The sequence below is a fragment of the Corythoichthys intestinalis genome, chromosome 22 (genome assembly GCF_030265065.1).
Source record: "Corythoichthys intestinalis isolate RoL2023-P3 chromosome 22, ASM3026506v1, whole genome shotgun sequence".
Lineage (NCBI taxonomy): Eukaryota > Metazoa > Chordata > Actinopteri > Syngnathiformes > Syngnathidae > Corythoichthys > Corythoichthys intestinalis.
This window is the reverse complement of record NC_080416.1, coordinates 11,583,421-11,705,029: the sequence shown is the minus strand read 5'-3', so window position 1 is coordinate 11,705,029 and position 121,609 is coordinate 11,583,421. Positions and strand designations below refer to the sequence as shown.

Here is a 121,609-nt window from a genome sequence, read left to right as displayed (position 1 = left end):
ATAACAAAGTATTTAGATGAACTTTTGGTATTGACCAAATACTTATTTTCCAAATTTCCACCATGGTTTGCAAATAAATTCTTTAAAAATCAAACAATGTGATTTTCTGTTGTTTTTTTCCCCACATTCTGTCTCTCATGTTTGAGGTTACCCATGTTGACAATTACAGGCCTCTCTAATATTTTCAAGTGGGAGAACTTGCACAATTAGTGGTTGACTAAATACTTATTTGTCCCACTGTATCCTTCAAAACCTACTGTATAACCTGTTTTGACTATAGTATGTAGGATGGGCAATAATTGCCTATGATCATACCTGCTGTTTCTGTTGAATTAGCTAATATAAAACTATTCAGTCTCATTTTTTATGTTGAATGTTTATCATAACAAGATGAATAAATATTATCAAGCTTTAAAAAGGTACGTTGAGCATGTTTGGTTGTCTGTGGGACATCAATATTACAAATTTTGACCAAAGATTTGAGGATTTTTGGGTCCAAAATGTTGATTATAATCATTCAAGAAAACAACACTTAGGACATTAAGGTTATGGTGTCCATAAAAAAAAAAAAAAAAAACGAACAGGCCATTGTGAACATTATTGTCTTTGAAATATCAAGCCAACATCAAAGGCATGCAAAATCGGACAAAATAGGCCCAGGCCTTCAAGGGTTAAAGGCTAAAGCAACATTGTATATTCTCTCCAAGAAAGCAAATCTTACCGTGTGTGCAAGCCTACATGGAGCCTGGCGACAACACACTGGTGAGTTGGTAAGGGTGCGGGCACAGCACGTGAAGAGTGACACAACCAGACACTGCTACAATGCAGGTTAACGACACATAAAATATCATAAATTGTGAAATGTGATGGAAAATATTCCACATTTTCATCTTGTTCTTGTCATGTTTTAGTCCCCCAACACACGTTTTTAGCTCAGCTTGTCATCGTCATAAAAAAAGTGCTCGTTGTCGTCATCGTTGACGAAAACAGCACTGCTCCAAACGCTCAAATGTAAAGTTTTTGGGTGGAAGGTGGGTTGAAGATGAGCTGAAAAGCTACAGGAATCGACCAATAAGCAGGAAATGTCCCACAAATGCCTTAAAAGCTAGGAGCTAGCAACTAGGACAATGATAGAAATTGTAATTCATTTAAACTGGGAGGACTGAAACTTGTTACAATGCCATTAGGGTTGTTCCAATCATGTTTTTTTGCTCCCGATCCGATCCTGATCGTTTTAGTTTGAGTATCGGCCGATCCCGATATTTACCGATCCAATTGCTTTTTTTTGCTACCGATTCAATTCCAATCATTCCCGATAATTTTTCCCGATCATATACATTTTAGCAATGCATTAAGAAAAAAATGAATAAACCTCGGACGAATACATACATTCAACATACAGTACATAAGTACTGTATTTGTTTATTATGACAATAAATCCTCAAGATGGCATTTACATTATTAACATTCTCTCTGTGAGAGGGATCAAAAGACTTGTAATTCTTAAAGGATAAATGTGACTTTGTATATTGTGATTAAATATTGCCATCTAGTGTATTTGTTGAGTTTTCAGTAAATGATACTGTAGCCATGCCCAAATGCATGATGGGAAGTGGAACCATGACTGTGCTTAGTGCTACCAATTGATATATCTTCTCTGCGTTGGGAAGTAAGATAGGGTGTTAAGAAAATGATCAATTACTACCTTGCTTCCCCACATTGCTTCCCACGATATTTCTAATCGTAGGGAGAGGGATTGTAACTGTACTAATTGTACTCATTTTACGCTGTCTTTTAGCTCTCTATATAGGTAAAACGGCGCCATTACAGATTGAGCGCGACAATGCGTGAGAGGGTCGTGAAGCGCATTCATTAATTGCGTTAAATATTTTAACGTGATACTTTTTTTAAAATTAAATTAATTACCGCCGTTATCGGGATAAATTTGATAACCCTACCTTAAGCCTAAAGACTCTGGTTAAGTGCAACATATTATGTCTGTAACATTAAATACAATAAGAAAACGATTTAATTAAAAAATATACTGTATATATATATTTTAAAAAAACGGCATGTCCGATATTTTTTTGCCGATTCCGATACTTTGAAAATGACGTGATCGGACCCGATCGATCGATCGGGACATCTCTAATTGCCATCACGAATGTTCATCAGGTTAGTATGTTTCTCGTTCAATTTAACACTTGTTCCACAGAATTCCCAAAGGTTCAACTGCTTCTTTTGCCAACAAGATTGTACTACAGTAACTAAATACTTTTTAAAGTACTCTTTTGATTTCTTGTCATGTTTATTTTGATATCGGATTGAACCCCCTTCTCCCCCAATTTACTGCATTTGTTCTGTTGCTTGACTGAATGCAGTGCATGATAAGTTTTGTCTGACAGCTAAACAGAAGGTCAAGTGACACATTTGTTAGGCTCAGGTGGGTGCAAACATCCTCATTGGAAGACAGCTGATGGACGTCGGCTGCCTGTAAACGTATTGGGGTCCGTGCACGACAGCTGTAGATAAGACGCGCGATAGAAAAAGGTCTTTGGAAAATGTCAGCTAAACTGAAAGGGATGAAAGATAAGATGTTTGAAATTACCAAACATACAATTACAATTTTATATTAATTTGCTGTCATTTCTTGGAAGTCTTTATCACTTTTTAAACAAATGTCAACGCAATCCCGATGCACCATTGGTTTATTATTTATCAGATTTTCAAAATGCTACTCGTCCTAGAGTTTTTGACCAATTCACCAAATTAAGCCAGTTTTTGGCAAAAACATACAGTTCTACCAAAATAAGAGACAAAAATACATTTTCAATGGCCCCATTCATTTCCAATTGCACATTCACCTCCCACAAAAAATATGTCCATTCTCTCCTATTGATTTTCATCTCGGACCGCCCCCAATATATTTTTTTGTAGAAAAATGGCCCCAAAATATTCAGTAAGTGACTTGGGAATGCCTCAAAATGATCAGAAACTACCCCAAAATCAACAGGAAGTGACCAATGGACATGAAGTGACCCATAAATGCCCAAAATGTACAGGAGGTGACCTAAAATTAACTCATTGCCTGCCATTGACAACGTTAGACATCCAATGGCATACTGCACGCAACGCGTCACCTTTGCTCATTAATATTCATGACATTAGCAATTGTTGCTAGGCGGGTCAAGCTTGTGTTTGTCTCTACTGCTAAATACATAGAAATAGTGTACGAACGAGATGTTTACTGAGCTTAACCTTCCAATTCTGTCCGAAAATGATGTCCCTGGTGCCAAATTCAATGGTAAGGATTGGGAGAACATACAAATATTCAGTTACAGTAATGGGTTGAGTGTCTGGGACTGAAAAAGACGTGAAAAAGAGCTGACCTGAATTAGAGGTAGCTTTTTTAAGGGTGACGTGCCCTCTCCAGGTCGGAGATGAGATCCCGCCCCAAGTGGAGGAGTTCAAGTATCTTGGGGTCTTGTTCACGAGTGAGGGTAGGAGGGAGCGAGAGATGCACAGGCGGATCGGTGCAGCGTCAGCAGTAACACGGACTCTGCACTGGTCTGTAGTGGTGAAGAAGGAGCTGAGCCGTTCCTACCCTCATCTATGGTCACGAGCTGTAGGTCGTGACCGAAAGAACAAGTTCCCGGATACAGGCGGCAGAAATGAGTTTTCTCTGCAGGGTGTCTGGGCTCTCCCTTAGAGATAGGGTGAGAAGCTCGGTCATCCGGGAGGGACTCGGCATCAAGCTGCTACTCCTCCGCATTGAGAGGAGCCAGCTGAAGTGGCTCAGTGAGGTGTTCCAGGCATGTCCCACCGGCGGGAGACCCCGAGGACGACCTAGCACACGCTGGAGAGACTATGTCTCTTGGCTGGCCTTGGAACGCCTTGGGATCCCACCGGAGGAGGTGGTTAAAGTGGCTGGGGAGAGGGAAGTCTGGGCTTCCCTGCTACAGCTGCTGCTCCCGCGAACCGACCTCGGGGCTAGCGGAAGATGATGGTATGGTATGGTATGGTACGGTATGGTACGGTACGGTATGGTACGGTATGTTACGGTTATGGTTTGGTATGGTATGGTACGGTACGGTACGGTACGGTACGGTACGGTATGGTACGGTATTGTATGGTATGGTACGGTACCATACGGTACGGCATGGTATGGTATGGCTTTCTTCAATTGATGGGACGTGTCCAGGCACTGTGAGCTCGGCCACTATCATGGTCTTTGTGCTTCTGGACAACAGGACCATGTCTGGCCAGAAGAGGTCGCTGCCACGTCCTGCGGGAAAACAAGCTTCTTCCTCAAATCCACTCTCATCTCCCAGTCAGAATCAAGCTGCAAGATGCACGGGAAGCTTTTGGTTGTTGTGTTTTAGGCTGTTGCATCTGCTTGTTGCCAGCTTTGACTCGCTGTTGATCGACCCAGTTTGCAATTTCAATGAGGACCTTGTCATGGCTCCACCTATAGCGCCCCTCTGCCAGTGCCTTTGGGCAACCAGTTAGGATGTGGTTCGGTGTGCAGGAAACTGCACCACACTGGTTGCAAGATGGATTATTCTCCAGGCTCCAGGTTTTCAAATTGCTCGACAGATCTGTCACAGCACGCAACAGAAAACTCAATTTTCCTTGGTTGGTTTTCCACAGCTCCCTTCAGGACAGTCATCGCTCCTAGGCATGTGCCCATTGTGTCCATCTGCCCTGGGCTTTAAGCCCTATCTCCTTCACCTGGCGGTCTTTCTCTGCGGCTTCGAGGACCCTTTTCACCACGAGGCGTCTTCTTTCAAGAGAAGTGCATTAGAGTTTTTGCTTTCACTTGTTCTGTTGTTGGCGGACAGTACGCGTGTTATGTTGTGTTGCACAAGTTCTGAAATAAATTATTAAAAAATTGACGAAGCTGGTGATTTTTTATGACGATGTTAACACAATAATAAATGTCACCTTAACTCAAGGGTGTAGGTTTGGTCTCAACATTGGTAGGGATGATATTACAGCATAACCTGCATGTACACTTTTTGCTCAGGATGGGACAATAATACCAAAAAGATTGGGTGAAATACTAAATCAGGGGTGCTCATGACGTTGATCACGATCGACCAGTCAATCACAAAGCTAGTGTGGGTAGCTCACAGCACCCCCCGCAATATACTTTTTTTTTAATGGACATAATTAATTATGATTGTTGTGCGGAAGTTGTGTTGCGTGAGCTACGTACTGCTACGTACGTATGTACGTAGCAGCTTCTTGCTAACGTTTTTCTAGTTCCATTGTTCACACAGTTTAGGCATGGCAAAGCAAGGCAAATTTATTTATATAACACAATTCAACACAAAGCAATTCAAAGTGCTTTACATCACATGAAGATCATAAAAATCACATTTAAATCAATACAACGTAAAAACCAAGACAAAAGATCACATTTAATCACAAATAGAATAAAAATAAATAAACAAAAATAAAAATAAAACAAAAACTACTACTACTAATAATAATTGAAATCAGCAATGGAGATAAGCACAAGAGGAATAGAAAGCAGGTGGACTGAAATATATAGCCAGTTATGGATATGCAGTGCTAAACAAAAGAGTTTTTAGCCCTGATTTAAAAGAGCTAACAGTTTGAGCATACTTCAGACGTTCAGGTAACTTGTTCCAGAGGTGAGGAGCATAATAACTAAATGCTGCCTCACCCTGCTTGGTTCTTGTTCTTGGAACATGCAGAAGACCGGTTCCAGACGACCTTAGGGGTCTAGATGTCTCATAGGAATCGAACAAGTCAAGCATGTATTTTGGTCCAAGGCCATGAAGTGTTTTGTAGACGAGCAGTAGTATTTTATAGTCTATCCTTTGACTCACTGGAAGCCAGTGTAGCGATTTCAAAACCGGTGTAATGTGGTCCAGCTTCCTTGTACAGTATTTGTGAGGACTCTGTCTGCAGCATTCTGTACTAGCTGCAGCTTCCTGACTGATTTTTTATCAAAACCTGTAAATATACCGTTACAATAGTCCAATCTGCTAAAAATGAATGCATGCATAAGTTTTTCCATGTCTTGTTGAGTCAGAAGCCCCTTAATTCTGGTTATATTTTTTAGGTGGTAATAAGCGGATTTAGTGACGGACTTTAGATGGCTGTCAAATTTTAGGTCTGAGTCAATAATTACGCCAAGGTTTCTGACTTGATTTGTAGCTGTAAGTGACATTGTGCTAAGTTGCCTGCTTATCTTTGACCTTTCCTTTTTTGGCCCAAAAATGATCACCTCTGTCTTCTCCACATTTAACTGGAGAAAATTCTGGCACATCCATTCATTGATTTGATGAATGCATTTACTCAGGGAGACTAAGGGACTATAATCATGTGGGGACACAAAAATGTACAGTTGTGTGTCATCTGCATAGGCGTGATAGGAGATGTCATACTGTTCCATTATCTGAGCTAAGGGAAGCATATAGATGTTAAATAAGAGTGGTCCAAGAATTGACCCTTGAGGGACTCCACACGTGAATTTGGTTCGTTCTGACTGATAGTTTCCGATTGACACAAAGAAATCCCTATAATGTAAATAGGATGTGAACCACTGAAGAATAGTGTCAGTAAGCCCTACCCACTGTTCCAATCTGCTGAGTAGTATGTTGTGATCAACCGTGTCGAATGCGGCGCTGAGATCCAATAGTAACAGAACAGATGATTTGCCTGCATCGGTATTCCGACGAATATCATTTACGACTTTGATAAGCACGGTCTCGGTGCTGTGTTGTGGCCGAAATCCAGACTGAAATGAGTTAAAAAGATTGTTTTGCATCATAAAAGTCTGGATCTGTTCGAACACAACCCTTTCGATAAATTTCCCCAGGAATGTCAGATTTGATATTGGCCTGTAATTGCTAATGGTTGAGGCATCCAGATTAGGTTTTTTTAGGAGAGGTTTTATTACTGCAGTTTTTAAAGTCTGTGGAAACTCTCCTGTTTGGAGAGAAGTATTTATAATCTGAAGTATGTCTGGGGCTATGCAATGAAAAACAACATGTGTAATGCCAGTTTAATGTTTAATGTAAGTTTAGTGTTATTCTAACAATGGTGTGTTCCCCACTTCCAAATCAATGATTTCTTTTTACATTTCTAACAGTGGCTGCTGCTGGCTGAAAAGAAAAACCTTCTCATATCTCTAATATCTAATGTGGGTGTGTGTGAGGGTTAAACCATCAGCCAATCAAATGTGCGTTTAGGAGGAAAAAATGGACCGGCACATTCAGCAAGTGAAAAGATGTACATGTACAGTAAATCTAAACATAATAAAAATAATTCATTTAATAATGGTGGGGTCAATTACAACAATTAAAACATAAGGGAAGACAATATAAATAACCTATATAACTGAAGTCATTACATAACGCAAATAAGGTTGCTTAAAAGTTGGTGGGGACAATTTAAGCATCCAGAAAAGTTGGTAGTGTTTTGTCCCAACCGTCCCGATGCAAACCTACACCCTTGCCTTAACTTATAAAGACTGGCGAACGAAGGTCGGACGAGGACCGTCGAGATCGTAGACATTCTACTGCGGAATTGTCGAGCCAGTTCACGGACGCGCACACTACGCTCATGTTTTTCTATGATTTCCATCTTCGTTTCAATAGTAAGCATCACCATTTTCCTTTTTTTCACCACCTGCACTAACATTCTTGGAACCCATGTTGATTTCTCACGCAAGAAAATCTGCCATGCGTCCGTCTTGCAGAAAAACAAGGAAACTGCGGCGCTGTCATAAATCGTCGTATTTCCAGCGTGTTGTCAGATGTAGAAACCAAGGGCGTAGGTTTGCTTAGGGACGGTGGGGACATAACACTACCAACTTTTCAGGATGCTGAAATTATCCCCATCAACTTTTAAGCAACCTTATTTGCAGTATGACTTTAGTTATATAGGTCATTTAGATTGTCTTCTTATATGTTGTGAGGATAGAATTGATCCTACCATTGTTAAGTGAATTACAGTACTTTCATTATGTTCAGACTTATATTGACCCCTTTTCACTCATTTTTTTCCCCTCACACGCACATTTGATTGGCTCATGACTTCAACTCCCCCCCACATACACACACACACATTCACACCCCGACAGAAATACAACATGCCGCCTCCCCCGCCCCCTTCGAAAACGAGGGATATTAGAATGTAGAAGTAATGTAAAAAGACGTCAATGTTGTGGAGGTGGGGAACACACCACTAATTTTGCATCTGCTACAGTGCTTCAAGTCAATTTTACTCACTTAGATTTCTTGACATAAGAAAAATAGCTGGGTGAACATAAGATTAACAGACTAATTTTAAGCAAAATGTTTGTATATTCAATCTTAAAAGAAAAACTTCTGTCAGAAATGTTCTTAATGCAAGAATATTGTTCAAAACAATATTTGAAAGCATTTTTTTCTTGATTTAGGTGAAAAATGACCAACTTTTAGATGTATGGGCTCAATACGAATATACTATTTACTTAAAGTAAGTGGAAGAATCTGACGCATTAATCTGTTAACTCGCCTTTAACACTCAAAACAAGATGGGAGAAAATATTTGACTAGATTTGACAAAAAAATATCAGATTAAGACGTTATAAATTTGCAATTTGAAAGTTAGTATAGGTCATACAGATTTATTTTGCATTAATTATTTAGCCTATCAATTAATTAGGTTCATATTGGTGAGAAGTGTCGCCCTGACCCCCGTTCACCAAATATGTTTGGTCTTATACATGTCCCGTGAGTCAAATTTTACGTCGGATGATTTAAAGATCGCGTGTCGAAGTGATCGTATGTCGAGGTACCACTGTATTTCAGTGCTATTGAGTTATTTCTACAGAAAATGCTTTTATTAGTTTGTATTAGGGCTGTCAAACGATTAAAATTTTTAATCGCGTTAATCACAGCTTAAAAATTAATCGTAATTAATCGCAATTCAAACCATCTATAAAATCTATATTTTTCTGTAAATTATTGTTGGAATGCAAAGATAAGACACAAGACGGATATATACATTCAACATACTGTACATAAGTACTGTATTTGTTTAGTATAACAATAATTCAACAAGATGGCATTTACATTATTAACATTCTGTTAAAGCGATCCATGGATAGAAAGACTTGTAGTTCTTAAAAGATAAATGTTAGTACAAGTTATAGAAGTTTTATATTAAAACCCCTATTAATGTTTTCGTTTTAATAAAGTTTATAAAATTTTCAATCAAAAAATAAACTAGTAGCTCGCCATTGTTGATGTCAATAATAATTATGGTGCTGAAACCCTTAAAAATCAGTCGCACCCAAGCGCCAGCAGAGGGCGACGAAACACCAAAAAACACAAGTAACAAGTGGAAATGACACTTTGCTGTCATTTTAATCTGTTTGAGCGGGGCATGTGCGTTAAATGCGTCAAATATTTTAACTAGGGCTGTCAAAATTATCGCGTTAACGGGCGGTAATTAATTTTTTAAATTAATCACGTTAAAATATTTGACGTAATTAACGCACATGCCCCGCTCAGACAGATTTAAATGACAGTACAGTGAAATCCCCACTTGTTAATTGTGTTTTGTGGAGTTTTACTGCCCTCTGCTGGCGCTTGGGTGCGACTGATTTTATAGGCTTCAGCACCCATGAGCATTGTGTAAGTAATTATTGACATCAACAATGGTTTATTAATAACTAGTTTATTTTTTGATTGAAAATTTTACAAATGTTATTAAAACAAAAACATTAAGAGGGGTTTTAATATAAAATTTCTATAACTTATACTAACATTTATCTTTTAAGAACTACAAGTCTTTCTATCCATGGATCGCTTTAACAGAATGTTAATAATGTTAATGCCATCTTGTTGATTTATTGTTATAATAAACAAATACAGTCCTTATGTACCACACGTTGAATATATATATCCATCGTGTGTCTTATCTTTCCATTCCAACAATAATTTACAGAGAAATATGGCATATTTATAGATGGTTTGAATTGCGATTAATTGCGATTAATTTCGATTACTTAATTTTTAAGCTGTAATTAACTCGATTAAAAATTTTAATTGTTTGACAGCCCTAATTTTAACATGATTAATTAAAAAAATTAATTACCGCCCGTTAACGCGATAATTTTGACAGCCCTAGTTTGTATGTTTGCGCTGACATTAACTTAGCGATCATTATCTGCCAGCCTCTCCCAGTCCAAGCAGATTGGACGTCGATCGCCGTCAATGACAGGCAATATGTTAACGAGATTCTGAGAGCTGTTGAAGATTACACTGTTTTTGGACGACTCTCTCATACGCTTTACATGCCGACATGCTCAGTGGAAACGGCTTGTTTGCGCACTCGCAATAATTTTATCACTAATGACGTTCAAATTAGATGTGCTCGGCTAATGTAATCGACTCCCTCGAGTGGTTATCAATCTCTGGAAGACAGAACGCAATAAGCAATATGCACTTCACTCAACGCTAAGAATGGTTTTAACTCTTGTTTAAATCCGTTTGTCGAGATTCGGCGTCAAAGTGAAAACATCACCTTTCAACTTTCACCGACACGCAATGCATTCCCACACTTACTCACAGCCAATCTGTTGTCCTAAAAAAAAGGTGTCAGGCCCATTGACGCGCCTTCCTGAATGCGATCTAAAGTCTAATTCCTGCCGGTAATCGTCATGATTTGGTTGGCGACTTTTGTGAGACATGTTCTCTCACTTGTGTCTCATTCCTCATCTCGCTCGGAGCATCCTGTGTGACACAAAAGACCCTCGCCGTATCCTTAAGGAGCAGACTCGGGGATAAACGACTGATTTGCTAGATTATATGGCAGGGAGATGGCATACAAAAGGGTTATGAATGGGAGGTAAATGAAGCACTTGGTGATACACAGTCATTTAAGTCCTATTTGGGTGTGCGTATTAAGGGCGCTCGCTTTAGATGAGCTCTTTTGGCTGATGCGCTCGTCTGCGCTTTCAGATGGAACGTTTTTGTCCCTGTTGCTTCTTCTATCTGAAGGGAGGAGCAATGTTAGAAAATTAGAGCGAAAAGAGATTCAGAAGGAACATTCGTGTACAACCTGTTTCAAGTGTTGGTATTATTCAGGCAGCAACTGGAACATTTTTGGGGAGGGGACTCATGGGAATTAATGTCATTCTTGTACTTTTCATTGAGGAAGAATTTTTATATGACAGCATCATTATCTTTTGATAGTCTTGTTAGGTTTCGTATTTTTCTTGTGTTGTCCAACGGTCAGCTTCCCTCAGCCTCTTGTGTCATGCCCTAGTGTTGTTCATTGTAGATTTTTGTAAGTGGGTTGTATGTTTTTGGTTTGCTAATTTGTGTTTTGTTGTCTTTGTACTTTTTGCATTTTTGTAATTCAGTATTTTTGGTAAATAAACTTACCTTGCTAACAGTTTGACATGTTTATCTGCAAGGGCGTAGGTTTGGTCTCAACATTGGTAGGGACGATATAACAGCATAAGCTTACACTTTTAACCGAAACACTTTTTTGCTGTGGACGGGAATTTAATAAGACCAAACATTGGGTGAACGGGGGTCAGGTATACATTTCTCATGTTAACAGTAGGAAACATACAGGAGGACATGTCTTTCTAAGCAGGTTCCAACTTGAGTTTTGCAGGTTACAAATTCACACAGCTTAATTTTATCCTAACTCTGAGGTCAGACTTTCTGCAGCAAAATTAGTAGTGTGTTCCCCACCTCCACAACATCAATGCCTTTTTACATTACTTACAGTGGCTGGTGCTGGTGGTGGTCGAAAAAACTTCGAAAGGGGCGGAGGAGGCGACATGTTGTATTTCTGTGAGGGCTGTGAGTGCGTGTGTTTGGGGTGGGGGGTTCAAGTCATCAGCCAATCGAACGTGCGTTTGGGGGGGAAAAATGGACTAGCACATTCAGCAAGCCAAAAGATGTAAATGTAAGTCTGAACCAGGGGTTGCGTTAACCGAATATTTTCCGTCGTTGACCGGTTTTTTAAAACGGTGACGGAAAAAACTGAAGTCTGTCCGTCATTTTGACAGGTTGCAATTCACACCCCAGACCACAGGGTGGCGAGTGAGCATATTAATTAGCTATTGTCTCTCTTAATGCATGACGTCGTTGGCTATTCTGTCAGAATATTGTAGCGTCCCCGGGGTCTGGCGGCGGCACCGTGATTGACACATCAACGCGAGGTTCTTATTGGTGCACCCGGTGTGCCAGCGCGTCATCCAATTGGTGGACTAGATTGCCGCATGTGTATAGACCCCAATCACATGACGTCACAACTCCGCCCCCCTGACTGGAGCCGCCATATTGTGTGTCAGCTTGTCGTGTTTACACATTACCGCTACGTACATGCCTCCTATAACGGCGTGTTGTTTTGCCCGTTAACATTAATAATCAAAATGGTGAAGGCGTGTGTGGCGGTTGGTTGCAGTAACAGAGAAGATAGACGGAGAGACTTGAAGTTCTACCGTATTCTGAGAGACCCGAAGAGGAGAGCGAGATGGACTGCTGTAATTCGACAAGAAATCTGGGCACCAAACGATCACCACAGACTATGTAGTAGTCATTTTATATCTGGTAAGATGCATTTAATATATATTTAGAAGATTTTGGGCTGACAACCACAGATAAGATCATTGTGTGACGTTGGTGATTGGGGTCTATATAGACCCTACCCACCGACGTCACAAAATCACTTGATCGCTGTATTGTTCCGCCCCATTGTCCGTCATTCTTTGTCTGTATTATCAATGGTCTCAATTGATCGAGCAATTTATAATGCATTTCATGGAAGACCCGGTGCTTTCGGATGCTGTAAACTCACTGGATGCGTTGCATAAAAGGCGTTATGTGGAAAAGCTTCAGTTTATCCATTCGCCAGATCCATATTTGATGCCTAAATCGATGTTTTTCGACCCGCTGTCGCCGCCGTATTTGCCTGACATCTGCTAGCTACCCTGATATTTACAACTATCTTGTCCACACAAAATCAGCCTATTCTCACGAAAGTTTGAAAAACTTTAAGAGCTTGGAGGCTTATAAATACTTCGTTGCTGGTTGGGTGAAACAGGTCCTCGTCCACGAAAATTCGGCAGGAATCTATCTTGTGCTTGGAAAGGTGAGTTACGAAATTTTCAATTCAAAATCTTTTGTTCTTGCTAACATCCACTGTCAAGTCTAATGTATTTCATGTCATTTGTCAGTGGAGCTAGGGCTTTTAATGTTTATATGGTTTAGCGATAGCACTCTCACTACATACATACGTGTATGTTGTCGGCGATTAGCCTAGCAATGATCTTAATTGTGGTTGTCAGCCCAAAACCTTCTAAATATACATTAAATGCATCTTACCAGATATAAAATGACTACTACATAATCTGTAGTAATCGTTTGGAGCCCAGTTTTCTCGTCGAACTGCAGCAGCCCATCTGGCTCTCCTCTCCGGGTCTCTCAGAATCCAGTAGAACTTCAAGTCTCTCCGTCTATCTTCTCTGTTATTGCAACCGACCGCCACACACGCCTTCACCATTTTGATTATTAATGTTAACGAGCAGAAAAACACGCCGTAAATAGGAGGAATGTACGTAGCCGTAACAGGTAAACACGATGTGTTGACGGACAATTGGGCGGCACCAGTCAGGAGGGCGGAGTTTTGATGTCACGTGGGTAGGGTCTATAGTTGCCTCTTTTTCTTTGGGGGCGTAGTTGTTGTTATGTTGGTGTTGTTGGCGGTAAGCAGAGTAAAAAGAGGGAGAAAAATACCACGACTTCCGTGTCTATTACAATATTAATTAAAAATGAATGAAAACTAAATACTATTGAATATGTCATCATTATCATTTAAAAAATTTAAGTGACGGGTAAAAATGGATTATGACCGGATTTTTATGACCCTGCGAGTCAAAATGACAGACAACGAAAATGTCTAGCGCAACCTCTGGTCTGAACATAATGAAAATAGTTCACTTAATAATGGTAGGGTCAATTCTATCCTTAAAACATATGGGAAGACATTCTATATTACTAAATTCATTATATAATGCATATGAGGTTGCTTAAAAGTTGATGGGGACAATTTGAGCATCCTGAAATTTTGGTAGTGTTATGTCCCTACTGTCCCTATGCAAACTTACGCCCTTGTCTATCTGTTATCTATACCTGCATTTAGAAAAACCAAAGTCCATCCAAAATGGTGACTTCACACCAATTGAAAAACGTTCAACAAAATTGTCAAAATAATTTTGCTGCATTGAAATAATAACAATTTTGTCCTCATTTACGTCGAAATGTATATGAACCAATATCACTGTCAGTGCTCTAATTTCGTTGTATTTATTTGCAATGACAATAAAGGGATTTATATTTTGATTCTAGTAAAAGAAAAGTCATTATTGTTTTTGGTCATTAACTGTGATTACCAAAAAGATGCAAATAGTTTAATTGACGGCCTTTGAAAATGTATTGATTTAGAGTTTTTCATGAGTTGGTTCTTAAAAAAAGGCAACCAAAAGTTGAATTAGTGTTTCTTAGTAGTGCTGCAACGATTAATCGATTAACACGAGTAATTCGAATAGAAAAAAGCTTGGAATTAAATTTCCTTGCTTTGATTGTTCATTGAATTAGTGGGGTTGTAATAGTTTGATTTGAAAGTGTTTGCATTTCGTTTTATTGATTTAGGTGGATACGCTGCCCTCAATGGCAACAGTGAATATGACATAACTCATTTAACATGGCTCAATCCAGCTGCTCCCAGTTAAGACCAACATAAGATAAGTTTCTGTTTGAGAAAACATGTTTTTTATGCATTCGTAGTTTTGCTTATTGGCATACAGTGATCCCTCATTTTTCACGGTTAATGGGTACCAGAACCACTCGCGATAAGTGAAAAACCACGAAAAAAAAATTTTCCCCTTTGTTTTTGTTTTGTGTGTTCAATGTATTTATTCAGATTTAGCATTGGAAAGAGATACATATCAGACATGTTTTTTTCACTTTGCCTCCTACCTCAAATTAAAAAACAACTTTAATGTTTATATATATTTTAATAAATTGTTTTTAAGCACTTCAAATGTAATAATTAATACGTTTTACACATGTTACTATCCGACCGAATTAAATTGAACATGAATAACGTAGAAAAATGCTTGTCTCTATTAAATGCTTCATTGAGTGAGTCCACTAAAATCCGCTCACGTTGCTCACTTACACACAATGAGTTCCCACAGCAAATGTTTAACAAGCTAAATGATGACTGACACATGCAGAGCTTTGAAGTTACAGCTTCCAAGCTTCCATGGCAAGATCAAACCTTAATGCCTGTTAACTTTAACAAACAACTCCAGGGCACTGGATGACCAAGAAAAACAGAAGGAGGGAGAGTGAGAGACTTCGTGATCGGATTGCCAGTGATTATTCGCTGGCAGCTTCTCCCAGTCAAAATCTGAGGTGTGTAGTAACGCGTTACATTTACTCAGTTACATTTATTTGAGTAACTTTTGGAGAAAAATTTACTTTTTAAAGTAGTTTTACCACTGAATACTTTTTACTTGAGTAGACTTGTGAAGAAACACAGCTTTTACTCCACTACTTTGGGCTACACTAGAGTCGTTACATTTTTCGTCCTTATTCTACATAATGACTTTATTATTGCTAGAGATGCTGACAGTGGCCGTCCCAGTTTCACCAATGAGACGTCGAAACAATAACCAAATAACTACATTATACCAATCAGAGTTAGCAATGTTTTTGAGGGTACTCAAGCCCTTTGGATAGTTGATGTTTTATATTATTGTACTTGTCTCAATGGTGTACCGCAAGCAACACGTCACTTTTGCTTAATAATATTCATAACATTAGCAATTGTTGCTAGGCGGGTCAACCTCCCGTTTGTCCCTAATAGTAGATGCATGGAAATAGTGTAAGAACGAGATGTTTACTGAGCTAAACCTACCAATTATGTTCGAAAATGATGCCCTGGTGCCAAATTCACTGGTAAAGATGTGGAAGAACATACAAATGTTCAGTTAAAGAGATGGCTTGAGTATCGAGGGCCCGAAAACCTACACTAAATCCTTAATAAATACTGCTTGTGCTTTTGCCAATAGCGTACCGCACGTAACACGTCACCTTTGCTCATTAATATTCATCACGTTAGCAACTGTTGCTAGGGGGGTCAAACTGCGTCTGTCCCTCATGCTAGATGCATGTAAATAGTGAACGAAAGAGATGTTTACTGAGCTAAACCTACCAATTCTGTCCGAAAATGGTATCAAATTCACTGGTAAAGATGTGGAAGAACGTACAAATTTTCAGTTAAAGATATGGCTTGAGTATCCAGGGCTCAAAAAGACGGGAAAAAGAGCCGACCTGATCCAGAGGTAGCTTTTTTATCGACACCTTTCTCTTGTGTGCATTGCCTTACGCTACTGACAATGACATTCTCCTGTTTCAACGATTTATCCTTTACCACCATATGCCCTGTCTTTCTTATATATTATATTCTCTGGTTGTCTTACGTCTCTGACCGTTCTTGGGGGTAATTTACAATGCTATTTTTGTGCTGAGATTGCAAATGCTACTCAGTGACAGCCAACGAACATTTTTAGTTTTTTTTTTCATTAATAACAAATCTTAATTCTATAATTTATTTCAAATTCCCCTTTACTAAAGTTGTTTTTACAACAGAAAAGGTAACAACAGTGGCAGTCAGATAGCATTTTTAATCCTTTTCAAGTCATTCATTGTCAGACAGAAGCAGCACGGCAAAACGCCTCGCTAGAAAATAAGTATAAATATCAAAATGGCTTACCTCTTCATCCTCTGTAGGACCATGGCCCCCAACAAAATGTTTTCTGCAAATGAAATGTGAATGGCTTCACCTTGCTGGCGTTAAACTGGTCTTTTGGACGTCCGCGGAAGTTGATCCATTCTTCACATTTTTCCTCTGAGTTTTTGGTTTTGGGAAACGTATGAAGAAAACATCCTTAATATGTTGTAACGTCTAGAGTAGTTTCTGCAAGTTCCATAGCAGCATTGTTTACTCACCATGTTCTTTCTTGAAAGATTACCGGAGAAAACAAGCAAAAATAACATGGATTGTATGCGAGGGCATATCTATGTTGACCCACATCCTTGTTACGATGGCGACATTACGGTCTAAAAATAGCATTTGAGTAGTAAGCTATTCGGTGATTTTGGTGTCATCATTTTGGCCTAATGTGGTCATGTAATAGGTTATAATCAGTGTTGTTTTCGTCAATGATGACTATAACTCAAATATTTCGTTGACGAACAATTTTTTCATGACGATGACGAGATGATAACAAGCTAAAAACGTGTCTCCAGAGACGAAAACATAACAAAACGGATGCCGGTTTTCGTCTGAGGAGACGAGAACGAGACGAAAATGCACCATAGTTTTCGTCACATGTTCACATTATGTGACATTTTTATGTGTAGTTAGTGTGTCACTCATCTGACGTGCTGCACCCCCCCCCCCAACTCACCAGTGTAATCTCCAGTCTCCCTATTGCTTGTTATGAAACACACACGGTAAGATTTGTTTTCTTATCTTGGCAAGAGAGAATATGAAATGTTGCTTTAGCCTCTGTGCTGAGTGATAATCTCGCACTAAATGTAACTCGTAGCGTTAGCATTACTGTTAGCATTAGGCAAATGCTAACAGCGAGCGTCCTCTTATTTTTACAAAAAAAAATTTTTTTTAACATACAGTTTGTGGCGTCAAGTGGGTATAATTAATTGAAAATAATGTTTTCCTGCAGGGTGTGTATTATCACCAAGTTTGTGATATATTTGTTGATGCTTGGAGAAGCTACAATATGCGCTCATCTGTCAATGTTCATTCGAAATAGTTGGAAACCTTCATTTATTTATATTTGTTTTACAGACGAAAACACTGGGTAAATATCTACTAAAACTAGACTAAATTGGTCTGAGTTTTCGTCGACCAAAACTAGACGAAGAGAAACACATTTTGAAATGACTAAAATATGACTAAGAATAATAAGTATTATTGTCCAAAAGACTAAGACCAAGACAAAAATGAAAAGGGCTGCTAAAAACAACATTGGTTATAATACAGTGTAATAATAACCATTCATATTGATGAAGTTGTGCTGAGAAAAAAAATATACCATGATTTACAACCAATCAAACATTGTAAGCAGTTACTCACAATGTTACTCATTACTTGAGTATTCTTTTCAACTAACTTTTTTATAGAGATGTCCCGTCCTATCACGTCATTTTCAAAGTATCGGAATCGGCAAAAAAAATATCGCCCATGCCTTTTTTTAATATATATATGTTTTTTAATTAAATCGTTTTCTATTTGTATTTAACGTTACAGACATAATATGTTACACTCATCCAGAGTCTTTAGTTTAGGCTTAAGGTAGAGTTATCAAATTTATCCCGATAACGGCGGTAATTAATTTTTAAAAAAATGTATCACGTTAAATTATTTAACGCAATTAATGCATGCGTCGCACGACCCACTCACGCATTATCGCGCTCAATCTGTAATGGCGCCGTTTTACCTATATAGAGAGATAAAAGGCAGCGTAAAATGAGTAGAGTGAATTTTGGCAGCCTTTGGAGCCTTTTTTAAATTGGCTAAAGCCTTACAATCCCCCTCCCAACTATTAGAAATATCATGGGAAGCAATGTGGGGAAGCAAGGTAGCAATTGATCTTATTCTTAACACCTTATGTTATTTCCCAACGCAGAGAAGATATATCAATTGGTAGCACTACGCACAGTCATGGTTCCACTTCCCATCATGCATTTGGGCATGGCTACAGTATCATTTACTGAAAGCTCAACAAATACACTACATGGCAATATTTAGTCACAATATACAAAGTCACAAGTCTTTCTATCCGTGGATCCCTCTCACAGAAAGAATATTAATAATGTAAATGCCATCTTGAGGATTTATTGTCATAATAAACAAATACAGTACTGTATGTTGAATGTATATATTCGTCCGAGTTTTATTCATTTTTTTCTTAATGCATTGCCAAAATGTATATGATCGGGAAAAATTATCGTGAATGATTGGAATTGAATCGGGAGCAAAAAAAAAAAACAATCGGATCGGGAAATATCGGGATTGGCAGATAGTCAAACTAAAACGATCGGGATCGGATCGGGAGCAAAAAAACATGATTGGAACAACCCTACTTTTTTACTTGTACTTGAGTAAATTTTTGGATGACTACTTTTACTTGAGTAATACTATTTAAGAAGTAACACTGCTCTTACTTGAGTAAATTTTTGGGCTTCCCTACCCACCTCTGGTCAAAATGAATTGGACATCTATCCCCGTCAATAGCACTAAAACAACATCTACTTCCATCCCCCTACCCTTTCCAAACTGTCACTCATCACACAATTAACTATTTTTAGTTGTTTTCAGACATTTGAAAAAGAAAACGACAGCATCAGCGATGACGCTCACGTGGCGCAAAACAGGACCGAGTGCAGCTCTGACGCGCTTTGCTCAGCAGCGCGCCTGGTCTACACGTATAAAGCCCAGCGCGCACCAGACGCACTTCACATCAGAGACGCAACAGCATTACGCGCAGACGGCCCGAGAACACCCTGGAAATTGTGAGTATATTCACTCATTCCTCAATTTTCAGCGATTAATAATCTCTTATTGCTCTAGACAGAGAACTAATTGCTTTCTTTTCCACTCCATCAGATGCATTCTAACTTTGTCAGTTGGCTGGCAACCCTGGCGTTCCTGCTGTGGGCGCTGCTGTGCCTTGGCACCCTGACAAACGGATACCCGGTGAAACCGGAGAACCCAGGGGAGGATGCCCCTGCGGAGGAGCTGGCCAAGTACTACTCAGCGCTGAGACACTACATTAATCTCATAACAAGACAGAGGTGGGTAAAGCAATTGCGTTGTGGTGAGTAAGCAAACAACCCAAAAATGCTATTAAAAAAGGAATTATTAGTTCTAATTGACATTGCCAAAAATGAATGCATATGTTTGTTGAATACGTGTCTCGAAATTTGGTGTTTTGGATTTATTCTGTTGCTAAAGTGCTTTTTTGAATTCTATTTTTTGCCAAATTCCAGATTTTTCTCCACTTTTTACAACCAAGATTTTCAAACGACATAAACACTCATTTCAATCCAACAAGATCTTCATTGCAGAACGTTACTGAGCCAATTAAAGCTATATTTTTGATTTATTTTATGTGAAAATATCTTGCTCTGGAATGACTTTAAATTTGCTTGATGGGAATTGTAAGTAAAAATCTAAAACACTATCTGAAAATGCATATTTCTAATTTTCTAATAGTTAAAAGTAAAGAACCTCCAACTGTCTTAAAGTAAGTTTTCAATGAAAAACTGATCATTTCACTAATTTGATAGTTTTGTAGATCCGTTTCTGTTCGTTTTGATCATGTTGGCTACTTAAACTCAAGTCAAATAGCAAATAACAATTATTAATCATAAACACAACTAAAAAATAATGATTACTGATCACACCCCCTGATCCAAACCCCATAAAGAGTTTAGAATAGCAGCAGTGAAAGCACTATATTGCCACGTTGGGTAACAAAGAAAAAAAAATGTGACAATTACATGTAGTAGAAAGGTTTCTTCGCAAACAAAATCACTGTTACCTTAATAGTCCACATTTTGCTTTATTTTTATCTATTAAACATTTTATAATGTATCGTAACCTGAAAACCGAACCGAAACTGAATGTTGGTAAATTGCAGTTCACCATTTTAGCATTTAAAAAGCAGACAAGGAATCATGATATCCTGCAGGGATGCGATAATCTATGCATGCTGGGTTGTTAATTGTGTTCAAGCTCTGCTACAATATGGAAATGATTCAAGAATTTGCAAACAACTGTGATTTTTCTGTTAATCTACTCCTTAAACTGTCTAATTCTGGTATATTTTTTTCCTAAGGTATGGCAAGCGGTCCAATCCTGAGATCCTGGACACACTGGTCTCAGAGCTGTTATTGAAAGAAAGCACAGATACGCTTCCACAGTCAAGGTCTGTGTTTTGCACTAAAATCGATCTTCTCAGTCCATCTGTTTTTCCCTAATGGGAAGCTGACTTCCGTGTTTCTTCCCAGATACGACCCATCGTTGTGGTGATGAGGTCATCACCCTTGTCCGACCTCCACACGTGGGAAACATGTCGTCGTACTTCTTCTTGCCCATCTGCTAACGTTCTGCTGCTTGGTGCCATCAAATTGTAAATATTTCACCTCACGGTTGTCATCTGATGTCAAAAGTAAATTGGGGCCAGTGTGTGTTAATTGTGTTGTATATTTGTGCGATTAAAGAGTAATATTTGAAAAAATGGGCTGTTTTGTTTTTTTGTTATTGTTCATTGTTTAGATTGATTACAGTAATAAAAATGCTACAAAGTATTTACTGTAAGTCAGAAATGAATGACGACCCCCCCCAAAAAATCGGCTGGAATATAGTTCCACCTTCATCAATCACTCAAAACAAGTATAACACCATAACACCACCATGTTAGCCACAGGCTGAATGATGTTGCCTCTGTGTTTAAAACAATGTCTGTCATTGACAGTGATCGACTTTCAATATGTTTTGACAATGCAAAACCAGGGGTTAATTTGTGCCGGATCCTACCCGAACAAGATCCGGCACCTCTTGATTTTGGCCTCCCTGTGTTCTGGGACTTATTTGGGCAGATCCGGCACCTCTCGTGTATAGAATATAATAATAATATAAAAACATTTTAAAAATGTATAAATTAAAAATAATAATATGCATAAATTCATTTACAGAACAAATCCCATTTCATGTTGTTTATAAAAAATTAACGTCTTTTGAAAGAGTCTGAGATTTCTTGATGCACTGATAAGCTGTACCAACAAATCACACCCCCACATAAAAAAAAAAAAAAAAAAAAACTTTGGAAATTTGCGGCATCTGGGGAGCAAGCAGCCAGGTTCAAACGGTATTTCAACATGCCAAAAAGACAGTTGCATTTACAGTCTTTTTTCAAAAAGAAGGAGGATGATTCAAAACGAGTCAGAAAAGCAACAACCGGCGATTAGGGCAGCTGCAGCGATCATGCTAACGGGCAGGACCGGATTTAGCAGCTGCAGCAGCTAGCCAGGTTCACGGACAACCAGCCAAGCCGTGGCAGGAGGCTGCTACCGTGGCAGCAGCGGGTCAGGTTCAGCGCCACCCTAAGTGGGAGTGCTACAGTGCCAGCAGTCAGCCAGGTGGACCACCAACAGCCAAAGCAACAGGCCAGTACCCTGATGGGAAATTCGAATTTGGGCTTCACAATTTGTAAGGCGGTGGGAACTTTGGGGCCATTGAAGACGGGGGGATGAAACTCGCAAAAGAACAGGTTTGTGTTATTTATTGTAATCTCTGATTGTTTTTATGTTTTACAAGTTAGACCACTTGAAAAACAAATTGCTGACTGTTTACTGTAAGTTCCACCTGTGGTTATGTGGGCAATTGCCCGTGCTGTGCAGAGTATAGACAAAGTTATTGTTAATTGTTGTCACAACATTTATACCACGGATATTATCTGAAATTGAGGCTTGTAAGTCCCACAGCATGGTAAGTGGGTATTTGCGTGTTGTTTTCAGCACCATTTTCTGCGTATGTTCCGGGACCTGTGCCCGTCTCGTCATCCGTGAGCTGTCATATCTACTTTGCATTCTGGCACCTTATGATTTAGAAATTAAGCACAGTGCAACACTAAAGTGAGCCATTCATTGTCAGTTTATGTATATGTATTGCAATCATAGCATGGGTATAGGTTGGCATAGGGACGCTAGGGACATAACACTACCAACTTTTCAGGATGCTCAAATTGTCCCGACCAACTTTTAAGCAATCTAATTTGCATGATATAATGAGTTCAGTTATATAGGTAATTTAGATTGTCTGTTATATAGGTAATTTATATTGTCTTCCCATATGTTGTAAGGATAGAATTGACCCTACCATTCATATCCCCCCCCCCAGACACACACACACAGCCCTGACAGAATAATATCATGCCGCCTCCTCCGCCTCCTTCGAAGAGGAGGGGCATTAGAAGTTTTTTTTCCGGCCAGCAGCAGCAGCAACTACTGTAAGTAATGTAAAAAGACGTCAATGTTGTGCAGGTGGGGAACACACCACTAATTTTGCTCTTGAAAGTCTGACTTGCATGAGAATTAGCATAACATTAAACTGCCCCCCAACCACACACACACAAACAGTCCCGACAGAATAATGTCATGCCGCCTCCTTCGAAGAGGAGGGATATTAGAAGTTTTTTTTTTCGGCCAGCAGCAGCAGCAACGACTGTAAGTAACCACTGTAAAAAGACGTCAATGTTGTGGAGGTGGGGAACACACCACTAATGTTGCTCCTGAAAGTCTGACCTGCATCAGAATTAGCACAACATTAAACTTTAAACTTGCTAACCTGCAAAACTCGAGTAAGAAGCTGCTGAGAGAGAAGTGTCCTGACTCCTGCTGTATCTGTTTTCGACTGTTAATGTTAAATAAACTGTGAGAAATGTAATGAACTCTGTTGGAAGCTATAGAACCAAAAAAAAATGAGCAAAAAGCTGCTGAAAGAGACAGGACCCAAGTCTGTGTGTGTGTCAGTCAATTTTCAAGTTGTATTTTATTTATATGGTCTGAAAGCAGCCCAAAGGAGTGTTTATTTTTTGTTGAGTTTGGCTGTGCTTATGGACAAAAGCAGTAGTGTTTCACCAGAAAAAAAGGCTCCATTTTTATTTATTTTTGTTATTCCCTGACAAAGACGTTTTTTCAGCAATATTTAATTTCTTTATTTATATAGACAATGTTGAGTACTCTTCAGAAATTCTTTTTTTTTCTTTTTTCTTTTTTGCATTCCCGGATAGTTAAGAGACTATTAACAAGTTTGTATTTATTGTGTATGTTAATATAAGCCACTGTAAGTGATGTAAAAAGACATCAATGTTGTGGAGGTGGTGAACACACAACTAATTATGCAACTGAAAGCCCGACCTCAGAGTTAACATAACATTAAACTGTGTAAATTTGCTAACCTACAAAATTCAAGTAGGAACAACCAACGTGTCCTCCTTTATGTTTCCTACTGTTAACATTGAGATTATTAACAAGTGTCTGTTGATATAATTTATGTTCAAATATTGCAATTTAAATTTGCTAATAAAATCCAGACATTTATTCTGGGAGTTTTCAAAAAGTTTTTTTTAGTAGTTTTTTAAATGAAGGTTTGAACCGAACGTTATATCATCTGAACCAATACACATGAAAGTTAGTATAAGTCAATACAGATTTATTTTGTGTTGATCATTTAGCCTATCAATTAATTAGGTTCATATTCTTGAGAAATGTAGCCCTGACCCCTGTTCACCCAATCTGTTTGGTATATTAAAATCCCGTCCACAGCAAAAAGTGCACATGCAGGTTATGCTGTTATCATAGAGTATGTGTGGTAGTATTTAGTGGATAATATTTAAAAAAAAAAAAAAAAAAAAAAAAAAACACCCATTAACAGTAAAAGACGTTCAATCTAGGCGAATCATCTCTGCCATCCTTCACACTCAAAATGGATTGGACGTCTATCACCGTCATTGGCAGCCAAATAAAAGGAGTGACTCACAGAAATATAGTAAATTACTTAAATTCTGGTTGAGACGGCATCCAATAATTTAAATTGTACAGTAATTGATTATAGTTGTGGAATTTTGTTACCCTTCTTTTTATTTGCTCTCGTGACAATTTAGTTTATGTCTCCCTCTTGTGGTACACTTGTAGACTTCAATGAATGGCTAGAACGATGGCTTCTAATTTGTTTTTACATCCCCCTAATTCACTAGCCGTAATTTAAAATCCAATACAACATTGTATGAAATATTTATTGTCCTTTTAAAAGTAATATTTCTTTGTATAAATATTTGTTGAACGAGAGTACAATTCAAATGAGAAAACGTACTGCTGAGTGGGTGAAGGTTGATCCTCGGCTTCTATTGGCCAGTTTTGCTCGTGACATCACTGATAAGGCGGGGCCTAACCGGATGATTGGCACCGTGTTCTCTCGCCAGTCTGTTGCGGGACCAGGACAGAGACAACCGAGGGGGGTCTGAGTGTCCACCCGGGACCTTTTGGCGAGATACCGCGGACTCACAAGCCGGTTAAAGGTAGGAAACAGCTTCTTACAGCTGCATTTCGAGTGTTACCCACGTTTGAATAGGGAAAAATATGGACACTTTGTCGTATGAGAAGAGTTTGAGGGGTGGGTTGAATGGTCGCGTGAGCGGCTGTCAGTATGCGGCACGCGGGCTCCTATTGTCGGACACGGATGGATGTGGCCACCGTGGGGGCAAACGGGGGACCGGTGTCGTATTTTAAAGCGTAAAATACCGTAATAAAAGGCTGGGAGATTAATTTAAAATATGGCCGCACGTGTGGAGAGATTTGAACGACTGTAAGATGTTTTTTAAACACACAAAAAGGCGCCTTGGGTTTTATACGCATTTGGAAAAGGAATATTAAATTAACTAATAGCAAAGGGGACACGGCATAATTGTTGTAACGGTTGTACTTTTACATATTTACACATTTAATAAAAAAAGTTCTCAACAAAGTGTTTGTTGAATGAATCATAAAATGACTTGTTTGGAGTACTACTTTGAAGTTCTATGATTTCAATGAAGAAAAATAGCATTATACTTAAAAAAAAAGCACATTTTAAGAAGATAGGGTGAAGAAGCAAATTGGTTTGTGATGAACCTCTCTCTGTTCAAATGGATTCGACGTGCATCGCCGTCAATGGAAGCCAATGTGCTATACAGTTCCAGTGGCATGGAAGAATATAGGGGTGTAAATCACCAGTTTCATGATGGAATGCTATACAATATGATATCTATTTTATTTGACAAGGGCTGCAGCTATTGATTATTTTAGTGATCGATTAATCGATGAAATGGTCCGAATAATCAAGTGATCGGATGAGGAACAATAAAAATTAAAATACCTGCGCTGACCCTCAAACGGTATAACAGAACAATTAGCTAACTTACATAGCAAAAGTCCGCTAGCTTAAATGCTATAAAACTTTTTTTTTTTTTTTTTACAATGCTTTTGACAAATGGTTCAAACAAATATTCCCACAAGAAACGACTAAATATACCTATAAACTAAATTACAAATGCATTAAAAAGAAACATTAGCTCAAACAGAAACTTAGCTTATGTTAGTCTTAACAGGGAGCAGCTGGATTCAGCCATGTGAAATGAGTTATGTCATATTCACTGTTGCCACTAGAGGGCAATGTATCCACCCAAATCCATAAAACTAAATGCAAACACGTTCAAAACAAACCAGTGCAACACCACTTTAATCAAACGAATACTCGAAACAGCAAAATTTAATTCGAATCGTTTTTCTAATCAAATTACTCGAGTTAATCAATTAATCATTGCAGCGCTATATTTGACGATATTAGTCTGTCATGATTGGATTCAAGGGCATTTGGTTGAATTAATATTGTGTACATATTTGACAGTTTTGGATGCAATTTTGACTTTGTTTTTCTGAAAAAAATTATTTTTGCCAAAATCGCACGTCTAAAATACGACGGTGTTGCTCGATTTCTTGCATTTTCATCGATTTGATAGGTTAACCAATTGATGGTATTGATCCAGGTGGATCTATGGTTACCCCGGTCCGATGCGTACTCCATTTCTTTAGTGTGTCTTGGCATTAACAACGTTTCCCTCCAATTTTTTATTGCTGTTTTGTTATAAAACACAACCAAAATCTGGAGTGGCCACAATTCCGAAGCTCACAACTTAAAGCAACAATCTCGCCAAGTGACAGCTAATAACTGCTTCTACAAAACTGGCAAAGTAGTTTGTACAGTGGGCAAGCAGACCATATTGATTCTTTTTGTTTTCACTCTCCCCCAAAAGGGCCAGCCCATAATAATTGACTAACACAATGTCAGGTCTGATTCATATGAGCATTTAGGAAACACTCCACTGTGGGTTGCGGGCGGTAAATGAGCATTTGGCACTCTTTCTAAGCTGTTTAGCTCGACCTCACGTGACGAGGGAAGCCCGTTTAAATAGGCAGAACCTTGGGGATCCTTCCTGGGAGGGGCAACCGGACCACACTGGAGGAGGGGCCGCTCTCGTACTCTCAAATGAATGGGGCTTCTCGTCTTCCCTTCGATCTTACAATTGTCTAATCAGATAAGCTGAATGTAATAGAGCGGAGGAAGGATTGTAGACAGTGCATTAGAGTAGGGAAGCCAATAATGACCTGTGCCAGGATCCTGCATGACCTTTATTGTTCTGCTGGGGTGGACCGAGACCCATTGGCAGACGTCTCAGCCCACATGCACTTTGCAAACAATTTTAACTCATTCAGTGCCATTGACATCGATGTATGTCAGATCCATTTGGACTATTTAAATGGATCGGACGTCTGTCGCCATCGCTGGCAGCCAGCGTGTTGAGAGCTGAGCGCTAAACAAATCAAGGTGGTTAATCTCATGGATTGTGATTCGTGATGATTAAACACTGAAAATAAAGTAATTAACTCATTCACTTCTAGCCCAGGTACAGTATATGTATATTATTCACAAAGTATGCGTCGTGGTAGTTAGGGAAATTAGAAAAAACATTTGTATTAAAAACATCCGTTGACGGCCTTAGACATCCAATCCAATGGGTGAAGTGTTAGTTATTATGCTCTAATATCTTCTACCTGCAAAAATATATTTATTTATCTGACAATTTGTAATGAGGAAGAATCACTGAAAATAGAGCAATCACCTCATTCATTAGATGGATGAGACATCTATACAGTCATGCGAAAAAAATAGGACACGCTATCGAAGTCAGTGTGTTTTCTAACATATCTGGTCATACGGATATTTAATATCATTTTCTCAATTCTTGAGAGATTCAAGTAATAGAACTAAATTATTAAAACTGAAAAAAAGATTTTTTTTTATTATTATTTTTTTAATAACTTTCTGTAAACTGTGATTAATAAATGCAATTTCTGTTTAGGCATAAATTAGGACACATCCACACTCAATCCCACTTAAAATGGCTAAAATCACACACAAGTGTATCACATTATGTGCACATGATTAGAGGCTTGCCTTATTTAAACCTCACATTTAGTTTGGTGTGCCCCTGACTGTTGAAATGAGAGAAAACACCGCGGTGAGATCAAAGGAGCTGTCCGAGGCCATCAGAAAGAAGATTGTAGACGTTTATGAGTCTGTTAAGGGATTTCAAAAGATCTCAAAAGAATATAAAAGCAGCCATTCCACTGCCAGGAAAAGAGTCTACAAGTGGAGGACATTCAAAACAACTGCCAACATGCCCAGGTTTGGGCGTCCAAGCAAGTTCACCCCTAGAGCAGACCGCAAGATGCTAAAAGAAGTTTCCAAAAACCCTAAAATTTCATCACGGGCCTTTAGCAGGCTCTTGCTACTGTTGATGTGAAAGTGTATGCCACTACAATCAGAAAGAAACTTCACAAATTTAACCTTCAGGGGAGGAAACCTTTGCTTTCCAAGAAGAACATGAAGGCCACACTGAAGTTTGTCAGAGTGAATGTAGACAAAGACCAGGACTTCTGGAATAATGTTCTTTGGACAGATGAATCTAAAATTGAATTATTTGGACACCAGAACACAGGAAATGTTTAGTGTAAACCCAATACAGCATTTCAGGAAAAGAACCTCATATCAACTGTGAAGCATAGAGGTGGAAATGTCCTCAAGAGCCGCTGTGGGCGCTGGTTTTTGTTCCCACCGATCAAGCACAGACTGTTTAACCAATAGGGTTCTTGTTAAAACAAACAGCACGTGACGACAGTCAATTGATTACACTTGTCAGGCATGAAAATCTCTCACTTTTCAGCGAAATTCGCCGTTTTGAAGTAAAAAAAGGATGACCTACGTGAATCGTGTAGATCCGATGAGAAAACTTTTAAGGGGGGTGGGGGGGGTCGGGTGTAGGCATGTGCCGGTTACCTTCACGGTTTACCATGCTATGAAAACGTTGCGGTTACAAAACCACTAAAATTTTCCGTCATACAGTACTTCGTATTCGTTATTTTTCATGTGGCGAAAATGCAGCCAGAAGTGGCTTGGCGCGGCAGCGCTTACCCCTTCGCCTGTTTGATGCTGCGAGTGTAAGTGACGCTATTCCAGCAAACCCAAAAACAAACTTTTCAAACGCAAGGCGTAAATTCTGCAATGCATTGAGCTCTCAAATCGTGGTAACTGAAATATACCAAATGAATACATTTAAAACGTTGTACAATCGTATTTTTCCACGTGTGAGTCGCTTCAACAGTTTAGCTTCATGAAAAAGTTCGCCAAAAACAAAACACACATTTTCCTTTCAAATTCAATACACAAAGTTACTAAAAACTTACAAAGACGAATGATATGCAAGGCTTAGCTAAGCTAGGAGAGCAACTTCATTGAGGTTAATCACAGCCGCTGAGAGAGAAACAAGTTTGTATGCTTGGGGGGGGGAAGAGCGTCAAAGATCGCTAATTGCGACAGATGATCTTGTCCTAAGCACAAATTCATGTTCGCTGGACGAGGTGAGGTCTCACTCCCAATTTTTTTTAGATGAATGCATTTGCCAGCATATTGAATTTGGTGAGTAATGGTTTTAATCGTTTTCATATTTTGCGGTATGACAAAGTTACTGCCGTTTGTCGCAGCTTGCGTTGAACACTGCCAGAGCGTCCGGTGAAAAAATAGCTCCCGTTAAGGTAGCTTCAAGCTTGTGTATTTAACGGTAATATAAAAGCAGTGTTGTCAGTAACGCGTTATGTGAGTAATGCGTAACTGTAATCTGATTACTTTCTTTCAGGAAAGAACAATCTAACGCGTTCATTTTTCTAAATCAGTAATCTGAGAAAAATTACTTTCCTTGATGCCTGTACGTTATTATTTTGTTATTGCCCCATAATGTATGTAGAATGAAGAATACTGTAGTCATGGGAGTGACATCACATGTCACATTTTCTAATCGGGGATGGAAAAAAAAAAAAGGGTCACGTGTATTACCATGATGCGTGAGCCGTGAGCGCTGGGAGTTTGCGGCCAAAACAACATAGCCTTGCTACCTCGCCAGGATGCAATGAAATAGGCAGGAGATATACTACAAACGGCTGCATTTGCACACTGGAAACACAGCCATTACTTCACATTTTTGTCCAGTAAAGATGACAAAAATATCTCCGTGCGCTGCGTACTTTGCGCTGGCTCAAAAAGACTGTCGACCGCTATAAGCATCCAATTCAAGCACCACTTGGAATTACAGCACAACAGGTAACATGAAAGCCAGGACTTTTTGATACTGCTCGTGCTCAATCCTCGGTTCAAGCTCAGTTGTTGTTGAAGGTTTAGGTTAGGAAGCTTAGGTTGAAAGAAATTCTAGCTATCCATCTTGCCTCCTCAGCTGTAGTTTTGGCTAAGCAATGCAAACGGCTGTCTCTAAGGTGCTATGGTCACATGATCCGTTCGAAAAATAATTTGGACCCATTATGAAATACAGTAGTTTGAAGGATTCTTGTTCATTTCATTCATTTTTGTTGTTTATTTTATTGCTCTAAAACTTTTATAGACAACATTTTAATGGCCATATTCAATGGTCTTTATTTTAAAGGGGAAGTTCAGAATTTTTTACATTAGGCTTAATCTTTGAGTTAGCCGGGGTTTAATTAGTCATTGGAGTTGATTTGAACAAATTCTGCGCAGTTTGCCAGTTGTTTGTTAGTTTCAGGGCTCCGGAGTGGCTAAGCCAGCGCGAGTCAATGGTGGTTGAAATCAACTCCTTCAACGAATTAAACCCCCGCTCGAATATTAAGCCTTATGTGAAAAATTAAAATGGTCAAATTCGCCACATGTAGGACGTTTCGCCGACAGAGGACATTTTGGCAGAACGCCGGAACATATTTCCTCCACACCTTTCTCACCTTTTTAACCCCTGATCCATTTTCATGCCTGACTTGTAGGACACCAGATTGATGCAAAGGTGTCATCCTGTTTTACTGGAAAGAAATCCAGTATTCCCTGCAGCCCAATGTGGAATAGTTTGGACACCCCTGCTTTTGCCTTTAAAGGCCTGTGCTGAGTGATCATCACACACTAAATGTAACTTGTAGCGTTAGCATAGCGTTCATGTTAGCATTAGCATTTAGACGAGCGTCATCTTAAACTCTTGGACAACTTTGTTTTTACATACAGTTTGTGGCGTGCAGGTATGTTTAATTAATTGAAAATAATGAACTGTTTTCCTGCTCAGTGTGTATTATCACCACAAAGATACAGTGGTATGAAAACGTATCTAAACCTTTTGGAATTTCACGCATTTCTGCATAAAATCACCATCAAATGTGATCTGATGTTTGTCAAAATCACACAGATGAAAAAACAGTGTCTGCTTTAGCTAAAACCACCCAAACATTTATAGGTTTTCGTATTTTAATGAGGAGAGTATGCAAACAATGACAGAAAGGGGAAAAATAAGTAAGTGAACCATCACATTTAATATTTTGTGTATGTATTGTATTTAATGTATTCTGCACTGACCTCTTGGCGTCATCTTTGGTGGATGGCCACTCCTTGGGAGAGAAGCAACAGTGCCAAACTCTCTCCATTTGTAGACAACGTCTCTGACTGTCGATTGATGAACATCCAGACTTTTAGAGATGGATTTGTATCCTTTCCCAGCTTTACACAAATCAACAATCATTTATCGCAGATCTTCAGACAGCTCTTTTGAACGAGCCATAATGCACATCAGACAATGCTTCTTATCAGGACAATTCTTACCAGGTGTGTGTTTTATAGTGGGCAGGGCAGCTTTAACCCACTCATCAATGATTGGGCACACACCTGACTTAAATTGTTTGGTAAAAATTGTTTTCAATTGCTCTTTAAGTCTACTTAGGCAGAAGGTTCACTGACTTATTTTTCGCCTTATCTCATTGTTTGCATGCCATCCTCATTACAATATGAGTGGTTTTAGTTAAACAGTTTTTTTTCATCTTTGTGATTTTGACAAAGATGAGATCACATTTGATGGTGATTTTATGCAGAAATGTGAGAAATTCCAAAAGGTTCAGATACTTGTTCATACCACTGTAGTTATGTCCTCGTTGACTCTACAATTATGTGCTCGTCAGTCAGTGTTCATTAGAAATTGTTGGAAACCTTTATTCATTTATTTAGGGACTAAAACTTTTTAATTTTACACACGAAAACATTCTGAGTAAATGTTGACTAAAACTAGGCAAAGACGAACACATTTTGAAATGACCGAAATACGACTAAGACTAATAAGTATTTTCGTCCAAAAGATTTAGACTAAGACGAAAATTAAAAGGGCTTCCAAAAACAACACTGGTTGGCAGCGTTCAAATTAGGGATGCAGCTATCAATTATTTTAGTAGTCGATTAATCTATGAAGTAGTTAGTTCAAATAATCAAGTATTCGAATTGGGAACATAAAAAATTAAAAATACCACAGCTTAGCCTCAAATGGTAAAAAAGAAAAAAAAATGATGAAGATCTAAGTACAACAAAAGAACAATTGGTTAACTTGCATCGCAAAACTCCGCTAGCTTAAATGCTATAAAATGCAAACTTTTTTTTTTTTTTTTTTTTACAATGCTCTCAACAAATCATTCAAATGCTTATTCCCACAAAAAACAGCTAAATATACCTACAACTTAAACTAACAAATGCAGTAAAAAAACATTAGCTCAAACAAAAACCTGATTTTGGTCTTAACAGGGAGCAGCTGGATTCAGCCATGTTGAATGAGTTATGTCATATTAACTGTTGCCAGTAGAGGGTAGTGTATCCACCAAATCAATAAAAATAAATGCAAAACTTTCAAAACAAACCATTACAACGTCACTTTTATTGAACGAGTACTCGAAGCAGCAAAATTTGATTCGAAGCTTCTAATCGAATTAACTCGAGTTAATCGTTGCTGCACTGGTTCAAATGGATTGAATGCCTACTCGTTACAAAAGAACCACATGATTGGGAATATCATCTTCAATGGCACTGAGGTGCAAGTGGTGCAGCACTTCGAAAAGGAGGGTTGTTGCACTGAAGGTTTGGGTTCTAAAAGAAAAGAAGAAAGCTCTTTAGATCATTTTCTTTATTCTGTTACATTTAATTCTGTTTAGGACACCAAAAACACTTTCAAGTGATATTGACCCAGATAGAAGGCCCAAAACACAGAGGCATAACAGGAGTGATTCAACCTTCCCGGCAATGAACATGTATCATCAGTACTCCCTGCCCCGCTCCTCCCTGTGCAGTTAACACATCAGCGACTCCCTGTAGTGGTAATTATGGACTGTGTGAAAGTGCTGGAAATCACAAATGAATAATAAAGCTGTATTCACAAGGAATTTGTCAAACCACGAGTGCAATTGTGAGATTTTACAAATAAATACGACCAATCCAGCAATGGGGCGTTCCACTCAGGTCTTGGGTTCATTCTTATGTTGAGCTACACAACCTGACAAGAAGCTCAGTGTGGTTTTGGTGCCAAAAGTAGTAGCAGGCCATCATGTGATTAGATTCTCTCAGGCTGCACGACAACACACGCTCTCCAACTGGCGTGAATGTGGACCAGGAAGGAGAATGAGGTCACTCTGAGTTATGTTCAAGAAAGGGTGCCGATGCAGGACTCTGTTGTGATCAATGGCTTTCTCTTGAACTGTTCAATTGGAGCAATTTTCCATTAAAAAAATCAAGGAGGTGGAATCTGCTACAACTAAATTATCCTAGTACGCCATTATGTTTCATTGTATATCATAATTCCATTAACACTTATTACACTGATACATTTCAGATAACCGCGTCACATAGTGTTCTGATTACTGTCATACTGTCATTTGAAATGTCGGCCATCTTAGCGGTGACGGTGTAATCCTCTTACTGTGTGGCTGCGTTAACTCGCGGCGTGACCTACATAGGGTCGGCGCGAAGGCAAAGGGAGGCAGGCCAGAGAAGGCAAAGGGTGGTCAGGTGGGAGCAGTCGGCGTTAAAAGTCATAGCGTACTGTAGGTACACCTGTACCCGGCGAGGTCAAAGACGAAGTGTAAAAATTTCTACTGTTGTGATGACGAAAACTCTAGGATTGACCACCACTTTAAATGGAAGGTCGAATAATTTTCTCATAGTTTTGAGTGAGGTCTGTCACAGACTCATATAAATGTTCAGGCACATTATTTTTGTGAGGACCCCCCCTCAAGCGACATCTGGACTTCACAGAGCTTCCTGACCTTCTTTGTGATTGTCACGTCACTGCGAGGAAGCTGGAGTGACAGCTGCTTTGAGAGCCGGTTCCCCCCCGGCACTAGCATGTACATGGGGAGAATATAAACTGGTGTCAGGCTGAAGAGAAAACATATGAAAAATGACTAATGCTGCAATGGAGCTGCTATTGATGCCGATAGATGTAAATATTGTTACAAGCTTTTGTTTTCACGAAGAAATAATGTGATTAATGTAATGAATTAAGTTACAATTTGTGATTAGATTAACACCAGTTGTTGACACCAAACAAGACCCATTATGATATAAATATTTACTCGGGCTGTCAAAATTATCGCGTTAACGGGCCGTAATTAATTTTTCTAATTAATCACGTTAAAATATTTGACACAATTAACGCACAAATGCCCCGCTCAAACAGATTAAAATGACAGCAAAGTGAAATGTGTACTTGTTGTGTTTTTCGGAGTTTTATCGCCCTCCTCTGGCCCTTGGGTGCGACTGATTTTATAGGCTTCAGCACCCATGAGCATTGTGTAAGTAATTATTGACATCAACAACGGCGGGCTACTACTTAATTTTTTTATTGAACATTTTACAAATTTTATTAAAACGAAAACATTAAGAGGGGTTTTAATATAAAATTTCTATGACTTGTACTAACATTTATCTTTTAAGAACCACAAGTTTTTCTATCCATGGATCACTTTAACAGAATGTTAATGTTAACGCCATCTTGTTGATTTATTGTTATAATAAACAAATACAGTACTTATGTACCGTATGTTGAATGTACGTATATATCCATCTTGTGTCTTATCTTTCCATTCCAACAACAATTTACAGAAAAATGTGGCATATTTTTTAGATGGTTTGAATTGCTATTAATTGCAATTAATTACGACTAATTGATTTTTAAGCTGTAATTAACGCGATTAAAAAATTTAATCGTATGACACCCCTAATATTTACCAAAAAATACATCCAATTATTAATAATAATTATTTTACGATATGATATTCTTCGGACTATAAGTCGCACCTGAGTATAAGTCGCATGTTGGGGTGGTTATTTTATTTACCGTAATTTTCGGACCACAAGACACTACTTTGTCCCTAATTTTGAATCCTGCGGCTCATGGTCCAGTGCGGCTTATTTGTTAATTTATTTGGGTTAATAGGCAACACTTTATTTGACAGCGGCGTCATAACACTGCATAAGACCGTCATAATTATGACATGACACTACCATGGGCATAAATGAATGCTTATGACAGATGTCATTAACTCATTCACTCCCAGCCATATTCACCGGAGCAACCCCCTTCGCTCCCGGCCGTTTTATTAGATTTTGACTGATTATGCCAGCCCCACAGAAAATTTTGTTCTATTGCTATATAAACATGGAACCCACCAAAAGAAAGATTAGACTCTCTTCTTTCAGTTGGATAAAAAAGTAAGTTCATATCTTTTTCCATTCTTTAGATATCAGCATTAGAAAATTGCTTAGTTTGAGCAATTTTCCAATTTCCAAAAAGCATACATTTCAAACATAACTTTGACTTTAACACAGCTATTTTTTTGCTTTTGTGACATCCCAAACATCTGAATAATGTACAAAATAACAAACAATAAGACAAGTAGAGCATTTGATAGCAAAGTAACAATTTATTTACACATAACTAAACTATTGAACTGAGAGATGACGCTGTCGTGGCTGCGGCTGTATCGGCAGATGGGGTAAATTTATCCCTCATCGCTGCCTGTCTGTCTCATCAAGATAGATTTTTTTAATCTTTCTTTTGTAGTGACCACTGCTTCATAAGAGAATTCACCTAGGGAACTTGTGTTTACATCATTCTCCACATTTTTCTCACGCTTCTTACTTCTTCCAACTTCCGTTTCCTGACTATTTCTCTTCATTCATTTCCTTTCATGGTCCGATATGACTTCTTACTGACCTTCAGTGGCCAGTTTTATTGCTTTCAAATGGATTTTGAGCGTTGTGCTTTGGAGCGAACTTGCATCAGAACCTAGAGATGTCTCTTGTGAAAAAAAAAACGTAAAAGACGTATAAATAAGTTTTTGGGACACTGAAACAATTAAAAATAGAACGTATTTATACGTTTTTGGGAGCAAATGAGTTAAGTGTCATCTGGCAAATTATGTCACGAACACCATTTATGTCAAATCTTTTACATCCATTCAAAAGTGAGATAATTATATCATCTGTTATAAGCATTTATTAATGCTCATGGCAGTGTCATGAATAATTATGATGGTCTTATGATAGTCTTATAGCGCCACTGTCAAATAAATTGTTATTAAATACCGTAAATAGCAATTAATGAAACAATTGGAACAGTATCTGAAGAAATAATTAGCACAGAACATGAATTTTGAGTGTTATTTACATCTGTAGTGCTGCAATGTATGCTAGGAGGCATGTTGGACGACAACAGTGTTGACAGCAGGTGGCAGCAAAGGTTGACTGTCTCCCCCAAAGAAGCAGTGATGGCCAAATGAAGCTTCTTCAAGCAATGAAGATTTGCAGCCAATTGGTGCAAAGCTTCATGGTGATTAATTTGGTCCAATAAATAAATAAATCAAATAAAAATAAAAATAAAGTGTTATCGGTTAATATCTTTTGGTGAAAATAAATATCCAATAATTCAGTGAAGACAGCTGCGTCTTATAGTCCAGTACGTCTTATCTATGAACAAATGCCGTTTTTGTGTCAGATTTGGTGGGTGGCGGCTTATAGCCAGGTGCGCCTTATGGTCCAAAAATTACTGAAATCAGAGACCAAGCACAAACATTATACATTATAGTAGTAATAAAACGTCAAACAAAGTGCTAAATAGGTATCACAAATAAACAAAACAAACTCTCGATTCCAGTCCAAATCACTTCCAAATCCATTCAAGTGTTCATCTTCAGTATCGCTTTTTCAACAACTGCACTTACTCGAAGGAGAGGGCACACCTCGAGATCAAGTATCAACATATGAGTCGGATATTGACGGGACATGGGGCCGATTAATAGGGGGCGTTGTTGGCGTGTCCGTCAAAGCTGACCGAGTGGAATCACAAATAAAGAGCTTTTTTCGTTGTGAATTTTTGTGAATAATTGCTTAAATCCCTGAATTCTTTATAGATAGTCAGTAAGGAAATTAGCAGCCGGCATATGTAAGAAAAGGGCTTTTTCATTTGAAGATTCTTGTGAATAAATACTTAAATCCCTGAATTCTTTATAGATATGGACGTAAAAGAGTCTTGATTCTTGGTCCAAAAAAAAAAAAAAACTGCAGGTGGCATTTATTTTACGTAAAAATTGCGAAGTATAATGCCAATGCGGCTAATTTCTCCCATTGATTTTTTTTCACAACATTTCAAAATGCATGCATGGTACGAAAAACATAATAATTACCTTGAATCCTCGAACAAATCACTCCTGAGACAATCCTCCCTGTCTGCACGCGGTACAGCTTTCGTACTTTTTCAACATAAATCTGGTGTTGGATCGCTGCATGTATCGCTGCGAACGACTGCGAATAATTGAAGTGGATTGTGTGATGGCCCCCTAGTTAAAGGCGTGGTGCACTGAAGGTCGAATCTGACCCGTCAATATCATTATCAAGTCTATGCCTGAGTATAAATTGCATGCCCAGCCAAACTATAAAAAAAAGTGTGATTTATAGTCCAGAAAATACAGTAATAATTATTGTTTTATTTTTTTTCTTTCATTTTCCATTCCGCTTATCCTCACAAGGGTTGCGGAGGTGCTGGAGCCTATCCCAGCTAACTACGGGCAGTAGGCAAGGTACGCCCCGAATCGGTTGCCAGCCAATCGCAAGACACAATGAGACAAACAACCATTCATGCACACACTCAAATATCTACTATGGATGTTTTGGATCAGCCTACCACGCATGTTTTTTAAATTTAATAAAATGAAAATATCTTTGGAACTAAAGAAAAAAAAAAAAAAAAATTTGAATGTATTCCCCAAACAATGAATGCGATTAATCTAGTAGATTATTAATCTAATAGATTAATTGCCAATTTGTGATCGAGATTAATCCCTGAAAATTGAGCAACTATTTAGTTTTCAATTCAGTTTCTGCTTCGTCCTTCCTGCCGGGCTGGCCAATAACAGTTATACTCTGAGTGAACACTTCCCGCCCAAGGGGCGTAGCATGAAATGAGGTCCTGACAGGACAAAAGAGGACTTCCTGTGAATCTAAAGCATCATTTTTCGATAGTTTACGAATCCATTATGGAACTGCTTTTCACAGCACGTCTTGTTTATAAGCCCTTGAAATATTCACTGAACAAAGATATTATGATATAAAACAGTTTTTGATATTTCTACAAGCAGGTTCAACACACTCCTCCCTTTTAATACATTCCTCCGACATCAAGTCGCTAACCCTCCTTATCCTTTTTCTTCTCCGCATTTCACCTCCTTTGTCTGATCCTCCTTATTTTCTGATCTCGCGGTCGGGCCCTACTGCTGTTTTTTGGTGCGGATGACTTGGCAAAGATTTAACCCCTGGTGGCTTTTTCCTCCATTAACATTCTTCCAAGGGCTATCTTTCACTTCCAGCAAGTACAGCGCGCCTGATCGTTGCGTAATGAAGCGACCTCGCACTCTCTCCCTTACAGCGACACTCGCTGAAGTAGTAATTATAGCTAATATGAGAAGACAGCAGTGGGGCAAGTAAAAGAGAAGGGAACATTGACGGTGATAGATGCCCAATTATTTGGCTCCTTTTTATATCTTTTTGCTGTAAATTTAAATTCGTTTGTAACTAGTCGATGTGCAATGTTCATTAGCTGCCAGCCCTTCCAGTTCAAATGGATTGGCAGTTAAACTAGGGCTGCCATGATTAATTGACAAATTGATTAACAAATGAATTGTCATCAAGAGAAATTGTTGACTGCAAAATTATAGAAATAATAATTTTTTTAGATGCCTCTTATTAAATCATTCTTTTTTTATCTTTATTAGAAAAATGGGTGGGAAATAGTAAAAATTCACTTTTTAAAATATACTTTTAATATACATATTAATATATATAATTTTATAATATTTTTAATAGGGCTGTCAAACGATTAAAATTTTTAATCGAGTTAATTACAGCTTAAAAATTAATTAATCGTAATTAATCGCAATTCAAACATCTATAAAATATGCCATATTTTTATGTAAATTATTGTTGGAATGGAAAGATAAGACACAATACGGATATGTACATTCAACATACGGTACATAAGTACTGTATTTGTTTATTATAACAATAAATCAACAAGATGGCATTAACATTATTAACATTTTCGTAAAGTGATCCATGGATAGAAAGACTTGTAGTTCTTCATAGAAAAATGTTAGTACAAGTTATAGAAATTTTATATTAAAACCCCTCTTAATGTCTTCGTTTTATTAAAATTTGTAAAATTTTCAATCAAAAATAAACTAGTATCTCGCCATTGTTGATTTCAATACTTACACCATGCTCACTCATGGTACTAACCCATAAAATCGGTCGGACCCAAGCGCCAGTAGAGGGCGCCAAACACCAAAAAACAAGTAACAAGCGGACATTACACTGTACTGTCATTTTAATCTGTTTGAGCGGGGCATGTGCTATAATTGCGTCAAATATTTTAACGTGATTAGTTATAAAAATTAATTACCGCCCATTAACACGATAATTTTGACAGCCCTAATTTTTAAGTAGTAAAAACTTAGACATTCGCTCTGTATTTTTTCTTTTTTTTTGGTAACATATATACCGTCATTCTCGGTCTATAAGCCACTACTTTTTTCCCTCATTTTGAATCCTACAGCTTATTTGTTGATCTATATGGGTTAATAGGTCTATTTGACAGCGGCATCATAAGACTGCCATAACACTGTTATAATTATGACATACAGTAACACTATCATGGGCATTAATTAATGCTTATGACAGATGTCATAAAGTATCATCTTGCAAATTATGTCACTAACTCCATTTATGTCCAGCTCGAATCTTTTACATCCATTCAAAAGTGAGATAATTGCGCGCTGGTGTCGTGGGCGGGTGGGGGGGCCGCGCGTGTGCCGGTCCGGGGCCGCGGCCCTTCCCCGGCCGGCCGGGGTGGGGTAGGGTGGAGTTGGGGTGGGGGCCGGGGGGTGCATGCGGCAGCCATGGTTCCCTCCCAGGTCCGCCCGGCCGGAGCTGCGTCTCCCTGTACCGGGTGCCGGGGAGGTGCCCTCTGGTGTCATGCCGCGCGCCCCTCCTGGCCCGGGGGTGGGTTGTGGGGGGCACGCTTCCGTCCCCTTGGTCTGCTTCCGGCCCTGTCCGCCTCCCTGGGCCGCGGCGGCCGCTGCTGCCCCCCGGCAGGCGGGGTCGTTGGCGGGGCCTCTTGGGGCCCGCGGGGCCTTGGGTGAGGCTTGCTGTCCCTTGCCGGTGGGGTGGACGTCCCCTGGTCGCCGGCGCTTGGTGTGGCGCCTGCTCGGAGTGCGGGGTGGGTGCTCGGTGGGTGGGGGGGGTGGGCGGTCGCGGAGGCGCCGTGGGTGGTCTGGGGCGGGGATTGATCGGGGCCCTGACGCCTCTTCTGCCCTGCGGCCGGTGGTTCTGGTGGACGGGGCCACGCCCGCGGGAGCCTGCCTCTTAACTCACGCACTTCTCACTTCGGCACTGTAAATATTTTTCACCTTGGCACTTACATGCTCATACATTTCTCCGGGGAGAGTTGGGACAGGGCTTTACAGTCCCGGCCCGGCTCCCCCCTGTTTTTAATGCACCACACACCAAGGTTGTGGGATGGTTGGGACCTGTTGGGGGTGGGGGTACCTCACGGCTGCCTCCTCACCACAGGCCCCGCCATCTCTGCACCTTTTTTAAATGCACCACACATCATACTCCACAGGAGAGCTCTGGCAAAGGGCGGTGGGACGGGCGGCTGGGCAGAAGCTCCATGCTGCGGTCCCACTGCCCCAAGCCAAGCTCTCCTATTTTAATGCATACATTGCCTTACCCTCCCCTCACACCCCCATCACGGTGCTGGGTGATGGCTGCCAGTCGGGAACCTGTCAGCCACAGTAATAGGGTGGTAGGTGGGTCCCACACTTTTTTATATGGCGTGGCTCCTGGGGTGTGGCCTCCCCTCTGCCTCGGCTGCCGGCCGCGGGAGTAGGTTGGGGGGTCGGGTCTCCGATCTTGCATCGCCCCGTGGCAGTTCCTGGGCGTTCTCCTGCCTCCGCCTTCCCCTCTCTTCTCTGGCTGGGCATCCGCCCTGCGCTCCGTCGCGGGTCGCTGACTGGGCGCCGGTGTATCAGCGGGGTGTCGCCTGCACCGGCGGGGACCCTGCCTTGCCTGGGGCTTGGTGGGCCGCTGGGGGTCCCGTGGCGTGCCGTGCCGGTTGGGGGGCTGCGGCTGTGGCTCGTGGCCCGGGTGGGCGGGCGGGGGTGGGTGTAGGCGTGGGGTTGGTGATGCGTCCCCTCCTGCCATCCCTGAAGGCCGGTTGATGGGTGCGCGGGTGGCCCGGGGGACCACCCTGGGTCCCGGGGGGGGGACGATGGCTCCTTTGCTGGGCTGCGGGAGGAGGGATGGGCTGCGCATGGCCCCCCGCCCCCGCGCCCGCCCTCCCTCCCTCCCCGGGCTGGCTGGGTGGGGGCTGTGGCCCTGGGTTGGCGCCCGCGCGGCTTCTCCGCCCGTCTGCGTGGCTGTCGCGCGCCCGGTGGGGCCTGCGTGCTGCTGGATGTGGTAGGGCATTCTCGGGTCGGGGGTCCCGGTGCAGGGATTGGCGATGCGGCGGCGTAGGGTTGGTCGCCAACGGGCTTACTCATAAGAGATTCACACGATTACTGGGTTCTAGATCACAGAACTGATTTGTGTACACTCTACCCCTTTCAATCACTTAGCTTATAGGCTTATAGACACCCCCACCCCCATTCTCCTCTTTCACTGGCCAATAGGCCCCCACATGGTGTAAACCGGAAATACATCTCGCTGACGATAGCACCAGCATATTAGTAACTAGTTTAGATGTTCAATGTATTTCTAGTTGTTGTTTGTGTATGTGTTTCTTTTCCTTCTTCTCTTGTATTTCTTTTCTTCTGTCCCCCCATAATCCCTTCCTGTTCGCTGCTTTGTCATAATAAAAAGGTATTTTGAATGATCACAATGGGAGTATGTCAGACTCTCAATGTGAAACATTAAAACTGTTCAGAATCTGGGCACTTAGACTTCCATTCTCTGTGTCAAACAGCTGAACAGGACAGGTTTAAAAAAGAAAAAACAAAAAAACAAAAAAAAACAAAAGTGAGATAATTATATAATCTGTCATAAGCATTCATTAATGTTCATGGCAGTGTCATGACATAATTATGATGGTCTTATAACATATAACTCATAAGTCTTATAGCGCCACTGTCAAATAAAGTGTTACTAAATACCATAACTAGCAATTAATACAACTACTGGAACAGTAACTGGTGAAATAATTAGAACAGAACATGAATTTTGATTGTCATTTACATCTGTAGTGCTGCAATGCATGCTAGGAGGCATGTTGGACGACAACAGTGTTGACAGCAGGTGGCAGCAGAGATTGACTGTCTCCCCCAAGGGAGCAGTGGTGGCCAAATAAAGCTTCTTGATGCAATGAAGCTTTGCAGCCAATTGGTTCAAAGCGTTATGGTGGTTCATTTGGTCTTATGACAGTCTTATGATGCCGCTGTCAAATAAAATGTTCCCGGTTAATATCTTTTGGTGTAAATATCCCATAATACAGTGAGGACAGCTGCGTCTTATAGTCCAGTGCGTCTTAACTATGAACAAATGCCGTTTTCGTGTCGAATTTGGTGTGTCGCGGCTGATTGTCAGGTGCGCCTTATAGTCCGAAAATTATGGTGTATGAAGATTTCATTGGATTTAGTGATTTGGAGTGACACTGATGGTTTGGTAAACGTGTTCGCTTGTGCTTTTTGCTAAAGTTATATTAGCAAATAGGTACGTTGCGTTAACATACCAGGCACGTTCTCAGTTCGTTGTTTATGAGTCATGTAATGTTAGCATAACGTACAAATTATACACTGCTGGCCAAAAGTATTGGCACCCCTGCAATTCTGTCAGATAATGCTCAATTTCTCCCAGAAAACGATTGCAATTACAAATGCTTTGGTAGTACTATCTTCATTTATTTTGCTTGAAATGAAAAAACACAAAGGAGAATGTAAAAAAAGAATTAAATCATTATCATTTTAGTACAAAACTACAAAAATGGGCCTGACAAAAGTATTGGGACCATCAGCCTAATACTTGTTAGCACAACCTTTAGACAAAATAACTGCGAACAACCGTTTCCGGTATCCATCAATAAGTTTCTTTCAATGCTCTGCTGGAATTTTAGACCATTCTTCTTTGGCCAACTGCTCCAGGCCTCTGAGATTTGAAGGGTGCCTTCCCCAAACTGCCATTTTCAGATCTCTCCACAGGTATTCTTTTGGATTCAAGTCTGGACTCATTGCCGGTCACTTTAGAAGTCTCCAGTGCTTTCTCTCAAACCTTTTTTCTAGTGTTTTTGAAGTGTGTTTTGGGTCATCATCCTGTTGGAAGACCCATGACCTCTCAGGGAGACCCAGCTTTCTCGCACTTGGCCCTACATTATGCTGCAAAATTTTTTGGTAGTTTTCAGACTTAATGCCATGCACACGGTAAAGCAGTCCAGTGCCAGAGGTAGCTAAGCAACCCCAAAACATGTGTTCTTTTCTTTTAAGGCCTCATTTTCCCCCCTGTAAACCTTCTGTTGATGCCTTTTCCCAAAAAGCTCTACTTTTGTCTCATCTGACCAGAGAACAAACGTTTTTGGCTTTCTCAGATAAGTTTTGGCAAACTCCAGACTGGCTTTTTTATGTCTCTTCCTGGGTATCCTACCATAGAGTCCCTTTTCATTCAGACACCGACGGATAGTACGGGTTGATAGTGTTGTACCCTTGGACTGCAGGACAGCTTGAACTTGTTTGGATGTTAGTCGAGGTTCTTTATCCACCATCCGCACAATCTTTTGTTGAAATCTCTCGTCAATTTTTTTCCCCGTCCTTATCTAGGGAGGTTAGCCACCGTGCCATGGGCTTTACACTTATTGATGACACTGCGCACGGTAGACACAGGAACATTCAGGTCTTCGGAGATGGACTTGTAGCCTTGAGATTGCCCATGCTTCCTCACAATTTCGCTTCTCAAGTCCTCAGACAGTTCTTTGGTCTTCTTTCTTTTCTCCATGCCCAATGTGGTACACACAAGGACACAGGACAGAGGTTAAGTCACCTTTAATCCATTTTAACTGGCTTCATGTGTAATTTAGTTATTGCCACCACCATTTATGTGCCAAAGGTAACTAACAGGTGCTGTTAATTATAGAAATTAGAGAAGCATTATAGTGACATAGAGAAGTTTTGTGTAAAATGATAATGATTCAATTTTTTTCCCATTCTCTTTTGTGTTTTTTCATTGCAAGCAAAATTAATGACGATATTACTCCCAAAGGTTTTGTAATTGCAATCATTTTCTGGGAGAAATTGAGCATTATCTGACAGAATTGCAGGGGTGCCAATACTTTTGGCCATCACTTGACTGATGCGACTCATACACAGGTGCGACTTTTAGTACGAAAAATACGATAAACAAAAAAAGTTTTCATTCTATTTTTCAGTATTGCCTTTAATTAAAAAAAAAAAAACAACCAAAGGAAAAAACAATAAATATTCTCTTTATTTTTTTTCAATTTATAATTCATTTCATTAAAGGGAAAACCCTCTTGTAAATATCAATTGATTTTTGGACTACGGCCGTTTTACATAAATGTTCGTTTAGCTAAAAACAAGATCTAAGTTCTATACACATGATTTACCTTCGCGGGCCATGCAAAATGATGCGAAGGGCCGGATTTGGCCCCCGGGGCACCAGTTTCACAGCCTTGACTATATGGCAAAAGAAGCAAATGGATGTTAGGAGAAAGGACAATTAAGTTTTATGGATTCTATTAGTACAAGCCACGTTAACACCACTCTGTCTCTTGTGTGTTCAGGTTTCAACTTGCGTGCTGCCACTAAAGTAGCTCTACACCGACTTGGGTTTCAAAGAATAAAAGGTAAATACAAACGTCTCTGCTTCTCTAATGCTACTACACAGTACACACCCAGGAGATTTTCAGGAAAATGTTTCCCCATACTGACATGGATTTATGGGTTTAGCGGGAGAACCGCCTGACAGATTTATTTTATGTGTTTAGTGCGAATATTAGCAATAAAGTAGGCCTGGGGATTCGCTTCTGAGACTGCACATGATGTTCATTTCACTTTTAACAACAGTGTAGAGCCTTCAATCAATACCAGCTACAGTCAAAGTAGGCTAAGTAAACACAGCTCGCAGTGTAGCGATTGAACATTGGTAATAACCAGCGAGTTAGTGCGGGGATCTGTAATCCCGTGCTTTTGTGGCCGGATTAAAATCCAACGTCGAGGTTGGGGGAGGGATCGGTCAAGTTGAGGTTGGATTAAAGCTTGATTCGTGCACAGCTGTGCCAGTAGGATGGGGGGGGCTCAAACTGTGTTTTGGGATGACGCAGCTTGGTTGGGCAAATACAAAAAAAACCAAAAAAAAAAAAAACAATCCAAATAGTAGTCTGACCTGGAAACATTTGCCTGATCACTTTTACGTTCTGTCTTTAACTGCAAAAAACTAACCGTTGGCTTCTAAACTAGCTCGACAGCATGGTTGGAGTAACAAGAATATGGAACAAAGGTAGTAAGACGAGTTACAAATTCTTTTCAGAGCAACCAGTTGTTGTGCAAATCATGAGATTTCAATGGCATGGAAGCACAAGTATGAATTTTGTAGTGCTCGAATTGATAACCTGTTTAACCACTCTTGAAATGGATACATCATTGTCAGTCAATTTTTCGCAATCAACGATCATAATCATATAATGACTCTGCCCTAATCTATACCCTGGTTATTATCAATAACGCATAACATGAATAATAAAACCCAAAAACATTTTGATTGACTGAAATAAAAAACGATAACTAACTGAAATGATATTGTGTGTTCACACAACAAAACACATTTGAAAATAAAGAACAATCCCGTTGTTCTCTTATATTTTCCCAGAAGCATTTTATTAACTAATTAAATGATGAGTTATGTATATCATATTTTTTTTACACACCTCAAAATTATAAAATGACTGAATACATTTTTAAAAGGGGTATTTTATTGTTGGTTTTTATTTATTTATTTTAAATCCCACACCTGACCAATAACCCAAAGTATAGTATAAAAAACTAATTCTAAAATTACTAAACTAAAACTAATAATTTCACACTATTTTAAACTCACAAATCCACTCTAAATACTAATCAAAACTAACTAAATCCCGCGATTGGCTGGGAACCGGGTGTACCCCGTGTTAGTTAGCTGGAAGAGGCTCCAGCGCCCCTGCGAGCCTCGTGAAAATAAGTGTCTTGGAAGATGAATGAATAAACTAAATCAGAAAAAAACGATGAAAAATCCAAAACTATTACTAAATGTAATAAAAACTGAACTTAATTAATAATTTCCCGAAAAATCAAAACAACCATATTTTACGGACGATAACCCGCACCTGAGTATAAGTCGCATCAGCCAAAAAAGTCACATTGAAGAGGGGAAAAAAACATATGTAAGTCGCACTGGAGTATAAGTCGCATTTTGGGGGGGGGAAATTTATTTATTAAAATAAAAAATAGAATGGAGAACAACAGGCTAAATAAAAAATAGAATGGAGAACAACAGGCTGAATAAGTAAACAGTATGTTAAGGTTAAATGAAGCACAAACAATGCACTGAGAACAGGCCCGCTATGTTAACGTAAGATAGCTATAAAGACTTATTCAGATAACTATAGCATAAAGAATATGCTAACAAGTTATGAAATAATAATGTGTTGAAAACTGTTGATAATTTCGCACATAAGTCGCTCCAGAGTATAAGTCGCACCCCCGGCGAAACTATGAAAAAAAAAACTGTGAGTCATAGTCTAAAAAATACGGTAATAAAAACTAGCATATCTGCTGTAAAAACTAATTAAAACTTACTAAATTAGAAAAGCAAAAACCCCTAAACCAATTGTGTTATCATGTAGAACAAACTCAGATAAAAGGCTTGAAAAAAATAATGAATTAGTTCAAAAGTGCAATTCTTTAGCATTCAGAAACACTAATAGAAATGAATAACAAACATTATGGTGGTCAGTAAATGTTAATTTTATAGAGCAAGTGCAGGGAAATATATATGGACTCACTCCATTCTGAGGAAAAAAATATGGAATCACGAGAAACAAACAAAGAAATAACAGTCAAAACACATCTCTAGTATTTAGTAGCACCACCGCTGGCTTTTATGACAGCTTGCAGTCTCTGAGGCATGGACTTGATGAGTAGTCTTCATCAATTTGGTGCCAACTCTCTTTGAATCGAGTTGCCAGATCATCCTTGCAGGTCGGAGCCTTGGTGTGGACCATTTTTTTCAATTTCCATTTTGGCAGTCTTAGGAGCCGTTTTTTAATTGGCTAATGCCTAACAATCCCTCTTTCAACAATTAAATATATCGTGGGAAGCAATGTGGGGAAGAAAGGTAGTAGTTGATCTTTTTCTTATCGCCCTATGTTATTTCCCAACGCAGAGAAGATATATCAATTGGTCCCACTACGCACAGTCATGGTTGCACTTCCCATCATGCATTTGGGCAGAACAGTTAAATGGCTACAGTATCATTTACTGAAAGCTCAACAAATACACTAGATGGCAATATTTAGTCACAATATACAAAGTCACATTTATCCTTTAAGAATTACAAGTCTTTATATCCGTGGATCCCTCTCACAGAAAGAATGTTAATAATGTAAATGCCATCTTGAGGATTTATTGTCATAATAAACAAATACAGTACTTATGTACTGTACGTTGAATGTATATATTCGTCCGAGTTTTATTCATTTTTTTCTTAATGCATTGCCAAAATGTATATGATAGGGAAAAATTATCGGGAATGATTGGAATTGAATCGGGAGCAAAAAAAAAAAAAAAAAAAGCAATCGGATTGGGAAATATCGGGATCGGCAGATACTCAAACTAAAACGATCGGGATCGGATCGGGAGCAAAAAACATGATCGGAACAACCCTACTTAAAACATTTGACCAGGAAATCCAATCTTCATCTGTACACATAGTTTTATCTGCGGGGGTCCAGACATAGCAAAACCGCAATAAATGTAAGGGTCAAGCTCCCCCCTTTTTGTAGCCCTTATGTAAGATTACTTACATAATAACACTTCCATCTTGCGTGTGTGTGTGTGTCTAGACAAGTGGGCACCGCACCTGAACTTTGGGTGGGGTGTCAGTAGCCAACAAGAGGAGGGGTACTCAAGCAAGCCCTTGCCAGCAGGAGAGGATTGTGGGATTATAAGTGCGCATGAGTGCGCTGGGTGGTTTGGGAATGGGTATTAAAGAGGTTGAGAGAGGAGACTGACAAGCATTCAGCACATCTGCGTACACCATTTCATCTTTCTTTTTGCAGATTTTTTGTCTGTTTCTCACACATTCACCAAACATGTTGCTTTCTTTTTACGCATAGAGAGTTGAAGCAACCACACAGATCGAGGACCAGACGTGTAGTAGTTGCACAACTGCCGGTGTGTGGTGGCCGGTTTGCATACTTGTGGGGTGGAAGAAGAAGGAGGGCTCGGCGATGGTCACGGCTATGGAGGACGCTAACGTCGCGCGGGCAGAGGAGGAGGTGCAAGAGGCGGTGGATGTGCCTGCGGTGGCAGTCCAGGCCAATCAGGAAGCAGTAACATCTGGAGGTGAGGAGGGCGGGTAGTGGATAGACACTATCAAACGTCCTAAATAAAGGGAAAAGTCATGTTCTTCCTGTTTTAGTAGTGCTTTTTTGTGTAAACTTGAGTCCATGTGGCAGTGTGGCACAGGATGGGATGAGACCAGCAAACATTCCTGTGTTCAAAGACCCGTTGACCGAGTACTTAAAGTTCATCACAGATTACATAAATACTTCCAATGTAAAGTGAGTTTCTTTCATGGAGATAAATGAGAGGTTCGTTGTCAATTTGTTGTTAGTTACCATTTATCATTTAGAAGATTCGTCTCCAACTTTATTCATGAAGTAAACATTTGGAGAATGTGGGAGTAAATGACAGGTTGTATCGTGGATAATTGTAACTAAGTGAGCGTGAATGGAATGATTGCGTTTGTGCTGTCTTCATCTTGGGACAGCAGGCCTGTCGTGATAACAAAGTTTAGTAGGCCATATATTTTCTCATAAATTTTTGCCGAGTTGCGTTATTATTGTCAATTTTTTTTTAAACCAATTGAACTGCTAATGTAGTGACAATACAACCTAATAAATCACCCATTCAAATGCAATAAATTGTTATTCTTGAATAAAACAAACTATATTAAAAGTAATATTTGAAAAAAACACACACACAATGCATAGCAAGGTGAGAAACACGCCATTTTTATTCTCTGCTAACAGCGTACCGCACGAATGCTATTTTTAGACCGCAAGGCTGCGTGACGTCACCATCGTAAACCGGAAGGGGGTCAACATTGAAGCGCGCTCGCATACAACCAACCCATGCTAGTACTGCTTGTTTTCTGCTGGTAATCTTTCAAAAAAGAACACGCCGAGTAAACACTGCTGCTATGGTACTGTAGGAACAACTCTAGATATTACGACCGTCCACATATGAAGGATGTTTTCTTCATACGTTTACCGAAGCCAAAAACTCGGAGGGAAAAATGTGAACAATGGATCAACTTGTGCGGACGTCCAAGAGACCAGTGTAACGCCAGCAAGGTGAAGCCATACACCTTAACATGCAGTAAACATTTTGTTGGGACTGATCCATTGGCTGCCACAGCATGCCCCAAAGAGGTACGCCATTTTAATATTTTTACTTATTTTTCAGCGTGGCGTTTTGCCGTGCTGCTTCTGTCTGACAATGAATCACCGGGAAAAAAAATATCATTTTATTTATATATCACAACAGTCATGTTGGCCTATTTTTCTAAAATACGGATATTTAAATAAATAAGCCATGTTTGGCCTTGTTGTAGTAAGCCTGCTCATGCCTACAGGTAGGCTCTAGATTTAAAATCTTTACCTTTTCTGTGTGAAGAAACAACCTTAGTAAGGGGGAAGTGTAAATAAATTATAGAATTAAGATTTGTTGTTAATGAAAAAATTAAAATTGTTCGTCGGCTGTCACTGAGTAGCATTTGCGATCGCTACACAAAAATAGCAATATAAATTACGCCCAAGAACGTTCAGAGACGTAAAACAACCAGGGGATATTATATATAAGAAAGATAGGGCATATGGTGGTAAAGGATAGCTTGTTGAAACAGGAGAATGTCATTGTCGGTGGCATAAGGCAATGCACACAAGAAAAAGGTGTCGATAAAAAAGCTACCTCTGGATCAGGTCGGCTCTTTTATCCGTCTTTTTCAGCCCTCGACACTCAAGCCATCTCTTGAACTGAACAGTTGTATGTTCTTCCACATCTTTACCAGTGAATTTGCCACCAGGGACATCATTTTCGAACTGAATTGGTAGGTTTAGCTCAGTTAACATCTCGTTCGTACACTATTTACATTCATCTAGCATGATGGACAAACGCAAGTTTGACTCCACTAGCAACAGTTCCTAACGTCGTGAATATTAATGAGCAAATATGATGAGTTACGTGCACTATTCGAACCCATCAAAAGTGTTTATTTGATCCAAAATGACTGTCATCTTGTTCTGAAAAGTTAGCATGTTAGCAAATTTAAAGCCGATTTATTCATTGCCAATCAGACTTTTTTCATACTGGGTGTAATTTTAAACCTATTCTTAGGGCAGAATGGGATATATGTGAGATTAAATCCAGAAATCTTGATTTACATGTTGAACATGACATGCTTTTATTTTAAAATGTTCACCAGAAGTACTTTCGCTAAGCCGCTAACAGTAAGCTTTACACTCAGTAAAAAAAATGCAGTTATCGTTAATATTTGTCATGCATGTGGTGTCAGTAATAGATTTTTTCTCTTTTTCGCATCGTTTGCAAATGCTGTTACCCGTCGAGTTCTCATGTTTGAAGTGTTTTAACCACAAGTTTACGTTTTGGAGAAGATTGCCAGTGTTTTATAGCATGTTAATGTGGTTAGTACATTGTCTTTTTTGCCCAGGCCTATTTAAAAGCCAGTCTATACAGGGTAAATAAGCACATTTATAATGCAGACTAATTCTACCCAAGCACAAATTGTGAAAACAAAACCATCACATTGTTATATGAATATCTTATCACAACGGAAATGTTGTTTCCTCACCACCAGTAACTGGTTTAGCAGCTGAATAAGATGATTCATAATATTCCAACTCGGATATTTTGCGTTTCATGCCCGGTCTAGTTCTGACTATGTGTCACAGTGGACAAGTTTGAGCAGTGTGACTTGAATGGACAATTTACCACCCACCCACAGTGACTAAATAAAGACAAGATGAAGGCTTGAAGAATTTTCAGCTCGCTCAAATTGTACTTCTGTGTCTTGAGCAGCCGTGCAAGAGGAGTTGGAGAATCTAGGTGAGCTCCCCACCACCGGGGGCGCCAAAGACATCGATCTTCTCTTCCTCCGCGGCATCATGGAAAGCCCCATTGTGAGCTTCGCTAATGAACTAATTAGTCAAGCTAATTAACATGACAAGACTGAACAAGAGCACACATTTTACAGCAGCCGTTTTGTCTTCCCCAGGCTCACGAACAGCTGGATGAAGTCAAGCTGGAGGCGGTGCAGGACAACAATGTGGAGTTAGTGACGGAAATTCTCGGAGACATCAGCGGTCTTAAAGTCCGAGACGACAGCGCGGCCGAACTCTCGAGGATTTTGCGGGAGCCCCACTTCCAGGTAGGGAAATACCTGGATGAAATTCCGATTCGCCGGCTGCCATTGATAGTAGAGTTGTACGATAATGACTTTTTAACCGATATCCCGATATTGTCCAACTCCAAAAATCCGATACCGATATGTGCGGTTGTTGACTTAACATAAATGGCTAATTGTATTGCGATGCCCCATTGGATGATTTAATAATTATCATGCTCATATAACAAATCCCAGGCTTCTTGGTTTGGAGACATCTAATGGTCATCTAGCATAACTGCTATGCTACGCCGTGACAAGGAAGAAGGCTTCTACACTTACTGTGAAGGCAACATGCCGAGGGTGTAGGTTTGGTCTCACCATTCGTAGGGACGATATAACAGCATAACCTGCATGTACACTTTTTGCAGGTCGATCGCAACGCTAGTGTGGGTAGCGCGCCCTCCCTTTTTTTTCTTCAATGTACAAGGTTAATTAGGATTATGTTTTGTGCGTGTTGTGTTGTGTGAGCAACATATGAGGTTATGAAGCACCCGTCTCTCTCTAAGCAGCTTCTTGCTCACGTTTTTCTGGTTCTATAGTTTCTAGCAGTTCAATACATTCCTCACAGTTTAATTAATGTTAACAGTAGAAAACACAAACAGAAGGACACTTCTTTCTAAGCAGCTTCCTACACGAGTTTAGCAGGTTAGCAAATTCCCACAGTTTAATGTTATACTAACTCTGATGCCGACTTTGACTTTCAGTAGCAAAATTTGTGGTCTGCTCATCACCTCCACTGCATTGACTTCTTTTTACATTACTTACAGTGGCTGCTGCTGGCTGAAAAAAACCCTAAAATCCCTCCACTTCAAACGGGGCGGAGGAAGCGGCATGTTGTCGACAAATTTTTGCCGGGGCTGTGTGAGCGTGCATGTGTGTGTCGGGGGTGGGTCAAGTCATCAGCTAATCAAACGTGCGTTTGGCGGGGCGGCGGGGGGGGGGGGGGGCGCATTCAGCAAGTGAAAAGGGGTAAATGTAAGTTTGAACATAATGAAAATAATTCACTTAATAATGGTAGTATCAATTCTATCCTTACAACATATGCGAAGACAATCTTAAATCAGGGGTGTCCAAACTTTTTGCAAAGGGGGCCAGATTTGGTGTAGTAAAAATGTGGGGGGCCGACCTTGGCTGATGTCCTTTTCGTAGAACAATACATTTAAGCAAATTTTAGCAAGCCATGTTGTGTGTCACATTTGCTTTATTATTTTAAATTAATAATTTCCACAATCTCGCAACTAGCCTTTGCGGCATTCTCTTTCGACTCTCAGGCTCTTGCGAAATACTGCTGCTTTGAAATTAAGCTAGCTTCAAGTTGCTTCAATTTCTCGCTGCGTATCTTCCCTGTAATCTTTTCGTACATGTCAGCGTGTCTTGTTTGGTAATATCGCCTCATATTGAACTCTTTAAAAACAGCGACTGTCTCTTTGCAAATGAGGCAGACACAGTTGTTGCGTATTTTAGTGAAGAAATAGTCAAATTTCCACCTATCCTTGAAGCGTCGGCCATCACAGTCAACTTTCTTTTTTGTGTTGATGTTCGCCATTTTAGAAAATTGGAAGGGTCACATGGGGTATTGTTGCTTGGAGTGCTCCTGCCTTTTAGTGGGTAAATGAGGAGCAGCATTTAGTGTGTAAGCTACGTCATATGCTGGTAGTAGTACTGCTGACCAATTTATTAAGTCTGTGTGCGGGCCAGACATTATTGATTTTATGACAGAGGCTGGGGACCAGATGAAATTTGATCACGAGCCGCATTTGGCCCCCGGGCCGGACTTTGGACGTGTCTGATCTTAAATTATCTGTATAACTGAACTCATTATATAATGCATATAAGGTTGCTTGCTAAGGTTGGTGGGGACAATTTGTGCATCCTGAAAAGTTGGTAATGTTATGTCTGTACTGTCCCAATGCAAACCTATGCCCTTGCAACATGCATATTAGCCGCCCAAAACCGATAATAAAAAACTAAAGTCGATATTATCCAATATCATTTTCAAATAAATGCTTTTATTGGCCGGCAGTAGACGTTCAATCCATTTGAACTGGGAGTGGCTGGCAGCAGTCCAGATAGATACAGTAGATAAACTATATTTATCATTCTGCTCTGCACAAGTGAATACAGAATGAAATGTCTTTGCATTTGATCCGCACAGGAATTGGAGTACTCTACAACAGTGCAATAGGACTGTGCAAAACAAGCAAGCCAGGAGGAGGTTCACAACAAGACACAGTATTTCAAAATGCAATGATAGGTAATAAGCTAAACTGTCTGAATGCTGTACAGAAGTGCAGAGAAAATATTTTATGTCAGGAATTTACAATTTAACATTCTAATGGCCACAGGAACAAAACTAATTATGAACCTGGTGGTCCTGCATCACACGCTGCAGAACCTCTCACCAGAGGCTAGAAGGGTAAATAGTCCGTGAGGGGTCCCTGAAGATGTTTGTGGCTCGGGATAAGCAAAGAAGAGGGAGAGAGAAGTCCAAATAATTTTCTGTGCTCTCCTCACCATCCTCCTCACAGTGCTCCAGTCGGGGGTGCTGCAGCCTCCACACTAGGGCTGCAGCTATCGAATATTTTAGTAATCGAGTAATCGACTGAAAATTCTGTCGATTAATCGAGTAATCGGATAAAACAAATATATTTTTGGGTGAAGAGCAATTATAAATATACATGAGAAAACAAGACATTTCATCTAATCTTGAACCATTTTCAGTCAATCAATGTCTTTATTTTCGATGTATATTGTTGAAAACAGCCAACAATTGCATCTCAGCTGTAACTAGAATTAAAAAAAAAAAAGACTAATTCACTGCTTTCACTCAAAAAACCTTTACATCTTATTAAAAAAAATGTAGATCTAAAATGTAAGTCCTTATGGATTTTGAGTTTTTTGCAGTGTTCAAAATAAATGTATGATACAGGCTGTATTGGAGCACATTAGGGACCAGTGCTACTTGGTGTTTTATCCAGACATGACTACTGAGCTAAAATTGATAGTTAGCATTATAAGTTTTTATTTTACACCCTCATCACTCCACAATGCTATGTTATGTTAAAGCCTGTATGTAAGACACGTTAGCCACGCATCAACAGTGGTCATAATTAATAGAAACCTAGCCCTCCGCAGGGCTAACGCAAGGTGAGCTAGTAGTGACAGTAACGTTAATCTTATTTATTTAGCGCTCTACTGCTTTAAGATGGCGGCTGTTTACTAACGCTGCCCAGACGCGGCCGAGTCTGTCATTTTGCATCTAGTTTAACATACATGTGATCTCTATGAGACTCATCAGACGCTACCTGCTACCAACGTAGCATCGTGCAGCCTATTATTTAGCAAAGTCGGCGTCGTTTGTAGCGGCTGTCGGCTGCAGTAAGTTTTTTTTTTTTTTTCTCCTTCTTCCTCCCCGCACATGACATCAGCGCGTTGTACCACATTAAAAGTAGTCCGAGCAAAATGTGATGCTTAGAGCTGTCAAAATAAACGATTATTCGAGGTGAATAAAATTACTCGGATCAGTTTTTAAACTCGAGATGCTCGAGTATTCATTTCAGCTCTACTCCACACCACACAGAGATGCAGATTTGGAACGTCTATCGCTGTCATTGGCAGTAAATAAGGCAATTGATCACAGATTGTCAGTTAAATTTATTAGAATAATCACATTGGTTTGTAGGTGAATTCATGCATCGATAATGCAATAGACTAAAGCTTGGAGAAAATGTTAAATTTACTTGCTGCCAAATGGATTGGATGTCTGTTCCCGTCATCAACGTTTTTACTACTAATGTAATGATGTTCTCTTTTTACTAACTACCACAACACATACGCTGTGAGTACTACACATACACCTGGACTGGGAGTGAATGAGTTAATATGGACTAGACATACAAATGCCTTCAATGCTGTATTTAATCAGTGTTTAATCCTCACTGTTTTATAAAATTAAAAATAAATAATGACAATGCAATTAAATACAGGTAGCCCCCGGGTTACCACGTACTTGACTTACACGATTTCGACTATACGACGCCGGAGTCTTGTCTGCCATTTTGTCTCCAGGCGTTTTTGTTTGTACCCTACTGTACCTTACAGTGTTTTATTTTTTTACTTTACTTTATTAATATGACGTGGTCTGTCCTCACTAAACGTGAAGTTGTTCAGTTATAAAGACAGCAAACAAGGCAATTGTGCTTTTTGAAAATTTTGTCGAGCCGTAACACACATATGTACACTTTTGTTCAAAACAACACTCATTTTAACAATAAAACACTTGACACTAAACAATAGGTGTTCAAACGTCCATCTAGTCTGATCAATATGTAAATTTAGTAGATTAAATAAGCCTAATTTGCCGAACAAATGTCCGCTACCTTAAATGCTATGAATGCTAACATATTCACAATTCTCATAGCAAATCGCTCACATGTAACTCCAAAATGTAGGTGTAAACTTAATGCATACACAAAAAATATATTAGCTAAAACAACTTACAGCCTCATGTGGGCCAAACAAAGCTTCTCAGTTATATAAGGCAACAGTCCAGCCAGACCCAGCGCCGCCACCAGAGGGCAGTGTATCATCAGACAAATTACTATTATTTTAGACTTTTTGGATAATTATTTTGGGGTACTTAAAGGGTCAATTCAGATTCACGCGGAAATTCTGTCGCCAGCGTAGGAACGAAACTCATTCGTAACCCGGGGACTACCCGTGATTACTTTTTTGCTGGCTTTAGGCCAAAGTTATTAAAGATATTAAATCACATTTATATGGACTAGATATGTTTTGCCATCAATGGTAGCGAAAGATAAAATATACGTATTTTATTTACGATATATATGATATTTATTCAATCAGATTAACTGATTCACCGTACATTACAGTAGCTGCTGTGCATGAATCTGTTAATCTAAGTGGGACTTCTGATTCAATAAAGCGACGTTAGTTGCATAAGATGCGTGATGAGACCTTGTTGACCTACTAAAAGTGAGAGAAGTGGAAGCGCAGGAAAGCAGGCAGGCACATCATTTATGCAACTGACTTTTTTCACTAATTATTCCGTTGAAATATTCAGCGGATGTAATGCTAATGTTAGCGTAAGTGCTGGGATTGGATGTTGAATTAATCAAATAGATTTGCTGATAATCCATATTTGGAATTTCAGTCATTACATTAATCTGTTTTTCAAGGTGGTGAGAAGGCGCATCTCAAACTGTGGTTGTCAATTGCGGATTCTGACTTATTTTTTGAAAATTTGTATTTAAACAAGACTGCCTGTTTGCTGCTTTATGTGGAAATGCGTGAATATGAACCTTTAAATCATTTGCACTAGGGCTGCAACTAACAATTATTTTCATAATCGATTAATCGGACGATGAATTAAGCGATTAATCAGATAAAATGTCACATTTTTCAATAACGTTCACAATTTACCTTGAAGTTGTTTTAGGCATGTTGTAAGAAACAATGACGACAAAATGGATGAATATTTCATTCAAAAATAATATTTTATTACAGCTTCCTAACTTAACCGTAGAACTATCGGTTATCACATTCGTTGGCAGCTAATTTATTAATCAATTTTAATTGATTTAATCAACTAGTTGTCGCAGCCTTATTAAGCAGCTAGTTTAGTCAGTAAGATGTCCGAAAATTGGCAAAAATTTGAATTGTTGCTTTCCAAAGTAAAAGCAGACTTTTGTTCATGTCCTACTTTGAAAAAAAGGTAATGAAGAAATCTGATAATATTTACTTCTGAGAAGTTATATGTATGTTATAATTTTCAGAATTTAGACCAGTTTAAGGTGAAGAACGTCCTAAACGATTTGGTTATCAAAATAGCTGTCGATAAATTTGCTCAACGATTAGTTGTTGATTAATCGATTAATTGTTGCACCTCCAATTTGCACATTTTTTGATCATTAATTGAGATTGATCTATCAATAGATCAATGCGAGTCAACCTTTTTTTTTTTTTTTTTTAACATTATAAAAGCTTGTTACAGGTTTACAATGAAATGAATAAAGAAGAATTTATATTTAAAAAAGATTCATCTTTTCAATAAATTTTCTTTGCGTTGATTAGGCTTTAAATTTATGTTGATTTTACTCAAATAAAGCTGTAAACTTTAAGTCTAAAGTGAAAAAAAATCAATCACATTGATTTATTGATAAATTAATTGCGATTAATTGCAGAAAATCTGCTTTTTGTACAGCAGCTCACTCGTCTCACACTAGGGCTGCAGCTATCGATTATTTTAGTAGTCGATTAATCGAAGAAATAGTTCGAATAATCGAGTAATCGGAAAAGGAACATAAAAAATTAAACTACCTGAGCTGAGCCTCAAACCGTATAAAAAAATAAATGAATGAGGATCCAAGTACAACAAAAGAACAACTGGCTAACTTACATAGAAAAAGTTCGCTAGCTTAAATGCTATAAAATGCTAACTTTTTTTTTTTTTTTTTTACAATGCTCTTAACAAATGGTTCAAAAACATATTCCCACCAAAAACGGCTAAATATACCTACAAACTAAATTACGAATGCATTAAAAAACATTAGCTCAAACAAAAATGTTGCTTATGTTGGTCTTAACAGGGAGCAGCTGGATTCAGCCATGTGAAATGAGTCATATCATATTAACTGTTGCCATTGGAGAGCAGTGTATCCACCCAAATCAAGAAAACTAAATGCAAACACTTTCAAAACAATTACGGTACCATTACACCGCCACTTTAATTAAACGAATACTCGAAGCAGCAAAATTTAATTCGAATGTTTTTTTTTCTAATCGAATTCCTTGAGTTAATTGATTAACCGTTGCAGGACTATTTCACACTATACTGGCCTAAATATATAGTTAATTTTTAATACTTTTTAAAAACAATTTACAGTGAACTATTGGTAGATTAATTGAGATTAATTGCAGAAAATATGCAAATTGAACTAAATTTGATTTACACAAGCAGTCGCAATTCTCTAGTGTGTTTCTAGGTTATGTTACATCATTTTCCTTCAAGCATTGTCCTTTTGTCCTTTTCCCAGTCCCTTCTGGAGGCGCACGACATGGTGGCCTCCAAATGCTACGAAGTCCCGCCTCCGGCCGAGATGGCCAATGACGCGGCGGTAAACAGTGCGCTGATGCAAGCGGATGCCGTGCGCATGATCGGGATCCGGAAGAAGGCCGGGGAGCCTCTGGTGGGCTATTAAAAAACATAAAACCTTCAAGCGAGAAATTTCGAGTATAGCATTTGTCCTTTTACAGGGCGTCACCTTCCGCGTGGAGAAAGACGACCTTGTCATCGCCAGGATTCTCCATGGCGGCATGATTGACAGGCAGGGATTGCTGCACGTGGGTGATATTATCAAGGAAGTGAATGGAAAGGATGTGGGCAACAATCCCACTGAACTTCAGGAAATGCTCAAGGACTGCAGTGGTGGAATCACTTTGAAAATTCTGCCTAGTTACCGGGATGCCCCCGCACCCCCGCAGGTATACAAATGCTAAATAAACATTTTTTTTTTTTGCCATTGACGGCGGTAGAAGTCCAATAATTTTGAACAGCCTTCGCATTTCAAATTGATTGGACGTCTATCATTTTGACTTCTCCCAGGTGTACGTGCGACCCTACTTTGACTACGATCCGGCCAACGACAACCTGATACCTTGCCGGGAAGCTGGAATGGCGTTCAAGCGAGGGGACATCCTGCAGATTGTCAACAGGGAAGATCCAAACTGGTGGCAGGTGAGATTTTTGTCGCTTCGCTACTACGATAAAGTTCAAAATGGCTGACGAAAGTGTGTTTTGCCGTCTCTGGCAGGCTTGTCATATGGTGGGCGGGGCAACAGGGCTGATACCGAGTCAGTTCTTGGAGGAGAAGAGGAAAGCGTTTGTTCCTCGCGATTTTGATGGATCAGGTACGCATTTGGCGACATATTTGAGGAGATGGTAAATCAGAGCAAATATGAAAAAACAAGAATTTTATTCCTGAGGTTGTAAAATTATTGTTGTAAAATTAAGAGAAAAATCAGTCAAATTGGATTGGACGTCTATCACCGTCAATGGTATTGAAACATGATCACAAATGGATTTGATATCAATCAATGTCAATGGAGGTGAATGAGATAATTTTGGCCATTTTTGTTTGCAATTTTGTCCCGTTTTCATTTGGATTAGTGAACCAGTCCATCTGGTGAGCCTTAGGAAGTTAAACTCTTAAAAATGTTGTTTTTCTGCCCTCTAGTGGTCATTTAGTGCACACGCAAGGCAGTTTGAACGTTGCAAGTGATCCACTTGTTTCTTTTTTCAGGGATCTTGTGCGGCACCATTGCAGGGAAGAAGAAGAAAAAGATGATGTATTTGACAGCCAAGAACGCAGGTTTGCCTCTTGATAGTTTTTTATGACCTCATAACTGATACGATGATCTAATTACACTGTCGCCAATTTAGAATTTGACCGTCATGAGCTGCAAATCTACGAAGAAGTAGCCAAAGTTCCTCCATTCCAGAGGAAAACGCTGGTTCTGATCGGCGCTCAGGGCGTAGGCCGACGCAGCTTAAAGAACCGGCTCATGGTCCTTCAGCCCGCCCGCTTCGGCACCACGATACCCTGTACGACGTTATGCTTATCTCATTACGTGCCAAAAAGTAATTTGAAGTCATCTTTATTTTTTTGGCAGACACGTCACGGCGTCCACGTGACGAAGAATTGGACGGCAACTCTTACCACTTTACATGCCGGACAGAAATGGAAGTGGACGTGAAAGCGGGCCGATTTCTAGAACACGGCGAGTACGACGGCAACCTGTACGGCACTAAAATCGAGTCCATCCACGAGGTGGTGGCAGCCGGACGCACATGCATTCTTGATGTTAACCCTCAGGTAAGAAAGCTCAAAACAAATACTAACACTTTTACACGGAGGTCCCAAGTGTAATTTATCCAGATGCCGCTTTAGATAGTCTAGGTGGGTGGGGGCTAGGGTTGGGCATCGTTTGAATTTAAACAGGTCCGATTCCAATTCCGTGTTTTGATCCCGGTTCCAAACGATTCTCGATTCCGTTTCTATAATAAGCAGGGTAAAAAAATTGCATAGTTTTTATAATTTTTTAACTTCTCAATTATTTTCTTTAAATTATATGAACTTTCAATTAACTTTGCGATGAATCTCACAGGGCTATTTTTAACTCGTATATAAATATCAGTCTTTGAACTTGAATATGATGAAGTTTCTTTCCACAGCAGTGCACGTTCACAAAGATGTTTATTTTTCAAAAGCTCACGGAGAAAACATTTACACATATTCTTTTGCCTATGTTTTAGAGCAGGGGTCCCCATCTGCCGGGCCACGGACCGGTACCGGGCCGCAAAGAAAAAATCATTTAATAACGACCGCATTCTGGCCGAATTAACCCTGTGCCCCTGCTTAACACACCAATATCTCTGTCTACTCTAGATATAATACAACAGGATAGATTAAAATGTTGTCATAGAAGTCCATTGATTGGACTGCTAGTAGTACATCTTGTTTGTGTTTATAATATACCTATGTGCGCTTGTCCTCGATAATAGCGTATTACTAGGCCGCGGCGCAGCACATTTGTTCCCGGAAATAATTAGCCCCCACACGAGCGAAGATAACAGGAAAACAGACGTCTTTGGAAATATTTTTACGGCGAAAAGGACACCTGACGAGCCTACAACCTCGAAGACCCACGAACTGCGAAGGAGTGGATTCGCGACCGGTTTGTGAATAAACAGAGAGATTGCAAATGACGGCTACCTTATTAAACGTACATTTGAGACAACAACTCTACCGAGGTTCTGGATTAAAGTCATTCTGGAATATCCTGACATCGCGACAAGAGCGTTGCAAACCTTGCTACAATTTTCAACATCGTATCTTTGTGAAGCGGGCTTCTCAATTAATGTTTAACGACAAGGCGAAGTCGTTAATGGTGAGCGCGGTGTGTAGCTGTTGTGTGAAGCTTACTTGGCAGGATGAATCTGAGGAAAACTTTTCTACAAGTCCTTCCATGATCAAACGTAAGTTAATATTCCTTTCTTTCAAGAAAGTTTGTAGTGTTTACTTTGGAATCGCGGCATTTGCGCATTTTGCGGCTATGTTTAACGTTACGCGCATGCGCAAAACCGCATCGTTGCAATTTTTGATGGGTTGCAAAATTTGTTAGAACACAGGTCCGTGGAAAAAAAAGACCCAAATAACACCGGTCCGTGGTGCAAAAAAGGTTGGGGACCCCTGTTTTAGAGTGTCTTATGCTGCAGGCATTTATTGTATTCCATCATTTGTTTTAGGTGGTATTTCTACAAGTTAGTTGAGGGCTGACATCTTGCAGATGTCATAATCTGTACGTCTGCACATTTTAACAGTGGGTCTGATATAATTTCAGGGTGTTTATTCTGTTACTTTGTTGTCATTTATGTGAAGCGAAGCAACACGTTTTTGTGCTAAGCTAAATTAGCCACATCGTATGATTTGCTCATAACGGAGCTAGTCTTCATCTGGCTTCTTTTCCATGGTGTTCGGCAGCTATTTTTTCCGGTCGGCGTTCGGGGTATTGAAACTTGGATTTGAAATAAAAAAATTTGAATGGTTCCGGGAGAACCGGAGAGTTAGTCCCGGATCCCATCGATGCTCGATGCCCAACCCTGGTGGGGGCCACATAAATATTCCACATAAAAGCTTAAAACATTTTTAAAAAGTACAGTAATCCAATTGTGTAAATCACAGGTGTCAAACTCAAGGCCTCGGGGGCAGATTAAACCCAACACATCATTTTGTGTGGTCCACGAAAGTCAGTCATTTGCATCGATTTCAATCAAATTTGAAAATGAGATGAATGATATTTAAAGAAAATTTTAGACAAAACTTTCACTAACCCCCCCACCCCTTTAAAAAAAAAAACAATGTTTTGAAATTTCAAAAGTAAAGAATATTTACATTTACAATACATTATTTACAAAAGTGGGTAGTAACGGCACTCATGCACTTTGGATGAATAATGCTTCATTTCTGTACGGAATTCAATGATTTCTTTAGCCTAATGTGGTCATATAATAGGTTGTAGTACAGTATAATAATAAAAAATCAAACATCATAAGCAGTTACTCACAATGTTACTCGTTACTTGAGTATTCTTTTCACCAAGTACTTTTTTACTTGTACTTGACTATATTTTTTGGATGACTACTTTTATTTTTACTTAAGCAATATTATTTTGAAGTAACCCTACTCTTACTTGAGTAACATTTTTGGCTACTCTTCCTAACTCTGGCTATTAAGAAGCTCAAAAAAGAAGATTTGGATAGTTCTTGTGTCTCTTAATAATTCCACTTTAGCTAACAGATTCACAAACATCACTGAAAACTGACAATTGCCGGTGCTATGCTAGCTTATTCAGGTAGAGATTGGTAAAAAAAAGGTTAGCAGAAAAACTTAATTTAGCTATATTCACACACACTATAACATTTTTTTTGTTTCTCTGCCAGGCTTTAAAGGTCCTAAAAACAGCCGAATTCATGCCTTACGTTGTATTCATCGCCGCGCCTGATTTCGACACGCTAAAGGGCATGCACAAAGCCGTCGTGGACGCGGGTCTCACCTCCAAACAACTCACGGTAAAACCAAACCTGACACAGTAATCACATCTACTCTACTAACTGAATATCAACACTGGCAGGATGTGGACCTGAAAAAGACTGTAGACGAGAGTGCGCGCATCCAGCGGGCGTACGGCCACTACTTCGACCTGACCATCACCAACGACAACCTGGACAAAGCTTTCGACACATTACAGGCCGCCGTGGACAAACTGCGCACGGAGTCGCAGTGGGTGCCCGTTAATTGGGTCTACTAAGCTAGAAATTTGGGAAGGGTCTGTCTGCAGCACTAGCAATGGGGAGGATCACTTCCACATGGTTTGGAGCTAACTGTAATCGTAACCTCAGCCGCGCCACTGTTAACGAGGCATCTATGTATTCATGTCTGTGACAGCTAGTGGAAGCTTAAACAAAAGCTAGCGGAAGCTTAAACGAAAGCTAGCGGAAGCTTAAACGGAAGCTTGCGGAAGCTGAAACGGAAGCTTGCGGAATCTTAAAGGAACGCTTGCGGAAGCTTAAACGGACGCTAGCGGAAGCTTTAAACGGACGCTAGCGGAAGCTTTAAACGGACGGTAGTGGACACTTTAAACGGACGCAAGCGGACACTTTAAACGGACGTAAGCGGAAGTTTATACAGACTCTTGTGGAAGCTTTAAACAGACGCTAGCAGAAGCTTAAACGGACGCTAGCGGAAGTTTAAACAGAAGCTTAAAACGGACGCTCGCGTAAGCTTTAAACGGACGCTAGCGGAAGCTTTAAACGGACGCCAGCGGAAGCTTTAAACGGACGGTAGCGGACACTTTAAACGGACGCAAGCGGACACTTTAAACGGACGCAAGCGGAAGTTTAAACGGAAGCTTTAAACTTCCGCTAGCGTAAGCTTTAAACGGACGCTAGCGGAAGCTTTAAAAGGACGCTAGCGGAACCTTAAACGGAAGCTAGCGGACGCTTTAAATGGACGCTAGCAGAAGCCTAACAGGACGGTACCGGACACATTAAACGGACGATAGCGGAAGCTTATACAGACTCTTGTGGAAGCTTTAAACAGACGCTAGCAGAAGCTTAAACGGACGCTAGCGGAAGTTTAAACAGAAGATTAAAACGGACGCTCGCGTAAGCTTTAAACAGACGCTAGCGGAAGCTTAAACGGACGCTAGCGGACGCTTTAAACGGACGCTAGCTGAAGCTTAACAGGACGGTAGCGGACACTTTAAATGGACATTAGCGGAAGCTTTAAACAGACGCTAGCAGAAGCTTAAACGGACGCTAGCGGAAGTTTAAACAGAAGCTTAAAACGGACGCTCGCGTAAGCTTTAAACGGACGCTTGCGGAAGCTTTAAGCGGACGCTAGCGGAAGCTGTAAACGGACGCCAGCAGAAGCTTTAAACGGACGGTAGCGGACACTTTAAACGGACGCAAGCGGACACTTTAAACGGACGCAAGCGGAAGTTTAAACGGAAGCTTTAAACAGACGCTAGCGTAAGCTTTAAACGGACGCTAGCGGAAGCTTAAACGGACGCTAGCGGACGCTTTAAATGGACGCTAGCAGAAGCCTAACAGGACGGTACCGGATACATTAAATGGACGATAGCGGAAGCTTATACAGACTCTTGTGGAAGCTTTAAACAGACGCTAGCAGAAGCTTAAACGGACGCTAGCGGAAGTTTAAACAGAAGATTAAAACGGACGCTCGCGTAAGCTTTAAACGGACGCTAGCGGAAGCTTAAACGGACGCTAGCGGACGCTTTAAACGGACGCTAGCTGAAGCTTAACAGGACGGTAGCGGACACTTTAAATGGACATTAGCGGAAGCTTTAAACAGACGCTAGCAGAAGCTTAAACGGACGCTAGCAGAAGTTTAAACAGAAGCTTAAAACGGACGCTCGCGTAAGCTTTAAACGGACGCTAGCGGAAGCTTTAAGCGGACGCTAGCGGAAGCTTTAAACGGACGGTAGCGGACACTTTAAACGGACGCAAGCGGACACTTTAAACGAACGCAAGCGGAAGTTTAAACGGAAGCTTTAAACGGACGCTAGCGGAAGCTTTAAAAGGACGCTAGCGGAACCTTAAACGGACGCTAGCGGACGCTTTAAATGGACGCTAGCAGAAGCCTAACAGGACGGTACCCGACACATTAAACGGACGATAGCGGAAGCTTATACAGACTCTTGTGGAAGCTTTAAACAGACGCTAGCAGAAGCTTAAACGGACGCTAGCGGAAGTTTAAACAGAAGCTTAAAACGGACGCTAGCGGACTCTTTAAACGGACGCTAGCTGAAGCTTAACAGGACGGTAGCGGACACTTTAAATGGACATTAGCGGAAGCTTTAAACGGACGCTGGCGGAAGCTTTAGACCAGGGGTGTCAAACCGATTCCATAAAGGGCCGCAGTGGGTCCTGGTCTTTGTTCCAACAGATCCAGCACAGAAAGTTCAACCAATGAGTTTGATTGAACTGATTACACTTGTAAGACACTAGATTGGTGAAAAGGGATTGTTCTCGTTTGGTTGGAATGAAATCCAGTACCCACTGCGGCCCTTCGAGGACCGGTTTGACACCTGTGCTTTAAACGGACGCTGGCGGAAGCTTTAAACGGAAGCTAGCGGAAGCTTCAAACGGACGCTAGCGGAAGCTATAAAAGGATGATAGCGAAAGCTTAAACGGAAACTTGCGGAAGCTTAAACGGAAGCTTGCGGAAGCTTAAACGGACGCTAGCAAAGGCTTTAAACGAACGCTAGCGGAAGCTTTGAACGGACGCTTGCGGATGCTTTAAACTGACGCCAGCTGAAGCTTAAACGAAAGCTAAGTGGAAGAACAAAGAACAAGAACAAGTGATTCCCCCATTACTAGTGACGCCCCTGTCTTGCAGGCTGCAGACAGATCCATTTTAGGAATTTGGACACTCGCCACGCCACTTTTTTCTACTTAAAGGGAATGAGTGCTTATTTATTTTCTAACTTTTTATCAAAGATCTTTCTATAAAGGCAGTGAAAAGGGGAGTTCTTCAGGGTTGTTTTCTGTGTTAAACGTCTGTTTTACGTGTTTCAAACTGTTATTTCATTCACTGCCATTGACGGCGAGGGACGTCCAAACCATTTGAACTGGGAGGACTGCCACATTCCCAGTTCTCATGGTTTGGACGTCTGTCACGGTTAGTGACAGGTTCAATTTTTGTAAAAAGTTGTGATCGAACACTGTTAATTTTTTAGTAGTTTCTTTGAACGTGCGTCTTGATTTTAGTGTACTTTTCGCCACCTCTGTCCTGCCTGCCTAATATGCAACCGTCACTGTCCTCATCTTCAAGCCAACGTCTTTATTTCTGATGTGAAAGTCGCACAAATGCCACACGTCAACCTCTTTTAGACTGCAGAAAAGTAACTTATTTCAGTTATGTCTTTATTTATTAAAGCTAGTTCTATTTTTGATGTATTTCCTTTTATAATCCCAGTGCCACATTGTAGAAATCCTGCTACCAGTTTAAGGTATTATCAATCACCCCGTTCAAAAGATTTGTTTCTACATTTTTATCTGCAAATTTAAATAAAGGTGATTGCATTTCGGCAGGTGGTTTCAAGTTCATGGGATGTCATCGATACAAAATGAGTAGTTAAATAATTGCATCTTCTTCATATGATTAATTAGAGCTGTCCAAGGGTAGCTGATAATATCGGCCGATAAAAGCATATTAAAATACCGGATAATATCGACATGTTTTTCATTATCAGTTTTGGGCCAATATGCATGTCGCCTTCAAAGTGAATGTAGGGGTCCTCTGTCTTTGTACAAGGGGTGATCACAGCTTAGCATAGCAGTTATTCTTACTGACCATTAAATGTCTTCAAACTAAGGGGCCGTTTACACGGTGATGCTCAAGGAATACAACAAACTTCATGTTTGCATTTACATGGTTCCGTCTCCATTCGAGCGATGTCGCAATTCCATGTGAAAATGATGTAGTATTCATGCCAGGCCCTAGGGGGCAGTGTGTTTTACAAGGCGACAACAACCTCCTCAACCCGGAAGAAAACATACCCACCCACTCAAAGCAATGGCATCCATCCACGCAAGTTTTTTTCTTTTGCCTCAAAAGGCACAAAACTGCGAAGATAAAATATATTTGAATTAAAAATATTCTTTAAAAAAAACAAAACAGTAAATTAAAGCCAACATTCCACCGTGTTTGCTGTTTTGAATGTTTACTAGCACTGACTGCACATGCCCAAAGTGGCGTGTGCGAGTGCTGATGTCATCAGAGCGAGAGCATTCCATTCATATTCAGTTCAATTCAATAAACTTTATTTTTCGCTTGGGAGAGTTCCTTCATGCAAATTGGTTTCCAGTGCCCATAACACCTGAAGGAATCGGACTTTCAAGCTGGCGCAGCTCCAACGACCCGGGCCGGCGAGATCCCAACAGTCCGCCCAGAAGGCCAAACTCCACGCGTCCACCGTAGTCTTAACCCTTTGCACTGACTCAATTTTGAAAGGTTTAAAGAAGGCTCACCGAAAACAAGTTGACAATTTATTCAGGTCGACAGCGATCAAAACGGCAAGGCGAAACAGAAAGGCAAGGTCATCCCATGGCAGGTCAACAAAAGGTTCCAGAGAAAAATGACAACGCTTAGTTAAACATTGTCTTTTGAAGGCTCTCCCTAGGCGGGCCGTGGGCAGTAAGGAGGGTGTGTATGTTTAAGATTATTGTCTGTTTGTGGATTGGAGTGGAGGATTCGGGAGCTACTGTTGTCAGGGCAACAAGGGTTGTGGATTTTGCCACCTCAGCGTCAAAGGGGCTCTTGGAGTCTTGTCAGTCGTGTTATTGGGTGTTCTTCGGTGTTTCCTTTTTTGGGACAGAGCGTCCCGCCATTTGTTCTGGACTGTGCAGGAGCACGCGCTCGGCTTCCGTGATGAGAAGTCGTTATTTCTTATGCCCGATATTCTGCTTGTTTTCCTTAAACTATGGTATAAGTGCTAATTATTTTATATTGGGTGTGTTGGAGTAATACAAACAGTTAAACAGTAAATATGAGAAATGATACTATTCCCTGATTGATGGTAATTCCCCGACTGCATATGTTGGTATCTGTTTGCTATCGGTGGACGTGTAAACACCATTCATTTTGAGCAGATGTGTACAATAACAAAAAAGTCAAATGTCATAGTAAATTTTTTTTTCATTTGACGAGACATGTTCCCCAAAAATTACATAATCTAAAAGTTCATTTATTTCCATGGTATTCAAATTTTTTTTTTAATGGATTTTTATTTACTATCAACCACCTGAGCACCAAAAACAATGGTAAAAAAACACTTAAAAAAATACCAAACACATTTTGAAGCTTTTCATTTTTATTAATGAATGTAACTTACAGTCAAGCCAAAGAGAACTACATGAAGTGATGCATATTCACATTGTGTCCTAGGAGGGTTTTACAGCATTATTTTGTGTTCTGTAAGCGTAAATGTTGACAACAAAACGGGTAACATAAGATAGAAATCAAAAGCTTTACAAACTTTACAACACCCAAAAAAAAAAAAAAAAGGAGCTTAGCAAGTGGATGAAGGAAAAAGAAAAAAAAAAAAAGAAAAATCAGCATTATATAAAGGACCCCCACCCCATCCCACCCCCACCAGAACAGGAATGACTGCAAATTCACTTTTGGCATGTCATGCTTTAAATAAGGGAGAAGATAATACATTATAGAACACACGAATGGAGGGAGGTTTGAATTCACACAGCGAGTGGCCTCTATTAGCTGCTCGACACAAACTGGACCTGAAATGAGGACTCCGGTGGGCTAACTCCATTGTTGTTATTTATAAGAAGAAACAAAGACATTTTCAGGTAAATGCTAGCCCAAATCAAGGTTTGTTCTGATTTATTTATGTATACAGCCCATGACTGCGTTCAGGAGTTTAATGGTTGTTTTTCAACCACTGTAGCATGGAAAATAATTCATTATCACCTAACTGATTTAAAAATGTTTTTGGGAAAATCTGGTGTACGTGTTGTCCAATGGTCGGTAATCATGCAATACTCTTCCCTATCAGTAGGTGTCAATAGGTAGCTCATTATTGTGTTTAGTGATGCGTAAGAGGTAAGTTGCTAGCAGCTAGCATTGGGGCTATCGGCTAGCTGGCGAAAACGGTGACAGCGACGGTAAATGTTTTTAAAAAGGAAAGATGCTAACTCGGAAATGGCGGAAATTAATTGAAAAGTAAGCAAAGACCATTTTCTCTTGGTATCTGATTTAAGGCAATAAGCAAAAGCTATTTTTCATTGGGATTTACGCTAGAATGTAAAGAACTGTAACTTGAAACGATGCAGTGATACCTACTCCATTATAGCCTAGGTGTCACACTGAGTGAGTAAAAATATTATAAAATGTGTTTTTGTGTTTGATTCCGATTCAAAACACTGCTTTATTTTGTTAATATAGTCTATATAAATGTATTTTTACTATAACTTTACTGGTGACATGCCCTGAAAATTTTATTTAATGAGAAAATGTGCCATGGCTCGAAAAAGGTTGAAAAACACTGCTATAAGTGAAAGTTATTCAAAGGCTTTCATAAAATAAAATGGACTTGACAGATGCTAGGCATAAGCGGATTGAAAGCTTAGGTTTAAAGAAATTCTGAATATCCATCTTGCCTCCTCAGGTGTAGTTTTGGCTAAGCAAAGCAAAGGACCGTCTTTAAGGTGCAGTCATATGATCTTTTCGAAAAATAATTTGGACCCATTATGTAATACTTAGTAGGATTTTCGTTCATTTCATTCATTTTTTGGGGGGTTTATTGCTTTACAACTTTTATAGACAAAATTTGACCAGCTCGGTCTTTAAATTTTTGACATTAGGCTTCATCTTTAAGTTAGCGGGGGTTTAATTCGTCGTAGGAGTTGATTTCAACAAATTCTGTGCAGTTTTTCAGTTATTTGAGTTTCAGGGCTTTAGAGTGGCTAAGCTAGCGTGAGTCAATGGTGCCTGCTTAGCATGCCAATAAAAATGATATTAACAGATCCAACATAGTAAAATACATTCAAAATGCAAATCATTGTTTGAAATTCCCATGCGGCCAAAACAATTTCACACCAAACTACTGTAATTTCATTCTGCAGGACTATTATTATTTCAAGTTATAATAACTTTATCCTGAAAACATACCCAACACTATGGATCGCATGGGTCATCAGTGATTCTCATGCGTAAATATTGTAGAAATGTGTTTCATTTATTCACAATAATCACACGTAAAAAATGCCACTTATTTTTCTAACATATTCACACAGGCCCCTTTTGTCTTCTTACCATTGTATGTAATTTGATCAGGGCGGGGGGTTGTACATTCCAAGCAAGTTACCCGAGAAGGGCAAAAAAAGCTGTGCACGGGGAAGCTGGGAGCACTTTTCTGTTTGTCTGTCTTTAAGTGTAAATTCTTTGTTCTTTTTTTATTCCCGAATTCTGTGTCATCATCTCCTGTTCGTTATAAGAATAAAACAACCTGTAACATGGAAGAATCGACTCTCTTCCTTCAATATGTTGTTTTTTATTGGCATGCTATGCATCCACCATTGACTCGTGCTAGCTTAGCCACTCTGGACCCTTGAAACTAATAACAAACTGCACGGAATTTGTTGAAATCAACTCCACCGACTAATCAACCCCCTGCTAACTCGAATATTAAGCCTTATGTCAAAAAATTCTGAACCTCCCCTTTGAATTCATTTATAGGAAAGTTATTCACATGCAATTATTTTTCTGACACCGGGGGGCACTGCCCCCTTTACCCTTCTTCAATCTCTGCCTATGATGCTGGAACTTGGACCACTATTGCACTAAACTTGATTTGAAATTTTATGCTTTTGAGTGCAACTGATTGTTGTATTAGTGAATGTTCATGATCTGTTTTCGTAAAAAAACATTAGACGGATGTTTGGACTTAGCCCAAAACTGCACTAAACTTATTTAATAAGAATAGAAACTTTTTTAACGCTTGAGAGTGCATCTGATTATTGTACTATAAGTTATAAATCATAAAGTTGATTTGACAGTTGCCTGGACTTGTATGACGACTATTGCACTCAACGTACATTTTTTTAACAGTCATTAAACATAGTCTCCAACAAAATAATTAATGCTGCAACGATTAATCGATTAACTCAAGTAATTCGATTAGAAAAAAAGATTCGAATTAAATTTTGCTGTTTGGAGCATTCGTTTAATTAAAGTGGCGTTGTAATGGTTTGTTTTGAAAGTTTGCCTTTCATTTTATTGATTTGGGTGGATACAGTGCCCTCTAGTGGCAACAGTGAATATGGCATAACTCACATTACACATGGCTGAATCCTGCTGCTCCCTGTTAAGACCAACATAAGCTCAGTTTTTGTTTGAGCTAATGTTTTTTTAATGTATTCGTAATGTAGTTTATTGGTATATTTAGCCATTTTTTGTGGGAATATGTGTTTGAACCATTTGTTAACAGCATTGTAAAAAACAAAAAACGTTAGCATTTTATAGCATTTAAGCTAACGTCTTTTGCTGTGTAAGTTAGCCAATTGTTCTTTTATTGTACTTATGTAGATCCTCATTTGGTTATTTTTTTAGAACCATTTGAGGGTCATCTAAGGTATTTTAAAAATGTTCCTTGTCCGATTACTCGATTAGTCAAACTAATTCATAGATGCAGCCCTAAAAATAATACAAATGGAGTTAGCCCGCTATTGCTCCTGATTGAAAGTGAAATGTACATGTCAACCAGAATTCCGATTTCAAGGCGACAAAGATCGAAAAGTGAGGATTACCCAGTGAGATAACCAGACTGTCGAATTCAAACCTCCCAACAACGGGTGGGGGAGGAGAAAAAAAGAATTTTATTGGACATAATGAAGTACACCAAAGAAATAAGTCAATGCAGCATATATCAGGCTTATGAGGTACTTCATAAATGGATGTATAGATCTAAATATACTGTATATAATAATCATCTCAACCTTGTATTTTTTAAAAAATGTTATTCAAAGAAAAGTCATCTTCCTACCGATAGCATAAAATACCTCGTCAGTTCTTTTGTTACTTTGTGGCCGACTCAGAGAGGGCCGTCGTTTGAGACTGCTTCCAAAAGTGCAAAAACACAAATACTGATGGTTCCGTAAGCACGTCGCCGCTAAAAAGAAAAATGGCAGACGCTGACGACGACCCAACGGACGTTTCGTTACGTTTACGCTGGATTGTTCGGCCATGGAAAGTGGTGATAGGTAGAAAACGGAATGTTGTTTTTATTGCAGTAAAACTAATATTGAAGACAGTTACCAAATTCCAAGAATGATTTTCATTGTACGGGCTCATCGGCAGACCACCGCATTAGTAGCGTTTCAGCGGTTTGTGTTGATTGAATGTAAGTGATGTACAGCAGAATTGTTTGTTTGTGCCCAAAATCATTTGTGTTGGTCGCTTTCTTATAAAGTTACGTAGAACTTATGTTCAATTGGCTGGATTTACACTGCTAGATTCAGTTAAAAATTGAGTTAACAATACTTTTTTGGGGAAATTCTTCTAAACTTTTTAATCTAAATATATTTTACTAAGGTTGCAACAACTAATCAAATAAATTAGTTGCTAATTATTTTGATAATTGATATTTTAACGGCAGCTTGGGTCCTTGTTTGTGTGTAACGTGCACGTCAATGATTAGAGCAAAAGAGAGAGAGTTCACTGCTGCTATTGAGTTGCTGAATCCATAATATTATGAAGTGTCGAGAGTTGGATTTGTCTTTTGTGTTGTTAGATCCAGTGTGCCTCCATCAGAGGTGAGTAAATGAAGCCATTTGTATTGTTTGTATTCTTTGCTGATGAGACGTGACTACCCTAATTTTCAGACTATAAGCCGCCACCCACTAAATTTGACATGGAAACAGCATATGTTCAGAAATACATCGCACTGGACTATAAGCCGCTGATGTCCTCACTGTATTATGGGATATTTACACCAAAAGATGTTGACTAGTAACACTTTATTTGACAGCGGCATCATAAGACTCATAAGACCAAATGAACCACCGTGAAGCTATGAACCAATTGGCTGCAAAGCTTCATTTGGCCACCACTGCTCCCTTAGGGGAGACAGTCAACCTCTGCTGCCACCTGTTAACACTGTTGTCGTCCAACATGCCTCCTAGCATGCATTGCAGCGCTACAGATGTAAATAATCTAAATTCATGTTCGGTGCAATATATTTCTTTAGTTTCTGTTCCATTTGTTTAATTAATTGCAAGTTATGGTAATTGGTAACACTTTATTTGACAGTGGCGCCATAAGACTGTCATAAGACCATCATAATTATGACATGAGCGTCAATGATTGATTATAACAGATAGAGGTGCACAATAATTATCGGTCCGATAATAGGAATTATGACGTCATCCCAATAAATCCGATAACATAATATATTATCGGCCCTATTGATAATATTTTTGGCTCTGTGTCGGATTGGGATTTGTTTGTTTCCACTCCTGTTTTTCCCAGCATGCAAAGTTTTGTTACTGTCTTTGTTTTGTTCATTATAATAATGTTCATGTCATCATGAAAAATCTGGCAAATCTAAGATGAATCAACCACTAGTATTTTTTACCTACAGGTGTTCAAAAACTCAGGTGAATATACATTGAAAAAAAAAATATATATATATATTATCAATTATCGTATCTGTATCGGCCTTGAGGAGCAGGAAGTTACTGATATCGGTTTCAAAAAATGGATATCGTGCACCCCTAATAACAGATGTCATTTTGTGTCATCCGGCAAATTATCTCACTTTTGAATGGATGTAAAAGAGCCGAGCTGGACATAAATAAGGTTAGTGACATTTAACGACATCTGTCATAAGCATTCATTAATGCCAATGATAGTGTCATGCCTTAATAATGACGCTCTTATGGCACTCTTATGACGCCGCTGTCAAACAAAGTGTTACCCATTTACACAAATAAATCAACAAATAAGCCACACTGGACTATAAGCCGCAGGATTCAAAGTGAGGGGAAAAAGTAGCTGCTTATAGTCCGAAAATTACGGTACTTAGCTAGGAGCGCTAAGCTAGTTCACGATTATTCTAATAAGTTTAAGTGTTATTTGTATTGTGTTTTGGAGAAGCATAGAAGCATTTGAGTTAGATTGTAAAGTTGTCTGATTTCTTTTTCTAAAAGAAACCGCACACATTAACCCAATCATAAGAGCTTAGAGTCTCCTTTCAACACAAACTCAAACTGTAAATTGTCATACAAGAGAGTGTGCTTTGAAATTGGATTGGATCTATGAAAAAAACGATTCATTACAGTCTGCCTCCTCATTTGAGTTTGTTGTTTAAAGAAAATAAATGACTGACTAAATTTATGTCAGCGCTTTGCCCACAAGAAAAAAATGTCAATCAGCTGCACTTAAAAGAAAAATTAACAGGGCTTTTGTCTGATTTGTGTACTGAGAAATTGTTTTCATGTTTTATACTCAGAACCTTTATTAAAAACTTTAAAAAGTTTTATGTACCTAAAACAGTACAGTTGTAGACTACAGTGCAGTTAAGTCAAGAAGATGTAATAAAATATTTTTGAAGGAAATAGTCATCCATTTTGTCTTCAATGTTACTTACAACATGCCTAAAACAACTTCAAGTTAAATTGTGGCGGTAATTGATAAAGTTTACATTTTTCCGATTGTTTTAATTAATCGATAATAAAAATAATCGTTAGGTGCAGCCTTATATTTTACTAAAAAAAAAATACATTTCACAAGCTTTAATCTGAAGCAAAAAAGAAAAAAAAAAAAAAACAGATCTGTGAGATTAATCTATAAAATTAACTGATATGTAGATTAATCGGAAAACATCAATGAATGAGGTTTTTTTTTCGATTGTTTGACAGCACTAATAGAAAACCAAACCAAATGAAAGAAATACAGCCAAGTTTACTTATTTTGTGAAAACGTGCTTGTGAAAACCTCATTTTTGTCTCAAAGCATGTTAAAACTTGAAAAACCTGTTGTCGGGGCACTCTTAGGTCAAAGTACCACAAATTAGCTGAAAATCTAAAATTAAATGGACACAATTGGGTGCACAGTGTAAATCCAGCCTTTAATAAAACACGAGCCCTTTATTTTTTTTACAGCAATGCTTTGCTTGTCAACCTAGCAATGCTTCCACATGATATGAATTTTTATCAGTTGCGACAAAACTACGCTTTGAGGTAGGTTATCATTTATTTTCCCCCTAGCTTGTAAAAAGAAGCCACATAGCTTCTTAAAATGCTTTTAAAATACAAATTAAAAAAACGCTTACATGTTTCGCCCGACGTTTAAAATTGACGGGACAAAAAAAATTACACTTCCGGAAATTTCGGACAAGTTGTGCTGTTTCAATCATACAGGAAATAAAGCTGCGGTGTTATACAATCACCAAATCTAATAAGAACCATAATAATATAATAAGAGTGACTCATTAACGAAAACAATCCGCTTTGTGTTTCAGGCATGGGAGTGAATAGAAGCTTTTTAAAAAGGAGACTCAAGACTGCAGGCGAACTCTCACGAACTGCTAGTACGGAAAAAATGTCACTTGTGGGATATCACGAAAACAACAAAAATGGTTTGTGAAAACTTGGAATTGTAGATGAATATTATTACTGTTAAGAGTCAATAACGCCTATAAATGTCAAATTTACAAAGCACAAAGGAGTTTGAAATACATTCATTGTTACCCGAAGTAAGGAAAAAGCACAGAGGAGCTACGCGACAACCCAATTCATACGTAGACGATTAAAAGCAAAATGCTAGCTTTCTATCCTCGATTTTTCATCAACTCCCTTATTTTGCTCATTTTCTGTCATTGACAACAACAGACATCTGATCTATTTGAACTGGGAGAGGGGCTGGCAGTGGTAATTACGGGCTAGCCCATCACGAGCTAGCCCATTTCAGGCAAGCCCATTACGAGCTAGCCCGTTTCAGGCAAGCCCGTTTCAGGCTAGCCCATTACTAGCTAGCCCATTACGAGCTAGCTCATTTGAAGCTAACCCCTACCACTTCATATGGTTCGGATGTCTTTCGCCGTCAAATCATTATTAACTACCCAACGCCCAATGCTTTCCTTCTCTATTCAAACGAGCTCAAACGCCATACATGCTGCCAAAAAAGCTACAAAATCCATTTTTTGTTTTAGTGCAAAAACAAACATTTGTCAAAGGTTGGACTTGATATATTTCAAGGAAAAAGCAATTATGTTCTGGCATTCTAAGGTGCTGGTATAGTAGTAGGTCAAGTCAAACACCGAGACGGACAAACAAGTACTAAGACACTTCACACTGCCCTTCCACGCTCTCACTGGTCACTGCTCTCTGCGTTAAAAATGTGGACCTCTAGATGTAAGTCAACTTGAATTTTGTTAATAGGCAGCGAGAAAGGGGCTATTGATATAAAACGGGCGACTTTTTTTAGCTGTACGAGCCAAATGACGACAAGATAATCTCGAATAATCAAGACTTTAGCGTCAATTGTGCATAGAGTTAATTGATAAAAGGGAAAGAGACGCGTAACTAGCGTCACACTTTAAAAAATTTGGTCGAAAGCCCCTTCTGAAAATAAAAATCCCAAAACCTGCGCAACATGCATACCAAACAAACTACTAAAAAGTAAAAACAACGCCATTCAGATCCATGGCAGGGGGTAATTATGCAGAAATGGCCAGCAGTGTGATGTTACCATTACACTTGAACAGGTAACACGAGGTAGAACACAAAGCCATTTCCATACAATTACACCAGTGTCATATTATGGCCAAACTCCCATACATACAAACACGCACAAACCTATTGGAGCCCATACCAATGCTATGCTAACAAAAGTGCATCCACATGTACAAGCTTTGAGACCAGCACCAATAAGTACAATATTGACATCAACAAGAAATATCAAGTACATGGTGTTCTGAATGCCCCGCAAACACAGTCAGTCGGATTTCTGGTTGTTTTACAAGTTAAGGTGGGGAGTAAAAGTTCATTAGTTGTTTTTTTTTCTTTTTTTTTTCAACCACACGACTCGAGTTAAAAAAAAAAAAAAAAAAAAACCTTTGTGTCCAGTGAGGTGGTTTACAGTGAAAACTCCTTTTTGTGCTTTTGTGTCTTTTGAATGTTAATCTTATTTGGCTGAGAGCAGGCCCAATTGTCAAACTAATAATAAATTGGAAAAAGCTTATAAAAGGCCCACACAAAAGAGCGACTTGATCCAAAGCCACATGATTAAAATGGCTGCCATTGAAATGAGTTAGCTCGCGAGCTAGCACATTTCGCGTCAACTAGCCCATTTCGCGTTAGTTCAAGAGCTAACATATTTAGCGTTAGCTAGCCCATTTCGCGCTAGCATGCGAGCCAGCCCATTTCACGTTAGCCCCTCCCAGTTCAAATGGATTTGACGTCTACTATGGTCAATGCCAATATGGGTGATAGATCGCGAGCTAACGCGTAATGGGCTATCTAACGCGAAATGTGCTAGCTCGCGAGCTGGCGCAAAATGGGCTAGCTAAGGTAAATATAGTTATGTAGCCCATTTCGCAGGCTTGCCCATCTCGCGTTAGATCGCGATCTAGCGCAAAATGGGCTAGCTAATGCCAAATGTGCTAGCTCACCAGCTACTCATTTCGCGTAAGCTTACAAGCTAGCCCATTTTGCGTTAGCTTACGAGCTAGCCCATTTTGCGTTAGCTAGCCCATTTAGCACTCGCCCGCGAGCTAGCACATTTCGCGTTGGCTAGCCCATTTCGCACCAGCCCGCGAGCTAGCACATTTCGCGTTGGCTAGCCCATTTCGCACTAGCCCGCGAGCTAGCACATTTCGTGTTAGTGAGCCCATTACGCATGAGCCCGCGAGCTAACACATTTCGCATTAGCTAGCCCATTTTGCACTAGCCCACGAGCTAGCACATTTCGCGATAGCTAGGCCATTTCAAACTAGCCCGCGAGTTAGCACATTTCGGGTTAGCTAGCCCATTTCGCACTAGCCCACGAGCTAGCACATTTTGCATTAGCTAGCCCATTTTGCGCTAGCTCTCGAGCTAGCCCATTTCGCCTAAGCTAGCCCATTTCGCTCTAGCCCGCGAGCTAGCCCATTTCGCGCTAGCCCGCGAGCTAACCCATTTCGCCTTTGCTAGCCCATTTCGCGCTAGCTCGCGAGCTAGCCCATTTCGCCTTATCCCCTCCCAGTTCAAATGGATTTGACATGTACTACGGTCAATGCCATTAAAACCTACAAAAAGCGCGATCTAAATCTAAAAAATAAAAAATTTAAAAAAAAAAACACCAGACTGAGGTGAAACATACCTCTGCTAAATCTCTTGGTTAAAAACAATGCATAGATCAAAGTTGGGCCTACATCCACTCCCTTCAAGACTAGGAACATTCGCGAGCTTAAACTTGATACAAAAAAAAATGTCTGTCGAATGACTTGAGACTGTTAACAGTCTTGAAAGGCAAGAGAATATATTTGCATTGGACTCTTTACACAAATAGTGTTAGTTTAAATGACATGTGGGCCAGTTTCATATTTCTTTTTCTATAAACATTTGTTTCGGCAGTCTCCACTGAAGATTTATTCAAAATATAGCTCATTTTCAACAGGATAAAAAGACTCTGGAGAGTCATTTGCATAAAAACGACGTTCATTTTTGAAGGAATTCGATCTTTCAAATGCCGTACTGTATATATAGTACATTATATTTATACAACCAAAATAGAGTACTGGTTAAAGTGTATTAAGAAAGGAAACACCACATGTCTACGTTTCTAAAAACAGGAATTGGCTACATGAATAATCATTAAAAGTGGGACTGGAATTAAAAACATTCTAGAAAGAACAAAAACGCGTTTTTGCTCCCTGTATTGATTTGTACATCGTGCATCTTATAAACACGGCTCAGAGTACATTAAGAAAAAAAAGGTTTAATGGGAACCGGTCCCAATCTGGGTTAAATTAAAAACAGAAAACTATGTTCGATGTATGAAAATATCATGAGCCCTAGAATATTCTAAGCTGCTTGTGAATTGTCCAAGATTTGGCATATTTGTGGACAAAAATTGAAAATTAAAATATTCAGGTTGTCTCTAAATGGCACTCATTTTCATAGTGCCTAATGTGAAAGTTTAAGTACTTTGGCCCTGATTAAAGTACCCATTCTGACAGTGCACTTGGCTGTGATTGGCTGTTCAATGTGCGTCCGAGGAAGAAATAAAAGTGTCTTAAAACAGGATTTAAAAAAAAACAAAAACAAAAACAGGGAGGTTAGGTGCTTAAAATTCATAAAGCACCAAATTGAATAACAATACTCCTTTCATACTCTCACAAGATATACAAATATATACCAAGAATGTACGGGCGGGTGCAGTCTCAGGCGAAGTACATTGTGCGCAGGGTGTCCTGGTGGATTTGAACAGCTTTAGCCAAGGCTTGTTGGTCCCGTCCGTTGCTTTGACCTGATGTGTGGCTCCCCTCAGCGCTGTAGGGGGGAATCAACGCGGGAATAATAAGAAAGCTTCATGAGGGCATTGACTACACCATCAGTTGACAAGACAGCTCCCACAGACATTGCGCCACACCTTCCCGTAGGGGGCCGGACCCAGTCAGAAGTTGAGTTGGCTTTCACTGTGCTAAACTCAAACACACTGCGTTCTAACACCGGGTTTAAGTGGAAATACGACGAAAGTTTTATTGCATACAAGCAGGCAGGAGTGTCTCAAGACGTTTCACCTTGAAACGTTGTGAATACAATGAAATGAATGGAAAAAAATAGCCTAATTTTAGCTTGAAATATTTACGTAAAATGAATGATAATTGCGTTTTTTTATTTTGCTTTTAACCAAGAGTCTAGAGTGTTTTATGTTCATATCTATAGTAGGGCTGTCAAACGATTAAAAATTTTAATCGAGTTAATTACAGCTTAAAAATTAATCATAATTAATCACAATTCAAAACCATCTATAAAATATGCCATATGTTTCTGTAAATTATATATTCTGTAAAATAAATGGTTGGAATGGAAAGATAAGACAAGATGGATATATACATTCAACATACGGTACATAAGGACTGTATTTGTTTATTACAACAATAAATTAACAAGATGGCATTAATATTATTAATATTCTGTAAAAGCGATCAATGGATAGAAAGACTTGTAGTTCTTCAAAGATAAATGTTAGTAAAAGTTATAGAAATTTTATATTAAAACCCCTCTTAATGTTTTCGTTTTAGTAAAATTTTCAATCTAAAAATAAACTAGTAGCCCGCCATTGTTGATGTCAATAATTACTTACACAATGCTCATGGGTGCTGAAGCCTATAAAATCAGTCGCACCCAAGCGCCAGCAGAGGGCGGCAAAACTCCATAAAACACAATTAACATGAGGGCATTTCACTCTACTATCATTTAAATCTGTCTGAGCGGGACATGTGCGTTAATTGCGTCAAATATTTTAACGTGATTAATTAAAAAAATTAATTACCGCCTGTTAATGCGATAATTTTGACAGCCCTAATCTATAGACATTCCACGATTTAGGCATTTATTTACGAGAATTTTCAACCTAAAATGCTGTCTTTCGTGACGGCCGCCATGTTGGATTACACAATACCGTAAATTTTCCTTGAAATATTTACGTAAAATGAACGATAACTGCCCGTTTTTTGCTTTTAACCAAAAATCTAGACTGTTTTACATTCATATCTGTAGAAATTTCGCAATTTAAGCATTTATTTACAAGAATTTGCAACTTAAAAAGCTGTTTTGTGACTGCCGCCATGTTGGATTAAACAATACCGTAACTTTTGCTTGAAATATAACTGCGTTTTTTTGCTTTTAACCAAGAGTTTAGAGTGTTTTACGTTCATATCTGTAGACTTAAAAGGTCCTTTGTTTCGTGACGGCCTCCATGTCAGATTACACAATACCATAACTTTTGCTTGAAATATTTACGTAAAATGAACGATAACTGCTCAATTTTTGCTTTTAAACAGGAATTTAGACTGTTTTATGTTCATATCTGTAGAAATTCTGCAATTTAAGCATTTATTTACAAGAATTTTCAATTTGAAAAGCGGTTTCGTGACGGCCGCCACATTGGATGACAAACCCGTAACTTTTGCTTGAAATATTTACGTAAAATGAACGATAACTGCCAGTTTTTATTTCTAACCAAGATTCTACACTGTTGTATATTAATATCTACCGAAATTCTGCAATTTAAGCATTTATTTACAAGAATTTTCAACTATAATATCTGTTCTGGAATGGCCGCCATGTTAGATTACACAATATCGTAATTTTAGCTTGATATATTTACTTAAAATGAACGATAACTTCCCGTTTTTTTTTGCTGAGAACCAAGAATTTTCAACTTAAAAAGCTCCGTTTCATGACGGCCGCCATGTTGGATCCCACTACACCGTAACTTTTGCTTGAAATATTTATGTAAAATGAACGATAACTATCCGTTTTTTGCTTTTAACCAAAAATTTGGTTTTTGTGCATCTAGCGTAAAATTTGAGAATTTTATAGCCATTTTAAGTTTTGTTATACTTGTATAAAAAATAATCGAGATTTTATTAGGGAACAACTTTGAATTTTTTGATCTCGCTCCTCATGGAGACTCATATACTGTATGCCTCAGGGAGGTGCCTGTTTTGGTTGTAGGTTGCTAGCGGCTTTGGTTTTGAAAATATTTAAAGTTTTTAAAAATAGGCCCACTACACAAGTCCGAAGCCCTGTGTCCCATCAACCGATAGTGAAATCTATGATGAGGGCTCATCATTAATTTATACCTGTCGTGCTCTTTGTCCACCAAGTGATAGCGAGCGCGGAATGCTACCAAGTGGGCGTAGTAGGCCGGCGCCGGGATGGAAACGGAGCGGGTGCATCGCACGTACGTGTGGCACAGCTGGTAGGTGAGCACCTGCAGCTCGTCGGAGGAGAAGTGATTGTCGTCCCAGAGCACGTGGTAGTGAGACGGTCGGCTGGTACCCTGCAAATAGTTACGTCGTCGGATATTTAACTCATTCAGTTACATTAGAGGCGACAAGACGTCCAATCAATTTGGACTGGGAGGGTCAATATGTCAAAATACAGGTAGTCCCCGGTTATGAACAAGATCCGTTCCTACGCTGGTGACGCAATCTGCATTTCAGTGTAAATTGGAATGAACCCTTTAAGTATCCCTAAATCAAAATAACTATTCAAAAACATGTTTTATATGTCACATTAATAAAACAAAAAATACGATATTGTACTTACCATCAATGCTGGTGGATGGTGAAAAAGGTAGTCTGGCTTGTTAAAAATTGGAGACAAGAGTTCACTGTAGTTTTACTTTTAAACTAAAGACACACCATAGAACACTTTGGCCTGCTAGTGACCAAATAGGTAAGTCGATGCGACTTTCAGCAATTTAGACAAGGTTGGGATGCTTATTCTAAACCGTTGCATGCTGCATCGGACTACTTCCTCAGTAGAAAACCAAGGATTAAGATTAGATGCAATTAGCAATTAGATGTGGCTTTCCGTTCATCCATAAACTTTTTTTTTCTTTAAAGGGGAAAACCCCCCCCCCCCCCCCCCCCATAAAAAACACTACTTGTCCTACAATTTTTGACCAAATCACAAAATTTACACATAAAAAAATTCCAGGATGGGAAGGGGCTTAAAAGTTGTATACAAAATTTGGCAAAAACCTATGATTCCCCCTAAATTCGCCCAAAACTTGCCCATTCGTTTCCAATGGCATGCCATTGACAGCCATATACGTCCAAATTTCCCATTTATTTTTAACGGCAGGAAAACCTAGGTCTTTGTGATTTTTAACCATTTACCATGACAGCCCATTGACATTAAACTGGCACCCAAGTACACATCCCACGTCCATGCCATGGACGTCCAAATTTCCCATTCATTTTGAATGGCAGAAAAACCTGTGTGGTTGTGATTTTTGACCAAAAACTCACTATTACAGCCGATTGACATTCAACTAACACCCAAGTAAGTTGATGCCATTGACAGCCATGCAACTGAACGTGTCCCCGAATTGTCAACACAAAGTGACCTGATATCAACAGGACGTGTCCCCAAATCAACAGGCAAGTGCACATGATAGATCTGTATCTACCACAGCAAAGCTCCATCGTAATTTCTCAGGATATTGCCGTTTCGAGTTAAACATATAAATGTCACTATTTTAATTTAACTTGTAAACACATTATTATTAACCATATAGTCCCAATAATAGTACAATGACAACAGGAAAACAAAAACAATGCAAGCAAAAAAATTTTAGTTATACATAATGGAAATTTTCAATTAACCTTAGTGAGACAACAGCTCCTCTTATTGGTGAAACAAATATTTGCAGGGAAACTTGACAGTTGTTACAGTGAGGAAAATATGGCGCTAAAACACAAACAAAAGACTCCAGCATCGTAAAGCTGAAATCACATAACTCGAGTACATCGTAACCCGGGGACTACCTGTAGTCAAAATAGATTGGACATCTATCGCTGTCAATGGCAACAAATAAGTTAATACCTGAATGCCAGCGTGACTGCAAAGGTAGAAATCGAATTCAGATGGGTGAGTGATTTTTGTGTCCACTGTCGTGCCTGCGGGAATGTTGCCGCTCTTCCCAACCTGTACAAATAGAAAAATAAGTTTTATTCCCGACAAGGTAAAAGAACAGAAACTTTAAGTAATTGAGCATAAAAGCATGAAATTTGGTACAAATAATCTTAGAAACCCAGTTTAAAAAAAATACTAAAGATGGTGACTACCAAATCCATAATGGCCACCTCAAAATGTGTTTTTACCTTAGATCAAAAGGAGTTAAATTTAAGCCCCGAATGTGTATTAATGTTGAATATGAAGTAGTGCTGCAACGATTAATCGATTAACTCGAGTATTCGATTAGAAAAAAATATTCGAATTTTGTTGCTTCGAGTATTCGTTCAATTAAGGTGGCGTTGTAATTAGAGTCGTGCAAAATTTCCGATTCTTAGATTATTCGCGATTCGGCCGTGGAAGATTCGAGAATGATTCACAAACATCCAAATTCCGATTATTGAATTATACCAGGTAAAGCGGAAATAAAATGCTGTCAGCGCAGTCTTCGGGACGCAATGAGGAATGGACCGAGAGTAAATATCATGTGCAGCTAATGCCGCTAGGTTAAAAAAAAAAAAAAAAAAAACCTGACTGCGGCCGTCAGCCGCTACAAACAGCGCCCAGTTGCTAGTTGCTACAAACATATGGCAGCATACGGCTATGGTAGATATCACATACATCTAGACTAGATGTGAAATTACGGACTTTCCCGCGCTAGTAAACAGGCGCCATCTTAAAGCAGTAGACTTCTCTAGAAGGCTCTGTTGTAGAGAACCTAATTACTTTTTATCTAAAATACCCCTAAATCGGCAAAAGCTAGACTTGAATCTATCTTTAAATGATGAAACAGTTTTAAAACTTTCACATGTCGAAAGTAGACAGAAGGGAAATTATGGAATAACGGGCGCAATTTTAACAACTTTAATGATTGATTCACAACTTTAAATTCATTGAATGTAGTTTAAAGCTGCTGATACAGAATGGGGACTTGAGTATTTTATTTACTGTTTTTAGCCTGAGAGGATTTTTGAACAATTTTGTAACAAATATACAAAACATAAAATAAATAAATAAATAAATAAATGGGGGGAGGGGGGCATCAATAATCGATTTATAATCGAATCTGAGTCTCTGAATCATAATCGAATCGTTAGGTGCCCAAAGATTCCCACCTCTAGTTGTAATGGTTTATTTCGAAAGTGTTTGCATTTAGTTTTATTGATCAGGGTGGATACTTTGCCCTCTGGTCTGCCTCTTTTCACATGGCTGAATCCAACTGCTCCCCGTTAAGACCAATGTAAGCTAAGCTTTTGTTTGAGCTAATGTTTTTTTTTAATGCATTCATAATTTAGTTTATAGGTACATATATTTAGCTGTTTTTTGTAGGAATGTGTCTGAGAGCATTGTAAAAAAAAACTATAGCATTTTATAGCATTTAAGCTAGCGGAAGTTAGCCAATTGCTCTTTTGTTGTACATAGATCATAAAAAAAAAAAAAAAAAAAAAAAAAATACTGTTTTAGGCTCAGCTCAGGTATCTAAATTTTTCATGTTCCTTATTCGATTACTCGATTATTCGAACTAACTAGTCCTTCGATTAATCGACTACTAAAATATTCCATAGCTGCAGCCCTAATATAAAGACAGAATTTTGAATAAAATTTGGTCAATTAACCAGACTAATTTAAAAAAAAAAAAAAAAAAAAAAAAAAAAAAAAAACGTAAAATTCAAGATGTCTTACAAGTTTTTTTCATTGACAACTCAAATTGATTTCACGCTTCAATGAAGTATGAACATTGACTATAAAGTCAGTTTATGCAAATTCTTGCTATGCATGTAATTAACTGTTACACTAACAGGAACGCATGCACCAAAAACGCAATACTGACCCTCTCATTCCTTTCTGTACAGAACAGCCTGGTGTGGTGCCTCTTCTGGACCACCACAAAAGTGATACCAGGCTGGTAATCCTTCTCCAGTTTAATGCAGGCCTCGCGGATTGCTAGGAGTTCGTGCTGAAGAACCTGAAATCAAAAAAAAAATTCAAGAAAAGCCACCGACTCGCATTTCTTTCATTATGCGTGTCTTGCACATCACCTGATTGAACTGGCCTTCAGAGATCCCATCCCGGTAGTAGATGATTCTGGTGGGCTTGAATCGGGTGGACTTGTAGAACTGAATGAGTAGCTCTCTCACCATGGTGGCAAGGTCCTGGATGATGTCCTGACGGTGCTGCTGGACCCGAACGGTGGCGCAGTATCGGCTGGGGTGGGCGTCCATGCTACCTACAACCTGTAAAGACCAATTTTGTGGTCAGCTGAGAGGTTTGGTTATGTATGCGATGCAAGCTAGAAGATCTTTCATACAGCTGCAATAGAGGGCTTCTTTCCATCTCCTGCAGGAGGATGAGTTACATCAGCACCAAGAAAGATGACGGGCTGCTGAAACACCAACGGCCTGTAATAGTAGGAGCAATCATAAATAATAAACTTAAAAAGAACCAGTGACATGAAAGCTTTATTAGATGTAAAAAGGAAAACAAATTGTCTGATATTGTAACTCACTAACGAAAAATGAGTTTGGATCAAAAACCTTGCATGAAGAGCAACCCAACTCTTTAGATGGAATCTATCATTTAGTTCATATAAAAGGGATACATTTAATGTGTTACAGAGCAAATTTTAGAAGATGTACTTGCACTTTTGCACTTTCAAAAGATCATGAAAAGCAAATACAAAATACCTGATTTTTCCCAAAACGAGGCAGAATTGCACTTTCATTTTACAAGAGCAATAAATGCATTGAAAATAAATTAAAACACCTGAGCTTAGCCTCAAACGGTATAAAAAAATTCATAAATCACGATCGAGGTTCAACTAAAGAACTATTGACTAACACCATTTACCATTTACCATTTACTAACTTCAATAGCAAGAGTCAGCTAGCTTAAATGCTATATAATGCCAACTTTTTTACAGTGTTAGCTTTTTACAGTGCTCTTAACAAATCGTTCAAACACATATTCCCACAAAAAAAAAAAAAAACTGCTAAATATACTGTACCTCTAAATTAAATTACAAATCCATAAACAATCATATTGGTTCAAATAGACATGTGCCGATAACCGGTTTCAAGGTATACAGTGGTATGAAAATGTCAAGGTTTCAAAACCGCAAAAAAATTCTGTCATATCGTCCCTACGGTATTAGTTTTTTTTTTTTTTTTTTTTTTTTTTTGATGTCCCAAAAATGCAGAGAGAAATCTCGTTTGCAGCTGCAAGGCTCAACTATAGACATCAAGATACTTGACTGGAAAGCTTCGTCATTCTCTACGCCCCGCCTGCCCATAGGGGGCTGTATGTTCATTTATTAGAAGTCTGTGGGAGTGAAAGCTGGATTTCCATCGAAAACGTACGAAACCTGGACCGCATACTAACAAGAAGGATTGTCTCATGAGTGACTTGTTCGAGGATACAAGGTAATTATTATATTTTTCGTAACGTACCATGCATGCATTTTGAAACGTTGTGGAAAAAAAACAATGGGAGAAGTTAGCAGCCACAGCGTTAGCATTAGACCTCACAACATTTACGTAAAATAACTGCCAACTCCCCGGTTTTTTGCTTTTAACCAAGAATTGAGACTGTTTTACGTCCATTTCTATAAAGAATTCAGGAATTTAAGCATTTATTCACAAGGACTTTCAACAGAAAAAGCTCATTGTTTTGCTACAGCGGCCATGTTGGATTTTGTATCTCTAGAGTTTATTTTTGACATTTCTGCGTCCATATTAAAAAAAAACAATCAGCTTTTACGCATTTTGTTTAATGTAATATTTCAATCTAATAACTTTGAGTGAAACAACAACCCCTACACCGACAGCAACAAGCATATCTTGATTTACTTTGACCCCATGCACCTTTGGAAGAACATCTACAGCAGCTTCCAAAACAATGGCTGTATGGTGCTGCCCAGGTGTCCTGGAGCTGAAGGAGCCAGCATTATTCACTTTATGAAAAAGATGAATCAAAACACCTATCTTTCTAAAACAAACATGTTTTTAGGAGCCTGAGAGGATGAGGGCGGCCTGATTCTAGAGCTGGAAGATGCTGGCCAGGTGGGAGAACTGGTGGGAGTCTGTCAAGGCTGGCTACAAGTTGACCCAGAAGGTGCCGGCGCACTCTTCGATCGAGAAGCAGAAAGTCAGGCTCATCATGGCGCTCGTCAAACCAAACATGGTCGTACGGGCAAGGAGGAACACAGGGACACACAGGGACATCCTGGAGAAATTCCAGAGGACAAGGGAGACCTGGAGACTGTGCTGGCGGTCCACAAGTGGCCATCTCTCCCCATGGCCCACATGGCGTCCTTGGGAATGTCGCTGTGGGACTCCCTGATGTGCAGGAAGCACAAGAGCACCTGCTGGAGTTCCTGGCGGTCCCTCTTCAACTGTTTTGGTGTGAACTTCTCCAAGGATGTGACTTCAGAAGTGAGGAACAACAAGGCCTTGGCTTAAGGTTATCATAACTAGGGCTGCAGCTATCGAATATTTTAGTAGTCGATTAATCGATAGACTAGTTAGTTTGAATAATCAAGTAATCGGATAAGGAACATGGAAAAATTAAAATACCCGAGCTGAGCCTCAAACGGTCTAATTTTTTTTTTTTAAATGATGATCTATGTACAAAAAAAAGAGCAATTAATTGGACAATTGACAATAACAATTGGCTAATTTACATGGAAAAAGTCCACTAGCTTAAATGCTATAAAATGCTAAAGTTTTAATTAATTAATTAATTTTTTTAACAATGCTTTCAACAAATGTTTCAGACACATATTCCCATAAAAATGGCTAAAAATACCTATAAACTAAATTCTGAATCCATTAAAAAACATTAGCTCAAACAAAAACTTAGTTTACGTTGGTCTTAACAGGGAGCAGTTGGATTCAGCTGTGTGAAAAGATGCAGACCAAAGGGCAGTGTATCCACCCTAATCAATAAAACTAAATCCCATCACTTTCAAAATAAACCAGCACAGCGCCACTTTCATTAAACAAATACTCGAAGCAACAAAATTCGAATGTTTTCTAATCGAATACTCGAGTTAATCGATTAATCGTTGCAGCACTAATCATAACGTCAGAATATCATTCCGGCACATGCCTAGGCTCAAACAAAACTAACGGGGAGCAGCAGGACCCAGCCATGTGAGATGATTTATGTCATATTCACTGTCGTCACTAGAGGGCAGTGTATCCACCCAACTCAATCAAACTAAATGCAAACACTTCCAAAACAAAGCATTACAACGCCACTCTAAACAAATCCTCAAAGCAGCAAAATTGGATTCGAAGCTTTTTTTTCCCTAATCGAATTACTTGAGTTAATTGTTGCAGCACTCATTTGTATTGCATGAGTTAATCCCGATTTTGTCGGAATACTGACCGTCCCTGAGGAAGCAGGATGTTGTTGACGCCACCCAGCTTGACATTAATCTTCAGACAGAGGTTGGAGAGGGTCTGCGGTGTTGTCTTCTGCACGTTCTTCACCTGCACGCACTGCGTGGCCATGCCGAGGACTGTATCTCCGACGCGCTTCACTTCAGCTACGATACGATTGATTTCACGGTGACCGCAAAAGGCAAAAAAAAAAAAAAAAATTCAAGGAAAAAGCAGAAATACGTATGCGGCTCCCTTACCGTAGACTGGAGTCTTCCCTGGTAGGATGACGACAACTAGCTGTAGACCTTGGAATGTGTACTTGAGGTGTCTGAACATGGGCTCCACGCTGTCCGCGCCCTGGGCGTACTTGCAGAAGCAGGGCTGACCCTGAATGGGCATGCCTGCATCTCGGGAGATCTTCCTGAGCTGATCCGTGAATGCTCTATAACAGACAATAATGTTTATATCTACCAGATTGAGAAAACATAACAAAATCTCCATATATGTGGCTCACTTGAGCAAAAGTTCAGTGCACTGTCTCTGCGGCGCAAAGCACGCAATAGCCCACACTTTGATTTCAATACCGGTGTGGAACTGCTTGTTCCTCATGTCCCAAACACCCTGGATTGGCGTGGCGATCGCCTTGTTCTGGAAAGGACGATAAAAAGCAGTGCTGTCACGAGATCCTCCAAGAGGCGTCTGAAACAATCACTGTACTTACAACTGCTGATGGACATACCCTGCCTCCATACAGAATGGAGGGTGCTTGCAGGACACGGCCGTTCACTTCAGTCATCTCGTCCCTCACCATCACTCCGAATTCACGAACGTATGGGTCGGTGTTGAAGTTGGCGCTTCTCATCTAAACATAAGCACATTCGGACTATAAGCAGCTACTTTTTACGCACCCTTTGAAACCTGTACCTTTATTAACAAAGCAGCTAATTTAGGGATTTTTACATGCTAACTAGCATCATGTTTCTTTGTTTAATTTGACTTGTTGGGCCACCTGGAGTGTCATAGTGATGTTGTCAATATGTGTGCATTCAGGATATTAGTTAGCGTGAGTTCCTTTATCCAACAAAATTTACGTTCTGAAACTTTAGTCAGTGTTTCAACAGGTATCAGAAAATCTCATTTACTGTAATTTTCGGAGTATAAGGCGCACCTGACTAAGCTGCCACCCAACAAATTTGACAAAATAAACACAAAAAGCATTTGTTCATAGATAAACCGCAGTGGATGAATAAACGGCTCAGATCGGTCATGCAATGCGCCACACATTCAAGTAGGCGGCCTCCCACATCAAGAGGAGCTATTCACAAACATGCACGCAGCAATGTAATGCCGGATTTCTGTTGAAAAAGTACGAAAGCTGTACCGCATACAAACAGGAGGATTGTCTCAGGAGTGATTTGTTCGAGGATTCAAGGTAATAACTATATTTTTTGTACCATGCATGCATTTTGAAACGTGAAAAAAAATTAATGGCAGAAATTAGCCGCTACTGCATTGGCATCATAGTTCGCAATATTACGTAAAATAAACACTAACTGCACTTTTTTTTGTTGTTGCTTTTAACCAAGAATCAAGACTATTTACGTCCATATCTATAAAGAAATCAGGGATTTAAGCATTTATTCACAAGAATTTTTACCGGGAAAGCTCAGTTTACATCAGGCGGACACTAGCTACATTCACTAACAGAGTAGCATTGTACTTTGACATAGATACGTAAAATAAACGCAGACTGCACGTTTTTTTTTGTTTTTTGCTTTTGACCAAGAATCCAGACTGTTTTACGTCTATATTTATGAAGAATTCGGGGATTTAAGCATTTATTCATAAGATTTTTCACCGGACAAGCTCTTTTTACACTAGGCGGCCGCTAGCTACATTCACTAACAGACTAGCATTGTACTTCGACATATTTACGTAAAACAAACGCAAACTGCACGTTTTGTTTTTGCTTTTAACCAAGAATCGAGCCTGTTTTACATCTATATTTATGAAGAATTCGGGGATTTAAGCATTTATTCATAAGATTTTTCACCGGACAAGCTCTTTTTACATTAGTCGGCCACTAGCTACATTCACTAACAGACTAGCATTGTACTTCGACATATTTACGTAAAATAAACGCCAACTGCACGTTTTTTTTTTTTTTTTTGCTTTTAACCAAGAATCAAGACCGTTTTACGTCCATATTTATGAAGAATTCGGGGATTTAAGCATTTGTTCAAAAGATTTTTCACCGGACAAGCTCTTTTTACATCAGGTGGCCGCTAGCTACATTCACGAACAGACTAGCATTGTACTTCGACGTAATTACGTAAAATAAACGCTAACTGCACATTTTTTTTTTTTTTGGCTTTTAACCAAGAATCGTAACTATTTACGTAGATATCTATAAAGAATTCAGGGATTTAAGCATTTATTCACAAGAATTTTTACCGGGAAAGCTCAGTTTACATCAGGCGGACACTAGCTACATTCACTAACAGAGTAGCATTGTACTTTGACATAGATACGTAAAATAAACGCAAACTGCACGTTTTTTTTTTTTTTTGCTTTTAACCAAGAATCCAGACTGTTTTATGTCTATATTTATGAAGAATTCGGGGATTTAAGCATTTATTCATAAGATTTTTCACCGGACAAGCTCTTTTTACATTAGTTGGCCACTAGCTACATTCACTAACAGACTAGCATTGTACTTCGACATATTTACGTAAAATAAACGCCAACTGCACGTTTTTTTTTTTTTTTGCTTTTAACCAAGAATCAAGACCGTTTTACGTCCATATTTATGAAGAATTCGGGGATTTAAGCATTTGTTCAAAAGATTTTTCACCGGACAAGCTCTTTTTACATCAGGTGGCCGCTAGCTACATTCACGAACAGACTAGCATTGTACTTCGACATATTTACGTAAAACAAACGCAAACTGCACGTTTTGTTTTTGCTTTTAACCAAGAATCGAGACTGTTTTACATCTATCTTTATGAAGAATTCGGGGATTTAAGCATTTATTCATAAGATTTTTCACCGGACAAGCTGTTTTTACACTAGGCGGCTGCTAGCTACATTCACTAACAGACTAGCATTGTACTTCGACATATTTACGTAAAATAAACGCTAACTACACGTTTTTTGTTTTTTTTTTGCTTTTAACCAAGAATCAAGACTGTTTTACGTCCATATTTATGAAGAATTCGGGGATTTAAGCATTTGTTCAAAAGATTTTTCACCGGACAAGCTCTTTTTACATTAGGCGGCCGCTAGCAACATTCACGAACAGACTAGCATTGTACTTCGACGTATTTACGTAAAATAAATGCTAACTGCACGTTTTTTTTTTTTTTTTTGGCTTTTAACCAAGAATCGTGACTATTTACGTAGATATCTATAAAGAATTCAGGGATTTAAGCATTTATTCACAAGAATTTTTACCGGGAAAGCTCAGTTTACATCAGGCGGACACTAGCTACATTCACTAACAGAGTAGCATTGTACTTCGACATATTTACGTAAAACAAACGCTAACTGCATGTTTTTTTTTTTTTGCTTTTAACCAAGAATCGAGACTGTTTTACATAAATATCTATAAAGGATTCTGGGATTTAAGCATTTATTCACAAGAATTTTTACCAGGAAAGCTCAGTTTACATCAGGCGGACACTTGCTACATTCACTAACAGAGTAGTATTGTACTTCGACATATTTACGTAAAACAAACGCTAACGGCATGTTTTTTTGTTTTTGCTTTTAACCAAGAATCGAGACTGTTTTACATAAATATCTATAAAGAATTCTGGGATTTAATCATTTATTCACAAGAATTTTCAACAAAAAAAAGCTCTTCGTCTGTGATTCCACTCGGTCAGCTTTGAGAGCCACCCTAACAATGCAGGCCCCCGATTTATCGGCCCCGCGCCCCATCAATACGTTATAAAGTCTATGCCATGTTAATACATGGACACATGTGGCTTTGAGCCAGGTGCACTCTATAGTACGGGATTCACGGGAGATTACAAGCACTCACCAGTTTACTAATTTCATCCTGACGGTCTGGTGCCGATCTAGCCGTGGCTCGGATCATGGTTGAGGTCTGATTGTCTGTCAGTTTTTTGATACAGCGCTGTCCAGCAACTATGTTACACACCTAGAGAGACATAGTAATGCTTTATTTAAAAAAATTAAAAAAAACACAGAAATAGATGACCTATTACTCAAATATGTTGGTGGTTTCTTACCTCTAGAGGTAGATAGGTGTGCTTTTGCTCCTGGCCCACCTGTAGACATGGCAGGTGCGGGTATCGCAGCATTAGTTTGTACTTATCTTTGAAGTACTGCGCCACGGTGCATTCAATTGTTTGGCCGTTTTCCTGTTGCAGGGGGAACCTAAGTGATTAAAAAAAAAGGTGAATATAGTGTTCACTATATTTGTAATGCTGTGGTGAGGATTATTTTGGATTTCTGAGTGAAATTAAGCAAGGGGATTAAAAAAAAAAAAAATTAGGGCTGTTAAAATATTAAAATTTTTAATCGAGTTAATCACAGCTTAAAAATTAATCGTAATTAATCGCAATTCAAACCATCTATAAAATATGCCATATTTTTCTGTAAATTACTGTTGGAATGGAAAGAGATATATACATTCAACATACTGTACATAAGTGCTGTTTAATATAACAATAAATCAACAAGATGGCATTAACATTCTGTTAAAGCGATCCATGGATAGAAAGACTTGTAGTTCTTAAAAGATAAATGTTAGTAGAAGTTATAGAAATTTTATATTAAAACCCCTCTTAATGTTTTCGTTTTGATAAAATTGGCAAAATTCTCAATCAAAAAATAAACTAGTAGTTCGCCATCGTTTTCAATAATTACACGACGCTCATAGTGCTTAAACGCATAAAATCAGTCGCACCCAAGCGCCAGCAGAGGGCGACAAAAACAAGTAACAAGTGGACATGACTGTGCTGTCATTTAATCTGTTTGAACGGGGCATATGCATTAATTGTGTCAAATATTTTAACGTGATTAATTTTAAAAATTAATTACCACCCGTTAACGCGGTAATTTTGACACCCCAAAAAAAAATATAAGATTTTGATTACGTTTGATGGCTGGCTGGTCTTCTAGTCACATTGCACACTCTGTATTTCCTCTTCATCTGCCCACAATGTGTGATTTCTACTTTCAGGCCTGCAAGATTGACACGTTTAGAATTTTTTTTTGTGCAAAAATGGGGGTGGGGGGTGGACAGGGTACCTTTAATTTCTTTGGTAAATTTAACTCTTTGAGAGTCTGTTAAGGGCTTCTGTTGTTCTTCAATGCTTTTGAAATCCAAGACCTCGCACATGAACTCAATGACAGGCTGAGCTTTATAAAACGCGGTGGCCGAAACTGCAAAGCAAAAAAATATATATATTTTGAATGGAATTTGATCTGAAAGTTGCATTGAAATTTGAAAATCACCATCAATATTCAGCATCATTTTCCAAAGGGAAGGCCTGACAGATTGGTGGAAGCCAAACCACACCTCTCTGCCACCACCCAGTGGGTTTGAACAACCCTCTGAGGGAGTGAAGAAAGAACGACCCACTGGAGTATACCTTAAAAAAACATAAAAATTAAGAAAAAAATATGTTGCCATTGAAGGGTGATAGGTGAACTGCCACCTTCTCCAAATTCAAAAAGATTGGACGTCAAGGGGAAAAAAAATGGACATACCTCATAGAGGGCAAATGTCTCATGACCACATCTAGAGCTTGAATGGTCTCAAATGGGACACTGGGTAACCGACCCGACAGCGCCTCGTGCAAAGCTTGCAGGCTGACGCAGGAAACCCACTTAATGGACACTTTGAAGCTACGGTCCTTTCCTTCTCCTGGAATGGTCACTTCAAGCTCCACCTTCAGATTATATGTTGGGATTAATTCTTGCTAGTTTTTGGCATTTAAAAAGAATGACATACTTTATCTCTGCCGATTGGCAAAGGCATGGCTGTGTACAGGTTCTTCCTGCCGTCATACACTGGCTTTCGATCCCCAAAAATCTGGGTTTTAAAGTGCTGGACCATGTGCTCCACAATTTCACTGTGAAGAAATAAACAAAATTACCCCTCCTGTATTTTGACATTATTTGATGGATTCAAAACGCACCGGTTGACCCTCCTGGGACATTTTTCTGGCTTGATGTCAATGTCATAATGGTACACTTCCAGTTTAGGGATTTCCATCTCGAAGAAATTGGCCTGGAGTTTGATTGTCCTGCCCATGGTGCCAAAATCTGGCCTTGAGGGTGGCTTGAACACATACTCTGGCACTGGGGAAGATGGCGGATCTGCAACAGAAAGAAACACACACTTATGGTAAAATTTCGGTAAAAAATGGGGGGAAAAAGCTCGGAGTTTCATCTCCTCCAGCCATCGTGTAGCACAGCTGACTTACTGACATTAAGCAACACCCGGTGGTGGAGGGTTGAGCCTTGCAGCTGCAAGTGAAGGATTTCTCCATGCATTGTTGGGACATAAAAAATAGCTAATACCGTAGGAACGGTATGACGGGAAATTTTTACCGTTTTGAAACCTTAACGTTTTCATACCACGGTATACCTAGAAGCCGCTAATCGGCACATGTCTCATTAACACCCATTGATAAATATTGACAGATAAGTGTCTTGACCCAAATGTGACACACCCAGAGCAATTAAGTACGACAAAGCGCAAATGATTAAAGATGGAAGCTGGGAATGCTGTCTTTAGGATTCAAACCTCAGCCAAATGACTTGAACACTCAACCCTTAAAGATAAGAGAAACTTACCAGAACTGGCTGACCCAGAAGAACGGGGTCCCTCAAACATCTCTGTAGCTAAAAGAAGGGAAAAAAAACATTATTACAGTTATTGCAAAAGAATGATGTTTTCTGAACTTATGCTTGTACATTTGAATGCATCTTATCAATATGAAGCCAGAAGTGCAAAAACAAGCTGTTAATCTACAGGCGTGGGAGCCACCCATTCCCTTCGAGATAGTAACTTAAGTGAAACATTAGGTGCAATAAATGTCAAAATAGTGGCTCGGATGTTATTATTTTTAGATTATGAATTTAAACAAATTTGGTGCAGTCACAACTTGTGAAGTTATTAGTTGGGAAATAAAACAAGTAAGCAAGCACAATTCTGAAATAACCATTTGAGCCCCTCCCACTTGAAATTGATTGGACGTCTATTGCCGTCAATAAGTATTTTCAATAGGAGTGGCAACCTCTTGTTACCTCATGATACGATACATTAGTCAGGAAATCATTCTAGGATATTCTACAAACAACTAATAAACAGAAAAAACAAGCTTATGCTGTGAATTGGAATAAGTTTATCACGAGTAGACGTCCAATCCATTTGAACAGGGAGGGTGGCAGCGAATGAACTGCCATCCCTCCCACTTCAAACGGATTGGACGTCTATGGCCGTGAGTGACAGCCAATGCCAGGCAATGAGGTAATTTTGGGCAATTAAAGGTCATTTCCCTGTTGATTTTCAGTTACTTCCTGTTGATTTTGGGGTATTTCATGGGTCACTTCCTGTTTATTTTGAGTTACAGAACAGGAAGTGACCTGGGAATCACCCAAATGAATAGGCAGTGACTCAAAATCAACAGGAAATGACCTGTAAATGCCCTACAATGAACCGCAAGTGATCTGTAAATGCCCTGAAAATCTGACAGAATGAACATTTTGTCACTAGGGGTGTGACAAAATATCGAAAAGGTGATATATCGTGATATTTTGTATCCCAAAAGGTTATCGATATGCTCCTGCCAAGAACTGAGATATCGTTTTAAAACATTGACAATGTAAAAAAACAAAACAAACAAAAAAAAAAAGACAAAGGAACCAACAAGTTGCTATCAAAATCTCCCACCATAATATTGTCTCGGGTAACTCTAAGGCTGCCATTGACGGTGCACGACACCCAAGCCATTTAGACTGGGAATGTTCATTGATTCAAAATAGGGCAGCACAGCAGTTATCGATTATTTTAGTAGTTGATTAATCGATGAACTATTTAGTTTGAATAATCGAGTAATCGGATATGGACCATAAAAAATTAAAATACCTGAGCTGAGTCTCACGGTATATATACAGTGGGGAGAACAAGTATTTGGGAAAACCCATTGGCAGTTTATCAAATACTTGTTCTCCCCACTGTATGTATGTGTATATAAAGAGGATCTATGTACAACAAAAGAACAACTGGCCAACTTACATAGCAAAAGTCCACTAGCTTAAATGCTACTGTATAAAGTGCTAACGCTTTTTTACAATGCTCGTAACAAATGGCTCAGACATATTCCCACAAAAAATGGCTAAATATACCTTTAAACTAAATTACGAATGCATTCCAAAAAATCATTAGCTCAACCAAAAACTTAGCTTATGTTGGTCTTAACAGGGAGCAGATGGATTCAGCCATGTGAAATGAGGTAGACTAGAGGGCCGTGTATCCACCCAAATCAATAAAAACAAATGCAAACACTTTCAAAACAAACAATTACAATTTAATTACCGTAATTTCCCCGAGTATAACACACTTTTTTTTTTAAACCCAAAATCAACTTGTAAAATCATGGTCCGCATTATACACGGGTACAGGGATGGAGACGGAAATATATATATATTTTATATATATATAAAAACGGATTTTTTTTTATTGACATAGCCATGGTTTGTGGAAAAAAACGTATGCGGCGATCCGTTGACGACCATTACGGTACATGACGTGACGTCAACATTTTGTTTCGGTAATACTTCACTCTGATTGGTCGAATTATTTCGTCTATGGTAAATTCTGCTTCTTTCACTCTTCATAAAGCACAGAATTTAGTTTGTTGAACTCATTTGAGTCAACGTTTATTGCAGCGCCGCAACTTGGACCATAACAAACGTAACACAACACAGACTTCCTGTGTCCGTCAATTATATCTGTCCCTCTGGAAACTCAAACCCAAATAACAATAGTTCCTCTTCTTACCATCGACAACGATGCGCTCTATCCGATTTCCGACGTCAGTCCTCACTTTTATTTTATCGTATCAATCCATTTATTCATCATGATGACACAAGCAAGTTATACCGCAGCATTTAAAAGAAAAGTCGCATCGTTTTGTTTTCTCCTGGATTCTGGTAAGTTGGAGAAGTTGTCAGATCATATTATTACCGTGCATATTGTCAGTTTTCGGTAATGTTTTGAACTACCAATGTGCTATGCTTGTGCTGTGTTTCACCAGTCAGTAAAATGACATTTCTGTATCTGTACACTAGCTCTGTTTTCTTGTATTGTACTATTTGTTGGTGCTAAAATTAGGGTGCGCGTTATACACGGGTACAATAATTTCCCCTAGATTTTACAAGTAAATTTGGGGTGCGCGTTATACACGGGTGCGCCTTATATTCGGGAAATTACGGTAAACGAATACTCGAAGCAGCAAAATTTAATTTGAATCTTAAGAGAGTTAATCGATTAATTGTTGCAGCACTAATTCGGAACCAGAGCATTCGCAGTCATTCTGTCCAATTTTCGGGGCATTCACAGGTCACTTGCTGTCCATTTACAGGTCATTTCCTGTTGAGTTTGAGTCACTGCCTATTCATTTGGGTGATTCCCAGGTCAATCCCCGTTCTGTAGCTCAAAATAAACAGGAAGTGACCCATAAAATAGCCCAAAATCATCAGGGAGTAACTGAAAATCAACATGTAAATGACCTTAAATGGGCCAAAGTTACCTCATTGCCTGGCATTGGCTGCCACTGACGGCCATAGACGTTCAATCCGTTTGAAGTGGGAGAACTAATGTTTAGGGTTGTTCCGATCGTGTTTTTTTGCTCCCGATCGTTTTAGTTTGAGTATCTGCCGATCCCGATATTTCCCGATCCGCTTGCTTTTTTATTTTGCTCCCAATTCAATTCCAATCATTCCCGATAATTTTTCCCGATCATATACATTTTGGCAATGCATTAAGAAAAAAAATGAATAAAACTCGGACGAATATATACATTCAACGTTCAGTACATAAGTAATGTATTTATTATGACAATAAATCCTCAAGATGGCATTTACATTATTAACATTCTTTCTGTGAGAGGGATCCACGGATAGAAAGACTTGTAATTCTTAAAGGATAAATGTGACTTTGTATATTGTGACTAAATATTGCCATCTAGTGTATTTGTTGAGCTTTCAGTAAATGATACTGTTTCCATTGAACTGTTCTGTGCAACCATGACTGTGCGTAGTGGCACCAGTTGATATACAGGGTGTTAAAAAAAAAGATCAACTACTACCTTGCTTCCCCACGTTGCTTCCCGCAATATTTCTAATTGTTGAGAGAGGGATTGTAAGGCTGTAGCCAATTAAAAAAAGGCTTCAAAGACTGCCAAAATTCACTCATCTTACGCTGCCTTTTAGCTCTATAAATAGGTAAAACGGCGCCATTAAAGATTGGACTCGCCAATGCGCGAGTAGGTCGTGCAGCGCATGCTTTAATTGCGTTAAATATTTGAACGTGATTAATTATAAAAAAAAATTAGTTACTGCAGTTAACGCGATAAATTATACAGCCCTACTTTAAGCCAAAACTAAAGACTCTGGATGAGTGTAAGACATTTTGTCTGTAACGTTAAATACAAATAGACAATGATTTAATCAAAAAAAAAAAAAAATTAAAAAAGGTATGTCCGATATTTTTTTGCCGATTCCGATACTTTGGAAATGACGTGATCGGGACATCTTTACTAATGTTCATTCGTTGCCACCCTCCCAGTTCAAATGGACTGAACGTCTACACATGAGAAACTCATTTGAATTCACAGCAGAAGCTTGTTATTCTCTTTATTAGTTGTTTGTAGACTATCCTAGAATGATTTCCTGACCAATGTATCGACAATCGAATCGCAATATCGTCAGATCGTCGTTACCGTGAGCTTTGTATCGCAAATCGTATCGTGAGGTAACAAGAAGTTCCCACTCCTATTTGTCACACCCCTAATTTCCAATATCAATTGATCTCTTTAACTACAAAACATACTCTGTGACATAGGCTGACAGTAAATGAGTTCAGCCAATGATAACTTTTGACTAGATGTCCACTCAAAGGGTAAAAACAAACTGACCTAAATGAAGATTGGTGATGAGATATAATGCACGAGCATGCGCCGCAAGTTTATCTAACAGACGATCGTAAAACTCGACATAACAAACACGAAATAATACGTTATGTATATATACACACAAACCAAGCGTTAAAGTAGCGTTTGGAAGCGCGCTGTGACAAGTTTCAGGGAACGAGGAAGCCTCGAAGCCGACTTGGCGAACAGCAGCTTGTTGTTGCACGCTAAGTTAGCTAAGCTTGCTCTCCAATTACTGCTGCACGGAACACAGAGCCGAGCTTAAAAGATTCGTGTGAACCAGTTCCATACAGCAAACATTTCAATAAAACTCCCACACGATACTGATTGAAAATTAGAAGCTAAAAACCTGCACGATCGCGTTCATTTTTCCTACTTAGCTCGTGTTAGCTCGTCCCACTTACCTCCGGCAGTGGGATACATTTTGTCGACTTTTAGAACCTGTGTCGTGGTCGTAAAAATGCTCCACTTTACATCAACCAATTCCAGCCGAAATTCATGCGTGATCGAAAATTGGTTCGGTATAAAAAATTGTGGAATCCACGTTCGGAAATCGTTCTATTTGTTAAATACTTGGAGTCGATCATCCTCGGCACGGCCCCATCCCCCCAACTCACAAAACCGTAGCCGTGTGAGACGCTAGCATGGAAAAGACCTCGTTGAGCACAGAGGACTCCCTTTTGTTCATTTCCGGCTTCGGTTACGACCTATTGAACCTGTTGATTTGTTTTGAGTTCACTTGGAAATTATATTTTTTTTCCAGCTGTATGTATTGCAAAATTCACTACTATACTGTTTTAACAGTTTCTATTAAAATATAATCGTATTGACAACATACATTTGCTTTTGTATATTTTTGAACGTCTACAATTCGTTTTAATTTGAAACCTCTCTGGAAGGGGAACCCTCTTGATAATTCGAAAAGACGGAAGCTATGAACTTTGACGTACTTTAGGAAAAAAAACAAATGTTTTAATTTTTAAAAAATAAATAAAATATCACAATTCAGCGTATTACGTGCGTATGGTTCTTGTAACCAAATATATGTTTATTAATAAACGTGTATTTTTAACGTTAAAAAAATGGCGCGCTTTCACTATGAAAAAGTACTTCCGGGTCATGTCTGCCAGCATGTAAGTGAACTTCCAAAACGCCTTTTAAAAAGACAAAACAAGAGTTTATATTGGCATTAAAACAGAAATATAACGTTCATTTCAATAAGAAATGTTTCTATATTATCTTTCGAAACGGCTGAATATTTGAAATATTTACCGAAAGTAGTCACTTAAATGCTACAAAAGGACAACGAACACTTCGAATACTAAAAACAAAGACTAAAGCATGATTTATACAGTTAAATTAAAATTTCCTTGAGCTTTAAAAAACGTTTTTTAAAAGCTGCGTGTCATCCGGGTAATAATGTCAATCAAAACGTATTTCCGTTTAAAGTTTTTGAGAGCAAGATGTAGTTTTCAAATTTCTCCACGAGTCGTCGCTGTTTACCACTTTATGGCAGCTTTATTTTCTGCATTGTCCCATTTTATTTGTTGCTCCATTTGGGATTTCAATGTTTGGCGTGTGCTGCATTTAACAAATTAATAAACCGCTGAGTAATTCTTTCTTGGGTTATGAATGAATACAACATATTTTACGTGTGTCTTAGCTTATGATGGTTACCTACTGACTCGTGCTGTGCCTTTGACGATGAAAGATGTCCAATTATGTGGCCTTTTTCATCCTTCTGCTGTGAATTTAAATTCGTTTATCACGAATAAACGTCCAATCTATTTGAACTGGAAGGTTAGCAGTGAATTCCAGCCCTCCCAGTTCAAATTGATTTGACTGTTAATGACAGCTAATGGGTTAAGCTTTACAAGTGCATCTTAAAAAGCCATAAACAATATATATATTGACGTTATTTTGTTTTATATATGTTTGTTCCACTATTTTTGTGCTGTTTTATTCTATCTACATAACTAATTTGGTCTCACAATTCAGTGTTGTCTTTTTCCCCCAACATATTGCTGTATAAATGATATATATGTGTATAAATTGCTTGCACACGACAGTGCAGCCACACAGCCTCGTGGTTCCCCTCCAATAAGGAAGCTTGCAATGTGTATTGGGTGTAGCTCTACGTGTGTGTGCGTGTGTGTGTCTGTTTGCGTCCTGGCCAATGGAACCAGATCCTCCCTGCAGTGCGTAAGAGCGCCTTTCGGATTTAACCAAGTCTTTGCTGTGCGCTTGGCTGCAGTCTTCAGCAGAACCCGACGACCTGAGACGATTCCCACAATGTCAGTGTAGTTTCCACGCCACTTTGGAGCCTCGACGCCTCGTTTTTGCTCGTTTTTGTTGTACACCTCGAACTATCCCGAGCGTTTCCCCCTGAAGAATGACTGGAGTATTCGACCGGAGAATCCCGAGTGTGAAGCCCGCCGATTTTCAGACTTCTTTCCAGCTTTCCGCCATGCATCATCCCTCCCAGGAATCTCCTACTTTACCCGAGTCCACCGCTACGGATTCCGGCTACTACAGTCCGGCCGCCGGAGTGTCTCACGGGTACTGCTCGCCTACTTCCACCTCGTACGGAAAACCGCTCAACGCTTACCAGTACCAGTACCCGACCGTGAACGCATCCGCTGGGAATTTTCCGACCAAATCTTACACAGACTACAGCTCGTACACGACGCCAACCTACCATCAATATGCTGGTGCTTATAGCAGAGCTCAACCGAGTCCACAAGGTAAGAATTTATACTTATTTTAACTTTAAAACGATATATTTTAAACCAGTTTGTTAGATTTTTAAAAAATGTTTATTTAATTGCACGGGCCAAAATTAATAGTTGTTATTTTGCTGCAGAAAAAGAGCTTGCTGAACCAGAGGTGAGGATGGTGAACGGCAAGCCGAAAAAAGTGCGCAAACCTCGGACAATCTACTCCAGTTTCCAGCTGGCCGCCCTGCAAAGGCGCTTCCAGAACACGCAGTATTTGGCCTTGCCCGAGAGAGCCGAACTGGCTGCCTCTCTGGGTCTCACACAAACACAGGTAAGATTTGCAAATATAAAATTCGAATTTATCCATCTTTTTAACATCCACAAAGACAAATTCTATGCTCTAAAATAGCTTCATTTCCTTAAAATAATATTTTTTTGTTGCATTTTTTTGGGCCACCAGGTGAAAATCTGGTTCCAGAACAGGAGATCCAAAATGAAGAAGATCATGAAAAACGGCGAGCTCCCCCCGGAACACAGCCCCAGTTCCAGCGACCCCATGGCCTGCAACTCCCCGCAGTCTCCGGCCGTTTGGGACCCCCACGGGCCTTCCAGGCCGCACAGCCTTCAGCCGCAAAACCTCAACACGTCGGCCTCTAACTTTTTGGAAAACACGGGGTCGTGGTACACATCCCCGAGCGCCCACCTGCAGACCCCCAACTCGATACCGCACTCGTTGGCACTTGGAGCGGGGACGTTATACTGAAAAGACGAAAAAAAAAAAACACATGTTCATTTCTTTCTTCTTTTTTTTTTCTTTTCTAAAAAAAAAAAAAAATCCAGAAAAAAAAACCTTCTATGGAACTCGTGTTGACATTTCAGGGGAATATGCAATGTATTTGACTGTCATAGAAGAAATGTGTAAATGTGTGCATGTAATTTATTGCATTTTTTGGAAGACTATTAAACGTTTAAATGGACAACGGACAATTTTCCCGTCTTATCAATGTTGCGGATTTACACTAAAACATAATATCACTGACATGAAAAAATACAGCACGCCTCGGGGTGATTTTTCTCTTTTAAATGACACGCTTGTAAATCACAGCTGCAGTAGCGAGATGAATTATTCAGATTATGTTTCACTTGGCTCGCCCTGCCGTTGATTTCCATTTTTATGGATTTGCAAAACACACGAACACAAATCTGTCACTGAAATCATCCAAAAAGAAACTAAAATCCTCCATCGTTTTATAACATTTTTACGTCTTACACATATTATTTGTCGTTTATTGATTTTATTGTTTTTCCACTCCACGGCAAGATTTTTTTTTTTTTTTTTTGTTGCAGACATGTCTGCAGTCTCTCGCTTTGTGTCCCCTACAATTAGACGCTTTGAATGGCAGAGAGGGGGCGACGGGGAGGGAGGGTGGTGGTGGTGATGGTGGGGGGGCGGCACGGAGATCTGAGACAATCCGCATTCCTGTGGGGGAAGGCCGGCTCCAGAGCGTTGCCACTCCCGGCCGCATGCGGCCCACCTTCCGGGTAAAATCCCAAATCCGCCACAGAGTCACCGTGTCATTAGCAGCCACTAAACAAACCTTGCCACTTAGAAGACATATTTAAGCAGTTGAAATGGAGCTAATTGAATTTTCACGAGCATGCGCATTAAGATTAGGGATGCACTTTTTTTTTTTTTAAATAATACACAAAATGCACTCTTCACTTTTTTTTCCCTTTCAGATTTTCCACCTCCATTATAAACCTATGTAATGGCAAATATCATTCATTTTAAAAATGTTTTAAAATAGACCAAAAAAATCCATCATCTCGACCATTTTTTTGTATTGAAGATTTTTTATAAGTTAAAAAAAACTCGAAAGAAAACACTAAAAATATGTTTATACTATAGTGAAATTGTTGTCACTATATCTGTCAGCCATGATTATGAATCATAGACTGTACAGTGTCGTCCACACACAAGCTGCCATTAAATGGAGAGCCCCCGTTTATTCCCAACCGAATATTTTCCACTCAACTAGTCCCAACCCCCACACCCATGTTTTTTCCCTTCTCAAATCGAGTTAAAAAAAAAAAAGCGTTAGTTTTACAGGACAGCTCCAACTGTAACACTCCATAATAATTATTCTCCATGCAGGATTAGGGCCTCCATTATCATAATCTGGACATTGACAATTACCTATAATTTGCAAAGATGCGCACGGTTCTTGATTGCAGAGGGTCTTTCCCCCCCCCCCCCCCCTCCTCTTCTCTCTCCCGAGCTCGCCATCACTAAACAGTGACAGTAATAACAGCTAATTTTGCTGGCAATATATAAGAGCTTACCGCGGTGTGCAAACACTTTTCCCACCTGGATTTGCGTATTGAGCCGCTGGCCGATGGTGCACCGGCGAGCATTGCCGTTGGGGTGGCGCATGGAGCGGAAGCACAAAAGGAAGGTAAGCGTGTGTCTCGATTCGCTTCTTAGTGCGCTGTGGTGCAGGAGACTTGATTGGATTTGAATTGGGAGTGACAGGTGCACACGTGCTCAGGTGCACCTGTAATGTATCGACAGCTAAAACACTTATAGGTTACTTGGTGCAATCCACATCAGCTAGAGATTAGAAATAAGGCCTTATTTGGATTTGTAGAGAAATGTATTAGTTATAGGTATGTAGGTATGTATATATATTTTGTGAGTGCGTATATCTAAAGACATGGTATAGAGTATATATTGCTTATAGACAGTACTTTTGGATATATATGTGTGCATACTTAACATTATGTTTGTGCATGTGCATACATGTCTATAAATAAATACAGTATATGTAATCTGCAGTATGTGTACATTATACTGTTTGTATGTGTGTATGTATGTGTATATATATATACACGCACACAGTATATATATGTAACTTTTATTAATATATATATATATATATATATATATATATATATATATATATACTGTACATGTGTGTCCATATGTAATATGGGGTGTGTGTTTGTATGCACACACGTCTCTATACAGTATATGTATTTATTCATATACACTGTATGTATATACGTATATGTGCATATATTTATATATATATATATATATATATATATATATATATATATATATATATATATATATACTGTACACGTGTGTCTATATGTAATATGGGGTGTGTGTTTGTATGCATGCATGTCTCTATACAGTATATGTATCATATACACTGTATGTATAGACATATATATGTGTATATATTTATGTATATACACATATATATTTATGTGTGTGTGTGTATGTGGCAGGAATGAATGACTATACTGTATCTTCATAGATTCAGGGTTGCAAAAGCAGGATACGTTTATGGGGAAAAACGCACAATAATACTAATATATATATATATGTGTGTGTGTGTGTAGTATATATACACGTACACAGTATATACTGTATAAAGTAACTTGTATTAATATGTAAATACTGTACATGTGTTTCTATATGTAATGTGGGGTGTATGTTTTTATACGCACACATCTCTATACAGTATACTGTATGTGTATTTATTCATATATACTTTATGTATGTGTGTATATATATATATATATATTGTATATCTCGGTGTGTGTGGCAAGAATGAATGACTACTGTATGTTTATACATTCAGGGGTGCAAAAGCAGGATACGTTTATGGGGAAAAACACGCACAATAATATGATGTATATATAACGTGTGTGTGTGTATATATAATATATATGTGTAGTGTATATATACGCACACAGTATATTGTAAAGTAATTTGTATTAATATGTATGTACTGTACATGTGTGTATATATGTAATGTGTGTGTTTGTATACACACACGTCTCTATACAGTATATGTGTATTTTTCATATATACTCTATATGTGTCTGTGTACGTAATATATATATATATATATATATATATATATATATATATATATATATATAATGTATGTGTGTGTGGCAAGACACAATGACTATACTGTATGGTTATACATTCAGGGGTGCAAAAGCAGGATACGTTTATGGGGAAAACACGCACAATAATACAATGTATGTATTTATATATATATATATATATATATATATATATATATATATATATATATATATATATATATTATATATAAATTATATATGTATAATTTTTGACACAAAAAAAAACCCTATATATATATATATATATATATATATATATATATATATATAGGGTTTTTTTTCACCTGTGTCAAAAATTATACCTACAGTATTTTGCACAACCTGTAGGGTTGAGTGTGTATGTGTGTTTAATGTGTGTTTGTATATACAGTGTATATATGTATGAATACTACTGTAGGCTTATGTATATTTTTATCTATCCTATCAATTGTTATTGGTGGCATTTGTGCGTCTTGTTGATGTTTACCCGCGCTGCTGCATACTCAACCATCTCTGATGGCGTATATGGTGCATAGGGCCCCCGCGGTGGGTGGTGTGGGGGCCCCCAGGTAGCCTGAATGCTTGCCAGTGGGGCATCCGCGACTTTGACAGCTGCACGTAGTCTTTTCACCAGTCGTCATTGCAGATAATATCCCCGATGCTCTCCCTTCTCGGCAATTTGTATATGAATAAGCGAATAATTTCCCCCCTTTGTTCCATCCGCGCTACCTCCAAAGCAAAATAAAGATGGCTTTTAGTATTAAAGTGGTAGAAAATTACAGGTAATTATCTTTGACGGTAAAAACGCTGTAATCAGCGGGCTACATCAAAAATTACCCTAATTATGCCTGCATTTATGAGAAAGGGGGGAAAAAAGCCTGACTTGGATAAAAAGCCAGCAAATTGTCCCAAATATCTCCTCGGTATTGAACGCCGCTGCAGCTGGCTGCTTTGTTCGCCATCGATCCCGCGGAGCTCGCCATTTAACGGCCTGCATTAGGACGGAGAGACGGCAGAAAACATTTTGTCAATAATTGACGCCGGCCGGATTGACCTGCTTTGGAGGTGAATGCAAGGCATGCGGTAAGTTCATTTCCATCCTCTGCATGACATGTTGGCCCAATTCGGATTTTGACTTTAAAGCACACAAAAAGCATGTTTGGAGTCACGCTTTTACTCAATCTGACAGAACATAAAAAGTCTATGTACAAGTGAAGTGGCGGATTCTATTTACAAACACTCATCCACCCCCCCTGAAAAATGAGCAGTGTACAAGTCCACGTTAAGACCACGTGGGTCAGTTTTTGCCGGAACTTGGCTTGGATGTCACTGACGATATTTTGTGACGGGTGACAGCAGGACAGTCACGTAAAAATGTCAGTTCCTCCACATCTGGGACATCCATACGGAGGCGGCCGGTCCTCTCACGTTAGGCCGCTTTTAAACTCCCAATCCCGGTTTGGAAAAGTCTATCTCTGCATGGAGTCCTGGTGCGGGGATGAATACCAGTGAGAGTAGCCGGGCATGTAGCTGTTGGCTGCCATGTTTACTCCTTTGGATGAGGCCGACACGTCCCATATTGGGGGGATGGACGGAGACCGGGGGGAGAGGCTCATGGATGCCGGCATTGGGTCGCTCTCGTGCGGGTTGCCACCTTGCTTGAGGAGCTTCTTGAATTTGGAGCGCTTGTTCTGGAACCAGATCTTTACCTGCACGGATAGGGGGATTAAATGACTTGATGGGTTGGTTTAACCTGGAGGGCACTTATTTAACTCACTGGCTGCCATTGACGGCGCTAGACGTCCAATCCATTTTGACTGGGAGTGAAAGATGAGCAAGCATTCATCTAATTTCACTTTAAATTCTTTGGACGTCTATGTTTGTCAATGACAGGTAATGAGCTGCATACTATTAGAAATATGAAAAATAACAAGAGCTATTGTGGGTCGTAATTGTATATTAATTTATTTTATGAATATGTAAAATAACGATTGGTATTATAAATAAAAAAATATATAATTTTAATTGAGACCTGGCGGCCACACATGTGGACATCACATTTTTAGTGGCAATGTTTGAGCTTTTTTTCCCCTTTAAATTACCAAAAAATTCACTTGCCCTATACGGTTTAGGTGTGAATAAGTCCTACCTGGGTTTGGGTCAGGCCTAACGATGCGGCCAATTCGGCCCGCTCAGGTAAAGCGAGGTACTGGGTTTGCTGGAATCGGTGATTAAGCGCCTGTAGCTGCAAACTGGAATAAATCGTCCTTGGTTTGCGGATTTTCTTCCCTTTCCCGTTAAATCGAATCTCCCCGTTTTCGATCACCGTCGTTTTCTGCTGCTCTGCAACAACAAAAAATAATTATCATTGAAAAGCACCCGAGGGAGAGGCTGGAAAATGCCCATCAAAACGAGGGGGAGCTGTCATTTTCCCGATTATTTCCGATAATGACATGTCAATTAAATGCTAATTACAACATCGAAGGCTGGCTTCGTGTGGTTGTGCGGATGATCACACCCTGTTGTTGTTTCTTTTTGGAGGGGGGTGACGTAAACGTCCGACATAAAAGGACGCTAGGGGAAGATAATCGGACGATGAGGCTCGGTTTTCGGGCTTACCTGCGCCGTCTAACCGCGTCTGCGCTCCCGTGTTGTTGTGGTAGGTGGACAGGTAGGGACTGTGGTGCGGGTGGCTCACGTAAGGGTAGGCTAGGGAGCGGTTGTAGGTGTTGCCGGCCGGGTAGGCGGCGGTGTTGTCGTGCTGGTGGTGGTGCGAGCCCGAGTGCAGGCAGTGCAGCGGGTAGTGCGCGCCAGCCATGGACGGCGAGCTCTGCGCCGAATGGGATTGGCCTTGCTGCCCTTGCTGCTGGCCGAACTCCATGAAAGCGGACTTGGACGAGTCCTGCGCCTCCAGACCGTCAGCCATCGTAGTCATGGTCATCATCGAATTTTCCCTGCCTTGAGAGCGAAAACGCTCGCCCCCCTCTCTCTCAAGACCGACTCGGCTTCCTTTCTCTCTCTCTCTCTTTGGTCTTTTTCCCCCCAGAATTTGCAGCGACTTTAATTCCTTCCCGTGAAATTCCGATTCGGAGCTGTCCGATTTTTTACTGTTAAAATTGCTTGCTCGCTTGCAGACTTGGTGCAGACGCTACAAGTAAAATGGTTAGTCTCCAAAGGGCAGCGCCTTCCTATTGGTCATCCGGAGGCGACGTCATCATGCAGGGCTGAGCGCTTGACGGAGACTTGAGCTCCGAGTTAACCCACCTTACCAGCTCCTACCAAAAACTATACGAGGGGATGGGAAAGTTGTCTAATTCCCACAGACAGATTGAGCTGCTTGGAATTGCCCTATCGTTTTTCACTTTTGCTTTTTCGACACAACCAAATTACGCACTGCAGGCCATGCTTCTATGTGGAGAAACAGCAATACTGCAATATTCTCTAAAAATGTGAAAACTATTTAAATCTCCATCCCTAACAATTATCATGAAATCAATCCCCCCTCCCCTGTTTTGTAGTCGTGTTTACTATAAGAATTGATCCCATCTGACGATTGAAATGAAACAGACACGCATGTAATAATTATGGTAACAATAATAATAATAACTCATTCACTGCATTTGATGGCGACGGGCTCCAATCAATTTTGACTAGGAGGGATGATCTTGTTTTTATTACAGTGTGAAATTCAACGCACATATTCTGTTTTGTTTTGATTTGAATTGATGGCAATTGGGGAAATATCGCGACTAAAAATATATAGTAAGCAGTGATAAAGCACAAATAAGCCTTGTGTAAGTTGGTTCGCAAAAAAAAAAAAAATTTTTTTTCAAATATTAAAAAAAAATTCGTCATAGAAATAAATATTTAAAAAATGAAAAAAACATTTTTTTTTATTCCTCTATAACACGAAAAACTGACGAATAAATGAATCCAATCAATCCTTTTGCATTTAAATGAGTACTACACATCTTAAACCATTTACTCCCATTGACAGCTATAGACGTCCAGTCCACTGTAACCTATGACACTTAAACATAATTTCACTGTCGTCCATCATAAAACGCGTTGAAATAATGAACACTGCTTTACACATTTTTATTGCTACAAAGCATTAAATCACCTCATAAAAGAGCCATAAAAATACTATAATTACATTCAGTCAAGGTAGTTGGAAGACCTTTTTGATTAGCGTGCGCACTTTCCTCCACTTGCAGCCTTAAAATTTCGAACAATAATGATGGTGGACTGGCTTTTATTTTGGGAGTAAAAGTGGATATAGCATAAATTATCCCCTAATTACACGCTAGTGTCGCCTCAATTATCCTCTTATCAAGAACGGTGGCGGCGTTTAGTTTCACTTTTGCGCCTTTCTCCACAATAACAACTAGCTACCTCGCTATTATCGTCAACTACGGTTATTTGTGCGATTTAAAAGTGCACAAGACGGCTTCCGGTAATCATTTTTACAGCAGACTGGGAGAGATGCACATGCAGGCGGACAAACTGTGGATTGATTTGATGTTTTTATGATCATAAACAGGACTCACAAAAGGTAAGATTTATTTTTATTTATTGTTTTGACAGTTAGAATCATCATTTTTATATTTTATTTAGAGTAAAAGTCAAGTGATTTTTGTATTAATGTACAATCCATTAAGTTTTATGAATGTCAATTTATTATTTGGAAAAATAAAATGTAAAAATGACAACACAATATTACATGTAAAAAAGAATCACTTAATTACTGTTAGTACTATTGACCCCATCTCAATCAATTGCTTTTGGAGAATGGCTCTTAAAAATCACTCATTGGGTTCCTCTGACGCCCAAAATTATTAAAATAATATAGATTTTTAAAGCACTTTTGTCCACTAAAACTCGCTTAAATCGTCCATTTTTCCACTGTGCGTCTTCTCTCCCCACGTGTAATTCCTATATGTGTCTCTCTACTAGAATAGTGTGACTGCGGCTTTTTGGAAAACCACCCCCTTGCTGCAAGGGGGGGACCAGCGGTTGGGCCTAAAGAGAGAGAACGTCCCCCACTGGCGTGTCACACTCAGCCGGGAAGGCGACGACCACATTCGGCCTTTAACTCGCCGCTTTTACGCACGAAATTACGCAGCGATGGGTGTGTTGTTTGCAGGAAATCTGCGTAAAAATCAAAGAAATGGTGCAAAGAAAGCATGAATATTATCGAGAAATCTGTGAAATTATTATTGCATATAGCAAATTTGCTCATAAGAGACAGTACAAGGGCAGCAATTATGGGATTCTTCTTTATTTTGTTGGTCAGAATGTACTGTTCGAAGCCGTTTATCCGCGATGATAGAAAATTGCTCTGTTGCCAGGACGCTACCACCGAAATAGAGGGAGTTGCATTTCCATTTTCCTGTATAAAAGATGATGTACTTGCGAGGATTAAAATATAATAATAATGGAGAGGGAATAAGTGGGCTTGTAAACAAAGACTGGAAAATGCGGGTTTCTTTATTTTCTCCATGTGCATTTTTTTTTTTTTTTGCAAATGACATACTTGGCCTCTAATGTTGTCCTAGGCCCAGGCCCACTTCACATGCACTCATTACCTAACCTGAATAATTAGAGCCCCTTTTCATGGTGGTGGAAAAATGCATTTAATAAAGAGTATCTAGAGCAGTGGTTCTTAACCTTGCTTAAGGTACCGAACCCCATGAGTTTCACACGTGCATTAACTGAACCCTTAGGAATTAGAAAAATCTTTTTTTCTCTCTCCCAAATTCAAAATTGATATATGGCGGGAAACACAGACAAGACTGAAAAGCAGTTTCTGCTCTTGCACTCCTCTTTAAAAGAAACTGCTGTATTTTAAGCCAAAACAACTGTTGTGTTTGACAGAACAATATGCTGCCATAGCAGATTCATGGCACATAAGGCCCCCGAACTATTTTTAATTTGTCCGTTTTACCCTGGAAACCCCCGTTTACAGATGTCGCACAACCGCTTTTGTTTCAACCCAGCCATAAAACGAAGGTAATTATATTTATTATTCAAAATGTCTATTATTTTTAGCTTACAATCATTAATTAATGTCTAATATTTCGTTTAAAAAAAAAACTTTAAAAAATTATTCACTCGCATATTTTAAACTTTTAAACAAATTACGTCACAATGAAAACAATGGTGTCTGTAAAAAAGTCACAGACATCTACCTCATAACTACCGCTTAATTGTATTTTTTTGGTATATGTCACATTTTCTCCGCTATGTTAGATGATAAATAATCGATCAAACAAAGAAAAATTGAAAAAGAACATTTAAAAGGGTAAATAGCTCAAAATGAAAATCTCGACCACTACTTGATGTCTGTGATTTCTGCATCGTGACCCTTGTTATATTACCATTTTTCACCCTCAAAATCCCCCCAAAATCCGACTGTGGCCATTAACAGCTGTGTCATGTACATGCTACATGGAGTTTTTGGATAGAAAAGAGGTAAGTACGCAATAATATCTAGTTAAAATCATGGGGTTTTTAATTATGCTCTCGTGTGCTCTCACCCCCAGTTAGGGTTTTGCTGTTTACTTTCTTTTTTTTTTTTTTTAAATTTTAAAAGTGCCTTCCTGATCAAAAATTTCTTCCCCCAGAAAATTAAGATTTTAAGCTTTCCAATGATGTATCACACATGCATATAGGACAATTTTGAAATCTGGCCAAATTGGGGGTCTCAGAGCGGAACGTCAAGTCACCTGAGTGTTTTCCGCCATGCCTATCTAAGCTAGCAAGGTAAGACCCAAGTGAATCTCCATTGAAATTTCTTTTCATTTAGCCAGCATGTTATTAAACAGGCAGAAATGTATGTTTTTATCATTAGCATTAGCATCATCAGACAACTAAACCAAGACTAGCCGAATGCGCATATCTTAGAATTTTTCATTCAAATTTGGATGAATATATCTTATATAGTTCAACATTAAACCTGCTTGGTTGCATTAACCTTGACCGTGCAGTTTCTGTCATGTTTACATCTCAAATGATATCAAATTTTTATGAAAAACTCCGCACAAAATGATCGCCGAATTTGTACACAAAGTCAACACGTTAAAACAAAAACAAAAACATGAATCTTCTCACAAATACAATAAACAGTGTGAATTTACAACCAATAATTTTGCCTTTTGATTTGCTTTTTACATTAGGAAATAAAAGTCGATTAATTTCACACTGTTTCTATTTTATGTTTTCATGTCAACATTCTCATTCTATCGCATCCTTGCCTTGCATACTATATTTTAATGGTGTAAAATGTGCCTTTTTTTTTTTTTCCTTTTGTAAACGCAATTCACGTTACCTGTAGGTCTTTTATAGTTCCTCATACTAAGTGAGAGTCTACCTTCCACTGAGCAAACTAATTTCTTCTCCCATCAGATAGAGGACTAGAAGATGAAAGAAGTGGAATAAAGCCTGTAAATTGGGGACTAACCAGTCCAAAACCTGGTCTAAAATGCCACTTTGCTTACATTTCAGCGTCCAAAAATAGGGCCCTGCGTGTCTTAACCTTCACCGAAACCCTTAGACCGAGTCACCGAACCCCTGGGGTTCGATCAAACCCAGGTTAAGAACCACTGATCTAGAGAAATTGTTAACCAGTCAGGGGACAAATGGAAAAATATTTTATGAATTCATGATTTCATTTATATTTGACACCCAAATGAGCACACGAATCATCTGGATTTCGTCATGATTTTACTTCCGATTATAATGACCTGAATACCATACTTAATGAAGCATCAGATTCTTATTGTAAACGTCTGTGCAATATTCAATTTGACTCATTTAGTAGGGGTGCAGCGATACATCAATCTGGATCGATACATTGATTGGTTTCGCAAGGATCCATTCAAATCAAAATCTCAACAAAATTTGTAAAAACAAAAAGTTAATTTAAAAAATCTTAGCAAAATTTCCCTCAAAAACGGGGAAAAAAGAACCCACATTTTTTCCCAAATATTTTAAAATGTCAATCCATTATTGTTATTCTATTAGCTACAGTTCATAATCTAAAAATCCGTTTTTTAAAATTGTCTCTTAAAATTGACAAAAATTAGTTGTTTTCATTTAAAGTCATTGCATTACTTAGAAGCCTGACCCAGTCACCGTCAATTGCTCAGGAACATTCTTCACTGCCAACCTCATAAAAGTAAAAACTCCCAAAAGTGAAGTGAGGTGTAACAAACGCGTAAAGAAAAGAAATCACACCTGCTTTGTCATGTGATCACTCCACTTTTGTTCAATCCAAGACTGAAACTCCGCTTCAAATTTCCCATATTTACTCCTAAAACTCCTCATATTTCATTTCCACGCTCGTTTAAATCCATCAACATTCGCTCCCATATCCGCTCCATCCTCATAATATCATAATCATAATCCCCCGGTTTGCAATTGAAGCTTTTTTTTTCTTTTTTTAATGCGTTACCTCTGATCCGTCAGTGTTGAGTGGATGGATTTTTAGGACTTTGTCCATTTGGGTGAAGTGAAGGGAGCCAATTATTGTCATCATTGCCCTTGAAAATGCATTAGGCCTCACCTGAGGGCTCAATCAATCAGAGGTAGTGAAGAGACGATTAACAGTCGACCTCTGACCTTTCATACATCCCCGAAAAAATGACTTGGGGGAAAAAAAAAAGGGCAAAGAAGCGTTTGTATTATTCATTTTTGTATGTTAACTGTATGTGATCATAGTTTAGTCAGTCGTTTAAGCACATTTTTATTGAAAAAGGTGTTAATTTGATGGTTTAATGAAAGATTATTTTTGCTAGCGCAGAGTCCAAGTAGCCGTAATGTTAAGTAATTGATGTTGGCTTGAATGTAGATTTTTTTTATGGTGTAGTTATTTATTTGTAAGAGCTGTTGTTGAAATATGATTGTGTGTTTTTTTAATGTCAGGTTGTTGAGTGCATGAGAAATGATTGACATTGACATGTTTAGTTGCTGATTGGTTTTCTTTGGTGTGGTGGTTTATGTAAACTAAATTAAAGGCATTGTGTGAGGCCAGCATCTGTTGATTTTTTTAAAACATTTTGCTGGATTTTAAAATTTTATTATAACAAGTGCCTGCTATTGACGGCGATAGACCATTTTGACTGGAAGAGGCTCGCAAAATTCAGCCGTTTGTTGACTTTAAATGAAATAAAACTAACTAAATGAAAAAAATCGAAAATAAAAATAATAGTGCTGCAACGATGGATTAGCTCAAGTAATTCGATTAGAAAAGAACTTCAAATCAAATTTTGCTGCTTCGAGTATTCGTTTTATTAGAGCGGCGTTGTAATGGTTTGTTTTGAAAGTGTTTGCATTTAGTTTTATTCATTTGGGTGAATACACTGCCCTGTACTAGCAACAGTGAACTTGACATAAGTCATTTAACATGGCTGAATCCAGCTGCTCCCTGTTAAGACCAACATAAAGTAAGTTTTTGTCTGAGCTAATATGTTTTTTTTATGCATTTGTAATTTAGTTGATAGGTATATTTACAGTGGGGAGAACAAGTATTTGATACACTGCCAATTGCAGTGTATCAAATACTTGTTCTCCCCACTGTAGCTGTTTTTGTGGGAATATGTGTTTGAACAATTTGTTAAGAGCACTGTAAAAAAAGAAAGTTAGCAATTTATAGCATTTAAGCTAGCGGACTTTTGCTATGCAAGTTAACTGATTGTTCTCTTGTTGTACTTAGATCCTCATTTATTTTATTTTATTTTTTATGAAATAAAAGTGCAATCCTGCATATTTTGAACAAACACAGGGGAATTTTATTTTGAAGTCGAATTTAATGTTCTTTTGAAAATGCAATCTTACCAAGCCTTTGTTTAACCTCTTTAAAATTATTCTTCAATGCGTTAAATATTCCTAATCTGATTACTCGATTATTCAAACTCACTAGTTGATAGATTAATCGACTATTCAAATAATATATATTTTTGTATATATATTTTATATATATTTTGTTTTTTTTTTAAATAAATATTTTGTCAATCAAATACAAGGGACTCATGCGGATTCACTAATTTGTCTTTTTTTTTTCCTTCAATTTTGAGGGATTTAAGAAAAAAACAATTATCCAAAAATAATTAGATTTTTGGTGAAATAATTTTTAAGATAAAAAAAAAATTGTCAGTCAAACACATCACTTATTTGTTAATTTCTTTTCAATTTTTGTGGGAATATGTTTGTAATTTATGAGTAAAAAAATAACCTTCATTTTTATATTCAAGATTTACAAATGTATTTTAAATTATTTTTTTCTGTTTTGGAGGGAATATATTCAAATATTTTGAAACACTTTTTTTTTTTTTTTTTTTTGGTGGAATATAAAATTTAAAAATTTTTTTTTCCCTTATCATGAAACTTTTAATCATTTTTCAGTTTTTGAGTGAACTTTTAAATGTTTAAAAACTGCTTTTTAATCTTTATTTATTTATTTTCATTTTTGGCAACCCACCAATGAAAAAGGCTTTAGTGCTTTATCATTGCTTATTCGATAATTTTTAAGTTTAATAGCCACCAATTATTTATCGTGAATATCATTAATAGTGAAAAAACAGATTAATAGCTGCTGTGTGAACAAGCCTGGTCGGATTTCACTCAATCTGTCAGTAAAGGAAGACAAGTTTTTGTCATTTTTTTGTCCGTTGTTATTCAGTGCAATTTCTCACATGTAAATGATCTGCCTTGCAGTGAACCTTTAACATTTTTGCTCCTCGTTGTTCCGTGAGATTTTTCCCATGTAAATCACGCGCCTTGCGGTGAAACTGACTAACACACTGATTTGTCTTTCTGCCCAGCCCCATTACCAATCTTCACCCCCTCCCCCCCTTCCCCTCACCCTCAACAGGTACGCCTCTTGGCAGCTCTGAGCCCGCCGTCTCCTTACCCCCCCTCCCTTGGTTGGCTTCCACAGCTGTGCGGAGCGAGGGGGCAGATGACCGGAGATTTGGCCCCTGGGAGAGCGCCGAGCCATCCTGGTGCTATTAGACTGCTGGCTAATAATAGGTGTTTCAGACTCGGGGAAGATCAATCAGGAGGGGGTGCGGGGAATGTTCAGGCCAGCGCTTTTTACACATCGGCCCAGATGGATGAAATTACACTTGTCACTTTTTAGTTGCATTACTCCCAAATTGGTTGTCTACCCTTTTTTTCTCTCCTCCTCTCACCGCCTCATTCCAGCTCTTGTTTTTCTCCATTTTTTTTCTCGCCCCAGTTCATGTGTCAATGTCCTGCTAAAAGGATTCAGCAGTGAAATCCCTGTCATTTTGTGCCCGGCCCTCCAGGAACAGCCCCACGGATTCACTTAAAGGACATTAGTTCCTTGTCTCCTCGCCAACATTTTTAACGTTACGGCCAAGTGCGTGATTGGGTAAAAGCGCAAGGATGACATTTTGCGAGGAGTGAAGCTTTCATTTGGATGAAAAGTGTCAGGAATATTCTAATATTCTCGCATGCTTCGTGTCATTTGAATCTGAATGTGTTTCTGATAAAGGAGTCGACATATATTTGGACTGACAATATGATGGCTTTGAATATATTTGTAATATCAACATTATTTTTTCTCTGTATAAAAAGATTGTGAGATAAATGCATTTACCACCTGATTTATGTTGTTTATTTTTAAAATACGGATTGTTTCCTAGCTAGTGTTGCTGTGAAAGTATGTGTGATTGATTGTTTGTCTCTATGAACCTATGACTGATTGGCCATTAGTCTGAGGTGTTTTGCCGAAATTATATTGGATAGGCTTGAAATCCCTTGCAATTGTGACATCCATAATTTAATGCAATAATCAGTTCTAGAGAGACTGAATGACTGAGTTAAAATATCAATATTCTATATTGAAGTCCACTTGAACCTCGACACTTTATTTAGTTTAAAAAGGTTCAAAAGATGGCAATAATCTGAACTATTATGAACAACTCAAGGCATAAAGAAGCCTCCCGGCCTGGTCGACAAAACCCGGTGACTCTTCAATAAAATCTACTTATAATCCAGGTTTTAACAACTATAACAAAAAATATTTTTTGCTAATTTATTGAATAGGATTGCTCATTTAGCAACCATGTGGTCTGAGAACATTTGATTATTAGGATTATTACTCTGTGTGCTTTTAATTTAATAGAAATAAAGATACAGTGGTACCTCTACATACAAAATTATTTCATTCCAGGACCTTGTTTGTAATTCAAAATGGTTGTATGTCGAGCAGGATTTCCCCATAAGAATACATTTTATTCCATTAATTCGTTCCACAGCCCGAAAACCTACACTAAATCCTCAGTAAATGCTGCTGGTACTATTGCAAATAGCAATTGAACACAGCAAAACAAATGAATTATGAATAATAATCGGAATAGTAATACAATAATAGTAATAATAATAATAATAATAATAATACCTGTAATAATGTAACAAATCGGGTTCTAATGTGGCGAATATGTTTTCCGTGGTGTACCTGAACGCACCGTGTGGCTGACTTGACGGAGTGAGAGAGGACATTTTCACTTTGTTCAGCCATAGACTTCATAATGTATTGATGGGACACGGGGTGCGGGGCCGATTCATAGGGGGCCTATCTCCGTCAAAGCTGACCGAGTGGAAATACAAAGAGCTTTTTCCGTTGAAAATTCTTGTGAATGAATGCTTAAATCCCTGAATTCTTCATAGATATGGACGTAAGACAGTCTCGATTCTTGGTCAAAAGTTAAAAAAACAAAACAAAACAAAAACTTGCAGGTAGCATTTATTTTAAGTAAATACAATGGTACCTCTACATACGAAGTTAATTCGTTCCAGGACCTTGTTTGTAAGTCGAAATGGTCGCACAGTATGTCGAGCAGGATTTTCCCATTGGAATACATTATAATTTCATTAATTTGTTCCACAGCTCAAAAACCTACACTAAATCCTTAAAAAATACTGCTGGTACTATTACAAATGGCAATTACATATAGAAAAACACATTAATTATAAATAAAAATCAGAATAATAATACAATAATATTAATAATTCCTGTAATAATGTAACGAATCAGGTTCTAATGTGGCGGACGTTTTTTTTCTGTTCCTGAACGCACCGCGTGACTAACATGACAGAGAAGCGAGGCGGTTGGGTTTACTTTCGCTTTTAATGTTTTCTTGAGTGCACAGTCAATTGCGGGGGACAGCAGGCATTTTGTGTTGGATAAGTTCTGAAATAAATGATAAAAACCTGATAAAACTGGCGAATTCTTTGGCGATGTAACCACAATAATAACTGTCAACTTAACTTACAGTATAAAGACTGGCGAACAGTGGTCGGAGGAGGGCCGTGGAGATGTATTGTTGAGCCAGTTCATGGATGTGCACCCCACGCTAATATTTCTCCATAGTTTGCATCTTCATTTAGGAGGTCGCAAACCCTTCAAAATGCATGCATGGTACGAAAAATATAATAATTACCTTGAATCCTTGAACAAATCACTCCTGAGGCAATCCTTCCTGTTTGTATGCAGTACAGCTTTCGTACTTTTTCAATCTAAATCCGGCGTTAGATCGCTGCATGTGACCGACTGCTAATAAATGTTGAGTGTTGGATGGTCCCCTTTGGGAATGGGTCAGAAGGACAGTA

The 121,609-nt window shown here is 39.0% G+C and overlaps 5 protein-coding genes and 1 long non-coding RNA gene across 10 annotated transcripts; 4 read left to right on the top strand and 2 right to left on the bottom strand.

Annotated features, from left to right (window-relative positions):
- Positions 1–19,551: 19,551 nt before the first annotated feature.
- On the top strand, positions 19,552–21,361 carry npy (neuropeptide Y). The gene is made up of 4 exons (XM_057828041.1): positions 19,552–19,652; positions 19,747–19,934; positions 20,981–21,070; positions 21,153–21,361. Exons 2-4 carry the CDS (start codon positions 19,747–19,749, stop codon positions 21,172–21,174), a joined length of 300 nt encoding a protein of 99 aa, XP_057684024.1. The 5' UTR covers positions 19,552–19,652; the 3' UTR covers positions 21,175–21,361.
- Positions 21,362–25,120: 3,759 nt separating this feature from the next.
- On the top strand, positions 25,121–67,581 carry pals2b (protein associated with LIN7 2, MAGUK p55 family member b). 3 transcript variants are annotated; one of them, XM_057827261.1, is made up of 15 exons: positions 25,135–25,222; positions 38,139–38,189; positions 45,449–45,511; positions 49,037–49,265; positions 52,023–52,123; positions 52,219–52,371; positions 59,445–59,597; positions 59,665–59,892; positions 60,014–60,145; positions 60,222–60,318; positions 60,711–60,779; positions 60,851–61,012; positions 61,081–61,283; positions 63,911–64,039; positions 64,102–67,581. In XM_057827261.1, exons 4-15 carry the CDS (start codon positions 49,151–49,153, stop codon positions 64,276–64,278), a joined length of 1,719 nt encoding a protein of 572 aa, XP_057683244.1. In that variant the 5' UTR covers positions 25,135–25,222; positions 38,139–38,189; positions 45,449–45,511; positions 49,037–49,150; the 3' UTR covers positions 64,279–67,581. The 3 variants fall into 3 exon arrangements, with proteins under 3 accessions (XP_057683243.1, XP_057683244.1, XP_057683245.1); XM_057827260.1 differs by lacking the exon at positions 38,139–38,189 and having other exon boundaries at positions 25,121–25,222; XM_057827262.1 differs by lacking the exons at positions 38,139–38,189; positions 45,449–45,511 and having other exon boundaries at positions 25,150–25,222.
- Positions 67,582–78,049: 10,468 nt separating this feature from the next.
- On the bottom strand, positions 78,050–101,987 carry ago2 (argonaute RISC catalytic component 2). Of its 3 annotated transcripts, XM_057827259.1 has the most exons (20): positions 101,732–101,987; positions 96,967–97,014; positions 96,306–96,486; positions 96,119–96,239; positions 95,875–96,056; positions 95,620–95,756; positions 95,413–95,547; positions 95,259–95,346; positions 94,389–94,536; positions 94,178–94,297; positions 90,872–90,994; positions 90,647–90,780; positions 90,390–90,574; positions 90,137–90,296; positions 87,057–87,147; positions 86,788–86,982; positions 86,580–86,714; positions 84,620–84,721; positions 82,867–83,066; positions 78,050–80,545 (listed from the first exon to the last, which is right to left on the bottom strand). In XM_057827259.1, the coding sequence occupies exons 1-20, from the start codon at positions 101,748–101,750 to the stop codon at positions 80,437–80,439; spliced, it is 2,613 nt and encodes an 870-aa protein (XP_057683242.1). In that variant the 5' UTR covers positions 101,751–101,987; the 3' UTR covers positions 78,050–80,436. The 3 variants fall into 3 exon arrangements, with proteins under 3 accessions (XP_057683242.1, XP_057683240.1, XP_057683241.1); XM_057827257.1 differs by having other exon boundaries at positions 90,854–90,994; positions 95,259–95,547; XM_057827258.1 differs by having other exon boundaries at positions 95,259–95,547.
- A 1,509-nt stretch (positions 101,988–103,496) lies between these two features.
- On the top strand, positions 103,497–105,016 carry dlx5a (distal-less homeobox 5a). The gene is made up of 3 exons (XM_057827263.1): positions 103,497–104,071; positions 104,191–104,375; positions 104,505–105,016. The coding sequence occupies exons 1-3, from the start codon at positions 103,720–103,722 to the stop codon at positions 104,805–104,807; spliced, it is 840 nt and encodes a 279-aa protein (XP_057683246.1). The 5' UTR covers positions 103,497–103,719; the 3' UTR covers positions 104,808–105,016.
- Positions 105,017–108,901: 3,885 nt separating this feature from the next.
- Positions 108,902–121,014, top strand: LOC130911044 (uncharacterized). Its single transcript, XR_009061949.1, has 3 exons — positions 108,902–109,054; positions 111,106–112,526; positions 118,795–121,014. It is a non-coding gene; the product is annotated as an uncharacterized LOC130911044 (long non-coding RNA).
- On the bottom strand, positions 109,096–111,126 carry dlx6a (distal-less homeobox 6a). The gene is made up of 3 exons (XM_057828783.1): positions 110,591–111,126; positions 110,121–110,314; positions 109,096–109,680 (listed from the first exon to the last, which is right to left on the bottom strand). The coding sequence occupies exons 1-3, from the start codon at positions 110,913–110,915 to the stop codon at positions 109,441–109,443; spliced, it is 759 nt and encodes a 252-aa protein (XP_057684766.1). The 5' UTR covers positions 110,916–111,126; the 3' UTR covers positions 109,096–109,440.
- Positions 121,015–121,609: the final 595 nt, after the last annotated feature.

Coding starts and splice junctions, on each gene's coding strand:
- npy (XM_057828041.1), top strand. CDS start 19,747: ATGCATTCTAACTTTGTCAGTTGGCTGGCAACCCTGGCGTTCCTGCTG. Junction 19,935..20,980: donor AATCTCATAACAAGACAGAG/GTGGGTAAAGCA, acceptor TTTTTTCCTAAG/GTATGGCAAGCGGTCCAATC. Junction 21,071..21,152: donor GATACGCTTCCACAGTCAAG/GTCTGTGTTTTG, acceptor GTTTCTTCCCAG/ATACGACCCATCGTTGTGGT.
- pals2b (XM_057827260.1), top strand. CDS start 49,151: ATGGTCACGGCTATGGAGGACGCTAACGTCGCGCGGGCAGAGGAGGAG. Junction 60,146..60,221: donor AAGATCCAAACTGGTGGCAG/GTGAGATTTTTG, acceptor CGTCTCTGGCAG/GCTTGTCATATGGTGGGCGG. Junction 64,040..64,101: donor TCACCTCCAAACAACTCACG/GTAAAACCAAAC, acceptor CAACACTGGCAG/GATGTGGACCTGAAAAAGAC.
- ago2 (XM_057827257.1), bottom strand. Junction 90,575..90,646: donor TGCACTGAACTTTTGCTCAA/GTGAGCCACATA, acceptor TGTCTGTTATAG/AGCATTCACGGATCAGCTCA. Junction 80,546..82,866: donor GTGGACAAAGAGCACGACAG/GTATAAATTAAT, acceptor TCCCCCCTACAG/CGCTGAGGGGAGCCACACAT.
- dlx5a (XM_057827263.1), top strand. CDS start 103,720: ATGACTGGAGTATTCGACCGGAGAATCCCGAGTGTGAAGCCCGCCGAT. Junction 104,072..104,190: donor AGCTCAACCGAGTCCACAAG/GTAAGAATTTAT, acceptor ATTTTGCTGCAG/AAAAAGAGCTTGCTGAACCA. Junction 104,376..104,504: donor TGGGTCTCACACAAACACAG/GTAAGATTTGCA, acceptor TTGGGCCACCAG/GTGAAAATCTGGTTCCAGAA.
- dlx6a (XM_057828783.1), bottom strand. CDS start 110,915: ATGATGACCATGACTACGATGGCTGACGGTCTGGAGGCGCAGGACTCG. Junction 110,315..110,590: donor GACGCGGTTAGACGGCGCAG/GTAAGCCCGAAA, acceptor TTGTTGTTGCAG/AGCAGCAGAAAACGACGGTG. Junction 109,681..110,120: donor TAGGCCTGACCCAAACCCAG/GTAGGACTTATT, acceptor CTATCCGTGCAG/GTAAAGATCTGGTTCCAGAA.